The 126,582-nt window shown below is 36.7% G+C and overlaps 4 protein-coding genes and 1 long non-coding RNA gene across 13 annotated transcripts in view; 2 read left to right on the top strand and 3 right to left on the bottom strand.

The window, feature by feature from the left end:
• The first annotated feature begins 17,428 nt into the window (after positions 1–17,428).
• Positions 17,429–19,968, top strand: LOC105445431. Its single transcript, XM_030980988.1, has 4 exons — positions 17,429–17,582; positions 18,167–18,200; positions 18,732–19,024; positions 19,849–19,968. The coding sequence occupies exons 1-4, from the start codon at positions 17,429–17,431 to the stop codon at positions 19,902–19,904; spliced, it is 537 nt and encodes a 178-aa protein (XP_030836848.1). The 3' UTR covers positions 19,905–19,968.
• An 11,697-nt stretch (positions 19,969–31,665) lies between these two features.
• Positions 31,666–38,247, bottom strand: LOC115922267. Its single transcript, XR_004063393.1, has 4 exons — positions 38,114–38,247; positions 35,462–35,597; positions 35,081–35,149; positions 31,666–32,211 (listed from the first exon to the last, which is right to left on the bottom strand). It is a non-coding gene; the product is annotated as an uncharacterized LOC115922267 (long non-coding RNA).
• Positions 38,248–59,308: 21,061 nt separating this feature from the next.
• Positions 59,309–80,882, top strand: LOC763955 (integrator complex subunit 11). Of its 2 annotated transcripts, XM_030981269.1 has the most exons (21): positions 59,309–59,435; positions 64,065–64,162; positions 64,870–64,943; positions 65,671–65,782; positions 66,426–66,485; positions 67,261–67,317; positions 68,013–68,111; positions 68,985–69,019; positions 69,402–69,482; positions 70,613–70,735; positions 71,335–71,389; positions 72,166–72,261; positions 73,631–73,843; positions 74,260–74,297; positions 74,979–75,103; positions 75,506–75,616; positions 76,562–76,632; positions 78,019–78,146; positions 78,654–78,723; positions 79,556–79,609; positions 80,509–80,882. In XM_030981269.1, the coding sequence occupies exons 1-21, from the start codon at positions 59,408–59,410 to the stop codon at positions 80,572–80,574; spliced, it is 1,794 nt and encodes a 597-aa protein (XP_030837129.1). In that variant the 5' UTR covers positions 59,309–59,407; the 3' UTR covers positions 80,575–80,882. The 2 variants fall into 2 exon arrangements, with proteins under 2 accessions (XP_030837129.1, XP_030837132.1); XM_030981272.1 differs by lacking the exons at positions 59,309–59,435; positions 64,065–64,162; positions 64,870–64,943; positions 65,671–65,782 and adding an exon at positions 65,925–65,967 and having other exon boundaries at positions 80,509–80,655.
• Positions 80,883–83,607: 2,725 nt separating this feature from the next.
• LOC115918511 (APOBEC1 complementation factor-like) lies at positions 83,608–113,002 on the bottom strand. 6 transcript variants are annotated; one of them, XR_004063439.1, is made up of 10 exons: positions 112,168–113,002; positions 98,675–98,849; positions 97,736–97,931; positions 96,928–97,087; positions 95,711–95,794; positions 93,693–93,791; positions 93,039–93,168; positions 90,795–90,935; positions 88,028–88,966; positions 83,608–87,960 (listed from the first exon to the last, which is right to left on the bottom strand). XR_004063439.1 is itself a non-coding variant. In XM_030981281.1 (9 exons), exons 1-9 carry the CDS (start codon positions 112,858–112,860, stop codon positions 88,854–88,856), a joined length of 1,791 nt encoding a protein of 596 aa, XP_030837141.1. In that variant the 5' UTR covers positions 112,861–113,002; the 3' UTR covers positions 83,907–88,853. The 6 variants fall into 6 exon arrangements, 5 of the variants coding, with proteins under 5 accessions (XP_030837141.1, XP_030837147.1, XP_030837153.1 ...); XM_030981281.1 differs by having other exon boundaries at positions 83,907–88,966; XM_030981301.1 differs by lacking the exons at positions 83,608–87,960; positions 90,795–90,935 and adding an exon at positions 92,219–92,258 and having other exon boundaries at positions 88,878–88,966.
• Positions 113,003–123,934: 10,932 nt separating this feature from the next.
• The window catches only part of LOC590120 (nuclear pore glycoprotein p62), a 25,080-nt gene continuing 22,432 nt past the window's right edge, over positions 123,935–126,582 (bottom strand). For all 3 annotated transcript variants that reach the window (XM_030981326.1, XM_030981321.1, XM_030981316.1), the window contains exons 15-17: positions 126,510–126,582; positions 125,346–125,412; positions 123,935–124,509 (exon numbers count right to left, since the gene is read on the bottom strand). The exon at positions 126,510–126,582 is cut by the window's right edge and continues 39 nt beyond it. In XM_030981326.1, the coding sequence (XP_030837186.1) occupies positions 124,418–124,509; positions 125,346–125,412; positions 126,510–126,582 (232 nt within the window). In that variant the 3' untranslated portion in view covers positions 123,935–124,417. The remainder of the gene's footprint in view (positions 124,510–125,345; positions 125,413–126,509) is intronic.

A 126,582-nucleotide genomic window follows, 5' to 3' on the forward strand; every position in this document is an offset into this window, starting at 1 on the left:
TCTTATTTTTTGAGACTTGGTAACGGAATGCCATTTTAAAAATTGCAATTCCAATGGCTTTATTGGAAATTATTTTACTTTTGCTGAAAAAAAAAGATGTGTAAGTGGAACAATTACATTGTACATTGTTCGTGACAAGTATGACTCTTTATATTTTCGGGGCTTCTTATTCAGCGCTAAAAGGTCGACTACTCAATCCCTGTTTTCCTTCTACTCAGGTAAACGATTCAAATTCCCTACCATGTTTGTTTACAAGATATATTCTAACTGTAGTTCTTTATATGTTTGTATTTTACGGCATTACCAGGTGCAAAGGTATATATTTTTTCTTCTTTTTATACCTAATGCTTAGATAAGAGCCTCATTTAAAAAGTAATAATCCTCGATAGGTGTCTGCCCAAATTGTATAGAAATGACTTAACCACTTTTTACGTATGATTAATTTCAGGTTACCTTCTTTAGAGGAGATCAAGTCTCATCGAGGTAAGACCATTCAAACACATATTCCTTTATGAGGACCCACCTCTAAGTTTACATCAATGGTTAAAATACAATAGATAAACGCTGAACGAATCCCAAAATGAGAAGGAAAAAAAGAGAAATAAAAAGATACATATGAAAAAAAAGTAATGTGGAGAATATATTATGGATTTACTATCATAGGCCCTAATTTAAATATTACATACTTGTATTGATTACCAGAGTGTGGGAATTAACACAACCCTTTGAAATTGTAATGAATTCAATTATAATTGTGGACAAGATTGGACTGAAAACAAGTATTGGTTTTTCATTCCAATGACTCCAAACCCATTTAGTTTGTTTCAAATATGTTCTTATTATCGTGTAATTTCCTTATGTTTTAAATAAACAACAGATGAACCATCAACACCTGCCATCGTCTCTGTTGATGCCAAAAGCAATACCAGTCAGGAAATTGAACTTGAAGACCATGGCGTAGCAATGTTTATTCCTCCGGAGGCTGTTCATCAGAGTGACCGGTGCAAGATCACCTTTTCTCTCCTACGAGACCTTCCAAGTGTTGACATCCAAGATGATGAATCAGTGGCCTGCTACGGGATCAGATGTGACCCTCCAAACATGATCTTCCACCAACCTGTTAGGATTAGGATACCACACTCTACCTTGACCATCAACCCTGATCAAGTGAAACCAGACATTGTTTCCCATGTATGGGATTCTGTAAAAGGTAAGTTCATCTGGTCAGATGCCGAAACTAACCCGTTTTTAATGCTGGAGTAATGGAACTTTGACGCCCTGAGATCCTTTTGCATCAAACCAAGCAAAGCACTTTCGGGACAACACTGATGAGTTACGATATGGATAAGTGGTAGAGATTGGTCTCGTATCTGGGAGGTCTCGGGTTCGAAACCCAGTCAATGTGCTAGTGCCCTTTGGTAAGTTAATACTTACCAAGTGGAATGAAGAGGACTTAAAGCTGCTTGTCTCCTTGATGTTTTTTAACAAATTCACTGCTTTCCTAGCAGTCGGGTAAAATAGCAAAGCAAACTAAAACAATACAAATATAAATGTTAAGTATACGATGCCCTGTTATTATCTTCGTTTTCCATTGCAGGAAATAGAAATTTAAATATACCATATGCACGATGAAACTTGATTCTTAAATCCTGAATTCCGTAGTAGTTCTAGTTCTAGGTATCGTCATCACGGCGCCACAACGTCGTAAGGAACAATTTACAACTCGCATTTTTCTGTATAAATTTCGTTAAAGGGAAACGGGTGAAAGGACAGAGTTTGTGCTCGGTAGGATGGCTTATTAAACTTGAAACAATTTTAATTAATTATTCTCCACAAAAATATCATTGCTGACAGAAATATTGGCTGTCACTATTTACATTTCAAAGGCCAGATCTGCTCTATTGCTAATTAACACTTCGTAAAACAAATGCATTTTGTATTTTTTTTTACCCACTAACAAAAGATCTACCAAGAACATCCAGAATGATATCATCCAGCTCACCAGACGAACCACCATACTGCAGAGTGTACGAGAGACATCTTGAGTTGTACATTGGTCACTGTGCTGAGTGGTGGGTTCTTATTCCTCTCGTACACCATGTGATCCGACACCAACTTATGTGCACTCCATACATCCCAGATAGGATAGAAAGAGGCACAGAGATTGAAGTTCATCTTCATATCCATGCGAACCTTCCTGGGATGGACGCGGTAAGCACAAAGCATCGGCACCATGAAAGAATCATAGCATTTTCTAGCGGTGTAGATTGGGTCGTAGATTGGGGTGCCAACATATTATATGCAACTGTAGAACAAAAAGGAAGGAACTAGATCATTGATTGAGGCAAGGGTGTAGGAGGGGTGAAATTGTCCTCTTTCTTATATTCTTCTTTCTCTCTGTCCCTCTTCCCCCTTTTTCGAAAAATGCTATGTTTACCCATATTCAAAACATCTAACCGACTGTATTTACACATTCAGGCATTCCATCTAATTACTCACGCCTGTAATAAGATGCCTTATCGATTATCCGCCATTACGATCGAAATTCTGAATGCTTTTTCTCTCAAAATTTAGGTGTAGGCTACTTGTATTAAGTTTGAATATTACTTTTTACATGAATAAGATTCATTTTGTGACGTTTGCTGAAGGCTCTTTATACTATTTTCGCACAGGAGGTTCAAGAGGAGGAGAAGAAGCAGTCATACCGCAAGGTTCATCCCTCGGTTCCAATCAGTATTGCAACAAAGTCTGGTGACGTTCAAGTCATATGCTGTCGTCAGGAGGAGTTTGAGCAAAGGAAAGTAATTAATTAGATTACAATTGTTTTTCTTCGTTTTCTTATCGTCCGTCCTACCTGCTTTCTTGTTAACGCGGGATCTTAATAACTGCTTCAAGTACGAGGTTTAACCAGGTGATAATGTGTATCAACATAGGAAAACGACCTCTTTAGAATTTTGGGATAGTAGGTCAAATTCCAATGGTTATATAGGTTATTTTCTGAAAATACAGGTCTTAGCCTCATTATTACAATATTTAAAGAACCACTACATGTATGAGCTTCAAACCTGGTGAACGTGTGTATCCCCATAGGAAGATTACCCATTTAGATTTTAGAGGAAGAAGGTCAATGGTCAAAGGTCAATGAAGTCACAATATTGCACAAACGGCGATGTATACTTTTCGACTGTTTGCATTCAAACAGCTCTTGTTCCTTATATAAATCTATCGTAAATGGTTTATATTCTGTACTGTACACCGCTTAGTTTTTTATTCATTGTACGGTTTTGAAATTTAACTCCCTATTAGTACAGCGGATAAGCTCCCATATAATTGAAAATTGTGCACTTTTTGAGAAAAGCATGAAACTTCTAGCATAGTTAGTTTAGACCAAAATATTTATTTTTAGATGTGGAGGGAAGTCAGATTTGACCTCTGATGACCCTGAGAGGTTAAATCCAAAATGGCCACCAGTCCGCATGGTCTAATTTATTGTACAAACACGCTTAACTTTTGAACCAAATAAATAGTCCAGAAAAACGTTTAAGGTGTCATTTACAATTAACTTGGGGATACCAATCCATTTAGTAATACTTTTGAGATCGCCAAAACTTAGGGTTTTGCATGTAGGTCAAGGTCAAGGTCAAAATTGACTAAAAAATAGCAAGTTTTGAATGGTTACAAAAAGTTTTTCCATTTATTTCTCATTCGTTCTCCCCTATGTTCTCAAATTTCTTTAGGAATGGTTTTCTTGCATAGTCCGGATGTGGAGGGAAGTCAGATTTGACCTCTGATGACCGTGAGAGGTTAAATCCAAAATGGCCACCAGTCCGCATGGTCTAATTTATTGTACAAACACGCTTAACTTTTGAACCAAATAAATAGTCCGGAAAAACACTTACGGTGGCACTTCCAACTAACTTGGAGATGCTAATTCATTTGGTAACACTTTTGAGATCGCCAAAACTTAGGGTTTTGCATGTAGGTCAAGGTCAAGGTCAAAATTGACTAAAAAATAGCAAGTTTTGAATGGTTACAAAAAGTTTTTCCATTTATTTCTCATTCGTTCTCCCCTATGTTCTCAAATTTCTTTAGGAATGGTTTTCTTGCATAGTCCCCCACCTTAATCCCTTTCGGTTAGTTTATTTCAAATTTTGATTTGACCTCTGATGACCCTGAGAGGTCAAATCCAAAATGGCCGCCAGTCCGCATGGCATAATTGTACAAACACGCTTAACTTTTGAACCAAATAGTCCAGCAAAACATTTTATGGTGTCATTTCTAACGAACTTGGGGATGCCAATTCATTTGGTAACACTTTTGAGATCGGCAGAACTCAGGGTTTTGCATGTAGGACAAGGTCAAGTTAAAACATGACTAACAAATAACAAGTTTTGAATATTTACACAAGAACATCCCTATGTTCTCAAATTTCTTTAGGAATGGTTCCCCTGTATAGGCCCCCAACTTAATCCCTTTCAGTTAGTTTATTTCACTAATCATAGCACCAGACCATTATTTGTCTTGTAACTGACCCCATGCATAAAATGGTCAGTGGGCAGCTAGACAGTATACGGCAAACACCTCATTTCAAGTCAGGAAAACTGCTCCTTTCCATTACTGCTCAATAAAACTGGTAAGTTGTTCTTTAAGTTACTTTGTGTTTTATTTGGTTCTAAGTAATTTAAAGGATCACTACAAAGTTTGAGGAACAGGCCATAAAGCAAAATAACGGTTCTGCTAACACTTGACAACATCACCATGACCAGCAACATGGAGTGCAGGCAGTATTCCTGAGGGATGTTAAGGCACCTGTGACAGTACTGGAAGAGATGGGGAATCCATTTCTAGAACAAGGTCAAGACCTAATAGTCATTGGCACAAGTGACATATCATGGAAATGGGAAGAATTAGGATCGAGACCCGGCCTAGGTAAGGAGCAGTACACAAAGTTTGTGACAGAAAGGCTAGAGCAGTGTACGACACCTTTCACAGGTTATGTCAAGGTTATGGCACAGCTCGCAGCACTGACTCTTTTCGAGGACGTACATCTCGTGTCAGACACGAGATGGAGATATGGACAATTTATTCTCCCATGAAAACCAGGCAGCCCCGCCAGTTAAAGCAGATGTACTTTGCTGCCTGGAATCAAATCGGCGCGAAAACAATAGTGCACCTGTGGCCCAAGCAATGAGTTATTGATGGTGCAGCTGTGGTTCAAATGCTCAATCCTGGAACATCAAAAACATTACAAGAGTATGGAGAAAGAATGTTTGCCCCATACATCTTTGCTCGACTCGAGAAAAGCATCCGCATCGACCTTGGCTATGGTGAATACTTACCTGCTTGCCTGAATGCCTCATAAGACAGGAAAGGGGAAAGGGCACTAGAAAAAGGGTGGCTCTAACTTCTACTGTGCTGCCCAAAAAACTGGAAGGAATTCCTTCGAGTCAATGAGAACAAAACCGAATTGTTTGCTTTCCTAGCTGTCACGCGAAACCGTTCATCTTACTCTACCACAGGGCAAGGAACTGTATGGAACAGAAGTGGGGTACTGCTCTCCTGCTGAGTCACACTTGGCAGGCCTTGCCCCATGCTCGTACGAGGAGGCTGACACTCGTCTACTTCTGCATGTGGGAGATGCTGTGTAAAAGGGGTGTAAAAGGGTAACCATACGTACTGTTGGTACTGATGAGGTTGTACTGACCGTGGCTTCATTCAGCAAGACAGCTCCTGATGAGCTGTGGATCGTTTTTGGTGTCAGATCACGCTTTCGGTACATAGCTTTTCACAAAATGGTTGCCACCATGAGTCCGACACAGTGTATGACTCTCTCATTCTTTCATGCGTTCACCGGGTGTGACACTGTTTCTGCATTCAGAGGAGAGAAGACTGCCTGGGAAACTTGGAAGTCTTTCCCAGAGGTGAACAATTTCCTCAGTGAACTCCTGTGCATGCCTAGTGAGGTCAGTGAAGGACCAATGTTACTGCTAGAGCGATTTGTGGTGCTTATGTCAACTAACAAGTCCCTGGTACGACCGAATAAGTGAGAGCGTACGTGGTAGTGAATGATGCCAGGAAACAGCTCTTCGCACAGAAGTCTAGAAACCTGGAGAACCTTCCTCCAAACTAGGCAGCATTCAAGCAGCTCATCAAGCGCACTTGCTACCAGGCCAACTTACTATTGGAACTAGACATTCGCCATGAATCCAGAGATGCCAAAGCCATCTGATTGGGCTGGACAAACGTAAAAACTGTGTGGCAGCCTCTTTGGACCACTCTCCCGGAGGTATAAAAATCGTAACATGAATTGATACACTGTCGCTGCAAGAGAGGATGCATTGGATGTTGCAAGTGTGTCAAAGCTGTGAGCTCTTGTTTTGGAGACTGTTAAATTTTGATCGTTACCATTAGGATATTCATAAGTTGTGGACCTTGCTAAATTCATGTGGATATGAACAGGTTTTAGGTCGTATTTGGAATAGCTTATTTGGTCTTCTGGGCCCAATTTCATAAAGCTGCTTACCGGTAAGCAAATTTTCGTGTGCTTACGGTTAGCAGTGCTATGGAGTAGAAACTCATACGTAACGTAAGCATAGAACCGGCCGATAAGCAGCTTATGAAATTTGGCCCTGGATAGTAAAAGTGGTCTTACATGGGTCTTTTTATTATTTTTTAAAATAATGACTCATTAAGTGTCAAAATAGAGGTAAAGTTAAAAAACAAAAACAAACAAACAAACAAACACTTTTTTGGACGAATATGATATTGACCTTGACCTTATTGCAAATCTCTGAGTTCTGGCGATCTCAAAAGTATTACTAAATGGATTGGTATCCCCAAGTTAATTGTAAATGACACCTTAAACGTTTTTCTGGACTATTTAATTGGTTCAAAAGTTACCCGCGTTTGTACATTAGACCATGCGGACTGGCGGCCATTTTGGATTTGACCTCTCAGGGTCATCAGAGGTCAAATCTGACTTCCCTCCACATCTGAAAAAAAATCTTATGGTGAAAGCTATTATGCTAGAAGTGTCATGCTTTTCTCAAAAAGTGCACAATTTACTTGCTAAGCCGCTGCACAATATACCTATATCAATTTTTGGGATATTACTCGTTTATAGTGCGCTTATGACTATTATAATTATTTTATAATTGTTTTTTTCCCGATCAACAGTTTTATAATAAATATCATTACTCTAATGAGGATATTGCAAACTTATTATTATTAATATTATTATCACCATCATTTTTTAGTCCGGACAACAGGTTCTCTCTCAAAAAGATATTCAAAGCAAACTGAAACACAGCTTTTTACTACCCGTGACTTCGCGTGAGGAGAATACAGACTTCCCAGTAATTATCACGATTACACAGGCTGGAATGGTCGGGGTTTCATTGACTGTTGCTTTCTTAATCAGATACTCAGGTATGTATACTCCGTTTCTATATGGTCATTATAAAGTTGTGATGAAGACTAATTATAAGTAAAAAGTGTATGTATGAGTTAAAAGCATTATGAATAAACTAGAATTTCAAATACTGAAATTAGTTCAATTTCCACGGCCTTTTGAATCACCTATTGAAATGTGCAAACATATCAATGAAATGAGCGTGGTTTCTATACACATTATTACAATAGGGTACTGGAAATGCACTCCAATTGATTTCTTGAAAAGTATATGGAAATGTGCTTGATTCATTCAAATAAAAAAAAATTGTTGGAAAAAGATGAATACAAATACATACCATTGTTAATACCATAGATTGAGCGAAAGCTCATAGCCATATTACGGTGGGTTGTTTGTAGGGTACGCTGCAATGTGACCTCCGATTCCCGTCGAAATATTAGTCGGTACATTTTTTGAGAAATATTGCCACTAAAAGTGAACATCCGTCTAAAATGCATAATCGGCTTTATATCGGTAATTTTGGCAGGATTCTTGGAGTATCTTTGTCAAACGACAGTTTTGAACATGATAAGGTTACTTATTAAGTCAGTACACATCAGAATATCGATTGCTATGTTTTCCCCATTTTTTTTTTAAATCACAGATGATCTGAAGCATGAATCTTCTTTAGTACCCGTTTCCTTCGTAGGGTAAGCTTGCATTCGGACCATTTATATTACTTCGCAGAATTGAATGTTTTTCCAATGAAATGAATTTTACTTTCGTAGCATGGGGGGGGGGGGGGAGGGAAGGGGGTAGGGATAGAGGAGGGAAGGCGGTGACGGGGACGGGGTAGGGAAAGTGATCTCTGTTTTAATTTCGAAACGACTTTCTTCACAACTCACCACCCCCATTCTTACTTATCTACTGAGTGAGTTTTGGAAAGCAGCTGACATGGATTATAAATAGGAAATTTCATCGAGGAAGAAATAGAGTTACTTCAGCCAAGAAGTTTCCAGCTGCTGGTAACTTCTTGCTTCCAGCGAAGTCAGAAACCCATAAGTGTGTATTAACTCTCCCTGGTAATTCGATGCCATTCAGGTGTTGACCCAATGATATGTGTTTTGATTCAACCCGGGGGAGTTTACTTGTTTGAAGAACAGTTCTAATATGTCATGCACTGGGCCCATGGCTAATCACCTCATCTTCATCGGCAGTAACATTTTCCTGCCGCTTGTAAAAACAACATTGTATTCCTTTTTTAAACATGTTACTATGCTGGTTGAACTTTTTAGAGTGTGCTCTTTATTAGTATTATTATAAGTATTATTATTACAAATAGTATAGTATTTTCATCATTATTATCATTAAAATTTTGATTGATGTTGTTGCTGTTAAATGGAGCTATTGTTATTATTATTGAAACTAATTATAAATGTATCGCGGTAATTATTTTCAATAACAATAACAATAGATACATTTAACAGCAACAACAGCAATCACAATTGTAATGATAATACATGTAATAATGAAAATCCCTTTATCTCGCTTTTCAGGGTAGTCGAAGAAGTCTCGAGAAGTGACCTGGAAGATATCGATGTCCACACCATTGCTGAAAAGATGACAGTGGATCAGTTCTATGACCTGGGGATAGCTCTCGGTTTCCGAATACAACAGTTGGATAACATAGAATACAGGAGGTTCAGAGACATACAGCAGGCTACCTATGACATGCTGGTAAAATGGCGACAGGCACAGGCCTCTGGTCAACAAGCAAAGGAAACGTTCCTTTCACTCATGAAATCTTTAGACTCACCTGCTGAGCAGTTGGAGATGACAGGTTTGCCGATGTCAATCTAACTTTCTTTCAATCAACCCTTCTTTTCAAATTTAATTTTTTACAATATTAATGGTTTGATTGTGGTGTCGATAGGATTAAGAAGATTAAAATATGCTACAAATAAAGAATAATAAGGGGTATGAGTACGTTAATTTATTCCATAATGCTGTTTTTTAACGAAGCATATGTATACCAGCAGGTATTCAACGAAACAAAGAAACAATGAAACCAACAAAGGCACCTATGTTCAAATTAATCCTGTACATTTATGAATGTCTAATGATTTTATCTTATAGTCATGAGTTGCACAAAAATCGTATATATGTATAGTTGTAGCAGAAAAGTGTAGAATATCAGGAAATTGTAGTTTATGTCAAATTCTTCCGGTTGCAATATCTTGAAGGAAATATAATATAAAAGAGATGTAAATTTACTCATTCAAAAAGTATTTCGTTTTTGTAAGTATCGCTGCTGAAGTATATCAAGCACTTAAGAAATTTGTAAAAATATAGTGAGAGAGAAAGAACAACTTCAGACCAACCTTGGTATCAGCTATCAAGTTAACCTTGTCTTCTCTTGATTTCCTTATATCCTTAAATGCATATCGTCTCCTTTAACTTGATCTACGTACATCAGACATCGGTTCTGCTGGGTGAGTCTATAATTCCAGGCTACTGTCTCTGTGTATTTCTTTATCGGTATCCAAGTACATAATACTGTTACAATTTAATGACTTTAAACTAAGTACATATAGAGGTGTTATACAATATTCTGTGTATTCGTCAAAGGAATATGAGTATACTGGAAGATTGCACTATTAAACTAGAACAGAACAAACTTAAACTTTAGATATGACACTGAATGAAAACAGAAAAAGAGAAAAGAAAGGAAGATGAGGGGGGAGGGGAAAGAAAGGCAAAGACAAAATTGAATGTATGCATGCGTACGCACACTCACTTATATATACATTGGTATATATATATATATATATATATACCATCCCCCCCCCCCCCTTCTGGTGTAAATAATATTTCTTCCACCCAACAGTGAAGTCTCGGACAAGACAATTCTTGCATTCTCCAGGGAGATCAAACCAGAACAGTTTTCTGAGATTGGCGGGAAGCTGGGTCTAAAGAAGGCAGAGCTTGAACACATACAACACCGGACACTGTCTAACAGGAAAGACGCTAACATCCAAATGCTTTCCAAATGGAAAGCATCTCAAACCTCAGGGAATGAAGCGATTCAGACTTTAAAACTTGTTTGGGAGTCTGTCAAAGCAGTACCAAACGTGGAGAAACTAGAAGGTATGGGTAAAACGATTACGATTATGCCGAATAATGTGTAAAACGCCTCGTAGTATTTTTCTTTATTTATCCAGGACTTCGTGGAGGAAAGTTTCCACAGGATAAGAAGAATCATGCATACTATCTTGTATAAGAAAATGAAATGTCCCTGTGCAAGAAACTGCGAATGCAGAATACAAGGTCACATGTACCAGTTTTAACTGACTACAGCAGGAAATACAATAACATGTAGAATAAATAGGACCATGTTACACACTTTTAAGTACGAGGAGGTCAATTTCTGACACCTTTTATTTGGATAATATATTTCTGTGAATGTGCAGAAATATCTAAGATGTTCACACATTCTATGTCGTGTAATGAAGCTTAGTCTTTAACAGAAATATAATACAAGTTTGATTAATGATTTTAATGCGACGCTTTTAGATTATATTACTACGTTTAGGTAATGACGTGTCTTTTTTCAGATGAAGGTAGTTCTCGTAAACTAGAACTGACTCCTGTGGAAAAGACAAAACCAAATGAACCTAGTTCTGAGCCTGAAGATATGGAGATCATTGTAACTTCAGCTTGTGGTAAGTAGACGCACATTTTAGTGGTCCATGTTTATGAAATCATGAAATTGAATGACCTTCATGTACTGTTAAAGTCATCATAATAGTGATATTAGGACTGCGTAAAGAAAGAGAAGTTCTTAATTTTCATTTACAAATGTTTGCAATTTCAAATCGGTATGGATATTCGATTTAATTTCGTAACCAAACTGAGGTTATAGAAATTAATCAAAATCACTTACATAAACAAACATAACATTTTTCATTACATAAAATGTTCTAAAATCCCTACTGCATTACATATAGCTATTTGCGCCCTCTATATGGCGAACGATGCCTAATCGGTGCCCGTTGGTCCCCCATGATCCCCCTTTTCTTATGTTATTTAAGAATTGATTTGATGAGATAACCACCTGTCAGTGACCTTGCAGGGGCTGGCCAAACTATTGCAGGAGGGCTTTAATTTTTTTTATTTCAAATCAACGAATCATATTTCTTCAAAGATGGTGTTCTCAGTGTAACTCCAGGAAAGCATTCGGAGTCTCCTCAGGATCTTGACCGGCATGGTGGAGTACCAGACACAGAAGAGCTTTGCAGCGTCGCCCTCTCAGTGAAAAATCTTTCAACTGCGTGTTCACTTGGGAAAGCCCTCCGCATAAATGATGACCTCATTGTTGGATCCATCGATCTACCTAGTTTGTCAATACTCCATAAGATCGCAGGAGAGCTCGTAGACAGTTGGCGGAAAGGTTTGAAAAAGGAAGAGCGAGAAGACGAGTTCACTAAGCTCCTCTCGGAGTACAATATCCCAGATGTCAAAACAGGTTCGTTAGAATCAAAAGCCTGCGTTCTGTCGTAATCGTGCTGATAAGAACATATAAGTTTTGCTCTTTCAAAGAAAATTTCCAAGTTCAAACGTGCATTTCATTTGTTTTTTACATTCCATTAATTTCATTTATTAGCGTCAAGGCAATAGCATACATGCCAACTGTTCAGATTAAAGAGGAACATTCCTCTTTTTGGGAGAAGATAATTATCATTTTAATGCAGGTGTTCCTCTTCCTGTACAAATTTGTCTGTAGTATTGAATAGGAGAGTTAGGATTGTTCCTCTTTTTTTGAAAATAGCATAATTTGTACAGATTTCTGATTTTCAAATGTTGGCATGTATGCAATAGGATGTACAGAAGTACAAAATATTTTTTAGTAGGTATAGATTCGTAATCGTGCTGGTAAGCAGGGGCGTAGACAACAGGGTGGATGAGGGGGATGCATCCCCCCACCTCACATGGTGGGGGGATGGCATGTACAATCATCCCCCCCAGGTTTTGGGAATGATATTTGCTTACTTAATAAGTCATAATGATGATAATAATAGTAATAATAATAATGATAACAATTATGATATTAATAATAATAATAATTATGATGATGATAATAATAATAATCCTCATCATTATTGTAATTGTGTTTATTGTTATTAGCCGCATTCACACGGTGAAAGCCAATTCAGACGGTAAAAAAAAGAAAATCTTACAAGTATTTTGTGGTTAACCAATAATCCAATGGCTTCTATTGGTAAATCAATAATGTAGAAATCCGTACTCTTGTGAACAAACAAAAAAGGATTTCCTATAATGATTATATCTCAAGTATCTCCCTCAATTCTAACCCCAAATGATTTTGGTCGTTTGTAAAAGCTACGAAGGCAACTTTAATGCTTTCAACGTTTAAACTTGATAACAATCATTATGATGATCCTGGAAATATTGCTAATGTGTTCAATCAATATTTTTGCTCGAACTTTTCAGAATCTACAATTGATACAATGTCTAGCAATATATTGGATGCCTGTAATAGACACAGTGCTGGCATGTTACCCCTGAACCAAATAAGCGTACAAAGAAAGGAAGTCTCAATCGCTATCAACAACCTAAAAGCGTCAAAGCCCCCTGGACCCGATGGCATCTTGCCGGGTTTCTTAAAGTTAGCAGGTAATTCTTTGGCCCCTATTCTCACACGCATGTTTAATCTAAGTTTAAGCAGGGACTAGTCCCTGGTTTAAGTTTAGGTACGGTACCCCGTGAATGGAAATTGGCGAATGGTGTGCCTTTACTGATCGTGAGTCTATATCCAACTACAGACCGATTTCTTTATGTTCAGTGCCTTGCAAAATGTTGGAAAGAATTGTTGCTTCCCATCTACTTAAACATTCTAATATGTATGGTATTATACCGTTATCTCAACATGGTTTTATGGAAAAACGCTCTTGTTCTACTCAGACCTTAACTTTGTACAATGACCTTGCCCAATGTTTAGAAAGCGCGAAAGTGTCCAGAGTCGATACTGTTTTCTTGGATTGGGCTAAGGCCTTTGATAAGGTAAACCATGCACTACTTGTAAAAAACTACATGATTTTGGTATTTGTAAAAAAGCTCTTGGGTGGATTCAATCATTCTTGTCAGATCGCAACCAACGGGTCTTGTTTCAGGGTACATTTTCTGAATGGTCCAGTGTGACGTCTGGAGTTAAAGATTTTTACCAAATTTTATCTAAAAACCATGAACACTATTTTTGGTTTCTTAAATTGTCCCTACATTCATCAATGTTTCACATTTGATTTCACTATAATTTTAAGACGACATTAATATCCTCATTCATCACCATCACTATGCTATTTGCATTAACCTACATATTTTCCATCCTTCCTATTGACATATGCATTTGTTCATTGTCCACAGGCCGTGAAGAAATCTCAAAAGCCATTGGATCCAAGACAGACCTAGTGGACTTGTGTCATCGCCTGAACGTTAAACCTTCAGGCGTTTTGCAGATCATGAGCAAATTTGTGACCTTCCCGCCTCACATGATTGGCCGTTGTACTCTGAAGATGCTTAAAAAATGGGTACACCAAGGTGGGACTAGAGAGAGGCTTCTGGAAATTGCTCAGGCTTTCCGTTTTAACGATGCAGCAGTCAAGATAGCAGAAGGTAGTGCCACTGCACAACTACACTGTATTGCACATTACATTAGATTGTGTAGGCCTATTTGATCAGTGGAGGAAAACACAGGCAGGAACATGTGCACTTTTAACTTATATTACGAAGGAGTAATCATGAGCCATGTTATACAGTAGGCTTGCGGATGCACCATGTGAGAGAGAGGGAGGATTGAGGAGTCCTGAAAAGGACTCTCGGTAATCTTTCTTGAGGGTTTGTAGTCCTGAAAATGACTGTTGGAGTAGTCTTGAAAAAGACTGTTGGCTATCTTTCTAAGCTTAAGTTTCTAATGAGAACTATAGCGCTTAAAGAGGAGGGTGGCGGGAGTGGCTCGACGTTTCGAACAGGTTGACTATCCGTCGTCCTAGAACTATAAGTTAAGAAAGATAATCAACATTCTTTTTCAAGACTACACCAACAGTCCTTTTCAGGACTACAAACCCTCAAGAAAGACTACCAAGAGTCCTTTGCATGACTCATCAATCCTCCCTCTTTCTCACATGGTGAACCCTCAAGCCTACTGTATTTTTACATCACCATGCAAGCCGATACTTACAAGCAGCATCTATGAGCCGTGTTGCTATGAGGAAACACGCAATGGAAAGGAAATTATCCCTTTACCAGTTATCTTCAAGACCTAAGAAGCGCGGTGTACCAACAAATTCACTTGTTTGAATTTTGCAAGAATATCTCGGGCTTTTGCTATTATGATGTCTATCGTCTAAAACATTGAGTAAACTTTACCCTATACAACGGAGTCCCAAGGAAATAAATTTGGAAAAAGCGAGATTACCATAACAAAAAAAGAATTACATCCTGACTCGAGATTGCTACATTTTTATTCAAACCCCTATACATGCAAACATGAATTCTTACAGACTTCTTTCCCAATCGCTTTACAGTAAAACACTAACAAAAGACTGCCTTGAAAAAAAACTTGGCACAACTTGATTATGTTATAGATAAATTGTAATCTACTCGTTTCCTTCTTATCCTCCTTAGCAATGAAATGCCAACGAAGCTGTATACCTTTCCTCTCGCATGGCATCATTGATCACAAGGGTGAAGAACTGACCCTTGATGAACTTGGTATTGCCGTATCTATCCCTGAAGGAGCTATACCTAAAGGGATGAGATCAGTCGTAACTCTTCGCGTCTCAATGCATGACACTCCTAGGCTTCCTGTACGGGAGGGTGAGGTAGTTATTACTCCAGTCGTAGAATGTTCTCTGACACAAGAACTGCTAAAGCCTGCCACGGTGGTACTACCACACTGCACCAATCACCATGAACGTAGTGACGACTCTCCTGTTATGCTGTACACAAGAACAGGACCAGGTACAAAGTTATCGACATATTTCGATTCTGTTCTCTTGAAAAAGGGAACCTTCATAACTTGCAATTTGAATCCCATTTTTTTTACCAATGAAATGAGTATATCGCTTTTTTAGAATAATAATTAAGCTGGTAAAATAATGTTGAATGATTTTTCAATAATAAAGAAAAAGTACCGCTATGCCATTTAAATCAGCTCCCTGAACAAAGCTTGAAAAGAGTAAAAAATCAGGACATGAACTGAGTAGAAATCAATTTCTACTCTACTAATAAGCCTATATTATCAGTGAGTAACATTATATAATCAATATTTTTAATCGTTAATTTTCTTTAATTCAAAGGAACGTGCGGTCGTAGGACCTTGACTCCGTCACAAATCTCAAAAGATAGGATAACGTTTTGCACACGACATCTTCAAGTCTGGGCTCTGTCATCGACTGATCTTCAAGGACTCCAGCTGAGATGTGTAGTCTTCCAGCCTGTCTTCATGACTCCTGCAGAAAGACCAACTCTACGTGTGTACTTACTTCATCCATATATGAACCGTGTGGAGGTATTTACATCAGATAATCTATATCTACCATCTGCGGGCCCCATTTGATACTTTGATTATTAAATGGTGCCCCTGTGGACTATTCAGATTATGAAAGGCCTATGGTAACTCTTAACAATTTACCGAAGAACGTCTTATTATTTCGTTTACATTATCAGACCACAATATAAGATTATAATTACGAAACAAAGAGAGTAAGGCAAAGAAAGTGATGAGTCTTGGGGAGGAGGAAAATGAGGAGGGAATGATATGTGTTAGGGAAGGGGGATGATGGAAATATTAGAAGAATGGATGAGGAAGGGGCAAAGGGGTGAACAGATGGAGAAGTAAAATGCACTAAGCACTATTTTTATTTGGCTTAACGGGGGATAAACACTACTTTCTCCCTCAACATCCACCCCCCCCCCTTTTGAGCAACACAAACAGATAAAGCACAGGTAAAGGGTATTTTTATCTGCTAAAACATCCCCCTCCATCGATACGCCAATGCGATACATATTGTAAAAGCACGTGTGAAGGGGGGGGGGGGGCAGTACTATTAAGTTTAAAATCTGTATTCTGGACTATGACATCAAGAAGTATCTACTGTGCCATTTTGAGAAATTGTGTACATTATTTTTTACTGTGATGCTTGTTGCCTCAGACGGTTATGTGATAAGCTTCCCCCCCCCCCGGGGGGGGGGATCTCATTGAAATATGGATGCAGAATGTTTTGGAACTGCATCACTTTGAATGGCATGATAGGCCTAGCTGTTATTTACGTTGAAAATTTAGCTTTGGTGCCATAACTATGAAACAGATAGGTGAAATATTTTTGGACCAAACTCTTCATTAATACTAAAAATAAATTCTGGTTGTTTATTCAGGAAATAACAAGGAAAGAGAAGAGTTCTTCTGCTCCCTACTGCCAAGTCATGAAGGAATTCACGTTCTCTATAGAGTCAGAAGCAAGGGACCTACATATTTTGTTCGACGACGGGACGAAAAGAAAGGAGAGAACGGTGAATATGCCTCAGTTTTTTCCCATAAGGTCTGTTAAAACTTCTTCTTGGATGTTAATTTTTCAAGTTGAATTCTACACATGACATTTAAAAAGAAATGCAACAATAAGCTATTTTTAAGTTATGTTTTTCTTAAACAGTCACTGAATTATCAAGCCTCTTTCTTAATTTCGAAATTGGAGGATATCCTCGATTCAGATATGTTCCCTCTGCCGATCATTTTTCTCCCTCACATATGCACATGCTAACTTAATGTTGTCATGTTTATTTTCATTATCAGTATTATATACTCATTTGTTATCATATTATTATTATCGTTGTTGTTTTCGTTATTGTTCTTTTTTTAATCATCATCATTATCATTTATGATCAATATTATTATCATCATGACCTTTTTTTTATTATTACTGTCCTCGTTATTATAATTATTCCCACGATATTCAAACCAAGATGCCCATCAAGAGTATACTAAGTGGAAAGTGCAGCCCTCTGAACTTCGAGCTTCAGTTCTCTCCTGAAGAGAAAGGAAAGAAGAACGGCCATATCGACATACTACAAGGGTCAGCAATACGTGCAGAAAAAGAGTTTATCGTTTCCAACGAAGGTAAGCCAATACTATCAGGAAGTAGGATATTATGTGTCGTGCACTTCATCAAATGTAGCTAGATACTTCAAAGACCTTATGTCAATCATTTATGTAACAAGTTACCTCAAAGACTTCATACAAGTCAATTTAGTTACTTCAATGATCCTATATAAGTCCGTCCTGTAGCCAGTTACCCCAAAACCCTCCATAAGTCTATATTATTGATCTTGTTACCTCAATGATCCTACATACCAGTAAGTCGTTTCTGTAACATGTTATCTTTAATTCCCTACATAAGCCATTTATTGTAACCATTGATCTCAAAGACCGTACATGAGTCATTTCTGTAAATAGTTCTTTGCGCTGTTGAGTAGATGTAGATTATATTTTGTCAGTTGTTCCTGGATTACTACCCTTTCAAACGACGACGACGAGAAATGACTGCGTAGCGAGTTCTATAGGAGACAAATTTTACAAATTTTACAACGATCGGGCGTGATCGGGCGTGGTCGCTTTTGTCCCGGTTTATAGTACATAGCAATTCCAAATACTGATTTATTTTGTTCAAATTCCTATTGTATTTATTTCTCCGTTTAATGCAGATGAACCGGATTATGCCGTCGATCACACAGATTCGTAAGTAAACGTATATCACCACCCACAGTTAAATGGACCTTGCGACACATCTTGTCTTCCTGTCTTCAGCTATTATAGTTAGCTGCTAGAATGATATTCCCGTCCATTGCTTGATGTTATCAGTCTATGATCTCATTCACGAAGCTGTTGGTAAAAGCGCCATCATCATCATCATTCTTATCATAACAGTGTCCATGAAAATACTACTTTTCATACTGTGATTCAGAATCACGGCATATAAATAAATCATGATGTTTTTTGAAAATTGACTTAAGACTAAGCATTTATAATTCCTAACGCGTAACCCTTTACTAGAAAGTTCCAAATACCCGTAGTTGATATGGCTACTGAGCGATAACTAACTTTTGTCAGTCTACTCTTGATCTATAGAGAGTGGTGATGGTGATTTATCAAAGGACAATGATTCATGTCAATATTTCACAAAGGAATCTACCTAAAATCTGTCAGCTTGTATTTTATTTGTTTACATTTTCCACCCCCTCCCAATGTCATGAATTTACTTACATACAGGCATGGGCGATTGCAGTATGTATCCAACAATCTCTTCGAGATCCTGGCCGATGTGATCCATACACCAAAGGATGTCATAACCTTTGGTTACCAGCTTGGCCTCTCTTATTCCTCTATGAAGAAACACAACGACCAAACAGACGTGTACCTCGATAGTGTCTCAAGGTCAGGCTTTGGTAAGATGCTACGTGACTGGAGACGGCAGGTTCGACCTAGTGAGCAGGTAGATGAACTTCATTTGGCATTGCAAAATGCTGGGTTAGGCCATGCAGCTGAGGTCATCTTACATGAACGTAAGTACCATATCCTACTCGTTCGGGCTTTGAAAGACTAAACAGTTCCCTTATATTGTTAGAAAGATGAAAACGATGACATATTGTAGAACTTTATCATTATCCAAAGGCACTAATGAAATATTTTCAGCTGAAGCATTCAGCGAAGCGATCTGGGGGGGGGGGGGGGGGGGGGTGTTTCACAAAACTTGACATCAGTGACAAATGACAGTTATTGTTATAAGCTACTGAAGTCCTTGCTTCTGATTGGTTATTAGCAGATTTTTCACTGATATTTGTCATTAAAAAAGGCTTTGTGAAACACCCTCCTGGTATGTGCTCGAACTATTTCAAATACTGCCCAGGCATTGATAGGTACGCATTCAATACACACAAAAAGGAGCATAATAAGTCGAGAATATAATTGTCCTATATTGTACGCATACAGCAAGGTTCTAACCTTGGACCTCCCACATGATAGTCCAGTAGGGAACGCCGAATTTGATTGCCCTTTTGGCGTATCATAATCCAAAGGCAACAAAGTACCTCAATGGTCCCAAATCCATTGAAGCGCTACCCTTACAAACAATGGCAAATTTGTAACGACAACAGCTATAAAAATCATTTTCCGTTACTGCTCTTTCGGGATTAAATTTAATTATAAGAATTTCTGTTTTTTCTTCTCCCCTATTTTTATGTAAACCATAAGTGAGTAACATATCTTAATATTCGAATTATTTAAGTTTCTTGTTTACCTCCCCAATTTTCTTTCGTGAACCATTGGTTTGTACACACGTCAAAATGCTCAAACTATTTAATTGTCTTTCTTCTCTATTCCGTTTTAGTGAGTAGCGGGAGGCGCTTTGCACAAGTCAAACAAGTATGGGAGTCAAAGAAGTAGGCAAACCTGTCATTTAAATGTCCCACGACCAAGATGGGATTCACTTGGTTTTTGCATTCAGCTGAGAAGCCTACGTCTTGAGAAACATGTATTCCAAGTCTGCATGATTCTCAGCGTGAATCTCGAAGTTGCTGTTTCTCCACTTCCCAATGCTGCTGGGAATCATGTAGTTAAGCTACATGTGATAATGATTTCTTGATAAATATATCTAATGTTTAAGAAGGCGGTTGAGATATGAAGTATTAAGAGAGGTAAACATCTATACGGTGTGTATGTGTCTGTGTGTGTGTGGGGGGGGGTATTTACAAACAAAAAAAAATCCTATTTGGAACACGTGCCTTGTAGGCTTTATTATTTTCCCTTCCATCCTTCCCTCAACGATATCCAATAAAATTCAACATGCCGAATACATTTCTTCTGTCTCTCATGTTGCTGCAACTTCCACTCCTCCCCTGCTCTTTATAGAACTTTATTGTTTGACATTCTATCCACCCAACTTATCTTTTCCATCTTCTTCCACATTCAAAGTTCAAAACTCTCAAACGTTTTGATCTCTGCCGTTTTCAGAGTCCTCTTATCCATGTAGGAGCACACATGTGACGATAATATCATTATATATTTTCTTGATCATAAGGTTGTATGAATAAAGTTTCAGTTCTGTTGGTGCAATGATCATTTCTCTGTTGCTACATTAATTGCAGTCTATGTATATTTTATTTGTTGTATGGTTTTATGAATACTCTTTGAGCTATATTGCTACATTAACCATATACATATTATAATAATTACAGAAAACATTTTCTTTATTGTAAGGGTGTACGAATACTATTTTAGTTCTATTGCTACAATAATAATTTACATAATTATGATGATAATATCAGAAGATATTTGTCATTATAAGTTTGTATGAATACTGTTTTAGTTCTCTTTCAACAATGACAATGTACATAATAGGAAAATGATTGCAGTCAATATTTCCTTCATTGTAAGGTTGTATAAATACTGTGTTCTGTTACTATCATAATCATATACATAAGATAGTAATTGCAGAATATATTGTTGTTATGATAAGGTTGTAGGAATACTGTTCCAGTTCCGTTGTTGAAATAGTCATCTAAATGTGATAATAATCGTAGTAGATATTATATATGTGTAAGGTTGTATAAACTCTATTTCATTTTTTTGCTACAATAATTGTACATATGATATGATAATCTCAGTATATATTTTTGTTGTTGTAAGGTTGTATGAATTCTCTTTCAGTTATGTTGCTACATAAATCATATACATATGGTAATAATTACAAAATATATTTTATTTGTTGTTTGAATATTACATCAGTTCCATCGCTACAATGGTGTTGCACATAAAGTAATAAAGGCACCAATACAAGTTTTACCATTAGGTGGTTTGAAAACGTTTAAATTTGTATTGCTAGATCATGTTAATAAGACAATCAATGCAGACCCAGTTTTTTCAACGACGTGGCTGTAAAACTATCATTTCATTTGTATTGATACAATGGTCATGAATTTAAGACAATAACTACAGAAGATTTTTTCTTCATTGTAAGGTTTTATGAAGACTGTTCAGTACTATTGCTACAATGATCATGTATATAAGACAATAATTATAGAAGATGTTTTCTTCATTGCAAGGTTTTATGAAGACTGTTCAGTACTATTGCTATACTTAAAGACAATAATTACAGAAGATGTTTTCTTCATTGCAAGGTTTTATGAAGACTGTTCAGTACTATTGCTACAATAATTATGTATATAAGACAATAATTACAGAAGATGTTTTCTTCATTGTAAGGTTTTATGAAGACTGTTCAGTACTATTGCTACAATGATCATGTATATAAGACAATAATTACAGAAGATGTTTTCTTCATTGTAAGGTTTTATGAAGACTGTTCAATACTATTGCTACAATGATCATGTATATAAGACAATAATTATAGAAGATGTTTTCTTCATTGCAAGGTTTTATGAAGACTGTTCAGTACTATTGCTACAATGGTCATGTGTATAAGACAATAATTATAGAAGATGTTTTCTTCATTGCAAGGTTTTATGAAGACTGTTCAGTACTATTGCTACAATGGTCATGTATATAAGACAATAATTACAGAAGATGTTTTCTTCATTGCAAGGTTTTATGGAGACTGTTCAATACTATTGCTACAATGATCATGTATAAAAGACAATAATTACAGAAGATGTTTTCTTCATTGGAAGCTTATATAAAGACTGTTCAATACTATTGCTACAATGATCATGTATATAAGACAATAATTACAGAAGATGTTTTCTTCATTGTAAGGTTTTATGAAGACTGTTCAATACTATTGCTACAATGGTCATGTATATAAGACAATAATTACAGAAGATGTTTTCTTCACTGCAAGGTTTTATGAAGACTGTTCAATACTATTGCTACAATGATCATGTATATAAGACAATATTTACAGAAGATGTTTTATTCATTGCAAGGTTTTATGAAGACTGTTCAATACTATTGCTACAATGATCATGTATATAAGACAATAATTACAGAAGATGTTTTCTTTATTGTAAGGTTTTATGAAGACTGTTCAGTACTATTGCTACAATGATCATGTATATAAGACAATAATTACAGAAGATGTTTTCTTCATTGTAAGGTTTTATGAAGACTGTTCAATACTATTGCTACAATGATCATGTATATAAGACAATAATTACAGAAGATGTTTTCTTCATTGTAAGGTTTTATGAAGACTGTTCAATACTATTGCTACAATGATCATGTATATAAGACAATAATTACAGAAGATATTTTCTTCATGGCAAGTTTCTATAAAGACTGTTCATTTGTTTTATTAAAATAAACATGTATATTAGGTGATACATGAAATTAATATAAGCGTTATCATAAGTTTGTATGAAAATTGTTGCAGTTGAACGGCTACAAAAACATTTATATAAGATAGCTTAATAATGTCAAAGGACTTTTATTTTGGCAAGGTTGTATAAACCCTTTTCCCATTACGTAATAATTGCAGTAAATATGTGCTTTGCTATCATGACTCTAAGTTTTGTATGAACAATTCTTCATTTGTATTCCATAAGTGATCATGTACATAAAACAATAATAGCACCGGATTGTTTCATTATTGTAAATTTTTATGAAACTGTTTCTGTTATTTAAATAAGAATCACACTTAAGTTGTGTGGTTTAGGCAAACTTTGATTTATGAGATTAGCGTTCAATTCATTTAGACGAAAGAATATCATTGGAGCAATTATGCCACCAGCCTAAAGATGACTGCTCATAAAAATGCTATCATATTCAAAGTATGACAAAGTAGTTTAAGTGTTTGATATAGGTTTTGATGACACAAATGTGATATCCCATATGTGCCCGCATGTGCAGTGTTCTCCTACTGCGTACAGTTTTCAGCAAGATTGCATATCGTTATGATTTGTATATGTATTATTTTTCTTAAAATAGTTTATTTCAGTTGACATAGTCCTTCATGGTTTAGTCTCCAAAAAGAATTGATATTAGTATACATTTTGTTTACGTTTATTTTTCTTACATTCAACATACTTTATATTATCTATAGTCCATTTGTATTCGTTTCGAAATTTTAATTACTGCCTTGACTGCATTTAAAATTATTTAACCTTTCTAACATGTCTATAATGTAGATTGTGTCATGGTTCTAAACCAAGATGTACAGCAGTAAAACCAAACATATAATCTGTAATAAATATATTTGAAAGAACGTAATTTCTATATCTGAAGGTTAATCATCCACATGTATATTCCTATAACATAATCAACATTTCTCAATGACTTGCAGACATTTGTTTTACAATGTACTTGCGAAAACAATTACTTGGATTTATTTTGATGATGTGTCAACAGTTTTTATGTTGAATTGCTACTATATTCAAGTTTAAAAAATGCAGAGTACATATCTGTATTAAACCATAGTAAGGTTGTAGAAAAGCCGTTTCGGGAGTATTGTATCAATGACCATGAACATATTAGTACGATATATACAGTAATGTTAGTACTATGTTTAAGTTGTGGTAACATTTTAGTTGCGGTTCCGCAATTACCATTTAAACTAATAGTGTTGTAATAAAGTAATCATTATTGCACATGTTTGCGTATAATCATCATACATGACCGTGACCCGAGAGACCTGTCAAATGGACCCCCACCCGAAGTGTAAACTTACTTTTAAAAAGTCAAGTTAGAATAAGGCTGCTGATTCCATATCCTCTTATTCGTTTTGTTTTAAAGAGCCCGATCCATTTACATAATCACTCATTTCAGAGTCGGTTTGAGGCTTCAAAGTTGATTGTAACACACATTTTGTTCTGAAGTTTGCCCTTATTAACGACCTTCAGCAAAACAAATTGGGAACCAAAGGGAATGCAAAACGTGCTTGGGACTTTATACCTCCTACAAACGTGTGTGAATGCCTTTGAAACGTATTGAGAGCATTCCCGTGATGCTAGTTCAGAAGAAGGAACATTTTGAAATTGATGTTGAATTTCGCTACGAAAGAAAAGCCACTTTTATTTTCAATATATTTGTTTTATGTTTCACGAAACTTTATGTCAGCTCCGATTTAGGTAGCAAGATCACTTTTATTTGTTTGGATATAGTTTGCCTTTGTGTTGGTGAGGTTCTGTTAATCTTTCTTTACTCTCATGCTCCTATATCCATTACTGTGTTTTGTTTTTATTGTGATGATAGCGATATCTCTCATAATGAATGTAATGCGACCATATGTACAGCATCTTATTTTAATTTTCATTTGTTTTTCTTGTGTTGTTTAATTTTTTGTTTCTATTTAGCATTTTAAGTTGAGTTTCCTTTTGTTTGTTTCCTTTGATACTAATGTTATCTTATCATGCCAGGAGTGATTTCAGTCAATTAAAAAAAATTGACTTTGCTTCAGTCATTTAAGAACCACATGGTTTAATACACTACAAATTCCCCACAAGCCATTTTTCCCAAAATGGCTTCCTTAAATGATAAGTAAAGGAACAAAAAAATTAGTACTTGTATGCTGGCTCTCTATTTTCAAAAAGCAAAATATTTCATGCAAGCATTGTATTCATATACTTAGATGTAAGTAAAATCAGAATACTGAATATTTAATCTCGCTCTTCTTGTGTTTACTCTGATGTATCTTTTATTTTGTTCGTTCACGGAGATGTGAATGCTTTTATTTCTAGACCATTTCGGAGAAGGGAATAGTCTTTTGAGGAAATAAATTTGGAGCATTATAACTGACACAAATGTTGTAAATGTCTTGTTATATGTGGGGCGCAGTGGTAAGGGCGTGCGTGCGCGCGCGCGTGTGTGTGTGTGTGTGTGTGTGTGTGTGTCTATTGCTAGAGAAAGAGTAAGTACAGTAATTCTGTTTGGAACCAGAAGGGTGTTAACTCATACACTTAAACACAGAGTTAACACCCTTCTGGCTCTCAACAGACTATAAATGAGAGAGAGTATAATGAAATATAAGGTGGTTATAAGAGAGAAAAAATGATCAGTTGTAATTACGTTTGGTAGCACAAAGTTCTAGGAAATAACTATTCACAAAGCACTAACAGCAGAATACATTGACATTAATGTGAAAATTATGTCACGTTTCGCTCATAATGAGTATACTATCGAGTCTCGCTGCCTCAATATACACACACATCATTGACATTTTGCATAATAGTTATGAAACAGTGCATGTTGGTACAGTATGCGTTGGCTTGGGCGCACACCCACACAAACGCACACACACACATACACACACAAACGCACATTAACACACACACATTGTGCTTGAGAACAGAGTTGTCCATTCCACACTTGCTGAGGTTTTTTTATAGTGGGGGGGGGGGGCATTTTATTTTTTGATTTGGAATTAATTTGTTGTCCTCTCAAAAAACGAAATCTAAAAGATTAGTTGCAGAATTAGGATACAAAATAGTGCAAAATTATATTACACAGGACTATATACTATTTCCTTATATCCTCATCAATACAAAACTTGAAAGTAACAGCTTATATTTGATACATGTATAAAGGCACAGTAGGTCTTACTTCAAACATGATGTCTTATTACATTTCCTTTAGAATAGACAAAGCATATTTCTGTTATTCTTAGAAAAAGTGGATCATAAAAAAATGTAGTCGTTAAAAAAAGAAAAGTACCTGAATTCAATTCAATTTTTTTTAGGAATAAAATGAGACAAGAAATGTATGGTTCTCCTCCTCCTGTCAGCTTGTCTTACACATACACACACTCCCCTACCCCCCCCCTCCCCACCCCTTCCCTGTACAAAAAAAACTTTCACAGATCCACACGCACATTTGAAATTTAACATAATGTTTAAAAACATGCTGGTGGATAAAACCTTCACAAAATCCAAGAAGCCTGACCTCAGAACACATTGTTTGATTATTATGTATTCTTACTTTTAATCATTGTCATTGTCATCAGTCTGGCATTTCCATTTTTGTTTAATTTCTTGTCTGTGTATTACCTACAGCTAGATTTCGTATTGTTTGATAACTCGAGTAGATATCTAAGCCGGCCGTTCTCACGGTAACTGACAAGTAATCACATTCATGTGAAATTGAAGGAATCAATCAACGTCAAAAAATTGATTTATCATCGCGCTTTAATTAATATTTCACATTTTAATGTAGGCTAACTGTATTATTATGCATCACGAATGAACACTGAATGGGTGACTTAAATGTTTGTTTCGAATAGTTTCCTCCCAATTTCGTTCTCCCTGTTTAATATTGATAATATGTTTAATTATTATTGATCAAGGCAAAATATTTTTTTCATATTTTCTTCATGCAAGAGAGAGAGAGAGAGATTTTGTTAACTGAGAATTATCGCGTACAACTATGAATTGCATCCTTTTCAATATGATTCCATTCGCTGCCAAAATCCAGAACCTGAATATGATATGCCATAATATACAAAGTTAAGCTGTTCACCGCATCAATCGCTCCAACCATAGCCCATATGCCATTACATACACCACGTTGGTCGAATATGGAAAGTTTCCAAATTAAATTTAACGGAAAAAACATAACTCAAATTTTCAATGCACTGACTGGCATCAGTTGAAATCATATATTCTCTGTGACTGGCTTAGCACTTGTTTCTGAGGGCCCAGTCACTGGAGATCCATGATTTTACATGTGCCTTGAAAAAAGTACAAATACAGTACATTAGATTGACATCCTTCATCAACAAACGATAGCAGGATTTAACACCCACTGAGCCTCTAGAAACAGCGATGCCTCTCATAGCAGTCAATATGACTATAATGTTTGATAAATGAATAAAGCACAGTAGATCCTACTTCCACCATGATCTATTATTAAATTTCATTACTTTGTCTAGAGTAGACAAAGCTTACTTCTGTTATAGTAGAAAAAAACATATCAAACAATCACGTAGTCCTTAAAAGTGGGCCTTCTTTGTCCCATTTGCAGGCCAACAAATTAGATTCCAATGGCATTTGAAAGATAATACTAATTTAGAACTTCCATCAGAACAAAAGGGCTTTAACATGTCTTTTTGTGGGAAAATAATTAAAGTTGTCGAATCTAATATAGGGGTTGCAGTCATTTAAAAAAAATTGTCACTTTTCGGCCCTTTTAAATGGTGATTTATCATTTCAATTTTTAGAGAATACCTTTCACAGCTCATTTTATGTATGTTATTACCAAAGAAAAGAAGAAGTCAGTCCCTCACTCAATAGTGTCTGACAGTGAAATCTAGAAAGTATATTTAAAACATTTCTTGTCTGTGTATTGACTTCAGCTAGATTTCTTATAGTTTGATAGGTTGAGAAGATATTGAAACCTGCCGCTCGTAATCAACAAGTCACCACATTTATGTAAATTGAACGAATCAATCAACGTCAAAGATTGATTTATCATTGCCCTTTTTTACTTAAAGGTATTACAAAGTTTTGGGAAATTTTGAAAAATGGGTGGATAGTGATTCTTTACAATTTTGATATATTTGGATGCCCCTGTGGATGTATTAAAAGCACTAGAAATTTTAGCCCCTAAAACACTTTTGATTTCGAGAAAAATTGAATATAAGGATTTACCGGTGCTCCCGGTAAATGTTGATAAATTTCAAATAGCTCCTACTGCCGTACAATGGTAGCTGCGACCATGAAAATCTCAGAATATGTAGTTGTGGTATATAATTTCCGAACGGGAATAGCTAATCGGCCGATTTTAGTCAACTTCGAAACATTGTTTTACAGCTTAATTAATATATTGACCTTGAGAGGGAGCTATACAACATAAAGTATTTATTATTTACAATTTCACAACTTTAGAGTCGATTTCGACCGCGACAACGATCAGTGAATATTGTAGGATCGCATATGCTTCCACTATGTTCATTTGAACCAAATTCACGACCCCATACCAAAACTTTGTATTACCTTTAACATTTTATGTACCTGCATTCATATCTATCAAGAATTAACGCTGTTCACCGCATCCGTCGCTCCAACCATAGCCCATATGCCAATACACCATGTTGATCAAATATGGAAATATTAAAAATTAGCACTTGTTTCTGAGGGACCAGTCACTGAAGCTCCATAATTTTACATGTGCCTCGCAAAAAGTACAATGTAAATTTGATTTATATCCTCCATCATGAAATGAAAAAACTAAGCATGTAAGCTATAAAGAAATACATCATGAATCAATTACTAATTCACACATTAATTTTGTCCAAAATACACACACAAATGCACACACACGCACACGCACACACACACACACACACACACCAACACACACTGTGCTTGCAAAGAGAGTTGCCCATTCCTCAGCGGCTGTGTTTTTTCTATTAGGGGGTGATTATATTGATGTTATTGTTTATTTGGAATATTATTATATTCAACAAAAATCGAAAACATTAATTCGACAATTATTAAAGATATAAAATTGAGTAAAATTTTAAAGATAAGAATCAATACAATTATACTAATAAATACAAATAATAGCTTCTATTTGAGACTTTTATAAAAGAACAGGAAGTCCTGCTTCCACAATGATTTCGTATTACATTTCCTCTAGTATAGACAAAGCATATACTCCTGTTATTGTGAGAAAAAATAGATTATACAAACATTATAGTCATTACAAAAAGAAAAGAACCTAAATCGTAACATAAATTACAATTTTTCATTGGAATAAAATAAGACGAGAGATGTATGGTTCCCCTCCCCTTCTAGCTTGTCTCAAAAATTCCCCTTTTCCATCCCCCTTTGAAAAAAATATTTAAAAAAAATATTATACCTAACACAGATCGACACATACATTATGAATTGAAATTATTGTTCAGCAACACGCTGGTGGATAACAGTTGTAAAATCGCAATTAATATGACCTCAGAACACGTTGTTATTTTGTTTTTTTGAAAATTTTGAATGGTTTGATAGATTGAGTATATATCGAAGCCTGCCGTTCGTAACCGACAAGTCACCACATTCATGTAAAATTGAACCAATCAATCAATGTCAAACAATAAAAATAATAATAGTAATAATACATTTATATAGCGCAGAAACTATCCAACATTAAGTATATTTTTTTATTATTTATTTATTTATTTATTTATTTATGCATGTTCACAATTTCACAATTCATTGAAGTTAACATCACATGAAAAATTAATATAATATAACAAATCATTTTCAATTTTACATGGATCATGGATGAATAGGTGTAGAAAAAGAATATAACATTGTTTTATCAAAGACAAGTTGCAACTTATATACAGTTTGAAGAATGAACACACAAAGGTGATGAAACATAAGCAAATAGAGCTTGAATCGTTAAAACACCTTTCAAATATATAATATATGACAAAAGAAAATTCCTAAAGTTTTGTAGTGAACTATTTACACTATTTACAAAGTTAAAAATAGAAAGAAAAAAAAAAGATTTTTTTTTTTTCGTTAAGCCTAGTAACAAAATTATGTTAGATTTAATTAGAACTGATAAATAGATTATAATGTAAGTAATATCTTACATCTGTGAAATGATAATACATTTGAGTGCTCTTTTAAAGGAGTTTGTTGATTTTATATTTCGAATATCATTAGGTAAAGAATTCCATACATCTGGACCTCTGTGTCTGATTGATTTCTGGGCTAATGTAGTGTGAGGATTGACCACATGTAAATTCGATGACTGCCTTGTTGAATACGAATGAACCATGTTATTAGGTTGAAACATTGAAGATAATGACGTAGGTAATAATTTGATATTAAAACGGAACATAAATATGGCAATTTGGAGGAAGTTAATATCATCAATCTTTTAAAGCATTTCAGTTTAACAAATAGTGGGGTAGCATGGTCACGATAACCAGCTCGGGTACATATGCGTACAGCTTTCTTTTGCAGCAGAAGAATATTATTAGTCACACACTTGGATGTTGCCCACAAAATATTACAATAAGAGATGTGTGGTAAAATTAGACTATTATATAGCATAAGTAATATTCTATCAGAAACAAAACATTTTATTCTATACAGTACGCCAATATTTCTGGAGATTGGTGTAACAATGTGTTTTACATGGTCGCTCCAGTCAAGTTTTTCATTGATATAGACACCAAGGAATTTCGTACATGTCTTTCTCTCTAAAGAAATATCATCTAGTTTAATATTAAGAGCAAGGTTGTCATTAGATTTTCTTCCTCTAAAATGAATATAATTTGTTTTAAGAACATTTATATTATGATTATATTATTATTACATTTATATTATTCTACTGTGATAAACATCAGCAAGACGCAACGAACCGGACACCTACCCCCTGGACATCCTCCCCCCGGACAACCACCCTAGTCAACTACCCCCTGGACAACTACCCCTTAGGGCAACCACCCTATAGGACGACTACCCCCGGTACAACTACCCTCTCGGAACACTACCCCACAGATAACCACCCACTAGGACAACTACCCCCGGACAACTACCCCTAGGATAGTTGTCCGGGGGGTAGTTGTTCTAGAGGGTGGTTGTCGTAGGGGGTAGTTGTCCAGGGGGTAGTTGTCTGGGAGTAGGTGTGGTTCTTACTCTCTTCACCCTCTGTCTGTCTCTCTTTCTTTCCCTTCCCCCTCTCTCTCTCTCTCTCTCTCTCTCAATTGTTTTTGTTTTGTTGATCATGTCTACTTATTTTACAATATCACCAGTTTCATGTTTGATGTCTTTGGATAATTACGTCTGTGAATTAACAGATCGAAGAAACCATTATCATCATCATCAACAGAACGTAATGAGATAGACCAATAGACGGGTATTAATATAGTGTCTGAAGGGGTTTGTATTTAACTGAACATATATAGATCTCCCTGCCTCATCTGTTTCTCTCTCTCTCTCTCTCTTATCATCTATACAGACTTGCTTCAATCTCTATCTCTCTCTGTTTATATGCCTGCTTCATGTTCATTCTTTTCTCCCCCTCTTTCTCCCTCTCTCTCTCTCTCTCTCTCTCATATCCTCTTCCTCTCATATCCTCTTCTATATAAGATTTCCACAATCTCTCCCTCTACCTCTCTGATATGCCTGCTCCCTGTCTATCTCTCCCTATCTCGTTCTCTCTCTCTCTCTTTCTCTCTCTCCCTTCTATTTTGCATAGTTATCCCTCTCACGACATGAACTAAAGTAAATTACCCGAGGAGGAATTATTACGTCATTCTATTTAATGAGACCGTTTTGTGCACAGTGTGTCAGAGAATAAAGCAGCTGATTAAAAATTTGACAATTTACAATCGGAACATACTGTTTAGATCATTGATTTCTATTAATGTATTCACCTCAATGGTTTCCACTGCACGTGTTCCTCTATAGTACATATGAAGCACATGTACAAGATTGTACTCTTCAATGCATTATATCAAGCAATCAAATTTCCAGTGAATTTACTAACCAGTTGTCAACTCAAAACTATATTGGGCTACATGTAGGCATATTGATTCCTTACTTTTGAAACGAGATTCAAAATGGATTATATATATTTATTGATTTTTTTTTATATTTTAGAGGCAATGTTATTAATTCTTTGGGGTTAGGATTTAAGGTCAGTGATGACTGATCATCGATGATTTTTTTTTTCTCGCATCAATTTGAAAAAAGTCTCAACAAACAAAGACGACGTCTGACCACAGGCAAATGAAAAAGATCCAGCTAGTATGCTTTTCGAACTTCTCGATGCGCTTATTTCCCATTAACTGAAATAAAGAAAAGGGGAAATATAAAGATTTATTAAACATTACAAAAAATTATAATGTATTTGTTTTTTGTATCCTGACAATGTGCATGCACCGATTGCATTTCAGAAACAGAAGTGTTATATGATATGGTGTGCTAGCGGGATATTGAAGAGGTGTATATGTTCTCTTAAAGCAGTGTAGAGTTGGGTACAATTTTTAAATTAAGAGGTCAAAATGGGAAGATGCATGTTTGTTGGATGAAATGTACCCAACATTACCCATTAGGCGGTGTCACACAGAAAAATCCCTTATAAAATCCCTTGAAAAATCCTTTCAAGGGAGAATTTTCTTGCTTCGTTAGAGGATTTTTAATGGGATAATTGATGACAGACAGCAATTATGAGGATAACTAAAATCCGGATAACTAAAATCCGGATTTTTGGCCTCTGTGTGACACCGCCTAGTGTTGGTCAATTCTTTCCCAACAAACATGCATGGTTCCTTTCTTCCCCTCTTATGAGTAAAAGTTTACCCAACCCTTTAACAATTATGAAGATACACATATGGGACAAGTATGGATTGGATAATTCTCTCAATAATTAGTAATTTTAAGTTATTATAAATGACTCCGTGCCCTCTATACGAAAAGGAAATCCTAAAACATAGGAAGTTACCATGTTGTGCTTAGTTGTTTAATCATCGTATTGTTAAATCATCAATCAAATGACAACGAGGGTTGTTCGAGACTAACTTGAAGGAAATAAACATGCCCTTCATAATATTATTATAAAAAATGTTTATACAAAGTCTTTTGACCGAAATTATGCGCACGAAAAAACTTCTTGTGTCATGTACTCATGTTTGTCGAGTACTCCTTAATTTGTAGTCTTTAAAACAACAAACTAATTTATAATTACAATGCCGGTGATCATGACCATCGTGAATATTACCAATAAAATTGTTTATGCCTGTACTTTTAATTTGTAGTCTTTAAAACAACACACCAGGGGCGAATCTACGGGGAGGGGTTTAGGGTGTTTACCCCCCCCCCCTTGGGCTGCCAAGTGAAAATGTGATGTGCCTAGAAAAACAAATACCTGAAACCATTTTCTGTTTATCGACCCATTGTTTATAATACTCGCCATACCACCCAAAACCGTCTACAAATACCATACCCTAAAACAGAAATTCATTATTTAATAAGTTGCCATTGTCCGTCCCAAATTGCAAGTCACTAAACAATTTCAAGAAACAATGTAAACAGTTCTCTAACATGCTTTAACAACAAACAAAAAACACACGAGAATCTGGCCTACTCTGGGGGGGGGGGGGGGGTCTCGCCGTGCATCCCACGTGCGCCTCATGTACATATAGTTTATTCAAATGTATAAATGTTTTTATATATTGAGTTATATTGATGTTTCAATTTATGTTTTGTTTTTATGTTTTATGTTATTGTTTGTATCATGTGGAGGGCTCCGTTGGAAAGCAGTTTCTTTTAACTGAATCGGACTACCCTCCACTGTTTTATCAATTGACAACAAAAACCCTGAATAAATAAATAAATAAATATTTCCAGACCCAGTATTAGTAGATATTAGTAGATGCCAGGAAACATCACTTATGGGGGTTCAAAATAACCACACAAAAAATCGCATCGCCGCTTTGCGGCTCGTGGACGATGCTCCACATCGTCATTGGGTCACCCCTCCCCCCTGGCAAAAACGCTAGATCCGCCCCTGCACACTAAATTATAATTGCAATGCCGGTGATCATGACCATTGTAAATATTTATTTGTTGTTTATGCCTGTACTGCACTTCCACGAGTCATATATCAGCGTTCAAAGTATTGCTATTTTTATTAACTTAATCATTTGTTAAAAATGGCATTGATCCTTTTGAAGGCCTATCATTAATTGCTTTTCATAATGAGTTGGTTTAGAAAACCTCTATCAGGCTAAATCTGATACGATTTGTGCTTCTCTGTATAAAGTGTTTGCAAAAGAAGACCTGATATGTATATCAGGTCTTCTTTTGCATACACAATACTGTAATAACTAGGTAAAGAGATAATTTGTATCATTAGTATTGGATATTTTGTTGTCAAAGTAAAAGTTGTTGAGCTTGAGTTTGAAAAGGTAGGGAATATAAAATATTTGTTATATATCAAAAGCTTGCAAGTTGCATGTCACTTTCTAAGAATTTAAAAGTTATAGCAGTTATCATTTAAGTTACCATTTATGTTACAGAGGCCTTACTTCATCATTTGGTTGGAGATGGCATTTAGTTGGAGATGGTGCACTATCTAGTTGGTCTAATTCTAGTCTCGGTGTCTCGCTAGGAGTCTCTCCTCAAGAGCTCAAGAGGGGTGAGTCATTGTAATAGTAAAGAGAACTATACAAAAAGGCAATTTATATTTCTGTATTCATGATTACTTTATATGCATATTTGGGCAAATTATTGTTATACCTTGCTTATTGCATGTGGATGTTACAATGTAACTGCAAACCATATATGGAAAGGTATCCAAAATGTACAGTATTTCTATGGTGTGGGGAAAATGCCAAGTAGGGCAATAGTTATTATTGATGTATCTATTCCTATGAATGATCATATAGTTTTGCCGATGTTTAATATGTAAAAGAAACAAACACTAATCTGTTTGCCTGTTTCTTTTGTCTTATTAAGGGCTGATCCATCCTCAAAATAAATACCACATAAAACTCTGAATGACTTCGTCGTGTGTGTTCCTTGACTTTTCTCATTTTCATGACTATGTGCTAGAGGTGTCGAATTGAAAAATTGAGAGGTGGATTATTTTCATTCATAGAAGGAGCATTCTTTTTCTTATGCATTTTTCTTTAGATTTTGAAATATTGTTCATACCATTTGCACCCTCACATATCATTCTTTGATGTTGAGTCAAGGGGGGAGTACATACAGCCTCCTCCTCTACTGCAACACAAACATAAAAGTTATCGAAACAATAATAAATCAATAAATCAAATCAAATCAAACAAAACTTGGTTGGTAATTAAAGTTATCACGAAATATCTTCGGCCAGGATAAGAAGTGATAAAAAGTATCTTTCTAAAAGTGCAAACTTTCTACAAATCTGGTCGGATTATGCAAAACATCATTGCCATGTTGGCACGTTTCAATAGGTGACCGTACAGGCATACGACTATTGGAATTGCTTTAAAGGTTGCGTTGTTTTGTAATTGTATTCGTTTAGTTGGTTAATAACATTATAAATAAATTGCTTACTGCTGATCTGGTTCTTCTCGACACTCAACGCATTGGAATCGTCGATCTCATCTTCCTGGACTGAAACACTTGCTGCCACGGCCAAGGCAATCAGAAAGTAGAGAGCAATCATGGTTTTTGACGCCATTTTCAATGTCTAAGGAAATGGAATAAACATGTAATACATTTTGATCATTTAGTCAAAGATACGGTGACATTGCAACACAATTAAGAATTTCAGCATAGAATAGTGACGTACTGAAACTTTCCTTTTACCACTCATCAAGAATGAACAGAAATCCGAAATCGAACAATATTAAGTTATAACGGAAACTGAATGAACAAATTGCGCCAAAAATAACGGGCTTCGAGACGGAAATACGGGAATTGCGGTTTACTGTGATAAATGCAAGGCGGAAGGCTTTAGAATTTCTACATTCAATCATATTCTCCGCTTTCTGAAACCAAACAACTGAGAATGTTTTGAATGCCGTATTGAAAGACGATGTTCCTGTACTGCCCCTTTCTGCACTGATGTCAGTGCATGCACTTAACGGCTTATCCCCACCCTCCTTGGGAATACGATGATAAAGATTCAACACATAGTTTCGTTTCCAAAGAATAAAAGTAGGAGAATGTAATGTCTTTAAAATGCTATCATGACACGGAAAATATTAAGAAATTGAATTCAATGAATGATATGACAATAGTGCTTGACATACTACCTTGTTACATTACTCATACTTACGTAAAGCTAATCATAGTGAGCTCTGGTATTTTGAGAGGAAATTACTACGATTTATTCTGGATTGTTTATCCTGCAGCTAATTTTCTCATCTTCATATGCTCATTTCTCAGCCACTATAAATTTTCTACCAAAATTATTTTACACATGTAATTTATTTGTAATATTGAACATCCTGCGGATTAGTTTCGTTAGATTCTGTGAGAATTTCTATATTTACCAGAACTCAAGATTATCTTTAAACTTACCTTCCCAAATTATTGATTACTTTCAAAATACTAACTGTTTCAAAATCAGGCTTGGGTATGAGCCATTATAATTTGAGCATGTTTATTTGGTAAAATGTACCCTAAATTGGGTAAACAAATATTACCTAGTGTTGGTAGTATTCCCAACAAACATGTATGTTTTTTGTAACCTCCTATGTAACATTTTACCCAATTTGCTGAAAGGGGAAGTCCACCCTGATATTGAGTTGGTTTTTATGAAATCCGAAGAATGAGAGGAACGAGTCAGTGAAAGTTTAAGTATAAACAGATTAAGAATAAGAAAGTTATGAGTTTTTGAAGATGCAATCAATCAAACACTGTGCAAATTGGCAACTCTGTGACATGTGTTGTGATGTCATCACCCATTTGCCCTGTACTAAAAGACTTTAAAAGCTTATAAGTTCCATCAAGAAATGTTCAATCATACATTCACCCTTAATATAATCATTGCAAATATGTTTAATACATCCAGAAATGTATGAACCAACCTATGCTGTCATCAATAACTGAGAAAATGAAAGCTCATGACATTTTCTGTACAGACCAAATTAGAGAGAGAGGGGGTCGCGAGATACGTTACAGTGTTGCCATTTTTAGTTTCAGTGATGACAATTTTAGTAAGGTAGATATAAGTCAGTGTGAGTAATGAGGATTAATGCCTTTATACCAAAGGACACCTAGCGCCCTTTGGTGATGCGAACCCGGGAACTCCCTGTTACGAGATCACTGGGCCATCTCTCCGATCACTCATCAGAGTTGCTTAAAGGTAATACAAAGTTTTGGGAAATTTTGGAAATTGGGTGGATAGTGATTCTTTACAATTTTGATGCCCTTGTGGATGTATTCAAAGCACTAGAAAATTTCGCTCCTAAAACACTTCTGTTTTTGAGAAAAATTGAATATAAAAATTTACCGGTGCTCCCGTTAAATTTTGATGAATTTCAAATAGCACCTACGGCCGTACAATGGTAGCTGAGACCATGAAATTCTCAGTATAATGTAGTTGTGATATATTATTTCCAAACGGGAATAGCTAATCGGTCGATTTTAGTCAAGAAACATTGTTTTATTGCTTAATTAATATCAGTCTTGAGAGGGAGCTATACAACATAAAGAGTTTATTATTTACAATTTCATCACTTTAGACTCGATTTCAACCGCGACTACGATCACTGAATATTGTAGGATCGCATATGCTTCCAATATGTTCATTTGAACCAAATTCATGACCCCATACCGAAACTTTGTATTACCTTTAAGCAAAGCTCCTAATTAATGTGCACTAAAAGCCCGCTGCACAAGAGGCGAAGAAAATAATGTCTGGAAAATGCAGACATACGCTCTACAACTGAATTTACACTAATTATTCCCAGATCCAGACCCTCAACTATACCGAAAAACGTTTTACAGTGGCTACTTCGAAAACACCCCCCTTTCCATCAGAGAATTAACCTGTCTCACCACTTTCAAAAGATCTCTTTAAAAATATTTCTCTACTCCGTAATGAAGTATGATTTACCTATTTATGAGTTTTAGGCGTATTCTTTTTGTTTAAGCGCTCCTAAATAATCGATATCATTATCAATACAATTACAAACTAACGCAATCAGAAAGACGTCTCATGTGCAACAGGCATAACGTAAAGGCTGTAGGGCCTACCTGATTTCGATGCGGTATTCGAGCAGAAGTCTGTGAGATGATATACTTTCTCGTAGCTTGATGTGACGGAGTGTCTCTATCCAGCTTTCTGTTGAAGTACTGTCTAGATAGCTTCTAGTTTTATAGAATATCACAGCCTGCCATGATCATCTGCTCGTAACCAACAAGTCACCGCATAATTGAATATAGTATTCAACAACATGGTGGTGGATAACACTTAAACAAATTGTAATAAATATGACCTCAGAACATATTGTTTGATTATTTTTTATCCCAACTTGTAACTTTTGCATCTCCCTTTTTTAATTTCTTAACTGTGTATTTACTAGAGCTAGATTTCGTATTGTTTGATAGATTGAGTAGATATCGAAGCCTGCCGTTCATAATTCAATATACCTTCATTCGTATCCATCATGAATGAACATGTAGTAGTTATCTGTCAACTAAGATTTATCGTGTACAACTGTGAATTGCATCCTTTTCAATATGATTCAATTCGGTGAAAATATTCAGAATCTGAATATAAAACATCAAAATATTACACCAACGCTCTTAACCGCATATATCACTCCAACTACCAATCCTACCATAGCTAATATGCCCATCAACCAGGTTGATCAAATATAGAAGGTTTTCAAATGAAATTCGAAAAAAAAAAAAAGTTTATTGCACTGAGAAGCTTCAGTTGAAATCATAAATTCTCTGTGACTGGGTCAGCACTAGTTTCTGAGGTTTTTCTGTTAGTTTTTACAGGTGTGTTGAAAAGAGAGCGTGGCACATTTTTATTTATATCCTTCATTAAGAAAAGAAAAACTAAGAAGGTAAACTATGACAAATAACATCAGAAATCAAGTATCAATTCACACCTTTGTCCAAATTGATAGATTGAGTAGATATCGAAGCCTGCCGTTCGTAACCGACGATTGAACGAATCAATCAATGTCAAAGAATTGATTCATCATCGCTCTATAAATAATCACTTTACATTTTAACATACCTGCATTCGTATCCTTCACGAATGATCATATAGTAGGTATCTTTAATGTCCACTTTGATTAATTACCTCCCAACTTATGTCTCCCTGTTTAATACTAATAAAATGCTCACTTTGTCTCAATCAAAGCCCAAGATTATATTCATATTTTGTTTTTGCAAGAAAGAGAGAGGGAATATATTAATTGACAATTGTCGTGTAAAAACAAGACCTGCATCTTTTTCAATATGATTAAATTCGCTGCCAATATTCAGAATCTGAATATGGTAAATCCACCTAATAGTACACCAACGCTGTTAACCACATCCATTGTTCCAACCATAAACCATATGCCCATACAGCATTTTTGATCAATCATGGAAAGTTTCGAAATGAAATTTGAATTTTAAAAAAATATATGTATATCCCATGCACTAAGAGGCTTCAGTTGAAATTATAAATTCTTTGTGACTGGCTTAGCGCTAGTTTCTAAAAGACCAGTCACCGAAGATCCATCACTTTACAGGTACCTCGAAAACAGTGCATGGTACATTTGATTTATATCCTTCATCAAGAAATGAAAACCTAAACATGTAAACTATAGAGAAATACCTCAGAAATCAAGTATCAATTCACACCTTTGTCCAAAATACACACAATACACACAAATACACAAACCAACGCACACACACACACGCACGCACACACACACACGCACACATACACACACAGACGCACACTAACATACACACACATTGTGCTTGAGAACACAGTTGTCCATTCCACACTTGCTGAGGTTTTTTTAGTAGGGGGTCATTTTATGTTTTTGATTTGGAATATATTTTTTTCCTCTCAACAAACGAAATCTAAAAGATTAATTGCAGAATTAGGATACAAAATAGTGCAAAATTATATTAAACAGGACTATATACTATTTTCCTTATAACCTCATCAATACAATACTTGAAAGTAACAGCTTATATTTGATACATATATAAAGGCACAGTGGGCCTTACTTCAAAAGTGATGTCTTATTAGGTTTCCTTTAGAATAGACAAAGCATACTTCTGTTATTCTTAGAGTGTTTTTGTAGGAATAAAATGAGACAAGAAATGTATGGTTCTCCTCCTCCTGTTAGCTTGTTTCACACAGACACACCCTCCCCTACCCCCCCCCCCCCCCACCCACCCCTTCCCTGTACAAAAAAAGCTTTCACAGATCGACACGCACATTTAACATTTAACATAATGTTTAAAAACATGCTGGTGGATAAAACCTTCAAAAAATCCAAGAAGCCTGACCTCAGAACACATTGTTTGATTATTTTTTATTCAAACTTTTAATCATTGTCATTGTCATCAGTCTGGTATTTCCATTTTTGTTTAATTTCTAGTCTGTGTATTACCTACAGCTAGATTTCGTATTGTTTGATAACTCGAGTAGATATCTAAGCCGGCCGTTCTCACGGTAACTGACAAGTCATCACGTTCAAGTGAAATTGAAGGAATCAATCAACGTCAAAGAATTGATTTATCATCGCTCTTTAATTATTATTTCACATTTTAATGTAGGCTAACTGTATTATTATGAATATTATCACGAATGAACACTGAATGGGTTGCTTAAATGTTTGTTTGGAATAGTTTCCTCCCCATTTCTTTCTCCCTGTATAATATTGATAATATGTTCAATTTTTCTTGATCAAGGCAAAATATTATTTTCATATTTTCTTCATGCAAGAGAGAGAGAGAGAGAGAGATTATGTTAACTGAGAATTATCGCGTGCACCTATGAATTGCATCCTTTTCAATATGATTCCATTCGCTGCCAATATCCAGAACCTGAATATGATAATTCCACATAATATACCAAGTTACGCTGTTCACCGCATCAATCGCTCCAACCATAGCCTATATGCCAATACATACACCACGTTGGTCTTATATGGAAAGTTTCCAAACGAAATTTAAAGGAAAAAACATAAATCAACTTTTCAATGCACTGACAGGCTTCAGTTGAAATCATAAATTCTTTGTGACTGGCTTAGCACTTGTTTCTATGGGACCAGTCACTGAAGATCCATGATTTTACATTTGCCTTGAAAAAAGTGCAAATACAGTCGTTTGATTGACATCCTTCATCAACAAACGATATCAGGATTTAACACCAACTGAGCCTCTGGAAACAGCGATGCCTCTCATAGCAGTCAATTTGACTATAATGTTTGATAAATGTATAAAAGCACAGTAGATCCTACTTCCACCATGATCTATTATTACATTTCATTACATTGTCTAGAGTAGACAAAGCTTACTTCTGTTATAGTAGAAAAAAAAAATCAAACAATCATGTAGTCCTTAAAAGTAGGCCTACTTTATCCCATTTGCAGGCCAAAAAATAAAAAGATTAAATTCCAATGGCATTTGAAAGATAATACTAATTTAGAACTTCCATCAAAACAAAAAGGCTTTAACATGTCTTTGTGTGGGAAAATAACGACCGCTAAGTTGTCGAATCTAATTTAGGGGTTGCAGTCATTTTGAAAGAGTGTCACTTCTCGGCCCTTTTAAATGGTGATTTAACATTTCAATTTTTAGAGAGTACACTTTACAGCTCATTTTATGTATGTTATTACCAAAGAAAAGAAGAAGTCAGTCAGTCACTCAATAGTGTCTGACAGTGAAATCTAAAAAGTATATTTAACAACTTTCTTGTCTGTGTATTATTAACTTCAGCTAGATTTCTTATAGTTTGATAGATTGAGAAGATATTGAAACCTGCCGTTCATAATCACCAAGTCACCACATTTATGTAACATTGAACAATTCAATCAACGTCAAAGAATTGATTCATCATTGCTCTTTAATTACTTCACATTTTAATGTACCTGCATTCGTATCTATCAAGAATTAACGCTGTTCACCGCATTCGTCGCTCCAACCATAGCCCATATGCCCATATGAATGAAATGTTTCAACCCACTTGTCATAGTTATTCCCTCTGCAATTCCGGTAACTTTGTTCTCCCTAAACCTAGAACTGAATATTGTGGCAGAACTACCCAATATAGAAGCTCAATTCGATATTATACTCCTCCTCTTTCCACTAAATTACTTCAAACTGTTTACACATTCAAAAAGTATTTAAGAAATATTATTCCAGACTTCTTGTAGCTGTTTAGGTACGTATCTTTTTTAAATAAAAAAATAAAAATTACTTGCACTGTGAAAAGGTTGGGCAATATTTTGTCAACACTTTGCCCAACGTTGTGCCAATAGTCAACCCAACCATCTATTGGGCAATATTTTGCCCAGTGGTATTGGTAAACGTAAGTACCCTACTTCACACGTGCATAATTTGGGCAAAGATATGACCCTTCAACTGCCCGACTACGGTAGCCCACTTGTTGGGAAAAATTTTGACCAACTGTTGGGCAAAATACGAAAATATTGCCCAATAGATGGTTGGGTTGACTATTGGCAAAGTGTTGGAAAATATTGCCCAACCTTTTCACAGTGTGTCTAGCTTTCTGTTTGGTATATATCGTAAATATTGTTCTCCTGTTTCTTGTTTTACTCGAATTTGGTCTTATCATTATTGTAAGTTCTTAGTTTGCTGTAAGTTTTCTTTACTTCTGTACTATTTATTTTCATGTGTTTTATGTATATAGGGACCCCTCTGTAAACCAGCATTGTTATGCTAACAACGCTGAGTAGGGCCATCCCTCCGTCTTCCTTTTTTATTTTAAGTGTGTCTTTATGATTGTAAATATATATATGTTGATGTTTTTTCTAAATGACGGAAAATAAATACAAATACAAATATACAATGTTGATCAAATATGGAAGGATTACAAAATGAAATTTGAAAGGGAAAAAAAATTACCATGCACTGACAGGCTGCATTTGAAATCATAAATTCTTTGTGACTGGCTTAGCACTTGTTTCTGAGGGACCAGTCACTGAAGATCCATGATTTTACATGTGCCTTGAAAAAGTGCAAATACAGTACATTTGATTGACATCCTTCATCAACAAACGATAGCAGGATTAAACACCCACTGAGCCTCTAGAAACAGCGATGCCTCTCATAGCAGTCAATTTGACTATAATGTTTGATAAATGTATAAAAGCACAGTAGATCCTACTTCCACCATGATCTATTATTACATTTCATTACATTGTCTAGAGTAGACAAAACTTACTTCTGTCATTTTGAAAGAGTGTCACTTCTCGGCCCTTTTAAATGGTGATTTAACATTTCAGTTTTTAGAGAGTTCTCTTTACAGCTCATTTTATGTATGTTATCACCAAAGAAAAGAAGAAGTCAGTCACTCACTCAATAGTGTCTGACAGTGAAATCTAGAAAGTATATTTAAAAAAATTTCTTGTCTGTGTATTGACTTCAGCTAGATTTCTTATAGTTTGATAGATTGAGAAGATATTGAAACCTGCCGTTCGTAATCAACAAGTCACCACATTTATGTAAATTGAACGAATCAATCAACGTCAAAGAATTGATTCATCATTGCTCTTGAATTACTTCACATTTTAATGTACCTGCATTCGTATCTATCAAGAATTAACGCTGTTCACCGCATCCCTCGCTCCAACAACAGCCCATATGCCAATACACCATGTTGATCAAATATGGAAAGATTCCAAAATGAAATTTGAAGGGAAAAAAATAATTACCATGCACTGACAGGCTGCAGTTGAAATCATATATTCTCTGTGACTGGCTTAGCACTTGTTTCTGAGGGGCCAGTCACTGAAGATCCATGATTTTACATGTGCCTTGAAAAAGTGCAAATACAGTACATTTGATTGACATCCTTCATCAACAAACGATAGCAGGATTTAACACCCACTGAGCCTCTAGAAACAGCGATGCCTCTCATAGCAGTCAATTTGACTATAATGTTTGACAAATGTATAAAAGCACAGTAGATCCTACTTTCACCATGATCTATTATTACATTTCATTACATTGTCTAGAGTAGACAAAGCTTACTTCTGTTATTGTTAGAAAAAACATTTCAAAGAACATGTAGTCCTTAAAAGTGGGCCTACTATGTCCCATTTGCAGGCCAACAAATAAAGAGATTATATTCCAATGGCATTTCAAAGATAATACTAATTTAGAACTTCCATCTGAACAAAAGGGCTTTAACAAGTCTTTTTGTTGGAAAATAACGACCGCTAAGTTGTCGAATCTAATTTAGGGGTTGCAGTCATGTTAAAACAAGTGTCACTTTTCGGCCCTTTTAAACCGTGATTTAACATTTCAAGTTTTAGAGAGGACCCTTTACAGCTCATTTTATGTTTGTTATTACCAAAGAAAAGAAGAAGTCGGTCAGTCATTCAATAGTGTCTGACAGTGAAATCTAGAAAGTATATTTAACAACTTTCTTGTCTGTGTATTATTAACTTCAGCTAGATTTCTTATAGTTTGATAGATTGAGAAGATATCGAAACCTCCGTTCGTAATCAACAAGTCACCACATTTATGTAAAATTAAACGAATCAATCAACGTCAAAGAATTGATTCATCATTGCTCATTAATTACTTCACATTTTAATGTACCTGCATTCGTATCTATCAAGAATTAACGCTGTTCACCGCATCCGTGGCTCCAACCATAGCCCATATGCCAATACACCATGTTGATCAAATATGGAAAGATTCCAAAATGAAATTTGAAGAAAAAAAAATTACCATGCACTGACAGGCTGCAGTTGAAATCATATATTCTCTGTGACTGGCTTAGCACTTGTTTCTGAGGGGCCAGTCACTGAAGATCCATGATTTTACATGTGCCTTGAAAAAGTGCAAATACAGTACATTTGATTGACATCCTTCATCAACAAACGATAGCAGGATTTAACACCCACTGAGCCTCTAGAAACAGCGATGCCTCTCATAGCAGTCAATTTGACTATAATGTTTGACAAATGTATAAAAGCACAGTAGATCCTACTTTCACCATGATCTATTATTACATTTCATTACATTGTCTAGAGTAGACAAAGCTTACTTCTGTTATTGTTAGAAAAAAACATTTCAAAGAACATGTAGTCCTTAAAAGTGGGCCTACTATGTCCCATTTGCAGGCCAACAAATAAAGAGATTATATTCCAATGGCATTTCAAAGATAATACTAATTTAGAACTTCCATCTGAACAAAAGGGCTTTAACAAGTCTTTTTGTTGGAAAATAACGACCGCTAAGTTGTCGAATCTAATTTAGGGGTTGCAGTCATGTTAAAACAAGTGTCACTTTTCGGCCCTTTTAAACCGTGATTTAACATTTCAAGTTTTAGAGAGGACCCTTTACAGCTCATTTTATGTTTGTTATTACCAAAGAAAAGAAGAAGTCGGTCAGTCATTCAATAGTGTCTGACAGTGAAATCTAGAAAGTATATTTAACAACTTTCTTGTCTGTGTATTATTAACTTCAGCTAGATTTCTTATAGTTTGATAGATTGAGAAGATATCGAAACCTCCGTTCGTAATCAACAAGTCACCACATTTATGTAAAATTAAACGAATCAATCAACGTCAAAGAATTGATTCATCATTGTTCATTAATTACTTCACATTTTAATGTACCTGCATTCGTATCTATCAAGAATTAACGCTGTTCACCGCATCCGTGGCTCCAACCATAGCCCATATGCCAATACACCATGTTGATCAAATATGGAAAGATTCCAAAATGAAATTTGAAGAAAAAAAAATTACCATGCACTGACAGGCTGCAGTTGAAATCATATATTCTCTGTGACTGGCTTAGCACTTGTTTCTGAGGGACCAGTCACTGAAGATCCACAATTTTACATGTGTCAATTTTTTACATGAAGAAATGAAAAACTAAACATGTAAGCTATAAAGAAATACATCAGAAATCAATTATTAATTCACACCTTTGTCCAACATACACACACAAACTAATTTTAATTACTGAAAATTACGCCAGAAATTCTGCTTTTGACGAAAGCTGTTATTGTTTTATTTTTTGCTGCACAATTTTCATCGTCTTAATCCATTAAGGAATTAAAAGTATTGTTTATAAATGTTGGAAAATTTAACCGATCTGCGCCACCTTTATTCAGTTGAATACAACATGAAGCATACAACATCCAATTGGTCTCGTGGTCGATATGACTGAATAATTGTTATCACGATGAACCGAAAATAATGACAAAGCAGACGACTCTTCATTCCTTCTAGGAGTGTTCAGGTCGAAACCGGCAAAGTTAGTAATCATGTTTTCAAATCTACAAATAAAATGGGAATGATTGAAATGTCCTCTACAACACCAGACAGTTTGATCAAACCCTTGTATTAGGGACTTTTAGATTGAGTGGACGTAACTGAGTGAACGTCCACTGATCATGCGTGTCCATGGCATGCCGTTTTAACATTTATTTTTATTCTTTATATCAAGAACGATTTTCTGTTGTAGAGCAATGGTAATTCCTAATATCAAGAAATGATTTTTTATTGTAAAGCAATGGTAATTCTTGATATCAAGAGATGATTTTCTGTTGTAAAGCAATGGTAATTCTTGATATGAAGAAATAGGAATAAATGTTAAAACGGCTTGCCATAGACACGCATGATCAGTGGACGTTCACGCCGTTCTCGTCCACTCAATCTAAACGTCCCTATTGTCGCTTCGAACTCTTAGTATTGCAGCGTGGATATTGAATGTAATCACTTTGACACTTGAACTGTTTGATTTACTTCTTAAAACGGTTTCCTGAGTTGAGCAGTGGTTTCATGCTGAGTACAGCTCGGGGTGACAGAGTAAGCTGTAGAATAGCCTTCAATGATCTATCAGGAGCGTTGAGTATTTCATGTCAGCCCTCAACGATACCACGAAGACTTAATAATAACCTTGATTTGAAACGCTGACCAAAAGCATGGCATTTGTGAGACATATTGTGAAGCAAGACGAGGACACCGGCGTTATTCAAGGAAGCCATCATCATCAGGGAAAATGCTTTTGTTTTCAATAAGGATTAAAAAGAACAAAATCAAAAAATGTCCTAGTAAACTTTTGGAATCATCAGTACGTCAAACCTCAGCACGACGCCAAATCGACTCGAAACTTATGTGCAGTTTGGGGAAGATTTTTCATGCTGTAGTCGGTCTGTACTCGGTCTTCTTGATGTAACAAGGTTACAAACGTTAAAGAGAAGGTTGAGTTCTGGGAAGAGGTAAAAATAATTTGTGAGCGTTATTATTGTTATTATGCAAGGGTGGAAGAACATCAGATTAAACATGTTCCCTGAAAAGCATGGCTCTTCAAATGCCTCCATATTCTAAATATGACATGAAACATCGTAAAAATCGGGGGTAGGTTTTTTTCGCCATGTGCTCGTGTAGTCCCATATACATCATTCTGTGTACAGTGCTTGTAACTTTGCCAAGATTTGGCCAAATTTCTTATCATTTTGATGATTCCAGAACCTTGCAATACACACGAATACTTATATACTAGATGATCAACCTTTTCTTATAGATTCCACACCGTTCTTTCACAATGCAATCACATGACCAGAACTCAACTTTATCTTTAAATATAAGTATTTTATGATCAATGATTACGAAGAATACCGTAATTTGATACCCGCTACCTTGGTCCTACCTCAGTCACACTTCCAAGCCGATTACAAACCGAATCAAATCCGATCAATAATAGGCTATTCCAGGTAAAATTGTTTTGTTCGGTTTAGTGTCGGTCTCCTTGTGGCCGCGGTATCACATACCCGGTTTTATCAAACCGACTTCCAACTGATTCCAAGCCGACCGATTTCTAGGCCATCCAGAGTAACGTATCGAGTAACGTTTTCGTTCGTCTGTTATCGGTGTGACATTGTTTGGTGTTGTTCTCATCGATGGGACTGGGGTACTAGGAGACCTAAGGCCTTTATATGCTCTAGGACATAATTGGTTGTGATATGAGTTTGGCTGAACAGTCTGAGCGGGATTGTATTGTGATATCCGCTCTTCAAACAAGTTATAGGTGACGATGAGGCATATGGCGCTCTGTCATTCTCTCTCTCTCTCTCTCTCTCTCTCCCTCTCTCTCTCCCTCTCTTTCTCCCGCTAATGCCCCTCTCTCTCTCTCTTTCTCTCTCTCTCTCTCTCTCTCTCGCGGGTTCTCCTTCTGTCTCTTTCTCTCTTTCTCTCTCTCTCTCTAGATAATGCTCTCTCTTTCCCTCCCTCTCTCTCTAATGCTCTATCTCTCTCTCTCTCTCGGGTTCTCCTTCTGCCTGTCTCTCTCTCTCTCTCCCTCTCTCTTCCTCTCCCTCTCTCCCTATCTTCCTCACTCTCTCTCTCTCTTTCTCGCCAAAACTTGTCGCTGTGTCTCTCGTTCTGACTGTCATGCATGTTCCTTATCCTTCTTCCACTCTTTCTCTCTCCATATTGATTTGTGTAACCCTGAAGACCATTCGTTTTTGCGTGAAAAGAGGAAATGATTTTTCGACACAAAACTAGAAATTTGTTTTCCGTGCAAACAAATGACCTCCCTATAATCTAACCATTGCACCCAGTTTTGATCTCTCGCCACCTTTTCACATCTTCTCAACAATATGGTCTTGCTTTCCTATCTGTTTTATCCTTTATTCAGTGCGATTCTATTTTATCGTATAAGCCATTGTAGGCAGGCATGACTATGCGCCTTACAACAATATAGATTTAAATAATTATACTCTCATACATTATGAAGGTTGGGCAATGGCAAGATCAACTGCAAAAGCAGGCCGTATGGTGTTTTCATATCGACTTATTCTTTAAGTACTCTTCTGATTTTGTTTCTTCAATTTAAATGTGGAAAGCTATCACAGAACACCTGACTGGAATAATGTAATTGAAATTTTTAACTCAATATTATATATTTTCACCTAATTTTACATGACCTTGTCAGGCGCGGATCCAATATTTCTTAGGGGGCAAGCCAAAATTTGAAATTTTAAAATCGTGCCGGCCGATATTTCGCGTGGGGGGGGGGTATTTTTGTTTGCCCCCGGAAATTTGAAAACCGGGCCGGCGGGAGGGCAGGGCCCGCTGCCTCCCCCTTTATCCGCGCCTGGACCTTGTTAACAGCGGATACTACCTTTCAAATCAGGGATCGCATACTGCATAGCGGCGTACATTAAATTAGAGGCGCCGTATTTGTGAAAATCGTGTTCGTGAACAGACCGGACAGGTACATAAGAGAACAACAACCTATCCCACCCCCTCCCGCCGTCTAGCGTTTCAATATGCATAGATTCATTGGTATAAATCATTTATCTAGGTGGCTGACATTTTTACATGAATATGAACTTTCTTTGATCTGTTGTTTTTTCATGGTGACCCTATTTTAAGTATAGAGGGCGTTAATCACATGGGACATTTCACAGATTTGAGCTAAGACGGCACCGAGTTTGTGAGCGATGTAGCAGAACAAGAAGTCAGCAGTTGTCGAGAGACAAATTATTTACTTGTGTCGCCAGATTGTCGCCTAGGAAGTGAGTTTTATTTAATCAACATTGACCATTCAGTAATTTCATTTATGAGTGATAGAAGTATGAGAAATGTGTAATTGTCAGAGCTCAAGCAAAAGGAATAAGATGGTATTGAAATTGTTTTTGTGCAGGTGTTTGAGTATTTTGCCTACGTGTAAATGTATTTGGTTTGAACGTAGGTGGCGTTTTACGAATTGTAGACGTGGCGCTTAATTTGAAAGGGAAAGTTCCAGTGATGTTATTAAATTTCTATTTTGGTTATAAAACAGTGACAGAAAACCAGTTTATGCATTTAGAGCAAGTTAGTCTTTGGTACATTTAAAATATGATCGCTTATATCGATCCTTACAGAAATATTTAATATATGATGAATTGTAATGTATACAATTGTTTCATCAAAAAATGCGATTGACGTGGCCATAAAATTGTAACTTGTTAGAAACCAGGAGGGCAAGTAAAATTTAGAGTTTGAAGATTTGGTTATAGAAAGAAAGGACTAGGCAAGAACTATTTTTATTTAATTTTTAATCTGTGTCATTTTTTATTATTTGAATTTAAACGACTAAAATGTGTATTCCTTACATTCTATTTTAAACGATTGGTGTGGTAGACTAATCAACGCACCCTTTCGGCAAAACCGGGGGGGGGGGCTTTGGAGGAATGCTCGCGTTCAATTCAACGCGACGCGACGCTACCTACCCTTTCGGCATAAGCCGTCCATACACAAATTGAGCTAACAGTAATTCAAACTGCGAGTAATTCATGGTAAATCTTAATCATTCTCACCGGTGTGTCGGCGTGCATATTGGCACGGAGTATCACAACTGTTTTCCTCGACGTCAGCGGTGACCATGTCTTCCGATTCAACTAAGTATAATAACATGATGATATAAGGGCAATCAGCAATACCCTGTTGGTTGAATATATATCGTCGAATAACGTGACATTTATCTTTGACCAAAATTCTGATAGATTTTTTTTTCCTAAATAATAAACAACTGTATTCTTTAATGTGTTACTCAATTGACATCTTCGGCTGGTTCGGTAGTTTTCATGCATTTTGTATAAACGTTACACTATAGACTACAAGGTTTAGGATAAACATTCAAAGATGAGCAAATAAAAAAATCACTACAAAACTCTAACATAAATAGGTCAAATACGCTGAATATTTGTATCCAATTGTAATAATATTGTATTTTTTCGTCATCAGGGTAATAATGTGCAGGTGAAGTATAAAAGTGTTTTATATTGTGTAACCCAGTGGGGGCCCGGTATTTAACAGTAAGTGTGTAAACACAACCCTTGTCAGCTATAACGTATAACACATGCAGAGTGGTCTAAACCATAGCGTTCTGACAGAGATAGTTGTGACAAGCGCACACCTACGCGATCGAAGGAACTCCAAATAGTTCCACCGACATACAGTCTTTATGGGAAGGAACTATTTGGAGCTCCATGAATTGACCTTTGATCACGTACGTATGTATGTGTCATAACTCTCTATCTCTCTCTCTCTCTCTCTCTCTCTCTCAATATGCTATGGTTTAAACTAACAAAGGTGTATAGGCATACTAGCTTCATAATAAATATCGCCTTTAAAAAAGAGCTATTGATATCCGGTAGGCCTTAAATCAGTATTGTTGTAGAGGCATTTTTCGAGAAAAAGCTAAGGCAGCTAAGGCAGCTAACGTTTATTTGTTAGGTATTGTACCCAATACCAGGTTTAGAGTAAGGCTCGTCTATCGTTATATTTATTTATTTATTTATTAAAAAATAGAAATCATGCCTCTACAACTGATTAAATAATGCCTACCAGATAAGGCATTATGGTCCATGATATCGAGCTCAGATCAAGTTAGGTTGAAATCGCGTCATATCAATCAACTCAGCCCTGCCCCTTGTAGCTATTTGCAAGCTGGTTTAAACCTTTATTACACAAACAAATCAAAACACTTTAAATGGCTCAATAAAGTCTGTGCTTGACAATTATCTCACCGCTTTCAGATTCAGACATAGATGATGAGCCTCCGCTTGAATCAGCAATTACACAAACCGCCATCATTACCACCAGTGCTACTAAGATGAGCAACTTCATGACTGCTTTTGATAACGGCTACTATATGCAAGAATCGACAAAAACAGTATTGCAAATATGCGTTTCACTGAAGAAAAGAAAAAATGTATAAATTGTCTATAATAATATGAAAGGATATTGCTAAAATGTAACTAATTTGTTTGTGTCGCTTTTACTAAAACCAACTCAATATCATGGTAGACTTCCCTCTTTAAAACTGTTGCATAAAATGTTACACATAGGAGGGAAAAACAATTAAAGGATCATTCATGTTTGTTGGGTAAGAAATAAAACCAACACTAAATGTTTAACAAATTGTTGGTACATTTTACTTAATTACAAACATACAATAATAATGGCTCATGCCCAAACTAGAGTTTGAAGACAGTTAGTAATTTGAAAGCAATTAACAATTTCGGAAGGCAGGTGTAAGTCGGTGTGGATAATGAGGATTAATGCCTTACAAAAGACGCAGGCACCCTCTAGTGTTACGAACCCGGGACCTCCCGCTCAATGCGCACTAAAAGGCCGTTACACAAGGGCGAACAAAATAATGTCTGGAGAGGAAATGCAGACCTACGCTAAACAACTGAATATACATTAATTGCTCCCAAATCCAGAATCTCAACTACCGAAAAACGATTATAGTTGCTGCTTCGAAAGATAATCAACCCGTCGTCCAGTTTTGCCACTTTCAAAAGATCCATTAAAACAAATTGTTCCCTCAGTAATAAAGTATGATTCACCTATCTAATAGTTTTGTGTTTCTCTTCACATTCTGTAACTTAGTAAGCGAAAGGGTACTTTTGTTTTAACGATCCTAAATAATCGATATCATTATCAATACAATTACAAACTGACGGAATCAGAAAGACGTCTCATGTGCAACAAGCATAACGTAAGGGATGTTGGGCCTACCTGATTTTGAAGAGGTCTTCGAGTAGAATTCTGTGGGATGATGATTTACTTTCTCGTAGCTTGATGTGACAAAGTGTCTCTACCCAGATATCTCTTGAATTACTGTCTAGATAGCTTCTAGTCTTATAGAATATCGAAGCCTGCCATGACCATCTGCTCGTAACCGACAAGTCACCACATTCAACGGCAAATAATCGGTTCATCATTGCTCTTTAATTATTTCATATTTCAATGTACCTGCATTCGTATCCGTCAGGAATAAACGCTGTCTACCCCATCAGTCGCTCCAACCACAGCCCATATTCCAATACACCATGTTGATCAAATATGGAAAGATTAAAAATAAAAAAATAAGAAAAAATTAACATGCACTGAGAGGCTTCAGTTGAAATCATAAATTCTCTGTGACCGGCTTAGCACTTGTTTCTGAGGGACCAGTTACTGAAGATCCATAATTTTACATGTGCCTCGCAAAAAGTACAATGTAAATTTGATTTATATCCTCCATCGTGAAATTAAAAAATAAGCATGTAAGCTATAAAGAAATACATCATGAATCAATTACTAATGAACACATTAAATGTGTCCAAAAAAACACACACAAACGCACGCACCACACACACGTACACACGCAATACACACACACACACACACGCACACACACGCACCCTTACCACTGCGCCCCACATAATAACAAAGCATTTACAACTTATCTGTCAGTTATATTTCCTTCTCTTTAATGGTCTAGAAATAAAAGTACACAAATATTTTCTACCTGATTTTTCATTGGTATATCCTGTATTTAAATTACACTTTATAATCAATCAACGAAAACAGACATCGGGGAAGTTGCATTCACATCTCAGGCAGTCTGGAGACAGCCCTGTCAGTGATACAAACAAAATAAATGATACATCGGAGCAAACACAAGGAGGGCGAGATTTTATATTCAGTATTCTAATATGACTTACATCTATATGAATAAAATGCTTGCATAAGATATTAAGCTATGTAAAAATAGAAAGCCAGCATACACGTATAGACCTTTTTTGTCCATTTCTTGTCATTAAAGTAAGCCATTTTAGAAGAAAAGGACTTTAGGGCATTTTCTAATGTATCAAATTATGTGGTCCATACTCGACTGAAGCAAAGTCAAATTCAAATTCAAAGAATTGACTGAAATCACTCCTGGCATACAACAGAAAATCAAACTTATAATGCTAGAAACAAAACATTAAACAACTCAAGAAAACAAAGGACAATTATAGTTAGACGCTGTAAATATGGTCGCATTACTGTACGTTCAATATGAGAGATATTGCTATTATCACAATCAAAACAAAACACAGTCGAATATAGGAGCATGAGAATATACAAAGAGATACAGAAACCTCAACAACACAAAGGCACACTATATCCCCCAAAAATAAAAGTACTGTTGCTACCTAAATCGGAGCTGATATAAAATTCGCGAAACATAAAACTAATATTAAAAATAAAAGTGGCTTTTCTTTCAAAGCAAGATTCAACATCATTTTCAAAATTCTTCGGAACCAGCATAACCGCAATGCTCTCAAGGCGTTAACAATACGTTTCGAAGGCATTCAGACACGTTTATGGGAGGTTTACAGTCCCAAACACGTTCTGCTATCCTTTTGGTTCCCAATTTGTTTTGCTGAAAGTCGCAGATTAGTTTTCTAATTTGTATTAGACGAACGTAGACACAAAACGGACGTCAATCAACTTTGAAGCCTCATCCCGACTCTGAAATGAGTGATTAGGTATATAGATGGATTGGGCTCATTTTTTTAAATTTTAAAGATGATATGTAATCAGCAGCCTAATTATAACTTGACTTTAAAAAAGTAAGTTTACAATTCGGGTGGTGGTCCAATTGACAGCTCTTTCAGATCGCGGCCATGTATGTTCATTATACGCAAACATTTGCAATATCTATTACTTTATTACAACACTTTTAGTTTAAATTGTCATTGCGGGACCGCAACTGAAATTTTATCACCACTTAATATAATACAAACATTACTGTATATATCGTATTATGTACATGATCATTGATGCAATAAAAATTAATACTCCCGAAACCGCTCTTCTACAACCTTACTTTAGTTGAATTTCAGATATATACTTTCAATTTTTTTCAACTTGAATATTGTAACAATTCAACATAAATAACGTTGACACATCCGTCATAAACATAAATCCATGTATACTTGCTTGGAAAGTGCATTTTAAAAAGAAATTTCTGCAAGTCATTTATAGAAATGTTGATTATGTGAATAGGAATATATTATATGGGGATGACTAATTTTCAGATTTAGAAATCACATTCGTTCAAACGTATTTGCGACGGATTATGATTGGTTTTAATACTGCTGTACATCTTGGTATTAGAACCATGACAAAATCTACATTTAAGACATGTTATGCTACGTTTACACTATGTTCCCGGCGGCCACGGCAACCACGTTTCAGGCCACCGTGGACGAAACGGGATTGACGTGACACAACGCGGGGGACCGTATGGGCAAACGTGACAGGCCGTGATTGCCGTGGATACCGTGTCAGATTTTTAAACTGTCAAAAAAATTGCCACGGCAGTCAAGGCGCGGATGAGAAACCTAGTAGGACGTAATAAACCGGGGTGAACGTAACAAAACGTGACAGTCCGTAATAGGCCGTAACAAAACTTGGGGGTGGTCCGTAGTGGGACGGTTTAAGCGCCCGGCAAGCAATGGCGCGTTGCGTTCTACTACGGTCTGACACAACGCGAGGTCTCAGGATACCATGATTGCTATTGCTTGGGAGACCTTCTTTATATACCGCCGGCACAAACGTGCTCCAAAGCTGCCCTGCGTCCACGTTTCATCCGTACAAAGCCTTGACAGAACGTGAAAAACGTGTCAGACCTTGATCAGAACGTGGGAAACGTGAGGGACCCCATCAGAACGTGACGGGCCGGGAGGGAACGTTCTGGCATCCGTGGTAGAACGCGGGCCGAACCGTAGTGCGCCTTCAGTGACGGGCCGTGGGGGGAAGGGGATGCTGAGTCCCGGAGGCTCTAATTAGAGCCTCCGGGACTCAGCATCCCCTTCCCCCCACGGCCCGTCACTGATACCGTGGTAGACCGTGAGAAAACTTGGCAAGACGTAACAAAACTTGAATCCAGAGATAAAATTGGTCTAAATCCCACGGCGCACTACGTTTCGGGCAAACGGGGCTGCCGTGGCCGCCGGGAACATAGTGTAAACGTAGCATTAGAAACGTTAAATGATTTTAAATGCAGTCAAGGTAGTAATTACAATTTCGAAAGAAAAAAATGACTATACTATAAAGTATGTCGAATATAAGAAATTAAAACGTGAACAAAATATATATTAATATCAATTCCTTTTGGAGACTGAACCATGAAGTACCATATCAACTGAAAAAAAACTATTAGAACGACATAGTAGGACATTTTTTTTATGAGTAATCATTTTAAAGGGGCATTGCTCAAGTGATATTCTTTCGTCTAAATGAAATGAATGCTAATCTCACAAAACAAAGTTTGCCTAAACCACACAACTTAACTGTAATAACAGAAACAGTTTCATAAAAATTTACAATGATGAAATTATCCGCTGCTATTATTGTTTTATGTTTACATGATCGCTTAGGCAATCCAACTGGAGAAGTGTTCATACAAAACATACAAAGCACATATTTACTGCATTTATTACGTAATGTACATGATCATTGCAACAACTGAGAAAAAGGGTTTCATGCAGACTTTGCAATAAAGAAAAAATCCTCTGAAATTATTAAGCTATCTTATGTACATGGATTTGTAGACATACAACTGCAACAATTTTCATACAAACTTATGATAACGCTTGTATTAATTTCAGTTATCACCTATACATATACATGTTTATTTTAGTAAAAACAAATGAGCAGTCTTCATAGAAAATATCTTCTGTTATTATTGTCTTAATAAACATTATCATTGTAGCAAAAGAACTGAACAGTCTTCATAAAACCTTACATTGAGGACAACTTCTTCTGTAGTTATTGTCTTAAATTCATGACCATTGTATCAATACAAATGAAATGATAGTTTTACAGCCACGTCGTTTAAAAAATGGGTCTGTATTGATTGTCTTATTAACATGATCTAGCAATACAAATTGAAACGTTTTCAAACCACCTGATAATGATCCATATATGTATTGTCTTTATTACTTTATGTGCAACATCATTGTAGCGATGGAATTGAAGTAGTTTTCAAACAAATAAAATATATTCTGTAATTATAACCATTTGTATATGATTATTGTAGGAACACAACTGAGAGAGTATTCATACAACCTTACAGCAACAAAAACATATACTGAGATTATCATTTCATGTCTAAAATTATTGTTGAAAAAAAACTGCAATTGAATTCATACAACCTTACAATAAATAAAATATCTACTGCAAATTATTATCACATGTAAATGACTCTTGTTACAACGGAACTGAAGCAGTATTTCTACAACCTTTTAATAACAACAATATATTCTGTAAGTACTATTCTATGTATAAGATTATTATAGTAACAGAACACAGTATTTATACAACCTCACAATGAAGGAAATATTGACTGCAATTATTTTCATGTGTACATTGTCATTGTTAAAAGAGAACTAAAACAGCATTCATTCAAAATTATAATGAAAAATATCTTATGTTATTATTATTATATGTAAATTATTATTGTAGCAATAGAACTGAAACAGTATTCGTTCAACCTTATAATAAAGAAAAAGAAATAATGATTATAATATGTATATGATTATTGTAGCAACATAAGTCAAAGAGAATTCATACAACCTTACAAATAAAATATGCATATACTGCAACAGAGTAATGGTTATTTCACCAACAGAACTGAAACTGTATTCATTCAAGAAAATATGTAATGGTACTATTGTCACATGTTAATGAGGTTAATGAGTGTGCTGCTCAATGGCAAGCGCGTAGCCAGGACTTTATTTTAGGGGTTCGGTAGTGAGCACGCGAAGCGCGCGTAGCGCGCTGCCTAGGAGGTGGTGCAGGGGGGGGGGGGCAGTTGCCCCCCCCCCCAATCAAAAAAGTGGGGGGGGGGGGGCAAAACGCATTTTTGGCCCCCAAAAACGCCCCCCCTCCAAAAAAAAAAAAAACCACTAAAGGAGTAAAGATGGTTTGTATTTTAAACCCCAAAGAACAGAACAATAATAAAAGCCTGAATTAAATGACATATAAAATTCCATTCAAAGAAAAGGAAAATAAACAGAAATTAAATTTCCTAAACATTGCGCATGCCACCTACATTTATCAATGGAGGTTTTTTTTATAATAGCGATACGCGCATATCGTGGACATATCGTGAGAGATTGGGAAAGCGTGTTTTTTTTGTTTTGTTATAGGGGTGAGAAGACATGAGCCTCTGAACGCGGGCGTACTGAGAGGGAGGGGGGGGGGGGGGTTATTTCTTATTCGATGCCAGTGATTTACAAATGTTGCTGAAATGACATGATTTTTCGGTATTTTTTTCCAGTAAGTCAAACCTTTTTATGCGTTTGTTGAAAAATTAGAAATTTCCCAAATTTACAGTCGGGCGAAAAATATGCTTATTTAGAAGGCTTTATGTCATGGTCTGCAAAACGGCTGGGCTCGGGGGCTCGAGCCCCCATAACTTTTTGAAAAAGTATGTTACAGAGAAAAAGAAAGAAAGAGAGAGAGAAAAATAGGAAACCTGCCAATGTAACAAATGAGGTATCAAAATATGCTCATCTGACCGTAATTAAATACCTAAAACCCCCGAGCTTCTGGGGGCTCTGCCCCCTGGACCCAACCAAAGGCCCTAAGGCGGTCCCCTGTATGCTCATTTGACCGTAATTAAATACCTAAAACCCCAGAGCTTCCGGGGGCTCTGCCCCCTGGACCTCACCAAAGGCCCTAAGGCGGTCCCCTGGATGCTCATCTGACCGTAATTAAATACCTAAAACCCCAGAGCTTCCGAGGACTCTGGCCCCTGGACCCCACCAAAGGCCCTAAGGCGGTCCCCTGGATGCTCATTTGACCGTAATTAAATACCTAAAACCCCAGAGCTTCCGGGGGCTCTGCCCCCTGGACCCTACCAAGGGCCCTAAGGCGGGCCCCTGGATGCTCATCTGACCATAATTAAATACCTAAAACCCCTGAGCTTCCGGGGGCTCTGCTCCCTGGACACTCTACCAATTAGTGACCTGCCAGTGTCACAAATAAAGTATCTAAATATGCTTATCTGACCGTAATTTAATGCCTAAAACCCTGAGCTTTCGGGGTTTACGCTTTACCTGATCGTTAATATTCCACTTTGAAAAACGTTCCGCGGGGCCTGCATGTAACGTGTAAGAGTGGTGGTGATGCTCATTCTGCCCCCCCCCCCCCACACTTCCAAACGTTTTTGCTCAGTACGTCACTACCCTTGGAAGGTGATCCCCTGGAATGTTTGCCCCCCCCCCCCCCAATCCCTCCTTTTTTTTTAAGGAAAAAAAAAGGAATGTATATACAAATATATACACGCATATTATGTGAGTGTATATACGTAATTTTGAATTTAAAACAAATTTGTTTAGTATTCGGCAATAAATGGTCATAACCTGACAACAACGAGCGCCTCATAGTCCAACACACAACTTTTTACAAATTTCTTGAAACAAGACTATTTTCTTCGACTGGCCATCAACTCGGAAAATTCGAAGAAGTTAGCTCATTTCTGTAATAATTTTGCCTTAAGATGACAGATATCAGGATTGTGCCTCTAGGTATGTTTGTTCTCTGCTTTTTAATTCAGAATTTGGGGAATATTAATGAAGGTTGAAGACTTTGGTAATCGGCGATATTTTGTGTACAGTCCCATGTGTTGTCTTTTGTGCTGCAGAATACTTGAGGCGCCTACAACAACGTCAATGACCAATGCAATGCAAAGCAATGCAATCACATACATAGCTGCATTGCTATCCTGGATGGGTATTAAACACTGTACTATTGATTCTCAACATTTCACACAGCACTGTAAAAAACTCAACTGAGTGCACTCAAAATCATACTTTAGTGACAATTGAGGAGGCGCTAGACTCTAGTGACAGACCACACATAGAATCTAGCCATAGGAGCATCACTATCCTGGCTGTGTAGTAAAAGTAGGGTGTCTGAACGATTTTTCAATTTTCAATTTGGGATCGTTTTTCACCATTTTTGTTTGATATTTGAATAAAAGATGTTATCAGAATAATACATTTCAAATTTCAAGTCTCACCGATGTTTCTATCAAAAGTTACAGCCCCTCCAAAACGCTGGTATATTCATATCATTTTGGTCAAAATCGACGAAAAAGACGTCTACGCAGAGTGATGTTGTTTTGCTAAATTTAGCCAAACAGCTGTATCGCGCGATATGCAAGCGTATGCATATCGTACGCATGCTGCTAAGCCAATCCGCGACTTGCAGCTTGAGCTACGCTGTCTCCGCGACATGTGCCATTGACTAGTATGGTTGGCGTTCGTCGCACAATAAACCCGGAAGTGAATGCACGTTATAGTCAATGGCAATATCGCGGAGATGTCTCCGCGATATTGCCATTTACTATAACGTGTATTCACTTCCGGGTTCTATGCCGCGAATGGCCACCCATACTTGAATTTGGGGTTTCGTTCGTGCGCGGAGATGTTACGCGATGTAACCATGGTTTGGACTGAGCGGAGCGCACGCCCCCTAATTAGCTGATCCACCAAATAGCGAGAAGGGTATTTTTAAACTGTTATCAGTTGTGATCCCTGGGGGCTAGCGAAAATATAAGCACATAGAATTGTTCCTTAGGACTGGGACTACTTATCGATCGGGGCGTCATATCTCAAAAGTGACAAACCTCAGAGTTAGCCAGGACACAATGTTTCAATTGCTGTTTTGACCAAGATATTTTTAGAATTTCGGGGGCTACGCCCCTTTAGAAATATTGGAATTTACCTGCTCTTTCATATGACACCTCATTTATTGATTATCACCTTCAGGATCACAACAGATAAAGGTTTGAATCTCGAATTGAAAAAAAAAAATTGACTTTTTTTGCATGGTCGCGCAATGCACGTAGACTGCATAGGGATGCGTGTAATCTCTATGGGAAGAATTTTAGCACACAACATCGGGTGCGCGATCAGACACCCTAGTAAAAGCTGTGCTTTTGATTTTCAACATTTCAAACACCACTGTACAAAACTCAACTGATTTCACTCAAAATCGGTACTTTAGTGACAATTGATGACACCTAAATAGCAGTAAAATACATTTTTTAAACTTACTAATGCTAAAAAGAATAATTTAAAAATTCAAATTGTAAGTCTAGTGTCAAACTTTGCTTACAGCTGCATCGACATGATTGTGTAGAGTCTATGCGATATTGTGTGGTGTGTGATTTGTGTATGGGTATAATAATACCCCATTCACAGCTATTGCTAGAGGTCAATACGCACTAGCATTGACTCTCTATGCTTTGCTGGAGTGGTGACAGACTAGAATAGAAAGGCCGAGAGATCGAGAAAGGAGGGTTTTTTGGCCCCTCTGCAGTTTTCGGCCGGTCCGTTGGTTGCATGGTAAAATCCCTTTATAACACATTGCATAATAGCATATCACATATCTCACACATACTATAACATGCCAGAGTCACTGAAGAACCATTTGCAATGGAAAATGTATCCTTAAATATCACATTTTAGCAATGTAATCGGCGGTCCCGCTACCCGAATCTGGAGAAGAAAAAAAAATTGAATATCTTTCGTGTGTTTGTAAGGAATATAGGTACCAAAACATGAGCTGTATTTCAGTATTTTTCAGATTTAGAGTCAGATTTTTTGAGTATCGCAAGCTCAAAAGTATCTCACCGCATATATCATATCACTGCAGTTGGATACTTGGCCTAGACCCTATAGACCAGGCCTTCTCAACTAGTTTATTAGAAGTGCCAAAACGAAAAGAATTTGTAATTGAAGCGCCACCCTGTATAGTTGACTGTGCTGCGAGGGAGCGTAGCGACCGAGCCGAAAATGGGTGGGGTCAGGGGGCGAAGCCCTAACGGGGGTAGCAGGGGGTGGGGCCCCCTGAAGCTGCTGGATCTAGGCCTAGGGCTTTTTAAAGGCCCAAATGGGGCATTTTCAACACCATTTCATTCCACAATATATAATCAATCATAATTTCTTATTGAAAAAAAATTAGTACAATTCATGGGTAAAATTATACCGGAGGTATATTTATATGCATTTTTTGTGTGCAATAAACACGGGAAATGTCAAAATAAAGTGAAAATCAAACAAACAAAAACAAGTTGTTTCCAAAGATTGGCAATGTTAAAATTGGTATCCCATCGTAAGCTAATTGTTGTTCAGACCTTGGGTTTAGATTTGTATAAAATGGTAAAAAACGATCAATTCCCCCTTCTTCCTGTTTGTTAAGCAGGCATTTTGGGCTCAAATTCGACTGCAACTTCTTGATTTAGCTGAGTATTTGATTCTAAAATAAATATTTTCTTTCTTTCTGTTTTTTATTTTGTTGTTGCAACAGTCGCGCGCCACTCCGACTGACCGCAAGCGCCACAAGTGGCGCGCGCGCCGCCAGTTGAGAAGGCCTGCTATAGACCCTAGTTGGGCACGCTCACGTAATTTTTTTTTTTTGCGATAGGTAATGAAACTTACCTCAAATGGTAGGTCTAGCCTCATGCAACACAAATCAAATTTTTTTGGGGGCAACACTGCCTAAAATTCAAGGATTTAATTTTTTTCCTTGCAATTAATTGTGCATGGCCAGCCGTCGGCTTCGAGAGCATCATCACTTCGCTTGCGCTTGCACGGTGATGACTCACTGCATGCCACATGGTGATGGGCGAACCGAGCAGATCGTGTACGCCTTGAGACTGGGCATGGTAATGGCGCGCTGTAACCGCTTTGCCCAGAAAATTACCAAAGCGCCCGGAAAACCCCGCGAACTGAGCGCCGGGAACGCTGGCGGAGCTGATTTCATGATTGAACAGCCTCCGGGCAAACAGGATTCGCTTTCATTCGCAAGGAAGAACCCTGTCGATATCGGTGTTAAATTGAAGGTTATAATTCCCCCCTCACGGTGATACTTGAATTATCAATGTGCGAGGTAGAAAATTTTAGATATTAATGTGAAATCTGACAGAATTCAGTAAAATATGGTACTTACAAGTGATTTTCTGGACCGATTTGGGGAATTTCACAAAGTTTATCGCACAGCAACTTGTCAAGAATGTTAGTACATGTTACTACATATAGATAAGTATGCCATACAATGTTAAAATCGCCAGCAGTGTTTCGATTTGTGGAATAATTAGCATTACAAGAACGTCATATCAGCGCTTGATAGAGCCTCTTGACATCTGAGGCCGTTCGCAACTTTTGTACAGCAAAACGAATCAAAATAAAAGCGCCCTCTCGTGATGCGTGAGCGTGCCTACCCTAGTTTAGATTCCAATTTCTGATCACCATACCCGCAGGTGTAGTTTTCGGCCGTGCAGGGGATTACGTGCTCTGGCCGCACGCATCTTATTTGTTAATACCACAGCGAGCCCGTGCTATAGATCAACAGGCGAACACACAGCGCGTGCTCCCAATTGACTACGTACGTTCATGCAGCTAAAAGCTGCCTTACTAGGCCGAAAACTACCTCCGAAACAGTGAACATGAAAATGAATATTGCCATGGCAATTCATGATTTTTTCTGGGATTCTTTTTTTGTTAAAATAATGATAGTATGGGCTTCATGATTTGAACAAGAAATGAAAATAAATAGGAAGTAAACAGTCCAAACATAGGATTTTTCTTCAGTGGCCGAAAACTTCCTCCTTTACTCTATACACTTTTTCACAAGTTTCACGGCAAACCGCTGCACAATTACAATACATTTGCATACCATAACAATCAAAGAAGGGGTGCGGATCCGAGAGCGTGCATGAAGTTTATGGTCGCTAACTTCATGCACGCTCGCGGGTCCGCACGCGCACGCCTTCGTCGGTATATACATACGGTATGCAATTGTAATTTTGTATGATTATAAGTAAGCTCACTAAGGCCTCCACGGTCGACCATAAAAAGACAGACGGGTCAAGCTACAGCAATCTCAAAGTTAGAGGGAAAACTGTGAAAGGTGACATCAATTTCAAGCCAAGAATAGATGAAAAAATGGGTATTGCGCCATTAAAATATGAATATGTAGGAGCTGCGAGGAGAGCATGCAGTTAAATTTGTAATGTCAACAATACAAATATGAATATGTATGAGCTGCGAGGAGAGCACGCAGTTTGATTTGTAATGTCAACAATACAAGTAGTTTGATATTGTCATAATTTTTTTTTTTTCTCCATTGCAATGTTTTTGCTTTGATAGGGGCCGGTCAAGATGTGGGGCGTAGCTGCATACTCCTGACAATAGGGAGCAAAAACATCATGTTGGATTGTGGCATGCATATGGGCTTCAATGATGAAGTGAGTATTATACATCTTCTTTCTTTTTTTCTTCTTCTTCTTCTTCTTTCTCTTCTTGTTCTTGTTCTTTTAGTTCTCCTTCTGCCTACTTATTAGTCTTCTTCTCTTTCTTCTTTTCCGCCTACTTTTTTTTTTCTTCCTTTTTCTTTCTTTTGCCTACTTATTATGTTTTCTTCTTCTTCCTTCTCCTCCTTCTTCTCCTTCTTCTCCTTCCCCCTACTTCATAATCCTTTCTCTTCCTTCTCCTTCTGCCTACTTATTATACTTTTCCTCTTCCTTCTCCTTCTCCTCCTTTTCCTTTTCCTTTCTTGTACTTCTTGTTAATGTTCTTCTTCTTTGCCTTCTTAGTCTTCTTTTTTCTTTATTTTTGTTTATTTGTTCTTCATTTATCTTATTCTTTCTCATATTCTGTTGTGTTATTCTCCTAATCTTCTTCTTCTTACTACTCCTTTTGTTGATCTCCTTTTTCCTTCTTTGCCTTTATTTTTTCTCATTTCCCCATTGTTTTTCATCATTTGTCATTTTCTTTTTCATTATTTTTTCATCTTCTTTTTAGTCTTTGAATCATTCTTCTTCTTGCTCATTCTTCTTCTCTTTCTTTTCCCTTTTCTTCCTCTTCCTCTATATCTTTCCTCTTCTTGAAATCTAAGAAGATCAATTACATTGTAAATGATGTGCATTTGTGTTACCTATTTTCTTTTAAACAGAGAAGATTTCCCGATTTCTCCTACATCAACAAGAATGGCCGATTGACAGACCATTTAGATGCTGTCATCATTAGGTATGTATAAAGACAAAAAGACTTTATGTTTTTAAAGGCCGGCTGTACTAGTTCAGCCAGAAGGGATTAGACCACATGGCGAGGTCACTGACAGGTGGCTGTCTCATTAACTTAGCTCTCAATTAATATCAGAAAAAGAGGATCATGGGGGACCAAAAGGCACCGATTGGGGAAGATTTCTATATAGAGGGAGCAAGTAGCTACAAGTAGTACAGTGTGGCTTTAAATGGTAATATCAATCTAATACCTTCATTGATAGCACTTGAAATGTATAAGACCATTCAATATTCAAAGCTCTTTTTGTAGATGTCGTAATCTTTAAAAGTCTTATTAGAGTATTTAACTTCATTTCTAATCATATAAAATATTCTAATCAAAATCTAATCATCGTAAAAGTGTGCAGTAATGTTGTCTTGGCCAACATAAAAAGAAAAATAATAAGAAAAACAAACATACAAACAATTTTGAAGAACATTTGACAACTACTTGTAAGTGTCAGCTTGCATGGTGATGTAGATAGACTGCAAGCCTACTGTATATTTGACAACTAATAAGAAAATGAGGACATTCAACATTTCTAACGTGTTTGGGGCCAGTATGATCGACCCTCCCTGGCTCTCTCTCTCTCTCTCTCTCTTTCTTTCGCTGTTTCACTTTTAACATTGTCTGTTCTATATGTTTGAAAAAAATATATTTTTCTGTTAATTTAAATTTTCCCCATCTCTAGTCATTTTCATCTAGATCACTGTGGAGCCCTCCCTCACATGTCAGAGATTGTTGGTTACGATGGACCAATCTACATGACACAACCCACCAAGGCTATCTGTCCCATACTACTTGTAAGTATGCTGTAATGAATGAGTAAGTGAGTGAGTCAGTGCGTGAGTGGGTGAGTGAGTGGGTGGGTGATTGAGTGGGTGAGTAGTTGAGTGAGTGGGTGGGTGGGTGAGTGAGTGACATTGTTGTTTATGATAAACCCATCTACATGACACAACCCACCAAGGCTATCTGTCCCATACTTCTTGTAAGTATGCTGTAATGAATGAATGAAGGAATAACAAGAATGAATGAAGAAATAAATGAATGAATGAATGATTGTATGCATAAATAAAAAGAATGAAATAATAAATAATAAATGAATGAATACTAGCTTGCTTACAAGTCACTTACCTATTGATAGAATTCACATTATGACTGACTACTCTGGAAATGGGACAAACTACTATCAAAGAGGAGATGATAGTTTGAATAATTTAGTAAACAGTTCTATGACACATCTATATTTAATTATCTGTTTTGGTATCTATATAATTATGTCTAATTCATCTACAATGCGGCAATCATCAAACATCATCCTTTGCCGATTTGAATAATACTTGTCTGAGGAAGGTGTTTAAATTAGTTAATATTTACACATTCAAGTATATATTATTGTTACAAGTTTATAAAACAAATCATTTTATTTATTAATTTTTTTCATAGGAGGATTACAGGAAAATTACTGTTGAGAAGAAAGGAGAAACCAATTTCTTTACGTCAGCTGTGAGTATATTTTCATGTATAACCGTAGTACTAGATACAGGGGTTTAATTGATTGAGAGATTACAGTCAAACCTGCTTTAGTGACCACCTGTCTACAAAGACCACCTGTCTACAAAGGCCACATTTTTTGTTTCCCTTGCAAATGGTTTCTCATTGAATCGTGTACTAAAGGAACCTGTCTTCAAAGACAACCTGTCCACAAAGGCCACTTTTTGTGTTTCCCTTGGGTGGTCGCTATAGACAGGTTTGACTGTATTTCTATAATAATGAGGTGGATTCACAATTCACATCGAGTAACACTAGTGTTTAGTCGATTTCGTGTGATGCATTATGGGAAAAAATTGACAAAAATGTCAGCTGTGGCAATTGATATACACCCTAGGATATTAAGGGGATTTAATCAGGTTTTTGTGTGTCCTTAATCAGTCCAAATTTTCGGTCAGAATAAATTGATGGGTGAGTTTTGATGGGTGGGTTTTGTAACTAGGCGTTCTGGCGTGCGCCTGTAATCCAGCTAACAATAGAAGTTACAAACTGATTCTGCTGAGGACGCAGGTTCAAAACTGAGTCTTGTCTTTCGGATGGCGACGTTTAAAGGTCGGTCACCAGACGTAAATAATCATATCTGATTGATACACGTCTGTAAAAACACAGTACACACACACACACACCGATATCCAAATTCAATATGAAAATGTGCACTGATATCATAGTCAATTTCATTGAAACAATTTTATTGAAATTATTACACATCAATCTATCTTTTCATCCACAGATGATCAAAGACTGCATGAAGAAAGTTGTGGTGGTAAATCTACATCAAATTATCCAGGTGAGTTTTGAATTTCATTTTGAATTACCTTCAAATATTTTTGAGTCTAGAAATGAATATCTGGAATTAAACATTCAAAATTTATTATTTGAAATCGGGTGGTGGTTATTTTACCTACATGTAGCTGCTAAGGAAGCATAAATGCTTGTAAGGAAGCAATCATTAGGCCAACGGCTTTAGGTCCTCTCCGAGGGACCTAGTAATGAGGATTAATGCCTTACCAAAGGGCAATAGCGCATCGCCTTGGTTTCGAACCGGGTCAGCGGATTACGAGACCACTGCTCTACCAACTGAGCTATCGCGCCTCCTCTAATTCAAAGGCATAGACCTCTTCAATATACCACTGGATTCATAGAACTTCAGGTGTTTACGTCTGCAACAGGTAGTAAGGTACAAAACATCTTTTAAGTTCAGACTCATTTCAACTTTTCTCATCCCTAACAGAGTAGGTTGATGATCGCTAATTGTTTTACTTGACTGCTAAGGAAGCATGTGTACGCTTGTAAGTAAACAACCATGGGACCGACAGCTTTACGTCCTCTCTGACGGACTTGGTAATGAAGATAAATGCCTTTCCAAAGTGCACAAGTGCATTGACTTTGTTTTGGACGGGAACCTCCTGGTCACCAGACCACTGCTCTACCACTTAGCCATCACACGTTTTAAAATTATTTTTGATATTTGTACCATTGCAGGTCGACGATGAGTTGGAGATCAAAGCCTACTACGCCGGTCACGTTCTTGGAGCAGGGATGTTCCATATCAAAGTCGGGCAACAGTCAGTCGTGTACACGGTATGTCAAATTACAGTCAAACCTGTCTATAGCGACCGCCCAAGGGAAACACAAAAAGTGGTCTTTGTAGACAGGTTCCTTTAGGACATGATTCAATGAGAAACCATTTTGAAGGGAAACAAAAAATGTGGTATTTGTAGTCACTAAAGCAGGTTTGACTGTACGTACTGGCAGTGTTTTACTCACATCATTTGTTGTGTTCCAGACGATTCTTTTCGTGCCTCTTCATTTTGCTAAGCTGACCTATATGTGGTAACATGCATATCGCCTTGTTTTTATTGAAAAAAAATGTATCAAGTGTTTGTTTGTGTTTGTGTGTAATTGGATTTTTACAGACCTGTATCAATCAGCTATGATTACTTACTTCGGGGCACCGACCTTTAACATCACCATCCAAAAGATGTGACTCGGTTTTAAATCGGGGTCTGCCTGGGTCAAAGACAGTCCTAATACCTTTCATTCTTACCCATGCATACCGTCAGTCAAATTCGCCCATTCCACCAAAAATCTTTGGGGAAAGTAAACATGCCAAAAAGGCTACATGCTGTTCCTTTTTTTTCAACGGTTGTATCTGGGAGGGATGCCGCAAGCGTGTGAGGAAGGTGGACAAAGATGATTTAAGAATAAAAAAATTATAACAATATATAAAAACGGACAGAAACTGGTCTACTCTCGCAAAGCATGAGAGAGGTTGCTCTTGATAGTGAGATAGTACAAAACCACCAAATATATTGAGCGATGATTTCCAATGAATTATCAGAATAGTGGATGTAGAGCAGTAATTGTTGCTGAGTGTTGAACTAATCTTTGATTGAACTTATTGAAGTCAGTGTTATTTATAAATATTAATATTTTACTTTCTATATTTGACAGGGAGACTACAATATGACACCAGATAGGCATTTAGGGTAAGTAATAAATAGATAATCAAATTTATGGAATAAAGGTTTCACTTTTAATACTGTCATGTAGAATTGACATTCCTTTAAAGGGGTGTAGCATGCCAAATACTGGTAAATGCCATCTACGACTTCTTTTGGACAATTGCATGTAAACGAATGGACTTGATTTAATGGTCAGCGCACACTAGCATTTTGTTATATTTCTTTTACTGTACTAACCCTATAACATGCACAAAATCCTGATTTTTGTTTTAAACCACAAAGATATTTATGGTTTTCTTTGAAGGCGTCAATGTGTAACCCTCTTTTACAGTAAATTCTCTGTACCAATTTTTGAATTTTCCCAACTGTTGAACATTCACTATTTTTGTTTGTTTGTTTGTTTTAGTGCTGCTTGGATAGACAAGTGTAGACCAAACGTTCTCATCACAGAATCGACCTATGCAACCACTATCAGAGACTCAAAGAGGTAGGAATCATTTCTATTCTTTTCCTATTGTAGGTGTCCAATATCTTATAAAAGTAAAATGGAATTTCACCTTAGAAAAACTTACAAGAACTGCTGGAAATAAATTAACTGCAAAGCACCACTCACCTTTTACACATAGGAAATATCCAGCAAGTTTTTTGTTTTCTTTTATTTTCATTTAGGCTTGTTCACATGTATGCTATTGTGCGCAACAATAGTCTTATTCATACTCAATTATCTGTTTGAAAGAACAACAAAAACAGATGTAAAGTGCAGAACGTAAACTACACTTATAAAAACCTGCAGTAAACTGACATGGTTTATGACAGCATACGGCGAACATTTATTATTTGTTTCCTTTATATGTAAGCATTTGTAGTTATTTTGTATTTATAGATTGTAAGGTCTGCAATTATTTACTGATTCATGTCAAACTTGACCCTGGATCTGAAATTATGTTTAACAAGAGGAAAACTTAGACCTCAGATTATTTTCCATTGTTAACCCCCCATTTGAACCCAAATCTTAAAGCCAGTTTAGGCTTTGAATATTAGTAGAATACTGGCCTTTATGTTTTGTGTGATACTTGTTTAATAAGTTATTTTCCATCATTGCCTGCTTAGTTTATTTATATAACAATTATAATTATATACATATGTATAAATACATATATTTATTTTGTGATTTATCTCTGATAGGTGTATATAACAATTATAATTATATACATATGTATAAATACATATATTTATTTTGTGATTTATCTCTGATAGGTGTATATAACAATTATAATTATATACATATGTATAAATACATATATTTATTTTGTGATTTATCTCTGATAGGTGTATATAACAATTATAATTATATACATATGTATAAATACATATATTTATTTTGTGATTTATCTGTGATAGGTGTATATAACAATTACAATTATATACATATGTATAAATACATATATTTATTTTGTGATTTATCTCTGATAGGTGTATATAACAGTTATAATTATATACATATGTATAAATACATATATTTATTTTGTGATTTATCTGTGATAGGTGTATATAACAATTACAATTATATACATATGTATAAATACATATATTTATTTTGTGATTCCTCTCTGATAGGTGTAGGGAGCGAGATTTCTTGAAGAAGGTTCATGATTGTGTAACTAACGGAGGGAAGGTACTCATACCGGTCTTCGCCCTGGGTAGAGCACAGGAGCTGTGTATTCTACTGGAATCATATTGGTAAGGAGGCATGATTGTGAATGTGATGATGATAATAACAGGGATGAGATTTCTCCTTCCGCCGATTTCAAGATTTCAAGACTGGGGAAAAAACAGAAATTAAAGGGATAAAAAAAAAAAAAAAAATCCATCTGAACAATGTTATAGAGTAAACAAATATTTCTCAAATTTAGAAAATAAATCAAAGAAAACATGTCCTTTTACGTACATATATTATAAAGTAACCCCCGCCCTGGATCCCCATCTAATCTTCCTCCTTTTGGGTGAATTTCTTAGTCTCATCCCTTAAGGAACATGATGATGTTCATGATGATCTTGTTCAGATTACATTATGATAATTATGGGTTACTGCATGGCTCGGAATGTTAGTCATATCAAAGGTACTTGGCGGCAAGAAAGTTGCAGATGTCAAGAATTAATTCTACCAATACTTGGTGTGGTATTGTGGGAGAGTTTTTCCTGTAGTCTGGGTGATTGATGCACACAATGCTATAAATAATATAGCAGATTACTTGTGTGTTCTACAAACTAGCTTTTTCTCTGTAAATGATAATGTGCTTCCCAGTTGTAATTCCTCACTCTATACATCTCTTATACAGGGAGAGAATGAACCTCAAAGCTCCAATCTACTTCTCAACAGGGCTCACAGAGAGGGTAAGGTATCTCTAAAATTACAATGATCACTGTCAGATTACAGTGTATTTTGTCTCTAAATACAATGCATGGTTAGATGATATTAGGTAATCAAACATTTGCTCCAGTGAAACTTCCTCCAGGCTTTATTTTGTCAAAGGTATAGGGTTAGAACAAGGACTGCAGTGGGGTTTCAGGTTAGGGTTAGGGTTAGGTTTAGAGGACAATGGTGGGTTTTTTTCTTCTTTTTTTTCTTTACTTATGTGGTCTTTTTTTAAGTGATTATATGGTATGTGAAGTAATGTGTACAGCACTTTGTAACTGCAAGGAAAAAGCACTATTTCACATACCTATTGGATAGGATTGAATTGGATTCATTTATATATTTCACAAGAGCATGTGTCGTACAACATATTTTTGATTAATAGTAGTCTTGTGAATTTGTGCTTGACCTTTTTTAGTTGATTTGTTGACTTCATCAAAATATTGTAGCATTATTCTAATTTTACTCATCCTAACAACCCTGTTATACTAACAGATTTTTATTTAATACCTGATCAACAGCTCCATGTTGTCTTGTGAAATCTTTTCCAGAAGGGAAATTCTATACTGGTAAACCAGAAACTTTCGTGAGCATACCATGCTCACAGATTTTGCGGGTCTTTCAGAGCTTAACAAACTTGAATCATAATTGAAAGTATCTTGAATTAAAATGGCAGTTCCTAACAACATTTGCAAGTTTTGTGTCATGACAGGTTTAAGTTTTGCAGTATTTGACCTCTGACCTTGCTTTGTAGGCGAACCATTACTACAAGCTCTTCATCACATGGACCAATCAGAAGATAAAGAAGACGTTTGTCAAGCGAAATCTCTTTGAATTCCAGCACATCAAGGTACATGTTTGTTTGTTCGTCTGTTTGTTTGTTTTACCTGGCTGCTAACAAAGTATGTCTTAGCTTGCTAGTAAGCAAAGTCGTCTCGGAGGGACTTTCCAAAGAGGATTAATGCCATTGTGCACTAACCAATCAACTTTGTTTTCTAAATCGGTACCTTCTGGTTACGAGACCACTGCTGTACCACTGAGCCATCGCACCTCCTCGTCGACATGTAGGATCTTGTAGAGTGTTTAAATTCTTTATGTGCTACACAAATAATCTCCCTGTGCCTTGTTGTATGTATCGTGGGATAGATATATCAAAGGCTTTAAGAGTATTTCACTGTTTCCAGTGCAAAATTATTCTACATCGGTGAATAACATGTGTCATGTAAAGTGCCCTACGTGTTAAAAGTTACCAGTAGGAAGGAATTCCTTAAACAATGTGAGTTTGATGACTTACTTGGTGAGGATGAAGTTGTAGGAGTCCCTGGAGTGGCAATAAGTCTCCTGAATAATTATATAATATTGACTGGCCTTGAGGGGTATATCAGAAATATTGACCAAGCTCAGATCATATTGCCCCGAGTCGAAAGACGAGGGCAATATGGTCTTAGCGCGGTCAATATTTCTGATATCCCCCGAAAGTAAAGCCAGTCAATATTTTTATTGTTATCCAAATCAGACATCTAGAGCAAATAGAGACATCCACCATGACAATCTCAAGAACTGAACAAACTTTGTCAAACCAACACTGTGCATCCAGTGCTCGACAAAATTTTCGATACACTACAAACAGTGTGTATTTGGTGTGATTATTACGTCACAATAGAGTGCGCGCAAAGTGCGCAGGTTCTCGTACGCATAATATTAATAGATGCGCAATGATAATGCGAGACCGTGGAAAATACCAAGGTATATTTTCACTCGTCTCTACACGCAAAGTCAATACGCGCAGGGAGACCAAGGAAAATACAAAGAATATACCCCTCCGTTCCCACTGCTAGTGAAAACTAGGGCAATACGGTTTTGTAAATGACCCGCTCAGATGTCTGATACGGGTAATAATGTGCTATATAAATCCAATTATAACAATAATAGTAATATACAGCATTTATTAGGTGCATAATACAATTATTTCTAAGCGCACCATTGTGTGTCTATAAATTACCAACCAAAACTTTAAAAACACATGATTTATAAATCTGTTCTTTATTCAATAAATCAAGCATGTATAATAATTTCAAAAACATGGAATCAAACATAAGATCAAACAAACAATGAATAAGATGGTGTGCACCTCCTTTGACCGACTCACAACTGAGCCCGTGTAAAATATTATCATTATCAATTATCATTATTGTTATTACACTTTGCTACTCCCACAGCCGTTTGACCGCGGGTACATCCACAACCCCGGCCCAATGGTCGTCTTCGCCACACCAGGCATGCTCCACTCCGGCCTGTCCCTTCAGATCTTCAAGCAGTGGGCTTCGGGAGAGAAGAACATGCTGATCATGCCTGGATACTGCGTGGCAGGGACCGTCGGTCATAAGGTGCTCAGTGGACAGAAGAAGATAGAGATGGAAAATAGACAAACGGTACGATATGTGATTTGATATTAGTTATAGAAGTTCAGAAAAAGTTACAGAATTTGTTAATGAGGATAATCATGAGGATGATGATGGTGGTGATGGTGATGATGATGATGGTGGTGATGATGATGACAGTGGTGATGACAGTGATAATGATGATGATGATCATGGTGGTGATGATGATGATGATGGTAGTAGTGATGATGATGGTGGTGATGATGATGATTGCAATGATGATGGTGCTGGCAGTGATGATGATGATGATGATGATGATGATGAAGATGATGATGATGATGATGATGATGATGATGGTGATGATGATGGTGCTGGCAGTGATGATGATGACAGATACGATAATCATGTTATTATTATAGTAATGATGCAAGTAATGAAGATAATGGGCGTATTTACTTTTTTCACAGATTGATGTCAAGTTGTCTGTGCAATACATGTCCTTCAGGTAAGAAATGTCAGCTTTGGTTTCATTTTAATTTATTTGAAAAGAAAAATTATACCTCGTTGCCTCACTTATTTCTGTGTGACTTTAGTTCTTCTTTCTTCTAACTCTCCTGCTTCAGTATATATGAATGTGAATGTGGCAGCGTGGCACAATAGGATTGTCGTCTGGCTCCCACAACTTTTGCCATGTGTGTATGTTCGAGACCCACACTGAGGAGACAAAATGCAAAAATTAGACTTTACTCTCAGTATTTAATAATAATAATAATAATAATATTTCTGCTTATGTAGCGTTTAATACATCGGCGAGTCCGAGTTCCAAAGCGCTTTACAGTTATTACCCCCGGTCGTTGGATTCTAGCTTGCCCGCACACAATGTATGCACTTTCTCCACTCCCTGGGAAGGATTCCAGCAAGAGCTACTAGGCTCAAATTGCTAAGCATACTACATTGGCTCTCGCATCCTGCTGGGTACCCATTTAACACCTGGGTGGAGAGTGGCTAATGTAGATCAATGTCTTGCCAAAGGACTTTAAGCCGCGGCGGGACTCGAACCCTGGACCTTGTGATTGACAGTCCAGTGAGGTATCCACTTGACCACGACATCTCTACATTTCTGTCCGTCTCTCTCTTTTATCCCACACTCACAATCTTATCTCTCTCTCTCTCTTTTACCCCGCAGCGCCCATGCTGATGCTAAGGGTATCATGCAGCTAATCAGGATGTGTGAGCCTAAGAATGTGGTCCTGGTCCACGGAGAGGCCGGAAAGATGGCCTTCCTCAAGGACAAGATCTGCAAGGAATTCAGTAAGTTCAACAGGATATAATAAAAAGAGTAACATCAGGGGGGTGTTTCACAGAGATCCCAAGTCGAACTTCAAGGTAATACAAAGTTTTGGTATGGGGTTATGAATTCTGTTTAAATGAACATGTTGGAAGCATATGCGATCCTACAATATTTAGTGATCGAACTAAACAATTATTATGGAAAGCCGTTAGCATCTTTGACATTTTTTTGTTAAAGTTATTTTAAAAGGCATAAAATTTGGTTCAAATCATTCATATTTTCTATTATCAAGGAGATTTCATGTTCTCAATGTGAAATTTACAATGTATGAGCAAAAAATTTACCCCCAAAAAAATTACCAGCAATTACAATAATAAACATTCATATGTGTTTTGTCAATGTGTTTCTATGTTATCTTACAGAGATCGACTGCTTCATGCCTGCCAATGGAGAGAGCATTAATATACCGTGCAAGACAAATCTCATGGCTGATGTGTCGCTGGGATTACTGAAGAGAAGCGCATCTCTTGCAGGTATCTACCTTAAATATGTATACAGAGAGAGAGAGAGAAAGGGGGAGGGGATGGACGGAGAGGGAAGGAGAGGGAGGGAGAAAGAGAGAAAGAAAAGGGGGGGGGGGGGAGGATAACAAAGTCATTCATATACCATGCAAGAAAACTTTCATGGTATCTACATTCAATATATGTACAGAGAGAGAGAGGGAGGGAGAGAGAGAAAGAAAGAAAGAAAGAAAGAAAGAAAAAAAAAAGAAAGAGAGAAAGAAAGGAAGGAAGGAAGGACAGAAAGATAGGAAGAGAGAAAAAGAAGTCATGACGCTGTCCTTCCACAATGGAATACTCTTATTGCTTTACATCTACCATAGATTTAGAAGATCTAAGGTAGATATTAAGCTGTTATCTTCATTTCAGTATATAGTAAAGGCTTCAATATAATCATTTATTCATATGTACTTTCAACTTGTTCTATTAATCTAAGGCAATAATATAATTGGATCACAATACAAAATAGGATACAACACCATTTTTTCCCTATCACATTAGTGACAGACAGACTTTGAAAAGTGAAATGTGATTTGATAGGGTTAGCCTCTATGCTGAGGCAGTGAGAAAGATAGATGGAGAAAAAGAGGGAGACAGGCTCCCGTCTTCTTTCTCCTAACTTTCATCTCTGCCTGTCTATTCCATTGGTATAATTAATTTAAAGGCATACTGATGACTTATTTACACTTCTTTGTTCGCTTCTTCTTTTTCTTTCTTTCTTTTTATTTCTTCCTTCCTTTCTTTCTGATTTTCTTTATTCATCTCTTCTTTTCTTTCTTTGTTTTCTTTCTTTTTCTCTTTTATTTTCCTCTGTCTTTCTTTATATCTGTTTTCTTTCCTTGATTATTTCTTCTTTTTTTCTTTGTTTATTTACTCCTTTCTTCCTTTCTTTCTCGTTTGAATCACCATGACATCCAGGTATCACATCAGGTCCTCCCGAATCCAAGAAATGCCACACGATGCATGGAGCACTGGTCATCAGAGATGAGGTAATGAACCTATAATCAGGCCTAACTTTAGGCCAGCGTTTCAAGTTAACCCTATGTTAACTGGGGGGGGGGGGGGGGGTCAATTTGACACCTCCCCCCCCCCCTGTAGAAATTTCGCGACTTCTCCGAAACCGCGGCAGATATAAAATTTTCCTTTCATGGTTTTTTTCTTTCGAGTCTTACGCATCTTTTATAACAATTTTTTCGAAAATCGAACTTATAGTTACGGAGTCACGTGACATTTTGTTGTTGGATGTCAGCCCGAAAATCGCTCATTTTTGTGATTTGTGTACAAAACATATGGAAATGTCATTTTTCCTAAAAAGAGATAAAACATTGGTTATTTAGTCTTGTTTAAAGTTTGGGTGTTTGTTTTGGGGTCAAAATAGTTGAATTGTAGTTATAAATGAAATAAAACAACAAAAACAATAAAATATATAAGTTGAAAAAACAATGAAATACATAAGAAATTATCAAAACAACAGATAACATAAGGAAAAACCTGGCTCTTCTAATTTTTTGTGTTGTATTATTATTCCAAACGGTCTAACAAATATATGTAGTGAAAAAGAATGCTTAAATATCAATAATGTATGATTTATGGGCAAAAATGTGAATTTTATGACCTTATTTGCATAAATTACCATAAATATGTAAATGAGTGAATTTAAAAAAAAATTGAAATTACCATAGTATTCTATACACTTCACTTGACATGTATGCAAATTTTCGCGGCGATCGGCCGTGAAACCTGGTCTGAAATAGCCCAGTTAAAATAGGGTTAAAGTATACCAATCACCTAAAAAAAAAGTTAAATGACTGAAATGACTCTTCTAAAAATCATCAGGAATACAGACCTGCCAAGTGTCCCACTTTATGCGGGACAGAGAGGAAAATCCAGAAAATGCGGGATGTACCGCATTCCGCAATTTTTTTTTTTTTTTATAAATCTGATAATGCCCATTTTTTGTAGACTTATGCATTAGAAATCCTTATTTTTAGGCCTCTTGATACCCTTTTCTACATGCCTGAAAGTGTCAAAACCCATGAACTTCCTGGGCCCCCAGCCTTTATATGCTTCGCTCTCATGGACTCTTGATAACAATTGTCTCACATTGCAGTTTGGAAAACTTGGCAGGTCTGGAAATAACACTTCTGTAACAAAGCTTGAGGTTTCATTTCAAAACATTTGCCCATAAAATACAGTCCCAAGTTGTAAGAGATATAATATAAACACTTTACAATGAACTCTCAATGTGTCATTGTTTTTCTGCCGGTCCCAAGAAGTTTGTTATGATGAGGTTCAACTGTATATGCATGCGTGTGGTCATCTTCATTCATGACAACCTTTATCCGTGTCTGTTTGTCTGTCTGTCTGTGATTCAGAGGATCCAATTAGAAGAGCCGTCTAAGGTCATGCAGCAGCTAGGTCTGGTAGAGCATGATATCAGATTCACATCCACTGTGTCTACATCGGCGTCATCCATGGAAGCTCTCACCAAGAAACTCAAAAGGTCAGTAGCAAAACTTTTCTATCCTTTTATAATGATCATATTCAAGTACCATAGACAATGATTTAAAGATAGTTCTGTTGTTGCAGTTATAATGTGAAAGAGAATGTGTAGAAGCGATTGGAAAGGTTGATCTTGTAGCACAGAAGTATTGATGTTTACTGTACGATTTGGGAATCATCAACAGGATAACAACAGTCACATGCACGCATACATTTTTACTTGGACTACACAATCATGTGGCATGACAGTTATGGCCCTCAGCTGATACTTGTCATATTTTGAATATGAAGACATTTTAAGAGCCCTCCTTTTTCAGTGGACTCTTCGTCTCTGTCACTCTTCGACACGTGAGAAGGATGAAAACAAATCTTCTTTTGTTTTAAAGATTTATAGAAAAGTAATATCTGCAATTACAACAATCTGATGGAAAATGTTACTTTTTGTAATGTCTCACAAAATCTCGGTTTCTTTATTTTTTGTTCCTTGATCTATGGACACATCGTGCAGGAGATTCCCTCAAGAATCTGTTCAGCTCATGCCAGATGCCTCCATCATGATGGGAGCTATACTTCTCAAGGTGAGATGATGATGATGATGGTGATTGATGATGATGATGATGATGGTGATGATGATGATGAAGATGATGATTTATTTATTTATTTATTTATTTATTATATATATATATATACGGGGTGGCACATATCACCAATTTGGTGGTCTTCCATTAGGCCCTTTTTGGTAATAATAAAACAAATAACAGCATCAAAAACAAAATAGATAATTACACAAGCATATTAACAGGTAAAAATACAAATTATGATGATGATGAAGATGATGATGATGATGGTGATGATGAGGATGACGAAGATGATGATGATTGATGATGATGTTGATGGTGATGATGATGATGATGATTGATGATGGTGATGATGATGATGATGATGATGATATTGATGATAAGAATATCAATTTAAGTGATGGTGATTGTAGTAATGATGGTGTTCGTGGTTGTCATCATGGTGATGATGGTGGTGATGATGATTATGACGATGATAATGGTGGTGGTGGACATGATTACGATGATGATAAGAATATCAATTTAAGTGGTGGTGGTTGTCATCATGATGACAACGACGACGACGATGGAGTTGATGATAGTGATGATGATAAGAATATCTTTCTAAGTGGTGGAGATGTTGATGATGTTGGTGGTGGCGACAGTCATGATGTTGGTGGTGGCGACAGTCATGGTAGTGTTGGTGATGATGATGAGGTTCTTGATGGTAAATTGTGGGATGATGATACTGGTGATGTAATGATGCAGAGATCATTTAATGACAATAGAAAAGATAAATTTTAAGGATGCTTGTAATAAATCATATTTCCCCTATGGTTTCTCTAATCTTCAGATGTCTGCAGAATCCGATGACAATTTAGATCTTCTCGTCTCATGGCCCTATCAGGTAGGTTTTAATTTATTCATTTATTCATTTATTCTAGTCTTATACTGAAAAGGGCTGCATGATAATTATAATTGCATCAATGTAGATCAGGTAGGCTTTCCTTTATTCATTTATTCTAATCTTATGCTGAAAGGGCTGCATGATAATTCTACTTGCCTCAATGTGGATGTGTCGTGTTACTTGTATAGTGGCTCATTTACTAGACTCTCAATCCCATGGGTCGTAACCCAAGCCGGCACTAATGTCTTTTGGCCAGACATTAATCCACATTTGCTACTCTTCTCCCAGGTGTAAAATGGTACCTGGCAATTCTGGATAAAATGATAATTGCAGGGCCCTCGGGAAGAACAGCATTGATGCTGATGAGGGTTCATTGAGGTTGTATTACTGTTGTTGTTTTTGTTTTTTTTAATTATTTTTATTATCATTATAATGTTATTTACCTGTTGAGACACTTGATAACAATACATAACACAAAATTGTTTGATATTGTGTCTTACTTATTCATCTACGTTAGCAAGTTGATGTGATACGCTAGGCTAGAAAGTTGCTGTCCTAATCGTTTGTACTTATGAATAAAAAGTTACTTAACTCTGTAGTCCTACTCATTCATTGTTATGGAATATCCTTTGATTACTTGATCCATTCAGTTTCAATAATAATAATACTAATAATGGTGGCTTTTTGTATAGCGCACGTGTCCGTCACGTTGTGATGCTCCTGGTGCTGCCCCGATTATTACCCTGGCTTTAGCGAGGCGGCCATTACGGCGCTCTAGCATTTCAAGGAATTAATTCCTGCCAGGTACCCATCACCTGGGTTGAGTGTGGCAAATGTAGATCAATGTCTTACCAAAGGACATTAGTGCAATTTTCTTTTCTCTCTTTTTAAAAATACAGGAAGAGGAACTTGGCAGCTCTCTTCTGAGCATGCTGCAATCACCAAAGACCTCCCAGGCCGAATGATGACATCTGAAAAGATCACAGAATGAAATGAAGGATGGACAAACGAGAAGGAAGATTGAACAGAGGAAAGATGGACAAAAGGAGGAAAGAGATAGGTGCAGAAGAATGGAGATGACAGAAAGAGAAAAACAAATAGGGATAATGGAATTATTGATGGAATTTTTAAGTGAATGAGTGAGAATTTGAGGGAGGGAGGAAGAGAGTGATGAATGAGGAGAGATACAGAGAAAGAGATGGAAGGAGAGAGGAAGAGAGGGGAAGTGGGAGAAAGAAATTTTAATCTACAAGAGAAAGTAACAATTTACATTTAAAAAAGGAGTTAGAATAAAAGGCGAAGTGAAAAAGGGTTGAGAAAGGGATTTTCATAGTGATAATATTCACTGTAGGTTTCATTAAAGGGTCAACAAACTTCCTTTCAGTTCTTCTCATTTTCATACACTTTGTAGTTGATGTAGACCTATTCTGAATGGGCATTTTGAGAGTAAGTTTTAACTGGAGGGTGGGGGGGGGGGGGGGGGGGGGGGGGCAATGGACCCATCCCCCCCACCCCCCCCCCCCCCCCCCCCCCCCCCCCCCCCCCCCACCCCCCCCCCCCCCCCCTTTAGATCTCGGCCGCAGAAGTTCCACATGATGTTGATTGGATGGGATTAATGTCTTATATATTTTATTGTTTTTATTGCTTATGTATTTCCTTGTTTTTATGATTTATTATGTTCCAGAAATGTATCTTGATAAATTAAAAGACAAACGATATAAGAAAATGGCAAACAAGACCTGGGCCCGTTTCACAAAACTTGTCATCAGTGACAAATGACAGTTTTTGTTATAAGCTACCGAAATCCTTGCTTCTGATTGGTTATCAGCAGATTTGTCAATGATTTTTGTCATTTGTCATTGAAAAAAGGCTTTGTGAAACGGGTCCCAGGCCTTGTTATAGAGCAATTTAGAAAAAGCAGTATTTTGTTTTTTAAAATGTTGTGTGACCTAGTAACGGATTGTCTGATTTTTGGTTAAGAGATATTCACTTGAAGCGAAGGTTGCATTCGGGTAAAATTGATGATTTGAGATCTTTCATATTGACTTTTAGGTCAGTTGGTTTTGGTATGATACACATTCTCCATAGACTATAAGCCAAGTTTGTCCTGAGAATTGTGGAATCACAAATGTTTCATGCACTTGATCAACTAGTTTGTTAAACAAAATTCTGACCCTAAATACTTGTACTTAGTGACCCATTGATACTGATCTATGTCCAGTTACTTTTCAGCAAGTGAAAAGGAAAGATAGACTAACAAAAAGGAATACCTACTTTTGCATGCCCTTTATAGTTTTATCATCAATATATCATGATCAAAAATCATCTTACTGTATAAGTTTTATATTCAAGTCAATTGACAGGCTGAGTATTTTATATAAGAAATCCCGCTTGCAGACCCCGATTATTTAAAGGGCAATCCACACTTTGTATCAAGTTCATTTGTTTGAAAGTAGAAGAATAAGAGAAACAGAATGCTAAATTTGTTATGAATGTCGAAATTTGCAGATTGGTCAGTTGAGTAGTGGTATGATGTAATTACTGACATTTGTCCCGTTCATCGGGTACAAAAATATCATAAAATTGTCTTTTTTCTTCTGTGTGCCTTCTCCCTTTGGACACATTTTAGGTCCTCTAGAAATAAAAAAATTCTCCCAATACATGCATTTTGAAAAATTGACATTTTAGTCATTTTTGTGATGAAACAAATTAAAAAGTTGTACGGCACTACGTGACAGGGGCATTACTGATTTAGCCAATTTTAAGTGGTAAATCGTTTTAGTGATTAAATTTTTTTTTCATAGCTTTCTTATTTTATCCTCCGATTTCATGCAAATTTTTACCAGTGTGCTCTTTTCATTTTTCTGCATCTTTTAGAGTAATTTTCTTTTTTAAGGTCAGATTTTCCTTCAAGAGCTTGTTTGGGTGGCATTATACCCAAGCCAAGAAGCCTTCCACAAGCAAGTCTGAGGAATACATGTTTCATTTCTTTCATGAGCAGATGTTCATATTAAGAAATAAACAAGGTAGTGTGGTACATCACTCTTTTCATTTGTGCAGGTTTTTATCTCAGCTAGATGGAGAGGGTTGTTGTCCTTTTGTCCTATGATGTTTGTAAATAATTTGTAAATATACTTTGTACTATAAATCAACAGAAATAAACCTGTTAAAAATAATATTTGAGATGTTTATGTCATAATTTATTAAATTTTGAGTTAGCCAAGATAGAATGATAGAAAAAATGATGGAAACAAATATCATTGGGGAGAGGAGGAGAGAGAACAGAGGCGAGGGGAGAGGGGAGGAGAGACGGAGATAGAGAATCGGAAAGAGAGAGAACAGGAGTAGATAGGAGAGATATTAAAGATAGGTGAGAGAGAAAGAGGGGGAGAGAGAACAGAGAAGAGGGGGTTGGAGGGAAAAGAGAAAGGAGGGGAGGAGAGACGGAGAAAGATAGGAGGGGGGGGGGGTAGGTAGAAGAGATAACAAAAGATAGGTGAGAGAGAAAGGGGAGAAAGATAGGTAACTAGAGAAAGAAGAAAAAAAAGTTTGTATCTGATCATTTATTTTTATTATGTGTATCAACAAAAGAAAAGAATGACAATCTTCATTTACATGTAACACATATGCTAGTTTACGCTTCAATTACATTTTTCTCCCTCTCTTTTCCTTCCTTAATGATTTACTTTCATTTGCCCTCCCTTTCCTCTATTCCCGTCTCCCCCTCCTGTTCCCTCTCATTCTCTCTTTTGCTCTTACTCTTTCGTCACTCTCACAAAACACAAATATAGTGAAACGGTAGCAAGGAAACCTTCGTAAAATCTCCCTTTTTTAGGTCTACCGGTACTAAGAAAAGCAAAAGGCTTGTGAAACAAAAATAACTTGTTTTTGAGTTGCATTTTTTCTTTAATTTCAAAGATGATAGAAAGACAATGAATCATGTAACTACGAAGCAATGAGCAATAAGATTCAACAAAAAAATAAAAATATGCTAAAAATTGTTCGAAAATTCCCTTTAAACAAACAACGATTATACAATATTTTCGAAGAAATGGAATTAAAACACTTATGATGATGTAAAAATCTTAAATCTACGAAGAATTAACACACAATTTTCAACAGTATACATTGTTCTTAAAAATTCTTAAATATGATACTTTCACTTAAAGTAAGGCTTAGAAATTACTGTTAACTTACAAGCTGGGTAAATATGTTTAAAATTTAAAACAGTTTTTTGTATGCACTTTATGGAATAGAAGTATACTTTGGTGTATAATGCACAGAGTTCCCAGAAACATTTTGAAATTGTTTTTCTGCTTTTATTCTTATGAGTAGATTTTCAATATGGAACCAACTATTCAAAGAACACTTGAAACTGGGAGTGAGTTACACCCCTCTTCTTTCTTTAAGAAAAAAATCTAAAACATCATTCAATTGATGAAACTCTGGATACATGTACTACTGAAACCCATACGAATAGATGGAAAGAAAATAATGTCCCTTTTTCAAGAATTGCAGAAAATCATAACGGTTCTTGAAACTCTGTGCACATTATAGAAAACACACGTTACACTCAAAAATACATATTCTTGTGACATATTAAAAAAAAATGAAAGATAAAAATGCCACTCAGTCAACTGGCACTTGTAAAATTCTTTGGTATGTTTAGCTGTTTCTGATCTTAGGTTCATAATAACTATACTCTCTGATTTTCATGCAATATTCTGATCATCAAAAAGCAACTTTTCTTTCCACTTTTCCTGCATATTCTGTTTACATTGAGGCTACCATAGTATATAGCTCCAAGTAGATATTGCATTGCAATGGAAAATAATACTTTGTGGCATATTGAGAGAGGGTACTCTTTTAGTGCCGTGTGCAAAGAATGGAAAACTCCTCTCGGACACAGCCAATCAGAAAGCACCTTTCAGCCTTGGCAGCTTTTCATGGAATGTAAGATAAGCTTTGGGATTGGTGGGTCTAACTCTGGCAATCAGCCAATCACGGTCCACCTTTACTCACTTGGTGGCTACACAGCTACTAGCATCTCACAAGCAATTCGATTGGCTAAGCCATAACCTGTCCAACTACAAACGACCAATCACGGCTCTCCACTCAAAGCCTTTGAGGCTATTTAGAATTGTCTGTTTTGTGCAGTGAATTTTGATTGGGTAACTAGCTATAATGCATTGAATGCTATGAAAATTTCCATGGCTTTTTATTACCAGCTAGTGATTATTTTTAAATTCTGATTTTGTTTTAACTCTGGCTAAAATTGCTGTACAAAAAGTACAAAAATAGAACCTGAGAAATATTCTCTCATTTTTCTGTCGTCTTTCGGGTGACGCATGTAGGTGGGATTCTGGCAACGGTATAAAATAAAACATATAAAAACGGTTCTTAGAACCATATGAAAAAAATAAACAATATTTCTTTTGACAATACGACCAGTTATAGGCCTATACTGTGTTATAAGTCCCTGGTCTTGGACAGTTCTTAAGAAAAATCTTAGCCAAAATTTACATCAATTTTCAGAACACGGCAAAATGAAAGAGAACATACGCAATATCATCATCAACAGATTGTGTCATTGCAAATGAAGACCAGGGATTTATAGAACATTGTGTGTTTAAAACTTCTCTGTAAATATACACATATATAAGCTCTTTTTTCTTAAAATACAACCTTAAAGTAAGATATATACTTAACATAATACATGTCCACGTGCGGGCACTGCAGGCTACACAAAAATGCACAAATTAATTTTCCTAAAATGATGAAAATGATGGAATATAACACATAAATTTCTACGATGAATAGTTTGCAAACTGGTGATTTTTTTTTGTTTTACTTTACATTTAAAAGTTTTAAAGTCCTACATTACATGGAATTAATTGATAAAGGGATTTCAACTTTGACTTTAAAATTATTCTGTTGCTGAAAAAGTAATCACTTTCTTTAATAGAGGAAGTCAATGGGTTATAAACAAATGGTCAGACTTCATTGATTTTGGGCTGAATTCATCACATTTCAACATTATTAAAGGGCTGCAACAGGAGGATATTACTATCTGCTGATAGTGAAAATGGCATTAACTACCACATCAAAATAATGGCTTTTTTTTTAGCTGTCAACATAATGATTTGAGTTAGGTACTTGCCAGATAGGGTATCTAAAACCATGTAGCAGGGATTTGTAGTTTTTTCTTTCTGTCTGCAAACTAGCTTTCTCTTCATTATGCATCAGAACATCCCACATCAGATTGTAAACATATAACAAATTCTTTTCTGTTCAAACTCAAGTCAAGGAGATATTGCAAAACCTGAAATAAAATTCTTAATTGCAATACACAGGGACGGCATGCCGATGTTTAAGGAAATCTATATCCAACACACTACATAAAACCTCCTCAAATGGACGTTGCATAATAATGAACTGTCCGGTGCTAATTTAGATCTCTTCTGAAATAGGTTTTCAAATAATGCCGAGCATACTTTGGCAGCCGAAAGCTGATTTCAAATCTGAATACAAAAACTGTCCAACTTGAATACAAAAGGGCATACAGAGGCATCTTTACTCCCAAGTTGATGAAGAGTTGTGGCGAGTACTGTATCAAACACACACAGTGTACATTTTTGGCAAATATCAAACCCGTTACGCATAGACACACTAGTGCTACCAGAGTTACATGGGAAAACACCAAACCATTGTTTGATAAACTCAATCTGTTGCCATTTTGAAGTACCATAAACAAAAACAAAATTGGTCTTTTCTCAACTCTCTGCTCTGGACAATTGCTGTGCTAATTAATGCAAAGTTTTTTTTAAACACATTGTTTAATACAATAAGGCAGTAACAAAGTCCTTTTTTACTCATATGATATGGCACGTATATTTCATTAAAGGCACTTAATAACATGAATAAATAGATTCTGCTATTACTTTAATATTGGGTCTTGAAAATTCATACCAAACTTTTCAACCTTAAATTAATCTTCATTTACACTGAATTCATCCTAAATTTTGTCCAATTTCTTCTGTCTTTACGAAAGGCAAGAGTAAACAACAACAAAACTTTAAAATACTTTCAATTTTTCTAAAGTATCTCCAGGGAATGATTTTTTATTAGCGGAGGGTCAAATGGTTTACTTGCGACTTAAACTGGATATTTAATGATTTAACTTCAAAAACACAGAATTATGCTGTGAAAGATCTATCAATAAATTTGGGCTATGGGCAAAACACTGGAACATTAATACAGATGACAATGAGTGCGATATATGTACATCAATGAATTTTCTTTAAAATCTAAGTTGTTCAATTCGTTCAACAAATTGAAAACTTGGCTTAAGTAGAATGAAGAATTAAAGGAATGATAAAATATGACTTAGGACTACATCGGAACTACATTAGGACTACATTAAAAGTACATCGGAACTCTATCTACATGATGATAAAACCTTAGCTGCTCAATTTCCAGATAAAACACAAACACCTGAAATTGCTCTCTCATTAAAACCGCAATAAAACTTGTGAAATTCACCTCATTGATGCTTTCTAACTTTTAAAAATCAACACAGAACTGTACTATTAAACAGGTAAAAACTCCCAAATTGGTGCAAGTTGGGATTGTTTTTCAGTTTTGGAAACATTTTCAATTGGTTTTTGTTAAATAGAGAAAAATAGGGTTAATCAAACATGTTTATTAAATAACACCAAAAATAATTTGTTTACACATCTCTTTTTTTAGTTCATTCTTTTTCTAACCTGCTTTATCCAAGTGCAACTTATTCAACTGAAACAAGATAAATGTGTTATCATGGGCTTTTCAAGTGTTCTCACAGTTTTATGCTTCATGCATTTCATAAAAATAAGCAAATAGAAGGTATAGCTTTCATCTGCATTACACCATGATCTGAAGTCTAAATACATAAAGCAAATGATGAAAATATAATTGCAAGCAAATGTCCAGAAGGTGATCTCAGATGAATAATCTATTTTATCATCCATGAAATGTTAAACAATATATCATTTTCTGTTTAAATGAACCAAACAAAACAAAAATTGGCTTTTCTTCAATCAATTTTAGCAAAAGAGTATTTTAGTTTAACTGTCTTAAACAGATTGCCATGACCCGCTTGATTGTGTTCGGCAAAAGGGGGCAAAAGGGCGTAAATGCGATAGAAAGAAAACAACTGTTTTTAAACCAATCCAAGTTGTGCATAACTATAGATGTAACACTTTCTATTGTCAAATAGACAATGTTGTGACTTGTTGTGCTTTAACAGGCAAAAGTACACATGTGCGATATATTTAAAAACCTAAACTTATCCTTTTTCATGGGTCTTTAACCTATACAAAGTACACATGTGCGATATATTTAAAAACCTAAACTTATCCTTTTTCATGGGTCTTTAACCTATAAACTTTCACTTCACGCTGACTCACAAGGGGATATTTTGGGAAAGGGGAACACACTTCTAACTCGAAGAAGCTCGGGTTATATAGAAACAATCTGAACAAATATCTGTCATTTTGAAAGACACAGATTTCTCTAAACAGCTTGAAAGACAACTCAGAAAGACAGATTATCACAAAAAGCATTTTATCTGATATTTTTTGGCACAATATCACAAAAAAAGGAAAATGTCACTGTAGGAATGTCACTCATGGCAATAGAATGCCTGAACATTCACAAAATAGTAAAGATATGAACACCTTTTTTAGTTATAATAAGACTGCTAATAGTGTGTACTAAAGCAGGTTTACGGAAACAAGTTGTTGGTTTAGAAACCAATTTTTTTTTTAGGTATGAGCAATATTCCGAACAAAACTAATCAAAAGATTTCTCCCCCATATTGCTGAATGTAAATGTTTAGTTTTTGCCCTTTTTCATGCTTATGTTCAAAGACTTTTTGCCTAGGCAATGTGAGTTGTAAATGAAACTTGTTTGAAGAAAAAAAAATCATTAAGTTGATAAAAATCATAAACTCTATCTAAACATAAAAATTTAATGAAAATAGCTAAAACTCAAACTTTTGATATATAAATCGTAAACTCAATATCTAAACACAAAAGTTTTATCTTGAAATATCTATGAGAAAGATTATACAACACACAACAACATAAAGGAAAATGTCGAGAAATCACGAAACATCAGTCGATCGAAAAAAATTGGAAAAGATAGGGATAGTCAGGTGCGTAGTAGTACGTCAGGGGATGAATTAGCAGCGTGGTTTGGTCCCTCATCCTTGGTAGACCTGCTGGTAGATGTCCCCTGCTCCATGAGTGTAACCTCCCTGTTGGTGGTAGCCTGACTGGTAGGGGTGAGGGGAGGAGCTGTTGTGGGCATCACCACCTGGAGGAAGAAATAGGGGTGTGTAAGTCGATTAGATCTGGAGGGAAGCAATTGAGTGTTTAAAATGAAAGCAAGCCACAACTTCCTTGCATGTTCCATAAAGCAACAGCCATCTCCTATTAAAGTCCCACTGCACTACTTATAGCTACTAGCGCCCTCTATATACCAAATAATGCCTAATCGGAGCCTGTTGGTCCCACATGATCCCCTCTTTGTTATGTTGATTGAGAGCTGATTTGATGAGATAACCACCTGTCAGTGACCTTGCAGGGAGGTCTATTCCCCTCATGCCAAACTAGTGCAGACAGGCTTTAAGTTACAACCATAGTCTGATCTGTTTGGAGCCAGAAGGGTGTTAACTCATATACTTTCACACAGAGTTAAGACCCATCTAACTCTGAGAGGACAATATATTCTCCTTAAAGCCATATGGCATCAACTATGTACGTTGACCCGACATTTGCTCTGGGCTGTATTTTGTGAAATATATAAAGTTAATGACTACATTTTTCAAACCCCTAGTAAAATTGACGGTTTTGGTGTTTTCCATAACTCAAGAATGAAAGGTGGGCTGGTTACATGAGGGCCATAGTTAAATACTTTTCGATGTAAGCTTAAATGTGTCACGTTCTCAAGAAAGTCAAATCAGTTTGTGGTCTGGGGTTGTGTTGAAGAGTAGAAAATGAGGAATGGTTGAAAGATAAACTTAGATGTGAGTTAATATTAGTATGAGAAAATGTTGCTATAAAATCTAAAGAACTAGTCTTCTCATCGATGGCAAAGCAAACAATACCCGGTATGTTTATATTATAAATAAGACCGATGGGAACCAAATTTCTGCATTATTATCTGGATAATAAAACTTAAATCTTGAGAAATTCTGTGCCAGAGAATGTACATGAAAGGTAAAATCATTTTTGCGGTACATGCAAGCTACTTTAAAAAGATACCAAAGCAATCTGTACTAATAAAAACAAATCACATCGTGAATGTAAAATGTTCTTATCAATACAAAAAGAGAAAAGAGCAATGGAATCATTTCTACTAGAATAAAGAAGTTGAGAGAAATGTATTCCCATTTGTACTACATTAACAACTACAAATCATGAAATACTATTTTTTTAAATAAACAAAGAAAAAGAAAGCAAACCCCTAAAATGAAATGTACATGTAGCATTCAAAAGTACTGTACATGTATATAAGAAACAAAAGCATAGGAATATGTCATCTGTATAATATAAGGGGCACAAAAGATCTTGAAACATCTACTACAGAGCTTGATAAACTAAACAGAAACAAAATGAAATGTAGCATTGAAGAATATTATAAGAAAAGATAGCAATGAAATGTTCTTTCTACAGAGAATAGGGGTGAAAAATTGAATTCAAGCTGCACTAATACAGATGAAGAAAAACTGACTAAAATTAAATTCACCCCTACAATAAAAATGTAGCATTCCAATATATCATGAGAGAAGATAGCAATGGAATCTCCCATTTGCATAGAATAGGGGAGAAAAATGAATTCCTACCTGCACTAACTACAACAGAGCTAGAATATGGGTGGACTAACAAAACACTAATCACACCCCTAAAATGAAATGTAGCATTCCAATATATCATGAAAGAAGATAGAAATGGAATCTCCCATTTGCATAGAATAGGGGAGAAAGGTGAATTTCTACCTGCACTAAATACTATAGAGCTCGATGTACTAAACACACATCACACCCCTAAAATGAAATGTAGCATTCCAATATATATCATGAGAGAAGATAGCAATGGAATCTCCCATTCGCATGGAATAGGGGAGAAAAGTGAATTCCTACCTGCACTAACTACAACAGAGCTAGATGGGTAAGAGCTATGATGTGAGCCAATTTGATGATGGTGATGGATGGAGGCGGGGTATGGAGAGGGTGAATGGGAGGGGCTTCCCTGCACAGGACTGTCTGATTGGCTCTCGTCACCTAGATATGCAAATGAGGAAGCAAAGCAATGGAAAGGAAGCGAGTGTCCGTGTATACGTGTAAAGAAGCATGATATTTATACCTAAGCCACACTGCCGAATCAACTCAAGCCGGGTTCATGTCATTTTTGTTTGATCTGGGACCCATTTCACAAAGCCTTTTTCCAATGACAAAATCTGCTGATAACCAATCAGAAGAAAGGATTTCACTAACTTATAAGAAAAACTGTCATTTGTCACTGACGACAAGTTTTGTGAAATGGCGCCCTGGTGTCGATCTTGCTGTGTGACCTAGGTATATAATTAGCGCAGCAGAGATAAATAGTATTAAGATGAAGGTGAAAAAGAAAAAAAGGTATGTGGCAAGAAAAAAGATCTTAAAAAGCTGATATCTGAAATTTAAACAGAAAACAAGAAAACTGAATAAAAGAAAAGAAAAGACAAGAAGAAAGAAAAAAAGGGAAAGAAAAAGAAAAGAAAGCATATAAATCCATATTTTTTTAACCCCAGTGCCCGATTACCGTTTTTATTGAAACTGAAGTTAATCCTGTATACATGTATATGAGCTGTATTTCCATTAGATATTCTTCAAACATAACGTTAGAAATGGCAGGAAATGAAAAATTATAAACTTTTGGTCTACAACCAAAGTATGAAGCAAAGAAGATAGGGATAAAAAATGAATGAAAGCAAAGGTAAATTATGAAATTGGTAAATGGTAAATTGGCGAAAGCAGCTAACGAAGGTAATATATTAGCACTTTGTAATGTACATTACATGAGAAAGAATGGTTTACATACAGGAACATAACAATCGATTATCATGGCTACAATAAAAGTATATGGATTACAAGAATGAAAAGGAGATTGATTCAATAAAAAATGACAAAAGACTACGATTTACTACTTTACTACGTTAACTTTCCTGTGATTCTAACAATCTATATGGGTTTAAGCTTTTCTGTGATTTTTTTTTTCTTCGGGTGGGGGGGGGGGGGGGGGAGGGATTGTTATTCCAGCTTGCATCAGAAATTACACTGAATAATATCTCAGATTTGCATGTTATATTCTTTACATGAATATGTGTCGCCATGAAACAAATTTACTTTGCAATTTAAAATGGATTAAAAAGCGCATGGTGAAATGACATGATCGTGAACATAATTTCTATCAGTTATTATTCACTGAATTTGCATTAGATACATGTGCTACATGTTTTCTAGGAGGGGGCGAGTGAGGGCGAGGGGGTGGGGGATATTTGGATGAATGACAAAACGTGTCTTACATTGATTGCATTGCCTATGGCCCTCTCTATTACAGCTCACCTATAGTATGCACGCAATGTAAGACAATAGAAACAACGCAATCGGTATTGGAATTCATGATGCCATTTTACACAAAATGTACTACTGTAAGAATGTGCTATTTCACATGAATGCCTTTGGTTTAACATATGAACAGCATTGTAGGTTTTGTTCCTTACAACTGCACACTATGAACATTTTAATGACCTAGCTTGTTTGTTTTTCGTTTAAAAATGACAGTATAGAAACAATCACAATACAATCATATCTGTATATAAAGGACACTAGAAACAGACCCGAAAAGCAGTCTTTATTATGAGCAGAGAGAGTTTTTATATACAAGGTACATACATGTATGTATAGGTTTTAATGGCGAACACTTTTCAAGGGGGAGAAGCCTTTTTCTTCCAATGAATGGTCTTTTCATTGAGGTGGTTGCTAAAGCAGATTTGATTGTATAATCATTAAAATGTATCCCCCCCCCCCATCCCCCCCAAAAAAATGAATAAATAAATTTGGAAAAATCTATGTACCCCACATAATCTACATAATGTTCTAAACAACTTTAGGAGCAACAAATACAATCCAACTTTTGCCTTTTGTTGTAAGCAAACGTGATCATCTGCTGAGAGCCTGGAAGGCGCTAACCCATTGCCCCAAGGGAACCGGGTTACCCTGTGTTAAGTCTACGGGGTTAAGAGAAGTAGTAGGGTAGTAGTACCAGAACACAGAGTTAGCAACCTTCTGGCTCTCAACGGATGACTTTAGAACCGGATGGAGCGACGTACGTGTACCTCTTACCATCGACTGGAACCCCGAGGGAAGCCAGCAGGCACTCAGCGGCGAAGTTCTTGGCCTGGTCCGGGGTCTGGCAAAGCTTCTGGGGCGTGAGGCCATCGGGATAGTTGGCTGATAGACCTGGGACAGTCACCTAAAGAAGAGAGAGGGGAGGAACGTAGAGAAGTTGGTTAAACTAGTGCCATTGATGATGAGACGGTCATAGAAGAGCATACTCATGGGAAGGGAGGTTTATTTATTTATTGGTAGTAAGGTTCTTGGCCTGGACAGGCGTCTGGCAAGACTTCCGAGGTGTAGTGTAGGCCAGCGGGATAGTTGGCCGTTAGACCTGGAACAGTCATCTAAAGCAGAGAGGAGAGGAACATGCACATGGAAAAGTTGGTGAATTCATTGTCACCTTTGATAAGATGATCTAGAAGCTAGAGCATACACATATACGATTAATTGATTGAATGATAGCTCAATTCTTTGCCTGGTTGCGGGCCTGGCAAGACTTCTGGAGTGTGAGGCCATCGGGGTAGTTAGCCACAAGACATGGTAATGTCACACATGTGCACTCATAACCGTTTCGTCAAAGCGATTATGATTGCACATGTGCAAAGCGGGCTCTCAATAGGTCTCTTCCCGAGATACACAAATGGAAATTATTAGTCTCACCTTATAGATGAAGAGCTGGACATCACTGTTGGTACGATGAGAGAGGAGGGTGAAACTGGGTGGGCCCCACTGGTTCTTATTGCACAGCTCCTCCAGGACCTAAAAACATCAATCAGAACGTTATACCTGGTAAACACCACTATCATCAGTCTCGACTGAACACCTAAAAACATCAATCAGAACATTATAGCAGGGGGGTGTTTCACAAAGATTCAAAGTCGAACTTAACTCTAAGTTGGACTTAAACATTATGGAGAGCCATTTGTAGCCTTGGAATAAAAATATATTCAAAAGCTAAAAATCAATTATTTTTGACTTTTCGAAAATTCCACATCAAGAAAATGAAATCTCCTTGATAATAGAAAATTTAAATGATTTGAATCTGCATTTTATGGCTTCTAAAATAACTTTTTCAAAATATTTTCAAAGAGGCTAACAGCTTTCCATAATTGTTAAGTCCAACTTGAAGTTCAAATAAACCCCCCAGTAAACACCGACTATCTTCAGTCTCAACAGAACACCAAGATTGATTGAATCGCTGACTGATTTATGATTGCTTTCAGTTTTATGTACACAGGGTAGTCTCATTTCAAGTCCATATCTGGATCTGCTCTTCCAGAGCCCTGGGGGGGGGGGGGGGGGGTGTTTCACAAAACTTGTCAACAGTGACAAATGACAGTTCTTGTTATAAGCTAGCAAAATTCTTGCCATTGATTGGTTATCACTAATTGTTGTCATTTGTCATTGAAAAAAAGGGCTTTGTGAAACACCGCCCCCCTCCTGCATTCACATAAAACTGCAAAATACATATTTAGCTTCCTTGACAACACTTTAAACAACAAATTGTGACTATGGACTCCTTAAAGCAACTGGTACACAGGACATGACATTGATCTACAGTAGATGTGAAAACACTCATTCCTTCAGTTTGGGGTTTAAAACGCCATTCTACGTACAACAAAACGTTCAAACTAAAACTACATTGCAGTCAGGTGATATGCATGAAAACATCAATTGATTAATTGCAACCATGGCGCTTTATATGCATTTAGAATATAAAAGCGCTTTAAAATAGAGACATCATTGATGTATAAAGAGCTATATAAAAGCAGAATATATAGTAGTGTTTGTACTAAGTTTTTTTTTCCTTCAATAAACTGGGCAGGATGGAGTGAAGAAAATGTTTAGATATTTCAAAAATGGTATAGGTACTTTATCTCTACAAGAGCATTTGCATGTAGGGTATATCAGATTTGCCAAGAAAAAATGTCAGACCCGAACAACAATCTCTTCAATATGAAAAATTACTGGTGATAATGACTTGAGTTAAAACGAGGAAAGAGTTAGTTGTTGAAAAAGATAAATGAATGAATAATGAAAGAGATGACAAAATTAATAAGCTAAAACATGATGAAGGCTAGAGGGATGAGGAAGGTCTGAAAGAAAAAATGTGAATACATTAATGAGAGTTGAGACATGATATCAGACAATACTGGTGATAATGGTATACTATATGTTGAACAAAAGGAAACGGTATGTTGTTGAATAAGTAAATAAATGGATATTAAAAAAGAAATGACAAAATTCATAAGCCGAAACATGATGACGAGGGATGATGAAAGTCTGAAAGAAAAGTTGTGAATAAATTAATGAGAGCTGAGACATATTAGGCACTAGTGATGATAATGTTGTATGTACGTAAGGTTAAAAAAGAGGAAACAGTCTATTGATAAAAAAACAGTAAATGAATGGATAACGAAAGAGATGATGAAATTCATATTAAAGCTGAAACGTGATGAAGAGAGATGAGGAAGGTCTGAAAGAAAAGTTGTGAATACATAACTGAGTTGAGACATGACATCAGGCACTACGATGAGGAGTGGAATAAAATGTTGTAATAGTGATATGAATGTTTCTTTATAAGGTAATCACAAGAATAGCATACACATTTACAGTTTGAACAGCACACAATGAGTGACTTTACAATGGTAAGGTTTCAACCACACATGTTAGTATACCTGAATGTTATTTTTCTCTGGTTTAAGAGTTACTGGGTTGGTTGGGGTCAATTCCATTCCGGGTAGGAGGTCGAACAGGCGGGGCTGGAGCGGAGGGACAGTTAGAGGAACAAATTTAAACAAAGAAAAAGAAATACCAGAAAATTATTAGTAAAATTCAAATGTTATCTTCATATAAATACCTAGTGAAAATATCCATTATTTGAAAATATGATGGAAAGTGCAAAAGAACATGGGAACAAACACCAATGCCTACTAAAAATATCTTCCACTATTAGCTTCCAAATTATTTTGAGATAAATGACATACACTCCGACATGGGTGAAGAAGAGTACTTTTATATCAGACTTAAACAGGAAGCCAGTCATTACATATTAGCATTATAATATACTGATCAGTGAACATAGCAAACCAACAATTTTCCCCAAAATTTGTTTAGACTGAATGAAGGATAAAAGGACGTTAGTCTAATATTAGCCGACCTTCAAAGACATAAGAACCCATACAAAAACACTTTTGCAAAATAATATTGTTAGTTAAGATTTTGAACAAATCAAATGAATTTGATTATCAGTTTTAGGAAGCAAACACTTTAAATGAAACAAGAATTCTGCATGTTCCGACCGTAGTAGAAACAAAATCTTTTAAGAGGGGGGGGGGGGGGCAGGTATTAGCTTCAGATGAAGCATTAGGTTATTTAATGCGGAAAAAGATGCGTCCAAAACGCAAAAGGCGCAATTATTAATTATATTTGTGAAATCAAAGTTGTTTTGATAATGAAGTTATATCTAAGAGGCAGGTATCACTAACCGCAGACTGCCAGGGGGGGGGGGGGGGGGGGGGGGGGGGGGGTTAATGCACTTTTGCTTTTCAGGTCAACAAACTTTGAATTTAGGTAGCTAAGCGAAAATACATGTACGGGGCTTAACTTTGCCTAAAATGTCATTCAGATTTGTGAAAACAACTTTGATTTCACAAATAATAAGTTAGATAAGGCTTTGTTAGTTCTCGATGGTCCGTATTCTACTTATTCTGTTCGACCAACGCAGGCTCCAATGTCACATTTAACAACAGGAAAACATAGACTTGAGACGAACTTCCTTTGTTAAACCAAATTTTGGAAAAAAGCTTACATTTTATTAGAATATGGGTTCAAATAATTTTGTATGAAAGCGAGTTTCCGAAAAAAGAAAATTAAAGAATCTTTAAATATGTACCTCCTGAGGTTTCCTGTCGTATCGGTTGTATCCTCGTCCCATTCCGTAGCTTCTGGTTCCACCGGCACCACGCATACCACCGGCGCCACCACGACCTCTGGTACCGCCACGGATTGGTGAGCGTTGCATCATACCGCCACCTCTACCGCCCATTCCCATCCTAGAAAACAAAACAAAATGTCAAATGAGTTTTGATACAAGTGGATAGCATTACACACTGCCTCTATCTAGTGTGCCCCCGACTCATGCTCCAGCAGCTTAATGCATTAAAGGTTTTAGGGAGTAGGGTTTCAAATGCACCATCTAAACAGCCACCCTAACCGTTGGTACCATCTCAGACCGGTGAACCCATCTCACTTTACCCTTTGCATTAGTTTGGCATGGAGGGATTAGACCTCCCTGCAAGGTCACTGGCAGGTGGTTATCTCATCAAATCAGCTCTCAATTAACATAACAAAAAGGGGATCATGGGGGATCAATGGGTACCGCTTAGGCATTGGTGGCTGTATAGAGGGCACTAGTAGCTATAAGTAGTGCAGTGGAACTTTAAGAAACCATAATATTAAACCATAATATTAAACCAGATTAAATGTGTAAAAACTTGCATTACACAGAGCCCATATTAGACACAGCCATCCCATCAAAGAAAGCAGAATTTGGTAACCTACACTGTACGTTGCAGCCTGCCTACAAGAACCAATACAGCCCCGGTCAGGTGTTGGTTGTTAATACCAAATTTAACTTTGTAATTAACCTTTTTACTGAAAGTGAGGACCTTAAATGCCATAGTGACGATACTGTAACTTACATTGGTGGCATTCCAGTTGGATTACTGTAGCCTGGGTAGTAGGAGGGGCTTGATTGCTGCTGCTGCTGCTGCTCGTAACCATAGAGACCCTGCTGGACGTAGCCCCGCCCTGCTCCACGTGTGTACCGGACGTAGTTGCCCTTGTCTACAGGCTTGGCTAGAACGACCTCAATCTTAGCACCATCGAGTAAGGCATCTGTATAATAAGGGGAGATGGGAAAGTTGGAGTTCAATCCGAGTGGAGTTATTCTATTTCAAGGAGAGTCTGAGTAGAGTTAAAGTAAACATTGATGCCATTTTAATTACAATTTGAGTAATATTTTAGTTGCATCCATGAAAATAAAGCTTGCCATGAATTTGATGAGCTTAATTTAAAGGTGACTGAATCATAATGCAATTTACAAATCAGCTTTTATATGACTGCTTTTCAAAAAAACACAGGGGAAAGGGAATTTTGAAAAGGAAAAGGTATAATGTTGAAAGCTTAAAATTAGCTCCACAAAATAACAAATTACCCCTTTTAAAGCTGCTAACATATATTTAATGTTGCAATAATAAAATTTACAAGTTTAAATCCCATCTGCACTAGTTTGGTTAGGAGGGGTGAGACCTCGCTGAAAGGTCACTGGACAGGTGGTTATTTCATTAACTCACCTCTCAATTAACATATTAGAAAAAGATGATCATGGGGGACCAATGGTCCTCGATTAGACATTGTTTGTTATATAGAGGGCACAAGTAGCTATAAGTAAGACAGTGTGGGTTTAAGTGAGATTTTGCCATCAATTTTTGGCGAATTTGGGGCTCCCAACACTTTAGATGGGCTTTTAAAACGATCATTGCAGTTTAACCTGTTAACTTCTGAGATCTCTAATTCCCATAGGCTTAATACAGGGGCCACTCAGTTTCAGTAGGCAAGGGGTTAAGAGAGTTTCTTACCGTCCATTGCATTCATGGCATTGAGGGCGTCCTCTCTGGTGAAGAAATGAATGAAGGCAAAGTCTCTGAGCTTCTTAACCCTCTCCACACTGCCTTCCTTGAACGCGTTGAACTCTTTGGCAATGGTCTCCTCTGTGGTGTGCAGCATAAGGTTCCTCACATATAAGATCTTGACCTGCATAAGGAAATGAAAATAAGAAAAATATGCATAAGAAATAATATGCATAGTGAAAATAAACACTTGAGAATTTCATAGATCTACAGTGTACATATATCTTAAATTTTGAGTATGATTAATGCAAATTCTTCCCTGCTGCATTTTAAACTTGTCAAGCTTTTTGCCAATGGTATTTTCTGTTGTGTGCAGCATAAGGTTTCTCACAAATAACATTTTGACCTGTATAAGGAAATACAAATTGGACAAAATGCAAAGAGTTTTGGTGGTATTTTGTTGTGTCTAATTTTTCATTTAAAATGAAAGTGTGCAAAGGAATACACACAAATGCAATGAAATTTATTTTATTGGATTGGTGTAAGAAACAGGCTATAACAAATAAAAGAATTATTGACCAACTCTGGATTTTGCACCTTCATGTCACAATTTTTGACCCAACCCGATGGAATGACTCATATCTTAATTTGGCCCTATCACCATTAACATGTGAGAAAGTGGAGTGTATCAGCAAAATAAAAATTTAGCCCTATCATAATTTGGGTCTACATGTATATAATTTTCAAGATTCACATGAATCCGTCATTAACAGCCTGCATGTGTAATTTCAAATAGGGAGAGGAAAAGAGGCGTGTGCATAATAATCAAGTTACACGTTTAACCCTATAATAGAGCCTATAGGCCTAGTCTGTATGGCTTTAATTTGTAATGAACAACCTTCATGTGTAATTTCAAATAGGGAGAGAGGAAAAGAGGCGTGCCCAGTCTCAGCAGTTACACATGTAGCCATGCATATCATAATTAGGACCATTATAATTTTCAAGCTTCACATAAATATGCCATGCAAGATTTCAAATATGGAAAGAGAAAAAGAGGTGTGTTCAGTATATACTGTAATACTCCACCACTACCAGTACACTGTTACGCCCAATCTTTCCATCATGTATAATACGAGTAGTAAAACACACAGCGTCCAGAGTTCAACTACATACATTGATTCATACCTATCATATTACAGAAGAAGACAAACCAAATATATACCTTGGTTTACTCAAGATACAACACTCTGATAAATATAGGTCAAAGGACAAAGCTAGCCTCTCATCAAGCCACCATCAAATCAAATCAGTGCCTGGTAAATACACTCGTGGTTCAACTACTATTCCTTCAAAATAATAATTGATCTATAGATGTACAGTATCAATACTCCAACACTGAGCCCAAGCAGACTGTTACAAATCTGCCTATAGGCAACTCAAGGGAAACAGAAAAGCTGGCTATCTCTGTAGACCTGTGGCCTTTCTAGACAGGTTCTAAAACACACATTTAACTCTAGAGGGAGACAAAAAACTTGGCTACTAGAGACAGGTGACCACTAAAACAGGTTATATATTTGATTCCTTATTGCTTTTTAAGATGTTAAGAATACAATTAATAATTCCTCTGCGACAAATTGTGTTTAGCATAACCCGTTTATTGCATCCATAAATTTGAACTGAAATGCAAAGCCTTGTAACAAGGCTACACCAAGAGTCCCCACTATTGAATCAATGTTAATCATTAACCGGAATGTAAATAAAGAAGCTCCAGTCTGTTCGTCTAAATTTATGCCATATCTGCATAAATTTTAGCCCTCGTACCTGGCTAAAAAATTACAGTATCTGATCTGCTGCTTCCTGAAGGCTTATTCAAATACATGTACATTATCAGACAGCGATAAAAAAGAACCAAAATGAAATGATAGCGCAAGCGATGGGTGAAATTGTCAGATTGTAACAATCGGCTTTTTCGATACAGAGGACAAATCAGAGTTTGATAGGGTAAAGGCCAGGGAAGGCCAAAATGCTATCGGACGAAATCTTCAAGTCCTTAAGATGCGAGTGCTAATTGTTTATCGGCAATAAAAAACTGACCTTAGTTGATAGGGCAATGAACAATTTAATTAATATAATACAGTCATGTAGGTTTTGGAGTCACATACTGTACTTGTAGATATTACATATAAGTTTACATAGAGAACTAGCAGAGAATATATTTCACTCATGCCTTGAACCTGTTAATTCCTTGCACTAGTTTCATTTTCAAAGCCGGGCTCCATGTAAATGACCAAGGCCTTGTTCACAATTGATGCTATAATCCAGCCCCCGTCCCCAAGAATATTAATATGACACTGTAAATAAAATGAATGAATGAAGTGGGCTAAACATTTCAGTATTTTATTAATTTGAAGTTAGTGATTAGGAATAAGGCCATGCTGCTAAATTAGACATTTTCCATTCATTTATTGTACTTAAATTATATTTTTCGCCAGGGTAGGTTGTATTTCAGCCAGTTTTAGGAGGTCATGTGTGAACAAGCTATCAGATTATCACCTTATTTCAAGAACAAACCATTGAAATATACAAGTCATGTATATTTGCATTGATATCTCAGCTCGATGTACATTGTACTTCTTGAGTTTAAAGGAAACTGTTTGCTTTCCTTTTTAGCTCTGAAAGTCATTTTCATGTTTTTTTCATTTTAAACAAATCTTCAACGCAGAGCCTGTGACTCATAACACAATTCATGAACTTTACAAAGAGAATCAAATATGAGCATTTCACACATTACACTAAAAGATATTGGCAAAAGTTGGCCCTTTTCACAGATGAGATCCTGTACAGAAGCAAGTTGTTTTGGGTTGATATTCGAAATGAGGTTTACGTTTTGAATAGTGTGCCTGCTTGGCAACTGTTAATCTACCATATATGTACCGGTAGTGTATACAAATATGTTTGGTAGACCACATGGCCCCTTCGGGATTAACAGAATGAGTAGAAGGAGGAGGCAGAGAAGACAAATGAGAATGAGGAAAAGGAAAAGGAGAGGAGAAGGAGAATGAGGAGGAGGAGAAAGAGAAGGGGAAGGAGGAAGAGAAAGAGGGGAGAAGGAGAAGAAGGAGAAAGAGAAGAATGAGAAAGAGAAGGAGGAGAAAAAGAATGAAAAAGAGAAGGGTACAGAGGAAGAGGAGGGGGAGAAGGAGGAGAAGGAGGAGAAGGAGGAGAAGGAGAAAAAGTAAGAGAATGAGAAGCGGTAGAGGAGAAGGAGAAGAAAGAGAAAAAGGAGGGGAAAGAAGAAGAGGAGAAGGAAGAGTAGAAGGAGAAGAGGAGGAGAAGAAGAGGGAGGAGAAGAAGGAGAAGAAGGAGGAGAAGAAGGAGGAGAAGAAGAAGGAGAAGAAGAAGAACACTGGTGTGTTTTTAAAGTAGAAACTAATAATGATACAGTGCAACCTTCACGAGTACATGCAGATGTACAGTCATCCTAGAGTGTTTATGGTCCTAGTTCACTTCTCTGCTAACCTCTACCTTTAACTCTTGTAAATACATGTATCTTATAACAAAAGGTCTCAGATGTTTGATTTGGTGGAGGCAAATTACTTCTATTCAGATCAAGAGATAGGTTTACAACTGCTCCATCCATCATAAAACCACTCATGTGTGGAAAAATAGGAACACATCATCTCTCACACTACTTCTGATACTGATAGTCAATCTAACTTTTAATAGTAAAAGTGCCCTAATACATGTACATACACAATGTAAAACATGTAGGTTATTATTATCATTATCATCATAATCATTATCATTACACTTTAAAATAAAAGGTTTCAGATATTCTGGAAGTGAAATGAACTCTGATCTTTAGGGGTGTTTTATGAAATTATACATGCAAGTCTACCATGGAAGAATTATATGTACCAGTACATGTACTACAACATCCACCTTCATTCTGCCAAATAATATACTGTGCTCAAAGTCCATTTTAAAATACTACACATTATACATGTACATGAACTTGCATATTTTGGTGTATAATTACAGTCCATACCGTCCCTATTTTCACGAAGTGACGGTAGTGAGCAAAATCGTCACACAAATTGTATGCGATTTTCATTCACTACCGTCACTTCGTGAAAATAGGGACGGTACATGTACATACTACATGTAGCTCAAATTGTAAAATTCATGTGTGCCCATAGAAATGATGAAAGTGCTATTTATAGGCCCACCATTATATGCACAGTCATCAAGAAAACCTGCAAACAATAAGGCTTTAAAAATAAGAATTGATTGATGGCAAGGTAAACAATGGATTCAACCACTTTTAAAAAAATGGATTCGCTCTCAAAAAATATTGCCAATTAAAGCCTTGGCCGGCCTCATAAATATATATCTACAGTGTGGCAAAGATTGGATTGCATTTATAATCGCTTATTGCTGTTGAAGATTTTAAAGATTACGTTGAGTAGCTGTCATTGCTTGTACCATCGAGACAGAAACTATCTGACATTTTCTTGTCAAGATTAAATGCAGATCACAGGTAAATAGCCGCATATAATTTAATTGAAGATTGAATGTGCATGGTTAATGGTTGCAGTAGGGAAAAAATTAATATTTATTTTTCGGGGGCTACATTTCAAGCTTTCCTGCCTGAAAATAACATTCTAAAATTTGTTTTGCATTGAACTCTATGTAAATTTATGGGGGCTCTTTTTTGTTTTCCGGGGGCTCTTTTGGGCATTTTGGGGGCTATTTCGCCCCGAGCCCCCATGTACAGATTGCCAAGAGATTAAACCCTGATCTTGCTCACAGCAGATACATGTATGTACTGTTTATGTACCGGTAGTTTGATAAATGTCCTTAGCTATAAATTGGCAATTTTTAAACTTTTAAATTAAATTGTATGTATATGATGTACAGGTAGTTTATATATGTTCATGTACTTCTCTTTAGTTTCAATTTCAAAATTAAAAATGATATAATTTTTTTTTTAAATAGCAGAATTTAATTGCCAATTTGAACAAAATATTATCAATTTGAATTGGATTGACATGCAAAGTAATCCCTTACAAAAATGTTATCCTCAAAGATTTAAGACCATCAATTTGAATCTAATTTATCTGCAATTAATCCCACCCCAAAAATGTACCCTCCAAGAATTATCATGGTAGTAAAATGCAGCCACGTGCGATTGAAATTTTTACTTGTCCACGTTGGCATATTATTTACACCGTGGTACTGGGTACGCCTTTTCCCTTCTATGTAAATTTACACAGCTCTGCGGACTGACCCTTACCCTCACACAGAGTCTCTCGAAGGAAGGCAAATATATCAAACAAATATACATGTATATCTTCAGAGACCGCTCTACTGTGTGTTACAGTAAGCCATGGAAGTGGATAGAGTGTAAAGATATATACTGTACATGTATATTGTAGTAAGCTGTGTATCATACTCATGCATAAAGATAGAGGTCGTTTTTCACACAGAGAAAAATATATTTCTTGGCTATTTTCACACAATTCTTATGGTATTTCCTAGAAAACTACGATACATATAGTTCCTCATATATATATATATATATTACGTAAATTAATATGTGACCAAAACAAATTGCCATGTATTCTTGTAAATTTGGATGAATAAAAAGAATTGAATTAAATTGAATTGAAAACTAGACTACTTTTCTTCTAAACAGCCTATTTTTAGGCTTCGGATTTATAACAGAAGATATATTTGGAGTTGAAAATAGTATTAAAGAGAAAGAGGCCACCTAGGTGACCTTTCTAAACAGGTTCTTCATCACTGTACCTGTTTCTTCAGGGAGGCAAAATACTGCTGTATTAAAAACTGCCAATATTATATATTATATTCATGGAATATTACCAAAAAAAAACATTTGCGCAAGACCTTTAGGCTACATGTGTAGATTTAATGTACATGTATGATCTTCTAAAGGTTTTCTTGTGTGGGCAAGAAAACATAATTTGGTGTTTGTAAGGACAACTTTGCAGTTTGCTAGCATATTTCATAGAATTATCAACATTGATATAAAAATGTCCCAAATAAACCCCCTCAAACCTGCTACCCAGCACTTTGAAAGAAGGTTATTTATCACTGTTCATGTCACAATTGCAAGCTTTATTGTCACATCACAGTATAAAGTATACACATGTACATCAACAGATACTCAATCCCCAAGGCTTGGGGATCACATGGCAATGTTTAGACCCTGTTAAATCAGGCATGGATGAGTTGCACTCTCCAATCACTCAATTACCCTCATTGACAGTTACATGGAATTTATTGAGGCCAATAGGATTAGGCTAATCTCTTACAATTATCCCCCTGAGGGTGTTGTCTGGGGGGGACATTGATACCCCCTCTTTATCTCTGCTACATAATTGGGGTTGAAAGTGAGAAAGTGATAGGGGGGGGGGGGGGGGGGGTGTGTCGGTGACATGTCCTGAATAAGGTCACTGCCCACAATATGAAATGTTTACTGGTCTCTCTCTCTCTCTCTCTCTCTCCTCCTTCGCTCCCTCACTTTTCAATTTCATGTTGTTGGCCACACAAGAAAACCTTTAGAAGATCATGAATTAAATCTAGCTATAGGTCTTGCACAAATGTATTTTTGTAATATATATTCCATGAATATAAATGTTGGCAGAACTTTGTAAATACAGCCATACAGTACCAGTGGCCGCATCTCTTTTATTTTGCCTCCAAACTCAAAATTAAGCTTTCTTATCTCAAACTTTTTAAAATGTTTTTTCTCCTTTCAAATGCAGTTCCAAATATTATGCTTAGATCTATCATGCAGTTTACTACATGTACATCAGGGAATAATTTTCCTCAAATTTTTTGATTAGCAATTTCAGCCGATGGATAAATATTTCAAATGAAATTCTGTACATTTCTATGGAAGAAAACTGCTACACAAAAGATATTTTGTATAGCAGTCATGCAAAAATGCATAGCTAATTGCGATGCGATACCAGGAAAATTATTCCCTGTACATGTACATGTAGACTAATAACTCCATGGATCTATGCATGTAATGCTTTCAATATATTCCCATGCACATTTTCAAGACTAATCTAAAATTGGTTCGAAAGACAAAAGGGTAGTAATCTGTTGTGTCTTATCTGGTGGTGAGGTTTTTCATTAACTATTTGAGATGGCCATCTGTTTATTCAAAGATTATAACTACATAATGCGCACTGACTTCTGGAGTTTAATGGCTGTGTACTCAAAATATTAAGGAGGAGACCCACTTTAATGTACACACACATATACTTTATAATTAAAATGCTAAGAAATTGGGTTCCAATCTCAAATTGAAAAGACCAGACATTATTGATGCAAGTACGTCTCATACAAAAGACATTATACATTATACAAAAGACTACAGATAAAACCATGCCCTTACAAATAGTGTAAGACTTCAATATACATACATGTACATGTATGTAGTTTACTATTCAAAGAAGCTCTCTTGTAATTTTCACAAGATAGTAGTACTGTACTGTACATGATGTACATGTATATCATTTATGTTATTATGTTTTGTGTATGAAGAGGTCCATGTTCTATTATTTCATTTCTGTTTTCTTTTGCTGGACAAGTGAGACAATTGGTGCAAATTTTTGTGATTTATACAAATTCAAGTAAAGTTTAAAATCAAATATGACCACTCTGTTTGTGCTTTTGGAGGAATAAAGCAAACATTGTTTACCCTAATCATGTCAATGAGAGAGTCAGGGAGACCTGCAGCTAAATCAAGTTTAAGAATTAAGATCAAAGAAGACCATGCATGTCTTTGAACAGCAAACAATAGTGCTTCTACATGGGATTATAAAATATAACAATAGCTTTTATTAAACAGAGACCTGTAATTAAATCAATTTTAAGATCAAAGAAGAACACACATGTCTCTGAAGTGCAAACACTAGTGCCTCTACATGGGATTATAAAATATAACAATAGCTATAACAGAGACCTGTAATCAAATCAAGTTTAAGATCAAAGAAAACATGTACCATGTCAGCAAACACTATTGATTCAATGTGTGGTTGTAAAACATAAATGGCTTTATCAAAATGGAGATCAGCAATTAAATCAAGTTTTAAGATCAAAGAAGACCACACATGTCTTTGAACAGCAAACACTGGTGCTTCTACATGGGATTATAAAACATAACAATAGCTCAATATTATAACAGAGACCTGCAATTAAATCAAGTTTAAGATCAAAGAAAACTACCTTATTCATCAACAATGACTCATTATTAATGGAACCCTACCATGACAATGTTAAGTTAAACTATTTTTTTAAAAAGGTGACTCATGTCTCTAAAGGGATACATGAAACACTATTTATCTGAGAAAAGCCAAGTTTAGAAATCAAAGAAGACTATTCAAAGAAGACTATATTTCCTTTGGATGAAAGCAACCACCATTAACACAATTTAATCTTATTTAATATAAAAGAGGCCTGAAATTAAAGTTAAGTTAACAATCAAAGAAGACTCGTGTCTTTTATGCTTATTATATAATAGAGAGAGACCTTTTTGTTTTATGCAATCATGTTTTAAATCAATGGTGCCCATGTCTTTATACAGTTTATAGGAATGTAGCAAACACTATTGGAGAATAGAATACCCTATTTATTATATAACAAGCAGAGATGTGCAGTTCAGTTTAAGTTTACAACCAAAGGAGACAAATCATGTCTGTAGGGATGTAGCAAACATTATTTATTCTGAAACATAACAAGAGATTAATGATAGAGACCAGCAATTCAATCAAGTTTAAAATAAAAGACCACCCTCATAGGGATATACAGGGTGTAGAAAAGAATATTTATACTAAAACAAAAGCACATTATCATGGAACCCTGCAAATGGCAATTAAGTTAATTTTAGAACCAAAGAAGACTAGGGATTTAGCAAACATTATTTATTCTGAAACATAATAAGAGATTAATGATAGAGACCAGCCATTCAATCAAGTTTAGAATAAAAGATGCACATGTCTTTGTAGGGATATAGAAAAGAATATTTATTCTAAAAACACAACAATAGCCCCTTATAATGGAACCCTGTAAATGGCAATTAAGTCAAGTATAAAACCAAAGGAGACCACTCATGTCTCTGCCCATCAGAAAAAGCACACACTATTTATCCCAAAACATAACACAGCAACCCCAAACCATTCTGAGATTTTTTTTACGATGGGCTCTTCCATAGAAGCTTGGCTTTTTACAACCACCCTACTTATAAACATGAGGTCACTGATTGAGTAAAGACTTGACCAAATCTGCATACATCTCTTTACCAATACTCTATCCATCCATTCATTCTCTATTTGTCTGGCAAGATGGAGTTCAATAAAGGGGCGTGTTTACTCTTGGTCAATTTTTAGCCTGAGTTCAAGCCAAAGGGGGATTCTTCTAATATGCTCATGATGAGGTTCGAAAGGAAAAATACAGGCAATTTTTTTGCCTGCTAGAATTAATGTACAATTGTAGAACCAGCTCCTTAATACCCAATGCGTACTATCAACAGATCTACATCTGTTTTCAATGAACAAAGAAAATGATAAATCATCTTTGATTTCAAATCAATGTATATTGGAATTATAATTTGTATTTTATATTAAGTAGAGCCTTTATTTTTGTTATATAGGTTACTTTCTGTGGTTAATTTTTTTCAAAGCCCTATATGTTGATATATGTAGGTACAAAAAAGAATCATAACAAGATCTCATTTTGATAGAGACAAGCAAAAAACAACAAACATATTAATTTCATTTTATCGGGAAAATCGTACCGTTATATTTACTTATAAAAATCCTACGAAATATGATAAAATCGCACTGGTTGGCAGTAGGTAAGAGAAGTAATTTGGAGCCCCCCCCCCCCCCCAAGTATCATAGCCATAAAATACCAAGAGAGAGAGAGGGGGAGGGGGGAGGGGAGTATCAACACTTTTATGAATCTATAGCGAAAAGCAAACACAATCACATCCTTTTCATTGAACCCATGATATCTCACTCAGTCTGGAACCCAGGCTATCATTTGTCATGTGTGCATGATGATGAGCGATCATAAGAGTGGGTGTAATCGTGTGTTTGTGTGAGTGAGCTAGGTAAAGCGCCACATGCTCACAGTTCAGGTTTTATGCCCTGCTTCAGAATCTAACTGAATAGATGGGTGAATGACTCAGTACTTTTAGCAACCCCTCTTTGACTGATTTTACAACTTGACTTAGATTTTTTTTTTTTTTTGCCTCCCATTTTTATGAATGAAAATCTATTTGCAAGGAGCATTATAAGCAATGTATTAGTTTGAGGTAAGAGGCTACATATACACCTGTACATGTACATGCTCACAATTCTATACAGGTATGTCACACTTTAGACTGGTTCTTGAATAGGGATGACTGACTGACTGACAGACTGAATGACTCAGTACATTTATAAGCCCATTTTTTAAGTAAACAATTGATTTTTTTTCTTCCCCATTTCATCAATGAAAATCTATTTTAAGCATTTCGTCATTCACCAACATTGCCGAGTTGCTGAGTGAATAAGCAACAACTTTGAGGAAGGGTTTTTGATGAGGATAAATTGGTAAATTTTCATCTTCACACCCTGGAGGAAAATTAAATATAAAATGGGTCATAGTGTAAATTAAGCTATTTACATGTAAATAGAAGAATAATAAAATGTAAGTATTGGAGCCAAAGGAATATGTGTCGGAATAAAATGCACTAAATTCCTTTCACGTCATGCAGTCTAAATATGACTGCTTCCCAATGCACATGCTCTATTACCGTTACGGCCTTGATTCTGAAACATTCATTGTTGCCGACCTCATATTTGGGTGCAGAGAAATAGAGCATGAAATTTGCCTATTGAACTTAACATGAACTACCGGTATAGATTACACCAGACTTCTGTACTACTACATGTACATGTATGTGCATGGACGAGATTAACTAAACAAAAAAGACGCACATCTGAATATTTTGACTACACAAGCTATCATGTACAGTATGTCAGTACATGTTTGAGAGAGAGAGAGAGAGAGAGAGAGAGAGGGGGGGGTTGAGTGAAATGAAAATTGATAAACATTTCATCCTTGTTTTTTTTTTAAATGTTTAACAGTTACAGATTATGACCCCCCCCCCCCACACACACACACAAAAATACACATGGAGGGGGGATATTAAAGCAAAAAGCATTTGTACATGGAGTACCTTGTGTTAATCACTTCCGAATGGTCAACTTGGGAACTATGCGGACTGGAAATATGACTTGGAGCTAGACGAGAGTATTATAAATTGTGGAGGTTGTGGCAACTGATTTCTCTTTTCAATATATGGTTCATTGTTGATAGATTTATATCCTTAGAACTTTATTGAATCAATTTTAGTCAATTAAATCTGGCATCTCCCTTCACCTGTTTTTCTGTCACATTTAATGATTTATTCAAATTGATTTCCATGCTTTTTACAATTATCATTTTTTGGTTTTTTTGTTGGGGGGAGGGGGTGTTCTTTTAGGTGGAGTACAAGTGTTTGTTTGTTATTTGTTTGGTCATGATTCTCTTGTGCATGCACAATCATAATTATGTTTATAGGCCTGTTTTGTTACATGTTATACTTTTTAAAATAATGAAGTATTTAGAACATAACGTTCTAAATGCGAAGATATCAAGTCTACGTACCTATCAAAAATATATGATCTAAAGTTTATCCACATTTTGTATTCAGTACTGTAGAAGTCGATCATTATACATGAAAGCTAATTTTTAAAATCCAACCGTATGGGTAACAGTGTATTTATTATATTGCCAACAACTTATAAATACATTTAAAAACATGATAACTATTGATGGTAGGTATGCTAATTTTTGCAATCTGTAAAAGCCACCATTTTAGTTTTTGGCATTTTTGTTAAAGAGATAGAAAGAGGGAGAGGGGAGAGGAGAGGGGGAGGGGTGTCTAGCTTAATTTACATTTATGTTATCTGTTGATGTTGCTAACAAGTACTTGTAAGTTTTCAAGTTTACAGTAGGTCAACTTCAATCTTCAAACAATGCACGATGTACTGTACTAGCCTTATATAACAGTTACAAAATGGTCTCCATTGTTGCTAAATAAAGCAGTTGATTGCACCGAGTGTTACCCCACCAAACACACCCACACACACACTTTTTGTTCCAAGACCGACATGAGATGAAAGCCAAAACCCGGCGGCACGAAAAGCCACAGGTAAATACCACAAAGTCAACTTGGTCAATCTTATTCTGAAATGGCCTGGATTAGGCTTAAAAAGTTAGGCAACAGAAAACCGTTAAGAATAGGGGCAATATTTGCTCGGTGGGGTCGAAACCTTGGCATAAACAAACACAAGCGCCGGGGATAATGGCGCGAGAACACACGAGGCTACGATGGAACTAGCCGACTCATCGAACGAGGCGACGTACGGCGTATCTGCCGCCCCAGCCCCACGACGCTGCGATTCGGATGGCCACGCTTGCAAGCGCAGCGCTAGCATGAACGCGAGGCAGTGAATTTAGGGCCCCGAATTAGTTGTGGGCGTCGCTTACACCTTGTTTCTTTTAATACATTTTGACCTTAAATCTTCTTGATTTTATGGGGATCAGACCACACTAAATTATAAACACATGCCTCTCTTAAAAAAAAAAAAAAAAACATGTCAAACTTACATAGCCTAATGTACAAACGACACGCGACAGTGACTCATGAATTTAATAAAGTTAGAACTGACAATATTCCTAAATTAATTTTAGATTAGAATAACTAATTAGGCCCAGCCCTAGTAGGACGTAGGACTTACTACTAGGAGATCTAGATCTAGGCTACAATGTGTAGAATCTCGATGTAGGCTAGACTAGACTCTAGATCTAGATCTAGATCTAGACTTTAAAAAAATCACCATTTCATTTCTCAATCCTCATTATGCTCATGACCATCACCACGTTTTTTTTCCCCCCATCAGGCATCAGAAACAAAACACTGTTCTACACATGCGATTGAATAAGTACAAATGAGCTAAATATTATAAGACTAAGAGCTATAGTACTAGATCTAGGCCTAGACTCTAGAGAATAGTAGGTCTAGAGTTAAGTTATAAAAATAAACTTTAACATAAACTTGTAACATCCATCCAAGACTCAAGAGCAGTGAGTTTGAAAATTGTTTCACATGCAAGTTCCCTGATAACCGATTTATTAAATTGCCGCCACATCGCTGGTTAAACTGGCAGTGGATAACAAACCAAACTTGGGATCAATTTTTAAAATGTGTTAGACTTGGTCTTGCCTCTTGGAGGACCCCCAAACCCAGGCATGATGGTGTAAGTTTTAACTGTTAGATCTAGGCCTAACAGAAATTTCGGAAGCGAGTGGATATTTGATTAAAATGAAAATGAATAATTCTATCCTGCTATCTTCTGAAGAAAGTAACTTACCCCTCTCATCACATCTTCATCCACATCTTGCTCCGGTTCGGCCCAGTCAACCATAATCTGATGACCCCAAAGCTGGATACGACCTGGGATGAGCTTGCGTCTCGCCATGGCAGCCGCCCGGTGATTCTCGTATTCAACGAAGGCAAATCCACGATTTTTGGCCTTGTCGTTGATGGATGGGTAGACGATCACGTCGACGACTTGCTCTGTCACTTTGGCCATCTCGGCAAGGATTTCTTCTTGCTTCTTGTTCTTTGGGATGCCGCCAACGAAGAGCCGGCAATTATCGACGGATGGGCAAACTCCCAGATATCGCCCCTTTCTGATCTCATAATTATTGAGCTGTTTCACAGCTTTCTTTCCGTCTTCCCGGGTGGTGTACATCACAAAAGCATAGCCACGATTGCTGCCGCTAAAGTCCATCATCAAACGTAATTCGTAGATTTTCCCAATTTTCATGAAGACGGGAACAAGCTCATCTTCGAATAAATCTCGAGGGATCTTCCCGACGAAGACCTCGCAACCTCGGCTTGGCTGCGCGCCTTCCCAGCCCGGGGGAGGTCCCCCATATTTCCGCTGCCCATTCTCCTGAACGATGTGGTAGCCGGTACGCTCCATCAAAGTCAGGAGAGCGGCCTCGTTTCGAGCACCAGAAATTCCCTCGGGGTCTGACTTGGTTGGTGATCCTTCCATCTTATTCTAATCTTCTGCAGCTACTAAAATCACAATTAGAATGGTTAAAGTTGATTGTGATTTAAAATGATCGTCCAGCCGGGCTGATTATGGCTGAAATTGTGATGATCTGCGGGCCGGGTTGATCCCCAATCAATTATAAGCGCCGATAATATATCCCGCGGTGATATTTGTCTTATCTACTCAGAGCATGCGCAGAAACTCTGTCGCCTGCTGCATAATTATTCACGATTTGCATGCACGCGAGAGATTGAGAAAAGCAAACATTGGCACCCTATTTTCAGGTCAAAAGAGGATAAGGTTTACAATCAGATTCGTCATTTTATTCCAAGGTATATGTAAGTTTGACGATTCGACCATGTATGGGAGTGTAATCAAATTATTCAATTAGCACATTTCTTTTTACATCTACTTGTTCTTACTCAGGGGCTCTCGTTTCGTTTTTCTTTCTTGGTGGCTTCCCCTTTTCATCTTCTTCTTCTTCTTCTTCTTCTTCTTCTTCTTCTTCTTCTTCTTCTTCTTCTTCTTCTTGTTCTAAGTTCTTCTTCTTCTTCTTCTTGTTCTAAGTTCTTCTTCTTCTTCTTCTTCTTCTTCTTCTTCTTCTTCTTCTTCTTCTTCTTCTTCTTCTTCTTCTTCTTCTTCTTCTTCTTCTTCTTCTTTCTTCTGTTTCTTCGCGATTACCCGATTAGGACTACATTTTCATGGCAGATTCCTTAAAATTCTTCAAATGGCTTCCACCCGCCCAACCCCTTCATTTGGACTTTTCATTATGGGCACATAATATGTTCTTATATAGTTCTTCTTTTCCTGTTTTCTTTCTCCCTTTTTCTTCATTTTTCAAGATAATCAAATGCCATTATTCTTAATATTATTGTGGCTTAAGACTCGTAATATTAATTTCATTCATATTATTGAGGTCATGCCTAATATAGCTAAGCAACGCACCGCATTATACGCAAGAATTCGGAAATGCCACGTGGGTTTTATTTCAAGTGGACACGCCCCCTAACTCGAGACGTTTACACAAACTTTACTTTCTGAACCGACTGGGCTCCTTTTTTCCCCTTTCTTTCTTCTTTAACATTTAAATCAGAGTTTAGAACGAAGATCGAGATAAAGGGAAAAGGAGATATGTTTATATTTACCTAAAAAGGCCCGACGCCTTCATTTTGTATAGGCAAGTATACAACATAAAAAAGCCAATATAATATATTTTGGTAATATGTGTCGTGCATGTCACAGGGTATTGCAGTTTATATTGACGACAAAGTTGTATTTTTATTTCCCATTTGGTCTGATACAATTTCCAGGGTTATTAACTCAATACAATCAATATACTTAAATCGTATATGTGATTTATGAACTTCGGGACAATAGCTTGTATACTTGCCCTTATTTTGAGCAAAATAATTATTCACAACCAACAATGGCCTTTACCCGTTAATAAACAATTTCTTTACATCATACATTAGCGTCTGGGCCATATGAATAGCGGTCCTTATGAATAGCGACATTGACCCACCGCGATGAGACGCATATGCCCCCCCCCCCATCCCCTTCCCAACTATACGCCGCTGTTGATAGTATACAGTTTTGCACCTTTGACTGGTTTTATGGTATTGTCAATTAACATGTCCATATACTAAATATGGCCCAGACGCTAATGTATGATGTAAAGAAATTGTTTATTAACGGGTCAATGTCGCTATTCATAAGGACCGCTATTCATAAGGTCCGCTATTCATAAGGTCCACTATTCATAAGGACCGCTATTCATAAGGTCCGCTTTTCATAATTGGAGAAAAGGGTCATTATTCATAAGGGTCATTATTCAGAAGGACCGCTATTCATAATCAAAGAAGAGGGTCGGTATTCATAATAGGAGAAGAGGGTCGCTATTCATAATACGACGTGAGGGTCGCTATTCATAAGGGTCCCTATTCATAATATTACAAAAGGGTCGGTATTCATAACACAGAAAGAGGGTCGCTATTCATAATACGAAATGAGGGTCGCTATTCATAATACGAAATGAGGGTCGCTATTCATAATGGAAAATGAGGGTCGCTATTCATAAGGGTCATTATTCATAATCAATGAAAAGGGTCGCTATTCATAATAGGAGAAGAGGGTCGCTATTCATAATACGACATGAGGGTCGCTATTCATAATAGGAGAAGAGGGTCGCTATTCATAATAGGAGTAGGGGGTCGCTATTCATAATACGACCTGAGGGTCGCTATTCATAATAGGAGAAGAGGGTCGCTATTCATAATAGGAGAAGAGGGTCGCTATTCATAATAAGAAATGAGGGTCGCTATTCATAATAGGAGAAGAGGGTCGCTATTCATAATAGGAGAAGAGGGTCGCTATTCATAATACGACATGAGGGTCGCTATTCATAATAGGAGAAGAGGGTCGCTATTCATAATAAGAAATGAGGGTCGTTATTCATAATAGGAGAAGAGGGTCGCTATTAATAAAAGAGTAGAGGGTTGCTATTCATAATACAAAATGAGGGTCGCTATTCATAATACGAAATTAGGGTCGCTATTAATAATAGGAGAAGAGGGTCCCTATTCATAATAGGAGTAGGGGATCGCTATTCATAATGGGAAAGGTCTCTATTCATAATACGACATGAGGGTCGCTATTCATAATACCGAAAAAGTCAAAATGACATAAGCAATAAACTAAATGTTAATAAGAAAGCGACATACTGGATAGAGGACACCCCATGGCTACAGTATAGGCCGGGGGGGGGGTAGGCCACATGGTCCCACACATTTGAAGAAAATATTTATTGAAAACTCACATTTCTGAAGAAAGAAAGGCATGCCTAAATAATAAACGTGTCCCATCATTTCGGTCACCAGCCCCCCCCCCCCCCCCCCCCCATTGGAAAATTCTTGATCCGCGCCGGGGCGTACTTATGGGTGGGGGGGGGGGGGAGGGGGCTTGGTAGGTAGATACTAGGCTTATGGTCAGGTCCAATCCCGCTCAATAGTTTGTAGGTCCATAAGTCCTAATACAAATTACTTTCTACAAAAAAATTATTGTCGTATAAACAATTACTAGTTTCTTAAATAGCAAGCTAAAATGGATAATGGGCCTGCTTGGCGTACTTAATATCTCAGTGGCGTAGCCTGGATAAGATCAGTCGGGGGCAGGATGGTGGGGCAAGATTTCCAACAAGGAGGACAATTTACGATAGGACTACATGTGTGTTATGTTTTACTTTTATTTTTCCTTACCACATGAGCTCTATATAATTATCAAAGATAACACATATATAACAAATATAACTACTTTAAAAAGAGACAACTATTCAGGGTTATATGACGCCCCCCCCCCCCTACAGGACCAGGAACGTAGCCACGGGGGGGGCAACTATTAAGAATAGCGATCCTATACTTCTATTATGAATAGCGAACCTCATTTCTTTTTATGAATATCGACCTTCATTTCGTATTATGAATAGCGACCCTCTTCTCCTATTATGAATAGCGAACCTCATTTCGTATTATGAATAGCGACCCCTTACTCCTATTAGGAATAGCGACCCTCTTCTCCTATTATGAATAGCGACCCTCTCCTCCTATAATGAATAGCGACCCTCATTTCTTATCATGAATAGCGACCCTCATTTTGTATTATGAATAGCGACCCTCTTCTCCTAATTATGAATAGCGACCCTCTTCTCCTATTATGAATAGCGACCCTCTTCTCCTATTATGAACAGCGAACCTCATTTCGTATTATGAATAGCGACCCTCTTCTCCTATTATGAATAGCGAACCTTATTTTGTATTCTGAATAGCGACCCCTTACTCCTATTATGAATAGCGACCCTCTTCTCCTATTATGAATAGCGACCCTCTTCTCCTATTATGAATAGCGACCCTCTTCTCCTATTATGAATAGCGACCCTCTTCTCCTATTATGAATAGCGACCCTCTTCTCCTATTATGAATAGCGACCCTCTTCTCCTATTATGAATAGCGACCCTCATTTCGTATTATGAATAGCGACCCTCTTCTCCTATTATGAATAGCGACCCTCATTTCTTATTATGGATAGCGACCCTCATTTTGATTATGAATAGCGACCCTCTTCTCCTATTATGAATAGCGACCCTCTTCTCCTATTATGAATAGCGACCCTCATTTCTTATTATGAATAGCGACCCTCATTTCGTATTATGAATAGCGACCCTGTTCCCGTGTTATGAATAGCGACCCTTATAAGTAATGAACCTTATTTCGTATTATGAATAGCGACCCTCTCGTCGTATTATGAATAGTGACCCTGATTTATATTATGAATAGCGGTCCTTATGATTAATGACCCTTAATATGAATTATGAATAGCGACCCTCATCTCACGTTATGAATAGCGGTCCTTATGATTAACGAACCTTATTTCTTTATGAATAGCGACCCTCTTTTGCCATTATGAATAGCGGACCAGGAAGTACGGGAATTTACACGTTATGAATAACGGTCCTTATGAATAGCGGACCTTATGAATAGCGGTCCTTATGAATAGCGAATAGACCCCATCGCGGTAACTGTCTTTACAGATTATAGTCCGCGCCGCGTAACAGAACACTACTATTTTACAGAATAGATCTTACTCCGCTAATTGGTGTTTTGTATACGGTCCTTCATACTATAGCGTGCAATCCAAACTTTAATCTGCGATTGTTCATGAGAAAAGGGCCGATATAGAGATTAAAAGAGGGTCCACTTCACCCCTCGGTAGAGATTAGGAATCTCTTCCCAAACAGTGGTTTCACAGATTGATGATTAACCAAAAGTTTACCAAACATGTCTTCTTATCTTCATTTGAGTGGAATTTGTCCTGCTGCGATTATTTTGTTGTTTGTCTCTGCGAAGATATTGCTGCTGCTTTCTATTAGTATAGTCAAAGTTTGATATAGCCGCGTGTTTTTACTATGCAAGCATGTATTTTATGTGTCTATAAGTAGGCCTATACGTTATACAGAATGTAATTATAGATGACTCAATTCCCAAACAGGTAGCTTAGGAGAGATAAAAACGGATTAATTTGTAAATGAATGGATTATCTTGTAAAGTGGATTAGTCACGCGCAGTGAAGTGAGACGAAGTAGTTATACACGTATTCACAATGATACACGACAACAAAATAAAACAACCAAAATTCATCATCAATTCCTTGATGAGAGTAACCGCTGAGGGGTATTGTCGTCGGGGGGGGGGGGGGCTGGGCTGACCGGTCTTACGCTGTCTGTAGAGGTGTCGTGGTCGAGTGGTTTGAGCATTTTGACTAGGAATGCAAAGATCGTGGGTTCGATCCCGGGGTTCGATCCCGACACGTGACTATATACACGAAAATGTCTTGCAAGAATCGCTGTTTTCACGAAGTGACGGTAGTGAAAAAAAATTGCATTCACTTTGCGTGACGATTTTCCTCACTACCGTCACTTCGTGAAAACAAGGATGTAACTTTGTCTCAGATTCTGGAACACAATCCTGGATTTAACTCATGCTGCAATGATAATTATAAACCTTTAGGTCAGTCAGAAAACCCCCATGACTTTTACAAGCCGATCGCCCGTCTGATTATCAAGACATTTATGGTTGGAAATCGAAATTTAAAAAATTCGTTTTCCTACCAGTTTGTATTACACTATAGTATTAGGGAAAATGAGTATGGTAAAAACCGGTCACTCAAAGATGTTTTACTTTTTTTTTTACGGCACTATAATCACAAGTTAGTCATAATCATTTTTGAAGCTCATTTTTGTTAGGGCTTAATCATTTTTCATTAATTATCACAGACACTGATAACACGTAGGGCCATGCATCTCAGATTTGTTAAACGATGCCTTTTTAGTCTAAAGTAGCCCTATACATTTGTCATTCCATACCTATTTAGACGAGAAACGTGGACCTGATAGTAATGATGAAAGCCTTTTAGTAATTGCCATAATGCCCTTTTGCACTAAAACTGTGAATATGTAGGATTTTGCTGTTTGAAGTAGTAAATTTATACACTTCTTGTGCATACAGGAATGACATATTTCACTGAGGTATTCCTCTATGTATTACCTTTCAACTGGGCAAGACAAAAATTGGGGAAAAAAATCACCCAAACTTAGTTTTGGCGCACTTTGGTTCCTCCCTGGCCCACTGTGCGTCGGTCCTCTGGTTGCTTACTAACAAGCATTTATAATGCTTTCTTTAAAGCAGTCAGGTAAAATAGCAACCACTACCTCTACGCATAAGGGCCGCTATTCATAATACGAGAAGAGGGTCGCTATTCATGATTCATATTCGTATTATGAAAAGCGACCCATTCCACGTTATGAATAGCGACCCTCTTCACGTATAGTGAACAGCAACCCTCTTCTCGAATTATGAATATGAACACTTATGAATAGCGACCCCTATTTTGTATTATGAACAGCGATCCTCTTCTCATAATTATTAATAGCGACCCTCATTTCGTACTATGAATAGCGGTCCTTATGAATAATGACCATTTCCTCAATTCATCATTAGCGGTCCTTACGAATCGCGGTCCTTACGAATAGTGGTTCTTATGAATAGCGGTCCGATATGAACAGCGAGCGGACCACATTTGAAAATTATAAGAGGTGAAGGGGCACTTATCAGAGGTGGAAAGGGGCATTTATTTTATTGTACCTGAAAAGGGGCACTTGACCTGAAATGAATAGGGGCACTTGTGAGAATGGAAAAGGGCAAACAGATTTTGATAGGGGCATTCATCAGAAGGGGAAGGGGCACTTATCAGAGGTGGTAATATTTTGAGGCACTTATAAGAATGTGGAACAGACACCTATTAGCAATAAGAAGGGCCAGTTATCTGAAGTAAAAGGGGGGAACATTCCTATGTATAAAGGGGCACTAAGGGTTACTTAAACGAGTGAGGGGCACTGTGCCCTCTACACCCCCAGCTTCGCCACCTGTGCTCTTATTCTCTCCCTCTCTCCGAGTCTCTCTATTATGAATGGATTAGTTAGTCCTATTTCGCTCCTGACGAAGGACATCAGTTTCTACAGAACATATTGTGAACGATATTTCAATTCAATATCCGCTGGAGACATTGAAAATGCCGAATGTGTTCGATCCAACAAATTCCGAAGACGTCGATGAACTTTTGTTTGACACGCCCGTCACTTCCTCCTCATATTAAATAGACCCATTTCACAAAGCTTTGATCATAATACATGTAGCGTACTAAGACATTGTTCTCTCACGACCGTGCGAGGGCGGCGTCTTTGAAATTTGAACGCGCGTCAACATTGTCGGCGCGTGCCGAGGATTTCTCGGTATTCAACCGCTTTCATGTTAGCGACAAAACCGTGGGAATTTTTACAAGCTGTGACTGAAGCTTTGCATGTTTTTGTCAAGTTAGATGGCTATTTACACGAATTGAAGGACAGCGACATAATATTTATCGTTTGTTTGGATTCAAGCGATTGCGAAGGAAACATGTTTTGCCATCATGAATGAATTCAGGTCTAGCTGGGATCGACACGATACACTGAACGATAGCAAGAATTATTATAAATCATAATCGGGAGAATTCTTTGTATTTGATCTTTTAAAAAAGGATTAATAACAATAAATGGTAATTTATACTGCGCCATACACTGCGCTTACAATGTAAAACATGAAATATTTCTTTTGTCATCATGGCACCATAATCATCATCAGCACCATCATGCATCATCATCATCAGCAACCAAAACCATCATCATTATCGCCAACACCATCAGCAATACCATCAGCACTCATCATCACATTATCATCATTCATAATCAATAGTCATGCCATCACCATCATTACTATCAACAATGTTCATAACCCCATCATCCACAATCATCATTATCATTATCACCATCAACATCCTCCTCCTAATCAGCCATTACCATCACCACCACTATCCCAACTATTATTCACCATTACCATCAACATCATCTTCATCATCACCATCATGATTATCATTATCCCCCTCCTCATTGTCATTGACCATTACTGACTTTATCATCGTCATTATTACTATCATATCCACCATCATCATCTTCAGCATCACCATCAACATCCTCCTCATCATCATTACCATAACTACCACCATCTTTATAGTTTATTATCACCATCATGATAATCATTATCCTCAAAATGACCATCATGATTATCATTATCCTCAAAATGACCATCATCATCATCCTCCTCATCATCATTACCATAACTACCACTATCTTTATAGTTTATTATCCCCATCATGATTATCATTATCCTCAAAATGACCATCATCATCATCCTCCTCATCATCATTACCATAACTACCACTATCTTTATAGTTTATTATCCCCATCATGATTATCATTATCCTCAAAATGACCATCATCATCATCCTCCTCATTATCATTCACCAGTATTGACTCTATCAGCACCACCATAATCCTCATCACAATCATCCTCATCGCTATTGTCATCATCAATCATTACCATCGCCACCACTATCGCAACTACTATTTACCACTACCATCATCATAACATTTTCATCATTCATCATCTTCATGATCAAATTAATATGCCAATACCATCATCATCCTCAATCATCATCATCACTCTAAACATCCTCCTCATCACATCATCACCATCACCACCACTATCACAACCATTATTCACCATTATCATCATCAACATCATCTTTAGTACCCCCATCATGAATATCATTATCCTCATCGTCATTCACCATTATTGACTCTATCATCACCATCACCCTCATCATCATCAACATCATTTCGAGCATCATCATTATCATTATGACCATAAAAATCACCACTGACCTTTACTATCTTAAATTCAGCGTGAACAAAATTCAATTGTCACAATTTCATTTCATGAAAATACGGCCATTTATTTGACAAAATACAAGTAAAAGGAATGGGTTTTTCGGTTGCTGCCATCAAATTCATGAACAAGATTCTTGATTTGTAAAGATATAACGAATATGGTACATTACCCTTACTTACTTGTATGCTCTCTCTCTCTCTCTTTTTCATGCTCTCTCTTTCATCCCTTGTTCTTTCTCTCTCTCTCTTTCATCCCTTGTTCTTTCTCTCTCTCTCTCTCTCTCTTTCATGCTCTCTCTTTCATCCCTTGTTCTTTCTTTCTCTCTCTCTCTCTCTCTCTCTCTTTCATCCCTTGTTCTTTCTCTCTCTCTTTCATGCTCTCTCTTTCATCCCTTGTTCTCTCTCTCTCTTTCATGCCTTGTTCTTTCTCTCTCTCTCTCTCTCTTTCATGCTCTCTCTTTCATCCCTTATTCTTTCTCTCTCTCTCTCTCTCTCTTTCTCTCTCTCTCTCTCTCTTTCATGCTCTCTCTTTCATCCCTTGTTCTCTCTCTCTTTCATGCTCTCTCTTTCATCCCTTGTTCTCTCTCTCTCTCTTTCATCCCTTGTTCTTTCTCTCTCTCTCTCTCTCTCTCTTTCATGCTCTCTCTTTCATCCCTTATTCTTTCTCTCTCTCTCTCTTTCTCTCTCTCTCTTTCTCTCTCTCTCTCTCTCACGCTCTCTCTCTCTCTCCCACTCAATGTAAATTCTGCAATGTCAGATTCACTCATCAAATTAAGACAATAATCAGTATTACAAAGGTCCAAGTTCTTGGGACTCTCCATGCATTTTAGTGTTGCTGCAAGTCTGCTATTAAAGCCCCACTGCACTAGTTTGGCCAGGAGGGATCAGACCTCCCTGCATGGTCACTGACAGGCAATTATCTCGTCAAATCAAGAAAAAGGGGATCATGGGGGACCAATGGTCACCGATTAGGCATTGTTTACTATATAGAGGGCGCAAGTAGCTATAAGTAGTGCAGTGGGGCTTTAATGCTTTTAAAAACCCTTTTCCATAATCAAGCGAAACTAAGTAAAAAGCTTGAAACCTCATTTTAAGGACAGATAAATATTTCACTTCCAATCTAGAGAGGTGTTGTGATCTAGTGGATATGTCAGTGGACCGTAGATCACATGGTTCAAATACCGCTGTGGCACTTTGTCCTTTGGGAAGACATTAATCTACATTTGCCACTCTCCACCCAGGTGAAGTAAATGGGTACCAGGTAGGGAGAAATTCCTTGAATGCTTTAGCGACTTATTATGGCAGCTCAGCTACAGCTTGGTAACAAAATACTTTATATTAAGCACAGTAGAGTAAATTTATATAGAAGCTGCACTATATAAATGGACCTATGTGAGCCTCTATTAATATCATAATTATCTCATTTTAAAACTATCATTCACAGCCAGATGAAAAAATAAATAAGCGAAAATGAAACTGCCATTCCGATCTTTCTTAGTGATCAAATGACATTTCAAAAATAAGTCTTCTGCTATGCGGAAAACATTAAAAGCAGTCTCAATTATGGTAATTGTGTGTTCTGATTATGATGGAATAGCAATTTGCATGATTCAAAGCAAACTTACAAACTCCAAAACAGACCATTTTACACTATAAATAAATCACAAATACCAACCAAGTTTGGTTGAACAAATGAAATAGCTAAATGATGAGCTAAACAGGGCGACAAACTTGGCCAATGAGAACAAAGTCAGGACTGGCAGCCACCAAGAACAACAGCCCATGAGACAAAAATGTCCATGTAGTCGACCTTTAGACAACTTCTCAAAGGTTGATGAGACCAACGTTGTAAGTCTCGTAGGTTGATTCTTTGCAATGTGTCCCATACAACATAGGACATTACAGTCAAACCTGTCTGTTGCGGCCACTCTAGGAAAAACACGAAAAGTAGCAACTGTGGACATGTGGCCCGTTTAGACAGGTTTTCCAAGACACATTTCCTTCTAGAGGGAGGTAATATGGGTGACCAGTCACTATAGACAGGTGGCCAGTGACATCAATTTGACTGTACTTTATCCAAATGTGAACATCTCTCTATATGACAAATGGTTATTTCTTGTACCACAAATATCATTCATATCAAGACATTTATTCATTCTTGGATGAAATAAATGGAAGAAAGACAAACAGTGTACGGTATGTCGCACAAGACACATTGTATGCAATTGCCCAGTAGCACATTTGGTTTCATTGAATGTACTTTCCATCAAGCTTGTTGATATTTTACAGATAAAAGTCATCGAGCTATGCAGAGTTTACTTAAAGCCCCTCTGTACTAGTTTGGCCAGGAGGGATTAGACCTCCCATCATGGTCACCGAAAGATGATTATCTCATCAAATCAGCTCACAATTAACATAGGAAAAAGGGGATCATGGGGGGCCAATGGTCACTGATTAGGCATTGTTTGCTAAATAGCAAGTAGCTATAAGTAGTGCAGTGGGGCTTTAAATCCTGTTTCTTCCTAAAATCAGAGTTCCCAGCATTTCATGAAAACAGATTTGTCTGAATGTTCCCTGATGTTCGTACAGCAGTCTGGGTCAAAGTTAGGATTTTGGGTAATCGTAGGAATTTCACCACGGAACAGTTGTTGCAGGAGCAAGGTTTGTACGACAGTTCTCAAGGTGTCATTCAAAAGCGAGATGAACATTCCTCTCCTGGTCTCTCTTGATCATCTCGTACTGCCTCGTGACCTCGTCGACCTTTCGCTGCACAAGACCTAAAACAAAAGAAACCGATAAAAAATATGACCTTCTTTATCCATGTCACAGTGTGGGCTCATCAGTAATGACCCTGCTCTTTCTGAGAGCCTTGCAGTCCTTATTATTGCATTAAAAAACAAGGGTTGCCTTTCTCAGATATTAAAGGCCCACTGCACTACTTGTAGCTACTTGCGCCCTCTATATAACAAACAATGCCTAATCGGTGACCATTGGTCCCCCATGATCCTCTTTTTCTTATGTTAACTGAGAGCTGAGTTGATGAGATAACCACCTGTCCAGTGACCTTGCAGGGCGCTCTAATCCCTCCTGTAAACTATGGCAGATAAGCTTTAACAACAGTATATCCTATATGTTTCAATTCATACCTGTGTATTAAGCATATGTTAAAAAAATAAATTCTTGTAATTCTATTAATTGCAAAATTATGTCCTGAAGTATGTTAAACTTATGTGTATTTTACTTTCTTTCTTGAATTACTTGATGTTCGTATGCCCACAATTATACAATTTTCACACAACTGCGCCAGGAGTGTCTATACATGTATATAAAAGGGCCTATATGGGGCTCTTCTAGCAGAGACTGATGGGGGGCATTTCATCAGTGACAAATGACAATTTGTGTTATAAGCTACTGAAATCCTTGCTTCTGATTGGTTATCAGCAGATTTGTCACTGATTTTTGTTATTTGTCATTGTAAAAAAGGCTTTGTGAAACGCCCCCCTGGTGTCACTAGCTGGACCTAGTTTGATACCTGTACTGGCTATTGTTGGTTATTGTACAATTAATACAACAACAACGAACGAAAGAAGAAAAACAAGGTTGGTTTTATTACCTGTGTTTTGATCAATCCATTGTAATGAGTTCATATGAGCATTCAAGATCTTGGCAACTTGGTTGACCTACAGGAAAGAAAGGAAATTAGAAGAATTTATTACATTAATATCAACAGTACTGGTACATCATTGGAACATAGAGAATATGCTAACAATACTACAGGATTAAACCTCTTTACATTATTATATTTCCTGGATTCGTCTCTCTTCGTTGCATTGGAGTTTTGTATACAATCATTGGTATATGGGAACCTATATCATACAAGCATTGCTTTTAATAGGTTCCTCATATTCTACGTTACTGCTTATTTTCTGCCATCATTGTTTTTGTTATTATGCTGCTGTCCTTTAATGTAAACTGTTATTTTGTGGAATGTGAATATGTAAAATAAAATAAAATCAATTTTCCTCTCTCTTCCATTACCGTTTTCCCCTTTTTTCATATCTCATACTCTCTATTTTCATACTCTTTCTTTTCTTCTTCATCTCTGTCTTTCACAATTCTATCAAATCCCTTTCTCTTTCTCACTCTCTCCTCTCCTCTCCTCCCTTCCCCCCTCCTTTCCCCCCTCCCCTCCCCTCCCCTCTCTGTGTCAGACGTGGTCATATGATTCCTGGTGTGATACTATGTCCCATTTGCAGGCCAAAAAAATGAAAAAGTTAAATTCCAACTGCATTTGAAAGATAATACTAATTTAGAACTTCCCTAAAAAAGGTAGGGCTTGAAAATGTATTCAAGTGGGAAAATAATGACTATTAGTTGTGAAATCGACTTTAGGGCTATAGAGCCCAAAAGTAATAGTCTTGATTTTCAGACAATTGTACCGAATGGTCATACGTTTTATGCTGTGCAAAGATTCAATCAGTTTAACCTTGGCCTTCACAAGAAGTGGGTTATTGATGTAGATAAATGCTCATGTACCCTTTCTTCTCATGTATGTTATTACCAAAGAAGAAAAAAGGCCAGTCAGTCACTCAATAGTGTCTGACAGTGAAGTCTAGCAAGTAAACGGGTTTCCTTGAATAATTTGAATATGAGGACACTGCTAACGTTTAAATTTCACAGATAGGACATACATGACATATTCATAATTCCTGCAAAGTTCTACAGAATTTGAGGTTGGCTGCAAAAGGGACATAGTACCTTTAAAAAAGGAACTTACCGGATCTGTCTGGTCCATCGTTGTATTGGATGTGTTCATGTGATCGATGATCTCTTTCAGATCTTGTACCATT

The sequence above is a fragment of the Strongylocentrotus purpuratus genome, unplaced genomic scaffold (genome assembly GCF_000002235.5).
Source record: "Strongylocentrotus purpuratus isolate Spur 01 unplaced genomic scaffold, Spur_5.0 spur5_contig_821, whole genome shotgun sequence".
NCBI lineage: Eukaryota > Metazoa > Echinodermata > Echinoidea > Camarodonta > Strongylocentrotidae > Strongylocentrotus > Strongylocentrotus purpuratus.

What these genes read in the sequence shown, in the direction of transcription:
- LOC763955 (XM_030981269.1), top strand. Translation starts at nt 59,408, where the DNA reads ATGACAGATATCAGGATTGTGCCTCTAG. An exon ending in ATTCTACTGGAATCATATTG is followed by an intron (nt 70,736 to 71,334) that starts GTAAGGAGGCAT and finishes TCTCTTATACAG; the next exon opens with GGAGAGAATGAACCTCAAAG. An exon ending in TGGGAGCTATACTTCTCAAG is followed by an intron (nt 78,724 to 79,555) that starts GTGAGATGATGA and finishes TCTAATCTTCAG; the next exon opens with ATGTCTGCAGAATCCGATGA.
- LOC105445431 (XM_030980988.1), top strand. Translation starts at nt 17,429, where the DNA reads ATGCCCATCAAGAGTATACTAAGTGGAAAGTGCAGCCCTCTGAACTTC. An exon ending in GCCGTCGATCACACAGATTC is followed by an intron (nt 18,201 to 18,731) that starts GTAAGTAAACGT and finishes ACTTACATACAG; the next exon opens with GCATGGGCGATTGCAGTATG. An exon ending in TGAGGTCATCTTACATGAAC is followed by an intron (nt 19,025 to 19,848) that starts GTAAGTACCATA and finishes ATTCCGTTTTAG; the next exon opens with TGAGTAGCGGGAGGCGCTTT.
- LOC115918511 (XM_030981281.1), bottom strand. Translation starts at nt 112,860, where the DNA reads ATGGAAGGATCACCAACCAAGTCAGACCCCGAGGGAATTTCTGGTGCT. An exon ending in TGCCATGAATGCAATGGACG is followed by an intron (nt 97,932 to 98,674) that starts GTAAGAAACTCT and finishes CTTATTATACAG; the next exon opens with ATGCCTTACTCGATGGTGCT. An exon ending in CCAACTGGAATGCCACCAAT is followed by an intron (nt 97,088 to 97,735) that starts GTAAGTTACAGT and finishes TTTGTTTTCTAG; the next exon opens with GATGGGAATGGGCGGTAGAG.